This window comes from Cebidichthys violaceus, unplaced genomic scaffold, assembly GCF_023349555.1.
Source record: "Cebidichthys violaceus isolate CVI_PGR_0920_01 unplaced genomic scaffold, fCebVio1.0.p SCAF_141, whole genome shotgun sequence".
Classification (NCBI taxonomy): domain Eukaryota; kingdom Metazoa; phylum Chordata; class Actinopteri; order Perciformes; family Stichaeidae; genus Cebidichthys; species Cebidichthys violaceus.
In genome coordinates this window covers 1-132,500 of record NW_027176309.1, presented here as the reverse complement: position 1 = coordinate 132,500, position 132,500 = coordinate 1, and the positions used below count along the sequence as shown (strand labels likewise).

At 46.4% G+C, this 132,500-nt stretch overlaps 13 protein-coding genes and 1 long non-coding RNA gene across 24 annotated transcripts; 9 read left to right on the top strand and 5 right to left on the bottom strand.

Moving 5' to 3' along the window:
* Positions 1–914: 914 nt before the first annotated feature.
* ccr9a (chemokine (C-C motif) receptor 9a) lies at positions 915–3,915 on the top strand. The gene is made up of 3 exons (XM_068709272.1): positions 915–995; positions 1,668–1,750; positions 2,094–3,915. The coding sequence occupies exons 2-3, from the start codon at positions 1,709–1,711 to the stop codon at positions 3,180–3,182; spliced, it is 1,131 nt and encodes a 376-aa protein (XP_068565373.1). The 5' UTR covers positions 915–995; positions 1,668–1,708; the 3' UTR covers positions 3,183–3,915.
* Positions 3,916–6,152: 2,237 nt separating this feature from the next.
* Positions 6,153–11,556, top strand: bfsp2 (beaded filament structural protein 2, phakinin). Its single transcript, XM_068709270.1, has 7 exons — positions 6,153–6,658; positions 8,421–8,503; positions 8,641–8,797; positions 9,969–10,130; positions 10,216–10,344; positions 10,431–10,672; positions 10,818–11,556. The coding sequence occupies exons 1-7, from the start codon at positions 6,239–6,241 to the stop codon at positions 10,873–10,875; spliced, it is 1,251 nt and encodes a 416-aa protein (XP_068565371.1). The 5' UTR covers positions 6,153–6,238; the 3' UTR covers positions 10,876–11,556.
* Positions 11,557–12,196: 640 nt separating this feature from the next.
* Positions 12,197–23,704, bottom strand: klhl18 (kelch-like family member 18). The gene is made up of 10 exons (XM_068709269.1): positions 23,542–23,704; positions 19,977–20,107; positions 19,754–19,894; positions 18,712–18,910; positions 18,466–18,626; positions 17,461–17,597; positions 16,111–16,333; positions 15,881–15,985; positions 13,472–13,583; positions 12,197–12,983 (listed from the first exon to the last, which is right to left on the bottom strand). Exons 1-10 carry the CDS (start codon positions 23,671–23,673, stop codon positions 12,597–12,599), a joined length of 1,728 nt encoding a protein of 575 aa, XP_068565370.1. The 5' UTR covers positions 23,674–23,704; the 3' UTR covers positions 12,197–12,596.
* Positions 23,705–32,593: 8,889 nt separating this feature from the next.
* afg3l2 (AFG3-like AAA ATPase 2) lies at positions 32,594–42,575 on the bottom strand. Of its 2 annotated transcripts, none has more exons than XM_068709267.1 (17): positions 42,403–42,575; positions 41,182–41,281; positions 40,818–40,886; positions 39,438–39,589; positions 39,187–39,339; positions 38,774–38,848; positions 38,284–38,408; positions 37,933–38,206; positions 37,585–37,722; positions 36,416–36,569; positions 35,784–35,891; positions 35,574–35,699; positions 35,374–35,484; positions 34,765–34,880; positions 34,353–34,553; positions 33,929–34,123; positions 32,594–33,742 (listed from the first exon to the last, which is right to left on the bottom strand). In XM_068709267.1, the coding sequence occupies exons 1-17, from the start codon at positions 42,484–42,486 to the stop codon at positions 33,503–33,505; spliced, it is 2,421 nt and encodes an 806-aa protein (XP_068565368.1). In that variant the 5' UTR covers positions 42,487–42,575; the 3' UTR covers positions 32,594–33,502. The 2 variants fall into 2 exon arrangements, with proteins under 2 accessions (XP_068565368.1, XP_068565369.1); XM_068709268.1 differs by having other exon boundaries at positions 38,284–38,405.
* Positions 42,576–43,858: 1,283 nt separating this feature from the next.
* On the top strand, positions 43,859–49,795 carry fastk (Fas-activated serine/threonine kinase). The gene is made up of 11 exons (XM_068709260.1): positions 43,859–43,975; positions 45,168–45,909; positions 46,050–46,383; positions 46,680–46,867; positions 47,306–47,454; positions 47,534–47,750; positions 47,838–47,997; positions 48,428–48,519; positions 48,602–49,154; positions 49,236–49,350; positions 49,533–49,795. The coding sequence occupies exons 2-11, from the start codon at positions 45,183–45,185 to the stop codon at positions 49,617–49,619; spliced, it is 2,622 nt and encodes an 873-aa protein (XP_068565361.1). The 5' UTR covers positions 43,859–43,975; positions 45,168–45,182; the 3' UTR covers positions 49,620–49,795.
* Positions 49,796–50,396: 601 nt separating this feature from the next.
* ubtfl (upstream binding transcription factor, like) lies at positions 50,397–59,075 on the bottom strand. 5 transcript variants are annotated; one of them, XM_068709262.1, is made up of 21 exons: positions 59,044–59,075; positions 58,727–58,907; positions 56,969–57,060; positions 56,725–56,900; positions 56,551–56,634; positions 56,310–56,465; positions 56,161–56,225; positions 55,883–56,003; positions 55,685–55,795; positions 55,395–55,522; positions 54,824–54,965; positions 54,702–54,743; positions 54,454–54,558; positions 54,084–54,269; positions 53,788–53,916; positions 53,528–53,607; positions 53,016–53,205; positions 52,843–52,890; positions 52,159–52,296; positions 50,992–51,087; positions 50,397–50,791 (listed from the first exon to the last, which is right to left on the bottom strand). In XM_068709262.1, exons 3-21 carry the CDS (start codon positions 57,033–57,035, stop codon positions 50,726–50,728), a joined length of 2,130 nt encoding a protein of 709 aa, XP_068565363.1. In that variant the 5' UTR covers positions 57,036–57,060; positions 58,727–58,907; positions 59,044–59,075; the 3' UTR covers positions 50,397–50,725. The 5 variants fall into 5 exon arrangements, with proteins under 5 accessions (XP_068565363.1, XP_068565364.1, XP_068565365.1 ...); XM_068709263.1 differs by having other exon boundaries at positions 50,992–51,084; positions 58,727–59,053; XM_068709264.1 differs by having other exon boundaries at positions 53,806–53,916; positions 58,727–59,048.
* Positions 59,076–61,086: 2,011 nt separating this feature from the next.
* On the bottom strand, positions 61,087–66,260 carry asap1a (ArfGAP with SH3 domain, ankyrin repeat and PH domain 1a). The gene is given in 12 exon segments (XM_068709245.1): positions 61,087–62,653; positions 62,752–62,816; positions 62,887–62,959; positions 63,440–63,589; positions 63,987–64,233; positions 64,313–64,420; positions 64,528–64,595; positions 64,778–64,893; positions 64,973–65,058; positions 65,572–65,758; positions 65,928–66,043; positions 66,237–66,260. Coding segments are annotated over 12 exon segments (1,245 nt in total). The 3' UTR covers positions 61,087–62,648.
* On the top strand, positions 66,124–68,271 carry tmub1 (transmembrane and ubiquitin-like domain containing 1). The gene is made up of 3 exons (XM_068709259.1): positions 66,124–66,382; positions 66,889–67,422; positions 67,527–68,271. Exons 2-3 carry the CDS (start codon positions 66,932–66,934, stop codon positions 67,876–67,878), a joined length of 843 nt encoding a protein of 280 aa, XP_068565360.1. The 5' UTR covers positions 66,124–66,382; positions 66,889–66,931; the 3' UTR covers positions 67,879–68,271.
* Positions 68,272–69,068: 797 nt separating this feature from the next.
* On the bottom strand, positions 69,069–84,104 carry LOC137871455 (dynein axonemal heavy chain 17-like). 4 transcript variants are annotated; one of them, XM_068709255.1, is made up of 22 exons: positions 83,372–84,104; positions 82,581–82,789; positions 81,906–82,092; positions 81,722–81,821; positions 81,551–81,636; positions 81,245–81,370; positions 81,001–81,144; positions 80,828–80,914; positions 74,834–75,001; positions 74,631–74,747; positions 74,032–74,282; positions 73,754–73,946; positions 73,489–73,635; positions 73,311–73,416; positions 73,103–73,206; positions 72,919–73,038; positions 72,688–72,831; positions 72,390–72,548; positions 72,061–72,297; positions 71,488–71,657; positions 71,224–71,357; positions 69,069–69,179 (listed from the first exon to the last, which is right to left on the bottom strand). In XM_068709255.1, exons 1-22 carry the CDS (start codon positions 83,717–83,719, stop codon positions 69,166–69,168), a joined length of 3,351 nt encoding a protein of 1,116 aa, XP_068565356.1. In that variant the 5' UTR covers positions 83,720–84,104; the 3' UTR covers positions 69,069–69,165. The 4 variants fall into 4 exon arrangements, with proteins under 4 accessions (XP_068565356.1, XP_068565357.1, XP_068565358.1 ...); XM_068709256.1 differs by lacking the exon at positions 81,245–81,370; XM_068709257.1 differs by lacking the exons at positions 74,631–74,747; positions 74,834–75,001.
* Positions 84,105–84,362: 258 nt separating this feature from the next.
* LOC137871448 (uncharacterized) lies at positions 84,363–85,693 on the top strand. Its single transcript, XR_011102808.1, has 3 exons — positions 84,363–84,592; positions 85,208–85,264; positions 85,540–85,693. It is a non-coding gene; the product is annotated as an uncharacterized lncRNA (long non-coding RNA).
* Positions 85,694–87,147: 1,454 nt separating this feature from the next.
* Positions 87,148–98,318, top strand: LOC137871454 (oocyte zinc finger protein XlCOF6-like). 2 transcript variants are annotated; one of them, XM_068709253.1, is made up of 3 exons: positions 87,148–87,653; positions 95,014–95,143; positions 95,231–98,318. In XM_068709253.1, exons 1-3 carry the CDS (start codon positions 87,630–87,632, stop codon positions 96,568–96,570), a joined length of 1,494 nt encoding a protein of 497 aa, XP_068565354.1. In that variant the 5' UTR covers positions 87,148–87,629; the 3' UTR covers positions 96,571–98,318. The 2 variants fall into 2 exon arrangements, with proteins under 2 accessions (XP_068565354.1, XP_068565355.1); XM_068709254.1 differs by lacking the exon at positions 87,148–87,653 and having other exon boundaries at positions 94,092–95,143; positions 95,257–98,318.
* A 128-nt stretch (positions 98,319–98,446) lies between these two features.
* Positions 98,447–104,324, top strand: ttc19 (tetratricopeptide repeat domain 19). 2 transcript variants are annotated; one of them, XM_068709250.1, is made up of 11 exons: positions 98,447–98,573; positions 100,996–101,150; positions 101,299–101,387; positions 101,492–101,602; positions 101,673–101,711; positions 101,795–101,851; positions 101,955–102,016; positions 102,148–102,242; positions 103,299–103,462; positions 103,535–103,697; positions 103,880–104,324. In XM_068709250.1, exons 1-11 carry the CDS (start codon positions 98,479–98,481, stop codon positions 104,047–104,049), a joined length of 1,200 nt encoding a protein of 399 aa, XP_068565351.1. In that variant the 5' UTR covers positions 98,447–98,478; the 3' UTR covers positions 104,050–104,324. The 2 variants fall into 2 exon arrangements, with proteins under 2 accessions (XP_068565351.1, XP_068565352.1); XM_068709251.1 differs by lacking the exon at positions 98,447–98,573 and adding an exon at positions 98,594–99,557.
* A 5,840-nt stretch (positions 104,325–110,164) lies between these two features.
* Positions 110,165–125,720, top strand: LOC137871452 (anion exchange protein 2-like). The gene is made up of 22 exons (XM_068709249.1): positions 110,165–110,215; positions 111,037–111,132; positions 111,804–111,960; positions 112,149–112,338; positions 112,417–112,532; positions 114,623–114,765; positions 116,699–116,879; positions 117,082–117,217; positions 117,497–117,644; positions 118,362–118,458; positions 118,572–118,756; positions 118,847–119,066; positions 119,934–120,137; positions 120,287–120,435; positions 121,413–121,607; positions 121,713–121,922; positions 123,647–123,736; positions 123,828–123,994; positions 124,082–124,335; positions 124,413–124,582; positions 125,253–125,426; positions 125,588–125,720. The coding sequence occupies exons 2-22, from the start codon at positions 111,079–111,081 to the stop codon at positions 125,666–125,668; spliced, it is 3,321 nt and encodes a 1,106-aa protein (XP_068565350.1). The 5' UTR covers positions 110,165–110,215; positions 111,037–111,078; the 3' UTR covers positions 125,669–125,720.
* A 4,141-nt stretch (positions 125,721–129,861) lies between these two features.
* Positions 129,862–131,820, top strand: LOC137871447 (dnaJ homolog subfamily C member 5-like). Its single transcript, XM_068709246.1, has 4 exons — positions 129,862–129,968; positions 130,057–130,270; positions 130,387–130,561; positions 131,683–131,820. The coding sequence occupies exons 1-4, from the start codon at positions 129,862–129,864 to the stop codon at positions 131,778–131,780; spliced, it is 594 nt and encodes a 197-aa protein (XP_068565347.1). The 3' UTR covers positions 131,781–131,820.
* The last annotated feature ends 680 nt before the right edge of the window (positions 131,821–132,500 follow it).

The following is a 132,500-nucleotide window of genomic DNA, read 5'->3' as shown; positions in this document are numbered from 1 at the left end:
AGTGCATGTTAGTACCTGTTAGTACATGTTAGTGCATGTTAGTGCATGTTAGTACCTGTTAGTACCTGTTAGTACATGTTAGTACCTGTTAGTACCTGTTAGTGCATGTTAGTACCTGTTAGTACATGTTAGTACCTGTTAGTGCATGTTAGTACCTGTTAGTACATGTTAGTACTTGTTAGTGCATGTTAGTACATGTTAGTACCTGTTAGTACATGTTAGTACCTGTTAGTACCTGTTAGTACATGTTAGTACCTGTTAGTACCTGTTAGTACCTGTTAGTGCATGTTAGTGCATGTTAGTGCATGTTAGTACCTGTTAGTACCTGTTAGTACATGTTAGTGCATGTTAGTGCATGTTAGTACATGTTAGTACCTGTTAGTACCTGTTAGTGCATGTTAGTACATGTTAGTACCTGTTAGTACCTGTTAGTACCTGTTAGTGCACGTGAGCGTGCCCCATTGGTCTGCTCTACAGTTCAGGTAAACAACAGTAGCTGCTAGCCACCGTCAACATGTTGAAAAATGCTCCTTTTAGTCTTTCAAATTAAGGTTTAATGAAGGATGAATTGAGGGTTAGTTAAGGGTTAATTAAGGGTAAATTAAGGATGAATTGAGGGTTAATTAAGGGTTAATTAAAGTTTAATTAAGGTGTATTTAAGGTTTAATTAAGGATGAATAAAGGGTAAACTAAGGTTTAATTAAGGATGAATTGAGGGTTAGTTAAGGTTAATTAAGGCTGAATAAAGGGTAAATTAAGGTTTAATTAAGGCTGAATAAAGGGTAAATTAAGGTTTAATTAAGGCTGAATAAAGGGTAAATTAAGGATGAATTAAGGGTTAGTTCAGGGTAAATTAAGGGTAAATGCATCAGTTAGCTCCTCCCTCTGGAGGAACTTCTGCTTTGACTCGTCTCTCTGAACGTCACTTTGTGGTTTAACGGACAGAAAGTCAAAAACACTTTGTTTTTTCACTGTGAGACGAAGACACATCGGTTGTGAGTCCACACGTCTGTTTCATGTGTTTGTATTATGTACATTTGTATTTATTAGTATATGTTTTATGTACATATGTACTTGTTAGTGTTTGTTTTATGTACATTTGTATTTATTAGTATGTTTTATGTACATATATACTTATTAGTATTTTCTAAAGTACATTTAATGTGTTCACTTAAAGGTGCAGCTCATTTTATTGACTTTAAATACTGCTGTTAGTTTAATCTATAATACATCTTCTTTTGTTAGTTGATGAATAATCTGAATCTGTAGAGTAGTAAAAAGTAAAAAGTACACTATGACACCGAGATGTAGTAGAGTATAAAGTAGCAGAAAAGGGAAATACTCACATAAGTACAAGTACCTCAAAAATGTATTTCAGTACACTACATGAGTCCTTGTATCAACGCAGACAGATGAGTAATAGTAAAATATTTCAGTTATACAAATTAGATTTTTAACATTCTGCCTTATGAGTACTTTTACTTTAATACTTCAGTACATCTACCTGATAATACTTTGTTAACAAGGAGGTAAAACCTTTAAAAGAAAAAGTTCACTTCAGGACTAATTAACAACTAAGATGAAACCTTCTTCACAGTGTGATGTCACAGTGTGATGTCACAGCTGCTGTTTGTCTGAACCGGTTTGTCTTTCTGTTTCTTGAAAAGGTCACTGAATGACCTCATCACTATAAACAAAGACTGATCACATGACCTCCATGGATGACATCATGACGGTGTCCACCACCGAGGTAACAAACCCCTCCCCCACACAGATAATACGCATTATCAGTTATTGATCTATCCGCTCATTTTATAAGTAATGATTTGACTGATTTAACAGGAACCGTTAATTAGATACAAGATTTTTTGCTGTCCGTGAAGTCAGAATAGAAACACATGATAGAACAGTCAGGTACGTTCAGGTGGGTTCAGGTGAGTTCAGGTGTGTAGGGTATGTTCAGTTGTGTTCAGGTTTGTCAGGTTTTTTCAGGTTTGTCAGGTGTGTTCAGGTGTGTTTAGTTGCGTTCAGGTGGTTTCAGGTGTGTTCAGTTGTGTGTAGTTGTGTTCAGGTGTGTCATTTGTGCTTGTCAGGACCCGTCCTACATCAGCTTCTCACCAACCACTGACGGTGACTACGACTACAACGACTACCCCGACCTGTTCTGCGACCGCTCATCAGTGCGAGAGTTCAGGAGTCGCTTCGAGCCGCCGTTCTTCTGGATGATTGCCGTGGTGGGCGGAGCCGGGAACCTGGCCGTGGTGTGGATCTACCTGAACTTCCGGCGGCGTCTGAAGACCATGACCGACGTGTACCTGCTGAACCTGGCGGTGGCCGACCTGCTGTTCCTCGTTACTCTGCCTCTGTGGGCGGCCGAGGCGTCGCACGGCTGCTGGAGCTTTGGCTCCGTTCTCTGCAAGTTAAACTCCGCCCTCTACAAGGTGAACCTGTTCAGCAGCATGCTGCTGCTCACCTGCATCAGTGTCGACCGCTACGTGGTCATCGTTCAGACCACCAAGGCGCAGAACTCGCAGGCGGAGCGCCGTCGTTGCACCCGGCTGGTGTGCCTGGGGGTGTGGCTGCTGGCCCTGCTGCTCGCCACGCCCGAGCTCGTGTTCGCCACCACATCTGAGCCGGACCAGCAGGAGTACTGCGGGATGGTGTACCCGGCTCACCTGGGGAACCGCACCAAGATCCTCGTGCTGTCACTGCAGGTGAGCATGGGCTTCTGCCTGCCCTTCATCGTCATGGCCTTCTGCTACAGCGTCATCATCGCCAAGCTGCTGAAGACCCGCAACTTCCAGAAGCACAAGGCCATGCGGGTCATCCTGGTCGTGGTGGTGGCGTTTGTCGGGTCCCAGCTGCCGTACACCGGCGTGCTGGTGACGGAGGCCGTGCAGGCCTCCAAAATGACCATGACGGACTGCGAGGAACTGAAGCGCTTCAACAAGGCGGAGCAGATGCTGAAGAGTCTGGCCTACATGCACGCCTGCCTCAACCCGTTCCTCTACGCCTTTGTGGGCGTGCGTTTCCGCCGCGACCTGCTGCAGCTGCTCCAGGTGTGCTGCCGCCGCCGGCCGGCCAACAAGAGTTCGATCAGTAAGTCCTGCAGAAGTCCACTGGGCTCGACCAGAGCCTCCGTGATGTCCGACAGCGACACCTCACAGGCGCTGTCGCTGTAGAGACGCTGACGACTTCCTGTTTGTGGACAGATGACATCATGGATCCTTCATGGGTCCTTCATGAAGCCCTTAAAGGAACAGTGTGTAGCATTCTGGGGGATATATTGGCAGAAATGGAATAAAATATCACAAAGAATGTTTTCTTAAGAGTATAATCACCTGATAATAAGAACTGCTGCGTTTCCGAATGAGTCGTTTATCTCCACGTTATGTTTCTACAGGAGCACAGAACGGACAAACTGGCCCTTTAAATCTACTGAATGTGTTCAATAAGGGCTACATTGTAACATTGTTACATTTTACTGGCTACAAACAGTTTCATCTTAAGATGTTGTTGTTTTCAGGGAAATAAAAGGTTATTTTTTGTGTTAGTGAAGTTTGTCAGCAGTCCAAACAGCTGATCAAGAACATTGAAGTCCTTCAGTGTGTCATCATCAGACTTCCAGGACTTTTTTCCACTTGCCTGTATATTGAATGTGAGTTTTGCTGCTGTTGTTGGAGACATATTGGTCATGTGACCTCTCAGATGTTGCATCATCCTGCTTGACATCAAAGTGATTCATCTCTCAGTTTGCTGGTTGTATAATGTGAAGAACAGCACTGCTAACAGATGCTAACAGATGGTGTACATAGTGTTCCTGTATATAAACGTGAGCGTCTCTGTGTCTCAGACTGAAGTGAATGTAAGTGTTTTGTTTCATGACAAACATTAAAGCGTGTCTGAAGCCTTGAAGAGTTTGTGTGACAAACATGAGGAAGTTGAAACAGTTGTTTCTTCACATCCTTCCTCTCCCTCTGGTTGATGTGTAAAACACAGAATACACATTATATATTATCATACTATTACATCATCTTATAATATAGTATTATATTATAAATAAGTCTCTGAAGGTCTGAAGGGAGCTCCAATAATCTTACCGACTAGGACTACCAAATCACAAATCATAGAAGAAGAAAACACTTTGCAGCTTCCTTAAAAACAACAGCTGTTGATTTGTGTTTTTAAATGTCAGCTTCCTGTCTGTGACAGAGTCTAGACACTGGATCAGCCGTAATCCCACGTGGTCTTGGCCACGTTACAGTATTTGGTTCCATGAATAAAAGAGGTGAGTTTAAGGGGTCCTGAGGGGATCCAGTGGATCCAGGTTCCATTAATCCAGACCCTGTGAGACCTGTTGGTTAAGAAGTCAGGAAGCTAACATGCTGCACTAAAGTCCATTTTTAAATCTGACAAACCCAGAGGAGCCATGAGATCAATAAGATCCCTTATGGTTCCATAACACTGGGCCTTGATGGACAGGTGCCGTACTTGGAGACATGAACCAGGACTAAACTGGGTGAACGGGGACACAGAGATTGTCGATGCTGCACAGGTTAGACGAGGGTTTCTGTTGTTTTATCTTCATTTGACTTGTTGGTCTTGACTCTAGACTTGTTGGTCTTAACTCTGTTAGACTTACTGGTCTTGACTCTAGACTTGTTGGTCTTGACTCTGGTAGACTTACTGTTCTTGACTCTAGACTTGTTGGTCTTGACTCTGGTAGACTTACTGGTCTTGACTCTAGACTTGTTGGTCTTGACTCTGGTAGACTTACTGGTCTTGACTCTAGACTTGTTGGTCTTGACTCTGGTAGACTTACTGGTCTTGACTCTAGTAGACTTGTTGGTCTTAACTCTGTTAGACTTACTGGTCTTGACTCTAGACTTGCTGGTCTTGACTCTGGTAGACTTACTGGTCTTGACTCTAGTATACTTGTTGGTCTTGACTCTGGTAGACTTACTGGTCTTGACTCTAGACTTGTTGGTCTTGACTCTAGTAGACTTGTTGATCTTGACTCTAGACTTGTTGGTCTTGACTCTGGTACTTACTGGTCCTGACCTTGGACTTACTGGTCTGGACTCTGGACTCTCTCGGGTTCAGTAGGTCCAAACATGATTCATGTTTTCATGTCAGCAGAAACCAAAACCTGAAATCTGTTTTTCTGTCTGTGGTTTGATTTCATGTTCAGGTCATGAGTGAAAAACAACATGTGAAAGAAAGAGAAGTGAAACTGGAGAGACAACAATACACCACAGAGAGACAGAGAGACAGAGAGACAGACAGACAGACAGGCAGACAGAATGAGAGACAGAGAGGCAGACAGATAGAGAGACAGAGAGACAGACAGACAGACAGATAGAGAGACAGACAAAGAGACAGAGACAGACAGACAGAGAGACAGACTGGCAGAATGAGAGACGGAGAGACAGACAGGCAGACAGAGACAGAGAGACAGGCAGGCTGACAGAGAGAGAGAGACAGAATGTTCCAGAAGAAGTTGTGTGTTTGTGAAACGTTGTCTCACCTGCTGCGTTCACCACTTCCTGTCTTAAGACATCTGTTCAATCACATGTTGATTAAAATAGTTTGTTGTTATGGCAACGTTAGGAATCTGTTTTAATTTTCTATTTAATTCAATAAACTTTATTGACATTAGACACATGTTCACAAACTATGAAAAGAACAACAATAGATATTTAATTGTTGTTTTAGATTAGATATAAGTGTGTGTATTTGTGTGTGTGTGTGTGTGTATGTATTTGTGTGTGTGTGTGTGTGTGTATTTGTGTGTGTGTATATATGTGTGTGTGTGTGTGTATTTGTGTGTGTGTGTGTGTATGTGTGTATGTGTATATATGTGTGTGTGTGTGTGTATGTGTGTATTTGTGTGTGTGTATGTGTGTGTGTGTGTGTGTGTGTGTGTATGTATTTGTGTGTGTGTGTGTGTGTGTGTGTGTGTATGTATTTGTGTGTGTGTGTGTGTGTGTGTGTGTGTGTGTGTGTGTGTGTGTGTGTGTGTGTGTGTGTGTGTGTGTGTGTGACCTCTCTGTTTCAGGACTCTTCCTGATCCCCCCCCCCTCTGCTGATGCAGCTGAAATCAGAGAACAAAGAGTCGTTGGAGCAGCAACACAAACGCCTCCTGAACAAAGGCGGCCATGTTTCCAGAACTCCGTCCTCCCATAAATCCCGGAGCGAGCGGCTGTGAGTGGTTTGACCCTTTGAGCTGCTGACAATCATGCCTCTGCCCCGACGCCGCTCATCCTTCCTGGGACAGCCGTCCTCCGAGCGACCGTCCCCGTCCTCCGGCGGGCGGATTGGTTCGACCCTCCGCGGTGTCTCCGTGGGCTCTGCCCCCCCCGTGGGAGGGGCCTCCTGCCTGGGGACGCGGGTGTCCCGGCGTGCTCTGGGCATCAGCAGCGTATTCCTTCAGGGGATGAGAAGCAGCGCGGCGCCGGTCCTGCCCCGGGCGGCGGGTCACGGCGCCACGGCCGCCGGACTGAACGGCTGCCTGATGGAGTACAGAGACAAAGTGAGAGCTCTGGAGACACTGAACCAACAGCTGGAGGAACAGATACGACTCTCTCTGGACCGCAAAGCATCCAGTGCTGGAGCCTGGGGGTCACTCAGGAGGGAGTGGGAGGACGTCTACAGACAGGTGAGGACAGGAGGTCTACAGACAGGTGAGGACGGGAGGGGTAGTATGTCTACAGACAGGTGAGGACAGGTGGGGGAGAAGGTCTACATACAGGTGAGGACAGGTGGGGCAGGAGGTCTATAGACAGGTGAGGACGGGAGGGGCAGGAGATCTACAGACAGGTGAGGACAGGTGGGGTAGGACGTCTACAGACAGGTGAGGACAGGAGGGGCAGGAGGTCTACAGACAGGTGAGGACGGAAGGGGAAGGGCAGGAGATATATAGACAGGTGAGGACGGGAGGGGCAGGAGGTCTATAGACAGGTGAGGACAGGTGGGGTAGGACGTCTACAGACAGGTGAGGACGGGAGGGGCAGGAGATCTACAGACAGGTGAGGACAGATGGGGTAGGACGTCTACAGACAGGTGAGGACAGGAGGTCTATAGACAGGTGAGGACAGGTGGGGTAGGACGTCTACAGACAGGTGAGGACAGGTGGGGAGGACGTCTACAGACAGGTGAGGACGGGAGGGGCAGGACGTCTACAGACAGGTGAGGACGGGTGGGGCAGGAGGTCTACAGACGGGTGAGGACGGGTGGGGTAGGAGGTCTACAGACGGGTGAGGACGGGTGGGGTAGGAGGTTTACAGACAGGTGAGGACGGGAGGTGCAGGACGTCTACAGACAGGTGGGGTAGGAGGTCTACAGATAGGTGAGGACAGGTGAGGGAGGACGTCTACAGACAGGTGAGGACGGGTGGGGGAGGAGGTCTACAGACAGGTGAGGACAGGTCCGGGAGGACATCTACAGACAGGTGAGGACGGGTGGGGGAGGACGTCTACAGACAGGTGAGGACGGGTGGGGGAGGAGGTCTACAGACAGGTGAGGACAGGTCCGGGAGGACATCTACAGACAGGTGACGATGGGAGGGGGAGGACGTATTATAGGGCTGTGCAAAGATATCGATATAGCTCACGATAACTTCTTAAACGATAATTTATTGCTACGTCAGCGACTACTGTATGTAAAAAAAAAATGAATCCTGTTTTAAACGGATTTATGTAAATTGAATCCCTGTGTGTGAAACAAGCTCCTCCTCCTCTCCTGTAACGATAGATGTTGTTGTCTATTTCCTTCTAAACTAAGACCAGTGACTTCCTGTCACATGATCCGTTCAACATCACAACATGGCGTTTCACAAGCTCACAGGTTTCAGGAATCACAGGAATAAAGTGGCACAGGAGAACTCGTCTAAGGAAATGACAATCTGAGAACTGGTGAACAGCTGAGGGTTTAAATACAGAAGAGGTCTGACGAGCTAATGGAACACAGGTGAGGAACAAAACAGGCGGGAAGCTAAACGAAGGCAGGAAGTGAAGTAACGGATGAAGCGTGGGTATGTGAATGACAAAGTAAAACAGGAAGTGAAATTAAATAGAGTTCATCACATGCTTGCCAATGCACAGCCCTATCGTATAGGACAGGTGGGGGGGACGTAAGCGGACAGGTGAGGACAGGTGTCAGGTCAGCAGAGACACAGATCATGAAGGAGGTTAAGAGTCTCTAAAGGTTCAGAACTCAGTGAGACATGAAACATGACATCATTATCTATGAACGTCCATGAGGACAAAAGAATCGTCTGTCTTCAGTCTCACAGTGATGTTACCGTGGTTTCCGTGTGTGTGTGTGTGTGTGTGTGTGTGTGTGTGTGTGTGTGTGTGTGTGTGTTGCCCCCTGCTGGCTCCAGCGACTCTCAGCTCTCTGGTTTCCTGCATTTTCTGCAGGTCAGTGAAGCGATCCTGGACAACGCTCGGCTGATGCTGCAGACGGAGAACGTTCAGGCCAACGCTGAGGACTTCAAGGACAGGTCACACACACACACACACACACACACACACCCACACCCTAGAACAGGTTTAAGTAGACCTGAGTTAGAACAGGTTTTAGTAGACCTGAGTTAGAACAGGTTTAAGTAGGAGGAGTAACGTGTACCTCGTCATGCAGGTTTGAGAACGAGCAGCCGTTCAGGAAGGCGGTGGAGGACGAGATCAGCTCTCTGTACAAAGTGATCGACGACGCCGACCTGACGAAGGCTGAGCTAGAGGAGCTGATGGAGAACATGAGAGTTGAGCTACGGAACCTGGAGACCAACCACGAGCAGGTTCATCAGGCTTTTACCTCAGTTATCCACTGAACAGAGAGACAGAGTCACTACAGTCCATTAGTAAATCAAAATATATAAAAACCTTTTATTAATCTGTCTGAACATGTTTATTTTTAAAAAGGAATTTATTTGATTCAATTTAAATTTGTCTTTAAATGCTAGATACACAAATTATAACTTTATAAAGTTTAACTTATAACAAAAAGTTAAAGTTAGTAAAAACAAATCACTTAATAAATACAATTAGCTTGTTATATATATATATATATATATATATATAAAATCAGTCATTAATTCATTAATTTAACATTTTAAAATTAGGTCTGTCGTGACCCGTCTACTTCCCGTCCGTCTCTCAAGTGACCCGTCTACTTCCCATCCGTCTCTCAAGTGACCCGTCTATTTCCCGTCCGTCTGTCAAGTGACCAATCTACTTCCCGTCCGTCTGTCAAGTGACCCGTCTACTTCCCGTCCGTCTGTCAAGTGACCCGTCTACTTCCCGTCCGTCTGTCAAGTGACCAATCTACTTCCCGTCCGTCTGTCAAGTGACCCGTCTACTTCCCGTCCGTCTGTCAAGTGACCCGTCTACTTCCCGTCCGTCTGTCAAGTGACCAATCTACTTCCCATCCGTCTCTCAAGTGACCCGTCTACTTCCCGTCCGTCTGTCAAGTGACCCGTCTACTTCCCATCCGTCTCTCAAGTGACCCGTCTATTTCCCGTCCGTCTGTCAAGTGACCAATCTACTTCCCGTCCGTCTGTCAAGTGACCCGTCTACTTCCCGTCCGTCTGTCAAGTGACCCGTCTACTTCCCGTCCGTCTCTCATGTGACCCATCTACTTCCCGTCCGTCTCTCATGTGACCCATCTACTTCCCGTCAGTCTGTCGTGACCCGTCTACTTCCCGTCAGTCTGTCAAGTGACCCGTCTACTTCCCATCCGTCTCTCATGTGACCCGTCTACTTCCCGTCCGTCTGTCAAGTGACCCGTCTACTTCCCGTCCGTCTGTCAAGTGACCCGTCTACTTCCCGTCAGTCTGTCAAGTGACCCGTCTGCTTCTCGTCCGTCTGTCAAGTGACCCGTCTACTTCCCGTCCGTCTCTCATGTGACCCATCTACTTCCCGTCCATCTCTCATGTGACCTGTCTACTTCCCGTCTGTCTGTCCTTACAGGACGTGAGAGTCCTCTACAGCCAGATGGCAGGACTTGAGGTGGACGAACCCGACGCTCCCATAGAAACCAGTCTGGAACAGATCCTGGCCTACATCAGGAGCCACTGGGAGAAGGTGACGGAGAGGAACCGAGCCGAGACAGACAGCTACCTGGAGTGTAAGGTGAGGACATCTCACCTGCATAGGTGTCCTCTCACGTGGAACTGGTCCTTTACGGTGTGTGTTGACGGTGTGTGTGTTGCTGCAGGAGGCGCAGTGTGTGAGCAGCAGACTGAGTCCGGAGGAGGAGCAGGTGGAGGCGCTGAAGGCCGAGTGTAACGGCACCGGCTGTAAGATCCAGAGTCTGCAGGCCGAGACCGAGTCCATCAGAGCGCTGGTGAGATACGAACGAGCGCGATCAATAACCTCGATCGATAACAGACCTCAGAATCGCCTCACGGTGTGTCTGTTGTCATCCTACAGAGACGCGGTCTGGAGAACTCGCTGGGCGACGCCCGGCACTGGCACGACATGGAGCTGCAGAACCTGGGCTCGGTGGTGGCCAAGCTGGAGACGGAGCTTCACGACGTGCACGGCGAGATCGAGCAGCAGCGGCGCGACTACGACACGCTGCTGAGCAACAAGCAGCGTCTGGAGCAAGAGATCGGAGCGTACCACGGCATCCTGGACGGGGAGGAGAGCCGCTTCCAGCCAACAGAGAACCTGTGAGTCCACCACCAGACCAGGGTCCAGACCAGGGTCATGTGACCAAACCGTCTGAGGTCAACCGAGGTCAAGAATGTCCAAGATTAACCCATAAACACAACCTTTAATTACTGTGAACATCAATGATTACAATTACCTGTCCAGGTGTCCAGGTCTACATTCAGATCCTGAGGGGGCAACCAGTGCTTCTGCTGCTCCATGACCTCCAGGAACTTCTGGACCTCCATGATATCCTGGACCTTCATGGCCTCCTGGACAGTGATCCCAGTGGAGGATCTGAGGAGCAGACTGAAGTGGAGGATTTTCTACCTGGTGTCGTGTGCAGGTGTGAGTGATGCTGAGAATCTGCAGCAGAAGAGTGTATGTGGTGTGATATCGGAAGAAGTCCTCAGGTAAACCAGTTCCCAGAACACCTGACCTGAAAGGGTCCAGAGTGTGGAGGCTTCTGGTGTGAACTGACCCACGTTGACACCAGGTGTGAACTGACCCACGTTAAATTAGAAACGTCCGATAACTCCAACATGACATGAACGCACCATTAGAACCTGGCACCTTTCCATTGGTCCCTTCAGCTGCTGGAGTTACCTGTGAGACACCTGTGAGACATCAGGGGGTCACCTGAACGTGAATAAATCCAGGTGTGTTTGACCTGATGACATCACAGCGTGACATCTTCTGGGATCAATAATCTTTTGTTGTTGATGTTTCTGAATGAAAATAAAAGTTTTCAAACACATTAACATTAGAACGTTTCTGAAACAGACGTTAGTTTGATTGTTTGATTTATGTCTGAAACACAACATGTATCATAATATCATGATCATTAATCTGAATAATCTTTATCGATCCACAAACATCAATAAACCATCACTGCTGCAGATAACCTCACTTCATCTGAAGTCACTACAACTTGTTCATTGTGATTTAATCTGACGTTAAACTTCTGGATTAATTCTTGAGCTTTCATCTCATGTTCATGGACTTCATCAGCAGGGTTAATGTAGAAAGCTCTGGGAGGTTTCCAGTAAGTGGATCTATGGTGGGAAACATGGGACATTTTTAGATTATGCAAATCCAAAAGGTTAGTAAATTAATAAAATATATATTTATGGTCTGCGTTGTATTTTAAAAGCTTATTAACTAACATTCATCAATCTCCATCTTACACATTATGACGGTTCCTGCTCTGCAGAGGATGAACCCTCCTCTAGCTCCATCAGGACACTGTCACCATGGTCACATGACAGGATATTATGGTCTGTAATAGACGAGGTGAGTTAGAGTCTCACACCGTGGAGACGACATGTACACTGACTTAGCAACATGTTTTGACTTCCTCCATTTTCAAAATAAAAGTCTCACTGAGCTGATAAGATATAGCAAAGGAAACGACTGAGGTTCCCTTCAAAATAAAAGGTTGTGACGTAAACGACAGGAGGAGCAGAATCTTAACGCATATCTTCACCAGTAGATGGATCAGTAGACTAACGTTAAACCACCTCAGACTGAAGGATTAGACTCGGTTTGGAGTTCAGTTTTGTGTTTTAATATTGGTCTCATGAACACAGACATGTTTACTTCGTCGTGTGTCGTTGATTACAGTCGATCAATAAAACAGTCCAGTGAGCTCATCCTGTTCCAAGTCAGCAGCTTAGTTTTGAAGAGGAAGTGACTTCCTGTTGTATAAAATCAATATTGAACATGAATCAGTCCACACGCTCTCTTATAGCACAATGCTAGCAGCGATCCTCCGCGGGCTACCTCTACCGTTTTTTACCCATAATCCCACAGGGCCGGCCTCAGTGTGCAGGTCTGAGCCCGGCCGTCGTACCGATGCAGCTCGGTGAGCGCCGGCGGAGGGCGCCGTCTACCCGCCTGCAACCGTCAGTAAGGAATAGAATCCTCGGCCTCCGATTGGAGGGTTTAGGCGGGCTGCAGCGGGATGCACCCGACCCCGACCCCCCCCTCGTGACACACCATGGGGGTCATGAAGGTCCAGCGGTCGGTGTCGTGGTTGTACATCTCCACGGAGCTGAGGTTGGACTGCCCGTCGTAGCCGCCCACTGCGTACAGACGTCCTGACGTGGTGACCAGCGACACTCTGCTGCGCCGCGTGTTCATGGCCACCAGGGGGCTCCACTGCCCCCCCGCCGAGCTGAACACCTCGGCCCCGCTCAGGAAGCCCGAGCCGTCGTACCCCCCCGCCACGTACATGAGGCTGCCCAGAGCGGCCGCTCCGTGACGGCAACGCTTGTTCATCATGGCCGCCGCTGGGTGCCAACGGTTAGTGTGGTGGTTGTAGTACTCCACCTGTAGGGGGGGGGGGGCAATTAATACATTTATAATAAACACATTTATATTAAATACATTTATATATTTATATTAAATACATTTATATATTTACGGAGCAGTGTGATGCTCCCTTTACTGGTCCTCTTTTTTAAATGTGAACCACCTCAACAACCATGGAGGACCTGTTGGTCGGGGTCTTTGGGTTCTTTGAGGAATGCTCAACAATATCCTCAGAGTGGGTCCACAGTTCTCCTCCTTTGATGAACTCTTTCTGAGTCTTCTAACGGTTTTCCAGAACTGAGAGTCCTTCTCCATAGTGTCCCCAAACTCCTCCCATATACAGGAACCTCCACAATAGAGGCTCTGATCGCGGCCCACTATGTCAACAGCCTCTTCTGGAGGTGGAGCCTCACATTCTCACTTCACCCCCAATACGTTTATAACACATTTATATATTTACACAGTTTCACAGCTTTTTAACCAGAACCCTCGACAATCAAACTGACCGTGTTGAAGATCTGTAAACCATCATGGCCGCCAGAGACAAAGATGCGTCCGTCAAACACCGTCACACCAGCAGCACTCCGACTCGCACTCATCTCCGTCACCACCATCCACCTGCAGCAGATCAATACTAGGTTAGGTTACTTTTATTTGTACCTGTAGGTAGACTTGGTTTAATACTTAATTAATGCTATTAAAAATCAGGCCCCTGTATGAGGCTAACGTCAGGCCCCCGTATGAAGCTAACGTCAGGCCCCCGTATGAAGCTAACGTCAGGCCCCCGTATGAAGCTAACGTCAGGCCCCCGTATGAGGCTAACGTCAGGCCCCCGTATGAGGCTAACGTCAGGCCCCCGTATGAGGCTAACGTCAGGCCCCCGTATGAAGCTAACGTCAGGCCCCCGTATGAAGCTAACGCCAGGCCCCCGTATGAAGCTAACGTCAGGCCCCCGTATGAGGCTAACGTCAGGCCCCCGTATGAAGCTAACGTCAGGCCCCCGTATGAAGCTAACGTCAGGCCCCCGTATGAAGCTAACGTCAGGCCCCCGTATGAAGCTAACGTCAGGCCCCCGTATGAAGAACGTCAGGCCCCCGTATGAAGCTAACATCAGGCCCCCGTATGAGGCTAAAGTCAGGCCCCCGTATGAGGCTAACGTCAGGCCCCCGTATGAAGCTAACGTCAGGACCCCGTATGAAGCTAACGTCAGGCCCCCGTATGAGGCTAACGTCAGGCCCCCGTATGAAGCTAACGTCAGGCCCCCGTATGAAGCTAACGTCAGGCCCCCGTATGAAGCTAACATCAGGCCCCCGTATGAGGCTAAAGTCAGGCCCCCGTATGAGGCTAACGTCAGGCCCCCGTATGAAGCTAACGTCAGGACTCCGTATGAAGCTAACGTCAGGCCCCCGTATGAGGCTAACGTCAGGCCCCCGTATGAAGCTAACGTCAGGCCCCCGTATGAAGCTAACGTCAGGCCCCCGTATGAAGCTAACGTCAGGACCCCGTATGAAGCTAACGTCAGGCCCCCGTATGAGGCTAACGTCAGGCCCCCGTATGAAGCTAACGTCAGGCCCCCGTATAAAGAACGTCAGGCTCCCGTATAAAGCTAACGTCAGGCCCCCGTATGAGGCTAACGTCAGGCCCCCGTATGAGGCTAACGTCAGGCCCCCGTATGAGGCTAACGTCAGGCCCCCGTATGAGGCTAACGTCAGGCCCCCGTATAAACTAACGTCAGGCCCCCGTATGAAGCTAACGTCAGGACCCCGTATGAAGCTAACGTCAGGCCCCCGTATGAGGCTAACGTCAGGCCCCCGTATGAAGCTAACGTCAGGCCCCCGTATGAGGCTAACGTCAGGCCCCCGTATGAGGCTAACGTCAGGCCCCCGTATGAGGCTAACGTCAGGCCCCCGTATGAGGCTAACGTCAGGCCCCCGTATGAGGCTAACGTCAGGCCCCCGTATAAACTAACGTCAGGCCCCCGTATGAAGCTAACGCCAGGCCCCCGTATGAAGCTAACGTCAGGCCCCCGTATAAACTAACGTCAGGCCCCCGTATGAAGCTAACGTCAGGACCCCGTATGAAGCTAACGTCAGGCCCCCGTATGAAGCTAACGTCAGGCCCCCGTATGAAGCTAACGTCAGGCCCCCGTATGAAGCTAACGTCAGGCCCCCGTATGAAGAACGTCAGGCCCCCGTATAAAGCTAACGTCAGGCCCCCGTATGAGGCTAACGTCAGGCCCCCGTATGAGGCTAACGTCAGGCCCCCATATGAGGCTAACGTCAGGCCCCCATATGAGGCTAACGTCAGGCCCCCGTATGAGGCTAACGTCAGGCCCCCGTATGAAGCTAACGTCAGGCCCCCGTATGAGGCTAACGTCAGGCCCCCGTATGAAGCTAAAGTCAGGTCCCCGTATGAAGCTAACGTCAGGCCCCCGTATGAAGCTAACGTCAGGCCCCCGTATGAAGCTAAAGTCAGGCCCCCGTTTGAAGCTAACGTCAGGCCTCCGTATGAAGCTAACGTCAGGCCCCTGTATGAAGCTAACGCCAGGCCCCCGTATGAAGCTAAAGTCAGGCCCCCGTTTGAAGCTAACGTCAGGCCTCCGTATGAAGCTAACGTCAGGCCCCTGTATGAAGCTAACGCCAGGCCCCCGTATGAAGCTAGCTAACGTCAGGCCCCCGTATGAAGCTAACGTCAGGCCCCAGTATGAAGCTAACGTCAGGCCCCCGTATGAAGCTAACGTCAGGCCCCGTATGAAGCTAATGTCAGGCCCCCATATGAAGCTAACGCCAGGCCCCCGTATGAAGCTAACGTCAGGCCCCCGTATGAAGCTAACGTCAGGCCCCCGTATGAAGAACGTCAGGCCCCCGTGTGAAGCTAATGTCAGGCCCCCGTATGAAGAACGTCAGGTGACTCACCTGTCGGTCTCTGGAGAATAACACTCCACAGAGTTCAGAGAAGATTTTCCATCGTAGCCACCGCACACGTAGATGTGACCGTCAATCACAACCGTTCCCATAGCGCTGAGGATGACAACGTGTTATTAGTCCTCTACTGTTTCAGGATCAGTACAGATCGGTGTATTGATCGGAGTAATGATCGGAGTTTTGATCGGTGTATTGATCGGAGTACTGATCGGAGTATTGACCTGCGCTGGCTATTCATGCTCGACACACGTGTCCAACTGTCCGTCTCCGGGTTGTAAACCTCCACTGTGCTAAGACGTGATTGGCCGTCGTATCCACCAATGGCGTACAGTAGCCCATTAACGACTGCCACGCCCACTCTGCTGCGAGCCGTTCTCATTGGCTGACAGCGCTCCCAGAAGTTCCCAATTGGATCAAACATTTCGACCACGTTTAAGGAGTCACCTGAAGAGAAAAACACTGGCTGTCAGGACCAATCAAATCATCTGAGATGACGTCACACAACCTGTGATTGGTCAGTCATTTAAACTTCTGAACTGAGACCGGCGTAGAACTAAATCGACTCAATTACCTAAAATACGCTGATTTGCGTGGAACGCTGCGATGTGTAGCGCTGTAACGGCTGATAAGCCGTCGGTTGTAAGCAGTTTGTTGATGTGCACATAGACCTATAAAACTGGTTCTGTTTTTTACTCATTGTATTCCTGATCTTCTCTGTATCCTTTTGTAAGGGTTGAATTATGGAATTGAAAAAAAAAAAAGGTGGTGAAAGCAATGCATGTCCGCATTATCATAAAATTAAAGACGTGAGAAACTGAACATGCATATTAATGCTTTTCTATAACCTATGAAAGAAAGAGCCAAAGCATAACTTTTTAAATAAACGTACCCACTCACATCTGAAATGAAGTCACAGATACTAAACAATCTAAGAGCCCAATATGATCAGAATCCTAACACATGAATTCACTGTCTAACAATGATGTTAACAGAGAGAATAGAGCTGAAACAACTGGTTTAATAACTATTGATGAAGTCTTATTAGAAGATAAGATAAGGCTTGAATGAACTGAATTTAAAGCTGCAGGACAATTCAGTTAAATTAATTTTTCTAAATTTAAGTACTTTATTTTAAGTTTTTTCAACAACTTTCTAGTTTTTATTTAATTGTATTTATTATTAGATTATTTATAATTCATCAAGTTCAATTTCAAATCTGACAATAAATAGATAAAAAGTCAGTTGTTGACAAACAGACGTTATTAAAACGTGGCTTCTTCAATAATTATGGGACTAAATCATAGAACAAATTAGACAATATTGTTCTGGACCTTTGATGAAGACATTCTCTCTAACTGGACCTCATTTAATTTGAATTGAATACCTCTGATATACAATATTGTATTATTATATATTACATTACTCAAACAAAAGGTTGAAAGATTAATGGTAGAGCTTAGATGTATTATATTGGTTAGTTAACCAAAGGATTAATCAATTTATGAAATAATAGTTGTTCCTTGCAGCCTCAGACAGGTGTGTTCAGACAGACAGACAGGTGATCTGTGTACCTGAGCTGTTGAGTCCTCCCACAGCGTAGATGAGTCCTGTGATGGATGTGCAGCACCTCTGTCTGGTCTTGAAGGCGGGAAGATGAGGACGACGTTCTGGCATCAGGTGGAAATCTTTAGCTTCATCCACCAGATCTCTGACAGGAAACAGGAAACACAACAGAGTCGGAGTCAAGATTCAGAGTCAAGAGTCAAAGATAAGAGTCAGAGTCAACAGTAAAAGACAACAGTAATAGTTAAGAGTCAAAGACAACATTCAGAGTCAAGAATCAGACTCGAGAGTCAAAGACAACAGTCAGAGTCGAGAGTCGAATACAACAGTCAAAGACAACAGTCAAATACAACAGTCAGAGTCGAGAGTCAAATACAACAGTCAAAGACAACAGTCAAATACAACAGTCAAAGACAACAGTCAGAGTCGAGAGTCAAATACAACAGTCAAAGACAGCAGTCAGAGACAACAGTCAAGAGTCAAAGACAACAGTCAAAGACAACAGTCAAGAGTCAAATACAACAGTCAAGAGTCAACGACAACAGTCAAATACAACAGTCGAGAGTCAAATACAACAGTCAGAGACAACAGTCGAGAGTCAAATACAACAGTCAGAGACAACAGTCAAGAGTCAAATACAACAGTCAAAGACAACAGTCAAGAGTCAAATACAACAGTCAGAGACAACAGTCAAATACAACAGTCAAGAGTCAAAGACAACAGTCAAAGACAACAGTCAAGAGTCAAATACAACAGTCAAAGACAACAATCAAGAGTCAAAGACAACAGTCAAAGACAACAGTCAAGAGTCAAAGACAACAGTCAAGAGTCAAATACAACAGTCAAAGACAACAGTCTGAGACAACAGTCAAGAGTCAGTTAACAGTGAAAAATTAGGGATTTTTTTTGTTTTTTGAAACTTCAGGCAAACTTCAATTTCAGGCATTAACCAGTGGTTGGCATGCGCAACATATTATTTGGACATAGTAGCAAAGCTGCTTTTTTTGTCTCACCTGCATTTATGGCAGCAACGTACCAGTTCCTCCTGCTGGACTCTGTCTGACAGGAACTGAGGTCGACACAGAGGAAGTCTGATCTTTGACAGCAGCTCCGGCAGCACCGATTCCCTCAGGTCCTGGTCATAATGAACCCAGGCCAGCACTGCCTCAAACACCTGCACAGGTACAATATCGATATCCTTCAAACACCTGCACAAATTGAACAGGTGTGTCTCTCTGTCACGGCTTCAGGTGTCTCACCTGTTCCTCAGCTTTAATGTTGAGTTCGTCACAGCCGACCAGCTCCAGAACCTCCTCCGTCCTCAGACCTAGAAACTCCTCGGACACAGAAACCTCCACAAAGTGCTGATGGAGAAAACTGTTGGCCGAGTCGTACAGAGTCGTGCACATCATGGTCTCTGCAAACTGTCTCACTCCCAGACAGTTCTTAGGGTGTAACCTGAGCACCACGGAGCAGCAGACAGACAGACAGAGAGACAAATAGAACATTTTCAACACTAAATCTGCAACTAAATCTGCTGATGAGGATAATATGATATGATTGAAAGCTGCAGAACAGCTACGGAGTCAGAGGTTTAAAGTAAAGTCTTCAGGTTCTTGGAAATAATTCAGATTTGTAACAATGTCTTAAAAAATGTTTGACTTCTTTAAAAAACATCTACAACCTTGGGTCCACTCTAAATGTATCATATAGGACAGGACTTCCATCTGTTTTGTATTTCAAACTTAAATATGAAGGTTTTGGTTTGTAAGTCACAGGACATTGTAAATGACTGTAGTTATAACATATATATAAACTCGTACTCTGATGAGTCAGAGCATACTGTAGTTAACATACATACATACATACACATATATATATATATATATATATATATATATATATATATATATATATATATATATATATATATATATATATATATATATATATATATACTCGTACTCTGATGAGTCAGAGCGTACTGTAGTTAACACACATATATATATATATACACATATATATATACATACACATATATATATAAATAAACTCGTATTCTGATGAGTCAGTGCGTACTATAGTTAACATATACACATATATATATATATATATATATATATATATGTATATATACACACATATATATAAACTCATACTCTGATGAGTCGGAGCGTACTGGAGTTAACATATATATGTATATATAAACTCGTACTCTGATGAGTCAGAGCATACTGTAGTTAACATACTGTATATATAAACTCGTACAGTACTGAGCGTGTGCAGTGGCGTCTCACTGACCTCTCCTGCAGGAAGGAGCAGCAGGCGTCTTTAACGTTCTGCAGCTGCAGGAAGCTTGAGCCAATCAGAAGAGACTGAACATTCTGCTGGTCGATGGCAACGTGGCCGCTGTACGCAAAGTTTATCAGAGCCTCCAGAGCACTGTAGGGAGACAGGCACTGGTTAGACTGGTTAGAATCTGTACTGGTCTCAGACTTGTCTGTGGGTACTGGTCTTTGGTTACCTGGGGTCCATGCCCTGCATTAGGATCTCGTCCTGTTTACACTCCACCATGTCCATGGTGAACATGGCATGAAAGTACGGGATGGAGGCCGCCAGCACAATTCGGTGAGCGCTGAACTTATGATCCCCGACCTGCAAAAGGACAGGAATATATTTATACAAGTATTCTCACCTGTAAGCCTCACAGTGTACTTTACAAACTGTATTCACCTTCACAGTGTACTTTACAAACTGTATTCACCTTCACAGTGTACTTTACAAACTGTATTCACCTTCACAGTGTACTTTACAAACTGTATTCACCTTCAGTGTACTTTACAAACTGTATTCACCTTCACAGTGTACTTTATAAACTGTATTCACCTTCACAGTGTACTTTATAAACTGTATTCACCTTCACAGTGTTCTTTATAAACTGTATTCACCTTCACAGTGTACTTTACAAACTGTATTCACCTTCACAGTGTACTTTACAAACTGTATTCACCTTCACAGTGTACTTTACAAACTGTATTCACCTTCACAGTGTACTTTATAAACTGTATTCACCTTCACAGTGTACTTTATAAACTGTATTCACCTTCACAGTGTTCTTTATAAACTGTATTCACCTTCACAGTGTACTTTATAAACTGTATTCACCTTCACAGTGTTCTCTTTAAACTGTATTCACCTTCACAGTGTTCTTTACACACTGTATTCACCTTCACAGTGTTCTCTTTAAACTGTATTCACCTTCACAGTGTCCTTTATAAACTGTATTCACCTTCACAGTGTTCTTTACACACTGTATTCACCTTCACAGTGTTCTCTTTAAACTGTATTCACCTTCACAGTGTACTTTATGAACTGTATTCACCTTCACAGTGTTCTTTATAAACTGTATTCACCTACACAGTGTCCTTTATAAACTGTATTCACTTTCACAGTGTTCTCTTCAAACAGTATTCACCGTCACAGTGTCCTTTATAAACTGTATTCACCTTCACAGTGTTCTCTATAAACTGTATTCACCTTCACAGTGTTCTTTATAAACTGTATTCACCTTCACAGTGTTCTTTATAAACTGTATTCACCTTCACAGTGTTCTTTATAAACTGTATTCACCTTCACAGTGTCCTTTATAAACTGTATTCACTTTCACAGTGTTCTCTTCAAACAGTATTCACCTTCACAGTGTCCTTTATAAACTGTATTCACCTTCACAGTGTTCTCTATAAACTGTATTCACCTTCACAGTGTTCTCTTTAAACTGTATTCACCTTCACAGTGTTCTCTTTAAACTGTATTCACCTTCACAGTGTACTTTATGAACTGTATTCACCTTCACAGTGTTCTCTTTAAACTGTATTCACCTTCACAGTGTACTTTATGAACTGTATTCACCTTCACAGTGTTCTCTTTAAACTGTATTCACCTTCAGTGTTCTTTATAAACTGTATTCACCTTCACAGTGTTCTCTATAAACTGTATTCACCTTCACAGTGTTCTTTATAAACTGTATTCACCTTCACAGTGTTCTCTATAAACTGTAATCACCTTCACAGTGTTCTCTTTAAACTGTATTCACCTTCACAGTGTTCTTTATAAACTGTATTCACCTTCACAGTGTTCTTTATAAACTGTATTCACCTTTACAGTGTTCTCTATAAACTGTATTCACCTTCACAGTGTTCTTTATAAACTGTATTCACCTTTACAGTGTTCTCTATTAACTGTATTCACCTTCACAGTGTTCTTTACAAACTGTATTCACCTTCACAGTGTTCTTTATAAACTGTATTCACCTTCACAGTGTTCTCTATAAACTGTATTCACCTTCACAGTGTTCTTTATAAACTGTATTCACCTTCACAGTGTTCTCTATAAACTGTATTCACCTTTACAGTCTTCTCTATAAACTGTATTCACCTTCACAGTGTTCTTTATAAACTGTATTCACCTTTACAGTGTTCTCTATTAACTGTATTCACCTTCACAGTGTTCTTTACAAACTGTATTCACCTTCACAGTGTTCTTTATAAACTGTATTCACCTTCACAGTGTTCTCTATAAACTGTATTCACCTTCACAGTGTTCTTTATAAACTGTATTCACCTTCACAGTGTTCTCTATAAACTGTATTCACCTTTACAGTCTTCTCTATAAACTGTATTCACCTTCACAGTGTTCTCTATAAACTGTATTCACCTTCACAGTGTTCTCTTTAAACTGTATACACCTTCACAGTGTTCTTTATAAACTGTATTCACCTTCACAGTGTTCTCTTTAAACTGTATTCACCTTCACAGTGTTCTTTATAAACTGTATTCACCTTGACAGTGTTCTCTATAAACTGTATTCACCTTCAGTGTTCTCTTTAAACTGTATTCACCTTCACAGTGTTCTTTATAAACTGTATTCACCTTCACAGTGTTCTCTTTAAACTGTATTCACCTACAGTGTTCTCTATAAACTGTATTCACCTTCAGTGTTCTCTATAAACTGTATTCACCTTCAGTGTTCTCTATAAACTGTATTCACCTTCACAGTGTTCTTTATAAACTGTATTCACCTTCACAGTGTTCTTTATAAACTGTATTCACCTTCACAGTGTTCTCTATAAACTGTATTCACCTTCACAGTGTTCTCTATAAACTGTATTCACCTTCACAGTGTTCTTTATAAACTGTATTCACCTTCACAGTGTTCTCTATAAACTGTATTCACCTTCACAGTGTTCTCTATAAACTGTATTCACCTTCAGTGTTCTCTATAAACTGTATTCACCTTCACAGTGTTCTTTATAAACTGTATTCACCTTTACAGTGTTCTTTATAAACTGTATTCACCTTCACAGTGTTCTCTATAAACTGTATTCACCTTTACAGACAGTAGAGCGTCTCTGACTGAAGAGTTGTCCTTGTTATTTGTTTCTCTTGTACTTTGACTGTCTTACTGTGTTCTAATATACTGTATGTGATGTTGTCTTTAATAAAGTGTATACTAATTAATCATTCAAAAGAGCAGGGGCCTCTGATGATCATTGATAATTTAAATTAATACCCACATTGTAATGACACAAAGCTGGTTGAAAACCAGCAAAGTACTTCAAATAATTATACTTTTGCTGATAATGCTTTTACTTCAATCAGGTTTAGAATGCAGGACTTCAACAACAGTAGTATTTTCTCAGTGTGGTATTAGTACTTCTACTGCAGTAAAGGATCTGAATACTTGTTAACAGCTAATGCTCTATTGTGAGTGAGTCTCGTATCACTCCGCCGCTGCTCAGAGACACAAAATAGACCCACTTTGGGCACTTTAAATGACCGGAAACACCTGCAGCCATCTACTCTGTGATCACCATGACAACATGACAGTTGAGGGGTCAAATGTCAGCTGAGCTAGTAGCCTCTGACGTCACGTTAGCTTGTTTTAATAATCCGCTGTTAGCATGTTATTAGCATCTAACGCTACACACTGTTAGCATGTTATTAGCATCTAACGCTACACACTGTTAGCTGACAGGTTGTTAGCTAGCTAGCTAGCAGGCTCACTCCGGCCTCGAACGTCGTCGCTTTTACCTTGAGCGTGACGTCACAGAGTTTCCCCTGACGTCGGATCTCCTCCATGACAACATAGCCTCGTGCCGGCAGGTCGTGCACTGAGAAGTGAACTAAGTCCTCCTCGAGCTCTTCACAGAGAACGTCTCCCATCGTCAGCAGGAGCGGCGGAGTATTCGCGGACTGAGCCCAGCGAGCCGCCGTACACATCCGGTTACCGCCTTCACAGTAAAAAGACCCGTTTATGACGATTTAATGGTCACCGTCTTCAGAATAAAAGACCCGTTTATGACGATTTAATGGTCACCACCTTCAGAATAAAAGACCCACTTATGACGATTTAATGGTCACCACCTTCAGAATAAAAGACCCGTTTATGACGATTTAATGGTCACCACCTTCAGAATAAAAGACCCGTTTAAAAGACCCGTTTATGACGAAGATGATGATGATTAGTGGGTAGTGATGAAGAAGAGGTTCATTCATCCATGTGAAACATGATGAATATAAAGTTTAAAACCTAAAATGAGACTTCTTTCAGTTCAGGTGCCGAGACATCTAAACTAAATATTTAAACAACAGATTTGACTTTCACAACTTCTGAATGCAGAAATATCTATTTAATCTTTATCTTCATCTTCAATCATGGATAATAAATAAGTGATATTCAGGACAAAGACAAATGGATGAACTGTTCAACTCTAAATGTTTCATCACTTCATTCTGCTGCAAATGTAAAAATGTTTGTGAAACATAAAAAAAGTTCTCATTCAGTTCTATGAAGTTTTTAGGATCCAACGTCATGAGACTCAACGCTTTCAGTTCAAAGGAGATTTAAATGTGTCACAATGTAACACGTATTAATCATTCAAACATATTATACGTGTTTAGTTTTAAAGTTTAAAATCGAATTCAGACCTCAATAACGTCATGAACACGTGTGTGCTGGAGACATCTAGTAAATATTTTAAATAGAAAGTAATATTTAAGTACTTGATATCAGTGTGACATTTAGTCCATCAGCTTGGTGTGAAACCCTGGAATGAAGAGGAGAAGAAAAGACTTTGTTCATGTTGGTTTATTCATCATGTCAAGCTTCAGTAAAGTCTGTTCAATGACTCTTGTTCAATGATTTCATGTTCACATTCACTTCATCCACACAATCAGTTAGTTTATTCAGTTTTAAAGAAACGCAGAATATTTAAAACTATAGTATTTCTACTGTAGAGTATTAGTACTTTAACTGTAGCAGAGTACTTCTACTGCAGAGTATTAGTACTTCTACTGTAGAGCATTAGTACTTCTACTGTAGCAGAGTATTTCTACTGTAGAGCATTAGTATTTCTACTGTAGAGTATTAGTTTTTCTACTGTAGAGTATTAGTTTTTCTACTGTAGAGTATTAGTACTTCTACTGCAGAGTATTAGTACTTCTACTGTAGAGTATTAGTATTTCTACTGCAGAGTATTAGTACTTCTACTGCAGAGTATTAGTACTTCTACTGTAGAGCATTAGTACTTCTACTGTAGCAGAGTATTTCTACTGTAGAGCATTAGTATTTCTACTGTAGAGTATTAGTATTTCTACTGCAGAGTATTAGTATTTCTACTGCAGAGTATTAGTACTTCTACTGTAGAGCATTAGTACTTCTACTGTAGCAGAGTATTTCTACTGTAGAGTATTAGTACTTCTACTGTAGAGTATTAGTACTTCTACTGTAGCAGAGTACTTCTACTGTAGAGTATTAGTACTTCTACTGTAGCAGACTACTTCTACTGTAGAGCATTAGTACTTCTATTGTAGAGCATTAGTACTTCTACTGTAGCAGAGTATTTCTACTGTAGAGTATTAGTACTTCTACTGTAGCAGAGTACTTCTACTGTAGAGCATTAGTATTTCTACTGTAGAGTATTAGTATTTCTACTGCAGAGTATTAGTACTTCTACTGCAGAGTATTAGTACTTCTACTGTAGCAGAGTATTTCTACTGTAGAGCATTAGTATTTCTACTGTAGAGTATTAGTATTTCTACTGCAGAGTATTAGTACTTCTACAGCAGAGTATTAGTACTTCTACTGTAGAGCATTAGTACTTCTACTGTAGCAGAGTATTTCTACTGTAGAGTATTAGTACTTCTACTGTAGAGTATTAGTACTTCTACTGTAGCAGAGTACTTCTACTGTAGAGTATTAGTACTTCTACTGTAGCAGAGTACTTCTACTGTAGAGCATTAGTACTTCTACTGTAGCAGAGTATTTCTACTGTAGAGTATTACTATTTCTACTGTAGAGCATTAGTACTTCTACTGTAGAGTATTAGTATTTCTACTGTAGAGCATTAGTACTTCTACTGTAGAGTATTTGTATTTCAACTGTAGAGCGTTAGTACTTCTACTGTAGAGTATTAGTATTTCTACTGTAGAGTATTAGTACTTCTACTGTAGAGTATTAGTATTTCTACTGTAGAGCATTAGTACTTCTACTGTAGAGCATTAGTACTTCTACTGTAGCAGAGTATTTCTACTGTAGAGTATTAGTATTTCTACTGTAGAGCATTAGTACTTCTACTGTAGAGTATTAGTATTTCTACTGTAGAGCATTAGTACTTCTACTGTAGAGCATTAGTACTTCTACTGTAGCAGAGTATTTCTACTGTAGAGTATTAGTACTTCTACTGTAGAGCATTAGTACTTCTACTGTAGAGTTTTAGTACTTCTACTGTAGCAGAGTACTTCTACTGTAGAGTATTAGTACTTCTACTGTAGCAGAGTATTTCTACTGTAGAGCATTAGTATTTCTACTGTAGAGTATTAGTTTTTCTACTGTAGAGTATTAGTACTTCTACTGCAGAGTATTAGTACTTCTACTGCAGAGCATTAGTACTTCTACTGTAGCAGAGTATTTCTACTGTAGAGCATTAGTATTTCTACTGTAGAGTATTAGTATTTCTACTGCAGAGTATTAGTACTTCTACTGCAGAGTATTAGTATTTCTACTGCAGAGTATTAGTACTTCTACTGCAGAGTATTAGTACTTCTACTGTAGAGCTTTAGTACTTCTACTGTAGCAGAGTATTTCTACTGTAGAGCATTAGTATTTCTACTGTAGAGTATTAGTATTTCTACTGCAGAGTATTAGTACTTCTACTGCAGAGTATTAGTACTTCTACTGTAGCAGAGTATTTCTACTGTAGAGTATTAGTACTTCTACTGTAGAGTATTAGTACTTCTACTGTAGCAGAGTACTTCTACTGTAGAGCATTAGTACTTCTACTGTAGAGCATTAGTACTTCTACTTTAGCAGAGTATTTCTACTGTAGAGTATTAGTACTTCTACTGTAGAGTATTAGTACTTCTACTGTAGCAAAGTACTTCTACTGTAGAGTATTAGTACTTCTACTGTAGCAGAGTACTTCTACTGTAGAGTATTAGTATTTCTACTGTAGAGTATTAGTACTTCTACTGTAGAGTATGAGTATTTCTACTGTAGAGTATTAGTACTTCTACTGTAGAGTATTAGTACTTCTACTGTAGAGTATGAGTATTTCTACTGTAGAGTATCAGTACTTCTACTGTTGCAGAGTATTTCTACTGTAGAGTATTAGTACTTCTACTGTAGAGCATTAGTACTTCTACTGTAGCAGAGTACTTCTACTGTAGAGTATTAGTACTTCTACTGTAGCAGAGTACTTCTGCTGTAGAGCATTAGTACTTCTACTGTAGCAGAGTATTTCTACTGTAGAGTATTAGTACTTCTACTGTAGCAGAGTATTTCTACTGTAGAGCATTAGTATTTCTACTGTAGAGTATTAGTACTTCTACTGTAGAGTATTAGTACTTCTACTGTAGCAGAGTATTTCTACTGTAGAGCATTAGTATTTCTACTGTAGAGCATTAGTACTTCTACTGTAGAGCATTAGTACTTCTCCTGTAGAGTATTAGTACTTCTACTGTAGAGCATTAGTACTTCTCCTGTAGAGTATTAGTACTTCTACTGTAGAGCATTAGTATTTCTACTGTAGAGTATTAGTACTTCTACTGTAGCAGAGTATTTCTACTGTAGAGTATTAGTACTTCTACTGTAGAGCACTAGTACTTCTACTGTAGAGTATTAGTACTTCTACTGTAGAGCATTAGTATTTCTACTGTAGAGTATTAGTACTTCTACTGTAGCAGAGTATTTCTACTGTAGAGTATTAGTACTTCTACTGTAGAGTATTAGTATTTCTACTGTAGAGCATTAGTACTTCTACTGTAGAAGAGTATTTCTACTGTAGAGCATTAGTACTTCTACTGTAGAGTATTAGTACTTCTACTGTAGCAGAGTATTTCTACTGTTGAGCATTAGTACTTCTACTGTAGAGTATTAGTATTTCTACTGTAGAGCATTAGTACTTCTACTGTAGCAGAGTATTTCTACTGTAGAGTATTAGTATTTCTACTGTAGAGTATTAGTACTTCTACTGTAGAGTATTTGTATTTCTACTGTAGAGCGTTAGTACTTCTACTGTAGAGTATTAGTATTTCTACTGTAGAGTATTAGTACTTCTACTGTAGAGTATTAGTATTTCTACTGTAGAGCATTAGTACTTCTACTGTAGAGCATTAGTACTTCTACTGTAGCAGAGTATTTCTACTGTAGAGTATTAGTATTTCTACTGTAGAGCATTAGTACTTCTACTGTAGAGTATTAGTATTTCTACTGTAGAGCATTAGTACTTCTACTGTAGAGCATTAGTACTTCTACTGTAGCAGAGTATTTCTACTGTAGAGTATTAGTACTTCTACTGTAGAGCATTAGTACTTCTACTGTAGAGTTTTAGTACTTCTACTGTAGCAGAGTACTTCTACTGTAGAGTATTAGTACTTCTACTGTAGCAGAGTATTTCTACTGTAGAGCATTAGTATTTCTACTGTAGAGTATTAGTTTTTCTACTGTAGAGTATTAGTACTTCTACTGCAGAGTATTAGTACTTCTACTGCAGAGCATTAGTACTTCTACTGTAGCAGAGTATTTCTACTGTAGAGCATTAGTATTTCTACTGTAGAGTATTAGTATTTCTACTGCAGAGTATTAGTACTTCTACTGCAGAGTATTAGTATTTCTACTGCAGAGTATTAGTACTTCTACTGCAGAGTATTAGTACTTCTACTGTAGAGCTTTAGTACTTCTACTGTAGCAGAGTATTTCTACTGTAGAGCATTAGTATTTCTACTGTAGAGTATTAGTATTTCTACTGCAGAGTATTAGTACTTCTACTGTAGCAGAGTATTTCTACTGTAGAGTATTAGTACTTCTACTGTAGAGTATTAGTACTTCTACTGTAGCAGAGTACTTCTACTGTAGAGCATTAGTACTTCTACTTTAGCAGAGTATTTCTACTGTAGAGTATTAGTACTTCTACTGTAGAGTATTAGTACTTCTACTGTAGCAAAGTACTTCTACTGTAGAGTATTAGTACTTCTACTGTAGCAGAGTACTTCTACTGTAGAGCATTAGTACTTCTACTGTAGAGCATTAGTACTTCTATTGTAGCAGAGTATTTCTACTGTAGAGTATTAGTATTTCTACTGTAGAGTATTAGTACTTCTACTGTAGAGTATGAGTATTTCTACTGTAGAGTATTAGTACTTCTACTGTAGAGTATTAGTACTTCTACTGTAGAGTATGAGTATTTCTACTGTAGAGTATCAGTACTTCTACTGTTGCAGAGTATTTCTACTGTAGAGTATTAGTACTTCTACTGTAGAGCATTAGTACTTCTACTGTAGCAGAGTACTTCTACTGTAGAGTATTAGTACTTCTACTGTAGCAGAGTACTTCTGCTGTAGAGTATTAGTACTTCTACTGTAGCAGAGTATTTCTACTGTAGAGCATTAGTATTTCTACTGTAGAGTATTAGTACTTCTACTGTAGAGTATTAGTACTTCTACTGTAGCAGAGTATTTCTACTGTAGAGCATTAGTATTTCTACTGTAGAGTATTAGTACTTCTACTGTAGAGCATTAGTACTTCTACTGTAGAGCATTAGTACTTCTCCTGTAGAGTATTAGTACTTCTACTGTAGAGCATTAGTATTTCTACTGTAGAGTATTAGTACTTCTACTGTAGCAGAGTATTTCTACTGTAGAGTATTAGTACTTCTACTGTAGAGCACTAGTACTTCTACTGTAGAGTATTAGTACTTCTACTGTAGAGCATTAGTATTTCTACTGTAGAGTATTAGTACTTCTACTGTAGCAGAGTATTTCTACTGTAGAGTATTAGTACTTCTACTGTAGAGTATTAGTATTTCTACTGTAGAGCATTAGTACTTCTACTGTAGAAGAGTATTTCTACTGTAGAGCATTAGTACTTCTACTGTAGAGTATTAGTACTTCTACTGTAGCAGAGTATTTCTACTGTTGAGCATTAGTACTTCTACTGTAGAGTATTAGTATTTCTACTGTAGAGCATTAGTACTTCTACTGTAGCAGAGTATTTCTACTGTAGAGTATTAGTATTTCTACTGTAGAGCATTAGTATTTCTACTGTAGTGTATTAGTACTTCTACTGTAGAGCATTAGTACTTCTACTGTAGAGTATTAGTATTTCTACTGTAGAGTATTAGTACTTCTACTGTAGAGTATTTGTATTTCTACTGTAGAGCATTAGTACTTCTACTGTAGCAGAGTATTTCTACTGTAGAGTATTAGTAGTTCTACTGTAGAGCATTAGTACTTCTACTGTAGAATTTTAGTACTTCTACTGTAGCAGAGTATTTCTACTGTAGAGTATTAGTACTTCTACTGTAGCAGAATATTTCTACTGTAGAGTATTAGTACTTCTACTGTAGAGCATTAGTACTTCTACTGTAGAGTATTAGTACTTCTACTGTAGAGTATTTGTATTTCTACTGTAGAGTATTAGTACTGCTACTGTAGCAGAGTATTTCTACTGTAGAGTATTAGTACTTCTACTGTAGAGCATTAGTACTTCTACTGTAGAGTATTAGTACTTCTACTGTAGAGTATTTGTATTTCTACTGTAGAGTATTAGTACTTCTACTGTAGTAGAGTATTTCTACTGTAGAGTATTAGTACTGTAGAGTATTAGTACTTCTACTGTAGAGCATTAGTACTTCTACTGTAGAGTTTTAGTACTTCTACTGTAGCAGAGTATTTCTACTGTAGAGTATTTCTACTGTAGAGTATTAGTACTTCTACTGTAGAGTATTAGTACTTCTACTGTAGAGCATTAGTACTTCTACTGTAGAGTTTTAGTACTTCTACTGTAGCAGAGTATTTCTACTGTAGAGTATTAGTACTTCTACTGTAGAGTATTAGTACTTCTACTGTAGCAGAGTATTTCTACTGTAGAGCATTAGTACTTCTACTGTAGAGTATTAGTACTTCTACTGTAGAGTATTAGTATTTCTACTGTAGAGTATTAGTACTTCTACTGTAGCAGAGTATTTCTACTGTAGAGTATTAGTACTTCTACTATAGAGCATTAGTACTTCTACTGTAGAGTATTAGTACTTCTACTGTAGAGTATTTGTATTTCTACTGTAGAGTATTAGTACTTCTACTGTAGAGCATTAGTACTTCTACTGTAGAGTTTTAGTACTTCTACTGTAGCAGAGTATTTCTACTGTAGAGTATTAGTACTTCTACTGTAGAGCATTAGTACTTCTACTGTAGCACAGTGCTCCTCATTCAGTCTCTCTCTTGTTCCAATATAAAATAAAAAATAAAACAAAAGACAGTCACTAAGAGAGCAATGGGACATCTTGATGTAGCTTTTCAAAATAAAAGCACTGTAAAATCTCAGATATTCACTGTGACACCTGGGCTTAGTCCGAGGACATCTAGTGGACGGATGTCAAAGGGTTTGATTTGGGAAACTAGATACGTGTCTGGAGCGGGAGAAACGTTGAAGAGGTTCATCCAGCACCAGGTCCAGATGTGAAGCAGGACTCTCTGGACACACGTGACGGTCTTCGTAACAAACAGGAAGCACTCTTTAGCCTTCAGCTCTCATCACATCAGGGAAGCTTCTGACTCACAAACACACTCGAGATGAACTTCAGCAGCTGCTGGAGAAAGTAAAGTCAGTAGAAACACAGTAGAACACAGAGAAAGCACTTCGGACAGATTAGTGACAGACAGGAAACGCCCCGGTTAGTGAGGAACATCACTCACTTCTTTCTGCTGCTTCAGAGGAGACAGAGACAGACAGACAGACAGACAGACAGACAAAGAGAGACAGAGAGAGAGAGAGAGACAGAGACACAGACAGACAGACAGAGAAAAAGAGAGAGACAGAGAGAGAGAGAGAGACAGAGAGAGAGACAGAGACACAGACAGACAGACAGAGAAAAAGAGAGAGAGAGAGAGAGAGAGAGAGAGAGAGAGAGAGAGAGAGAGAGAGAGAGAGAGAGAGAGAGAGAGACTTCCTTCAGGTGAGACCTCTGCTGGCTGACATCACTCACAGCTGAAAACACTGATTCGTCTCAAACTAATTATTTTATTCACACGTTAACATCTTGGTGTTGTTTTCTGAAATCATCTTACAAGATAAAACATCAATAAACATCGTGTCGGTCTCATCAGTGATCTCAACCATCAGATAGTCTTCAATGAAACAACATCAAGAGATTTAACAAAGTATCAATACACCTGATAACCATTGGATCTGATTATAGTATATATATAATAGTTATATATCATAGTATACATATATCCTTCACCAGCTGCTCCTTTAGACTAAAACACATTTTATATCTTATAGATTTATATTTATCATGTTTGTGTCTCAGCTCTGCACTTCCTGTACGACGGGCTTCAAAATAAAAGACTGCAGGATTTATGGACAGAAACTTGCGTCTGTTACTACAGTAAAAGTACTAATACTACAGTGTAGAAATACTCTGTGACAAGTAAAAGTCCTGCATTCAAAAAGCTGCATAGCTGATATTACAAAAGCATCAAAATATACGTTAAACGTTCTTTTATTTAACACAAACTAATAATCAACTTTGTTCTGATAAAAACTGTAAATGTAAACCGTTTAAATAAAGCTTTGAGCTTCAAATGGTTGATAGATTTATTTATTTCTGATTTCATTCAAATGATTAAACATTTGACTAATGAACACATATACACATTGTTACACATCGTATCACAGCTGATCAGTAACTGACCAATAACTAATCAGTAACTGACCAATAACTGACCAGCACAGACTGCAGCTGCTTTAATCCACCACATGCTAACATTAGCTTTCATATTAGCATTCAGTTACGTTAGTCAGTAACGTCATTGTTCACCCATCGGTGGTTCTAAGGAGAACTCCACCACAACTTCTATTGAGGGACCACCTGGAACCAGAGAACTCAAGAGTCCACATCTAGAACCTGAACCAGGGTTCTACAGCTCGGAGATTAAGTAAAAGTATAACCCAGAGAAATGTTTTAGATCTCAATGACAGTAGGAGTCAGAGCTGGTCCTAGTTTACTCAGTGAGCAGGTTCTAGAAGACAGACACTCGGGTTCCACTGATTCCTGTCGCTCTCTGAAAGCTCACAGTGGAACAATGGCTGACGGGTGAAGATCACCTGAAGCATTCCTACCAGCTGTCGACTGTATCGTATCTTTTCCAGTAAAGATCACATGAAACGTGTTCTCTGTTTACGTGACGTAGCGTCTTGTTGTTACGACTCTGATCTGTTCATATAGGTTCTCCTGTAGAATGTATTGACAGCCCTGTTCCTCTTAATGAAGGCTTTAGACTCAGTTCTACAACAGCTGTTACAACTCAAAAGTTTATAAATTCTGTGTGATGGTTCCACGAGGTTCTATGAACCATGAGGAGAACCCTAGATAATCAAAGTTCTGGTGGGCAGGTCGGTAAAGGATGGTGGCTCAAAGAAAAGGTGTATTCAGGGAGTGGATGATATTTGAGATACATGTGAGGGTGATGGGTCAGAAACCATCACAGGGTTCTAGAAAGGCATTCCTCCAGAGATCTGGCGGGCCACCTGCTCCTCCGGGCTCTCCTCCTTGTCCTTCCTCTCCTGGTTCCAGTCCTTCAGACCCTCCGGCAGCGTGGTGTCCTCGTCCATGCCTCCGGTTCCCTCCACAAAGTCCTCGTACGTCGACTTCTCTACGAACGGACGTTTTCCCAGCAGCTCCACCATGTCGCTCTTATCCAGAACCTCCTTCTCCAGCAGCCGCAGCGCCACCTGCAGGACGACATGGGAACACAGAGAACAGGGTCAGAACCCTGATCTGGAGGGAAGGCTTCTACCAGTCGGTGCTGGTTCCATCAGTTGGAGAATGACCTAGAACCCTCCTTGTCTGGGTTCTACCTGCCCCCTTTCTCTCACATGTATGTAGAACAAAGAACAGCATTGGAACTATCTCGGTACCTTCTCCACCTCGGGCCTCTTGTCACTCAGCAGTCGGTGGGTTCTCTGGTGTGCCTCGGCAATGAGAATTCGAACCTCGGTGTCGATGAGACGAGCCGTGGCTTCGCTGTACGGCTTCTCCAGAACCATCTCACCCTGTCGGGGGAGGTCGAAGGACACTTGACCCACCTTCGCATTCATCCCGAACTGAACGATCTGCAGCAGAAACCAGGAGGTCAGACAGGAACAACTATTCTATCTAATGAAGGTTCTACAAAGAGCTTCTTCTGTGGCGCTGTGAAGGAGAGAAACCAGAGCTGCTTCCTTCTGCTGCTCAACTAATCAACATGCTTCAGCAGAAACAATTCATGACCTCTGTGTGACCCCTGTGTGACCTCTGACCTGTGAGTAGATGTCTCTGTGTGACCTCAGTGTGACCTCTCACCTGTGCGTAGGCGCTCTGCGTGACCTTCCGGAGGTCGTCCTGAGCTCCGGTGGTGATCCGTCCGAAGAAGATCTCCTCGGAGACTCGGCCTCCCAGAGTCATACACATGCGGTCCAGCAGCTGCTCCTTGGTGTACAGGTACTGCTCTTTGGGGAGGTACTGAGCGTAACCCAGACCCTTCCCTCTGGGGATGATGGACACCTGCACAGGTAACAACATGCGCTGTCACACACACACACGACAAGCTATCAAACACTCACCCGCTTTCTCCACAGCAGCTGAGGCTCATGGGTATTACAGTAGCATTCCGCCATGGCAAATTCCTTGTAGGTGAAAACTTTCTTGGCAATAAATGGTTCTGATTCTGATGATATCATGAACCTGTATGAGGAGGAAGAAGAGGAAGCGTGACCTTCAGCAGAGGGTCGGCGTGCTCCAGGAACCATCCTGCCACGGCGTGACCGGCCTCGTGATACGCCACCGTCTTCTTCTCCTCCGGCTGCAGGACCTGAGTCTTCTTCTCCAGACCTGCAACACAGCCATGGTCACCGACGGGACTCCTTCAGAACGTGACGCTTTCTGATCGTGAACCACCAGAGTGTAAATAAAGTTTTACCATGAACCACCAGAGTGTAAATAAAGTTTTACCGTTAACTACCAGAGTGTAAATAAACTTTTACCATTAACCACCAGAGTGTAAATAAAGTTTTACCGTTAACCACCAGAGTGTAAATAAAGTTTTACCGTTAACCACCAGAGTGTAAATAAAGTTTTACCGTTAACCACCAGAGTGTAAATAAGGTTTTACCGTTAACCACCAGAGTGTAAATAAAGTTTTACCGTTAACCATCAGAGTGTAAATAAAGTTTTCCTGATGATGATTCCTAACGTTAGCTCTTGCGGTGAGCTAACGTTAGCTCTTGCGGTGAGCTAACGTTAGCTCGTGCGGTGAGCTAACGTTAGCTCGTGGGGTGAGCTAACGTTAGCTCGTGGGGTGAGCTAACGTTAGTTCAGCTCTCACCTCCGATCACTCTCTCGATGGCCTGCTCAAAGTGCTTCTGGTTGATGGCGTCTGAAAGGTGGCGAGCGGCGATCAGCGCCGCCTCGTTGCAGACGTTGGCGATGTCGGCACCTGACAGACAGAGAGCAGGGAGAGGAAACCCAGTGAGACCGAGGGAGACGGCGGTTTGATGGAAAGGTGACATCACGCGGTGTGTTTACCTGAGAATCCAGGTGTGAGGGCGGCCATCTTCCTGGCCAGAGCGTCTTTGTCCAAGTCCACCTCCAGCTTCAGAGGGCGCAGGTGGACTTTAAAGATGGACGCTCGGCCTTTGATATCAGGAGGACCTGAGACACAGAGACAAAGCACTGATAGAGTTGTTATTGTTCTAGGAATCACGGGTCACACTCAGATAGCCAATCGTTCCTCACCGATGTAGATCTGTCTGTCGAAGCGTCCGGGTCTCATCAGGGCCGGGTCCAGGATGTCGGGTCTGTTGGTTCCTGCTAGAACCACGACGTTGGTCGCCGTGTTGAACCCTAAAGCACAGAGAAGAGTGAGACCTAAAGGTCTGTGAGACGAGGATGATGTACAGATGATGATGGTTTATCTAAAGACGAGCCATGTGTAGATACACACACAGACCAGGAGAGGTCGCTGCACAGAAACCTGCAGGTGTGTATCAGGTCCGCCAGAGTAGTTGTCTGATATACAACTTCATGACATGTTTTTCTCTTGGGCACTTATTTAATATTAGAGACCTGTCAATCACTGTGTAGCCCCGCCCCTAAAGCATCCCCTCTTTATGGTGTGTTTGACTCTAAATGGAGCATAATGTACTAAATGAACATCATGCTGTATTGAAGAAGACTGTAAACTAGAGATTGAGACCATAAACTCATGTTTACAATGTTTACTGAGGGAATAAATCAAGAGAGAAGTAGAGTCATTTTAGACTAGACTTCTATACAACCAGAGGAGTCGCCCCCTGGTGGAAACTAGAGGGCCAATCGGCACCTGGGGGCGGGACTAACGAGGCCTAAATTCAACGGTCGTCACCCACCGTCCATCTCCACCAGCAGCTGGTTCAGCGTGTTCTCCTGCTCGCTTTGTCCTCCGAAGTTTCCTCGTCCTCGCTTCCGTCCCACGGCGTCGATCTCGTCGATGAAGAGGATGCAGGGAGCGTTCTTCCTCGCCATGACGAACAGATCTCTGACCTGCACAGGAAGTGACATTGGGATTAGGTCAAAGGTCAACCCGCCACAGCTGAATGTGTTTAAATTTAGGCTACAACCACACTGATACGTTTAAAACCAAAACGATCACAGCGTTTTCTAAATGATCTCCATCCAGGCTAACAAGCCTGAACACAAACTGACTCTCTACGTACACGGAGCTTGATGGTGCCGCTGTCAACAGGAAGTAGATTGGTTGCTTAGTTACAGAAAATACAACAGATTACTATAGTAGTCTTAAATAGTGAAAGGTTGTGTTTGATACTTAAGATCTTCCTCTATAAACTCAAACAGACACATTTACGCTTCAGGTCTTTATCTCTCTCAAAACAAATTTCCCTTTAGGACAGGGCGCGCACGCACACGCACACGCACACACACACACACACACACACACACACACACACACACACACACACACGGATCAATAAATGTGGTCATCACACGTCACTCGTAGTTCTGCTGGAGGCTAAAGTCTGTCATACTGGAGAACATTTATACTTTTGTTCCTTTATAGTTTCTGTGTGAACGTCACAATAGTTACAAAAAATAAGCATTAATAAAAAAAAGGGAAGTCCTCCGCTTTGTGTCCGTTTCTCCTCAAAGCCTCAAACCGTGACTTCAGATGTCTCTGTAGGTCTGATACCTCCACTGGACACACCGCTCACTAATCGCTCACTAATTGCTCACTAATTGCTCACCAATCCAATAACAGCTGCTTCCTCCTCAAACTTTAAATGAAAAACAGCTGCTAGTAAAGACAACAAGGTCAGCAACGCCTGTCATCAGTTCTCCATGTTGAATTGACCTGGTAATCCACCGATAATCAAGGCTGTTGTTGTTTGTGATTTTCCGGGAAAGGGTCACGTGACTTAAAATAAAATAATGATTAATAAAAACAATAGAGACAGTTAAACAGTGTGTGTGTGTGTGTGTGTGTGTGTGTGTGTGTGTGTGTGTGTGTGTGTGTGTGTGTGTGCGCGCGCGTGTTCCTCACCCTGGCGGGGCCGACGCCCACAAACATCTCCAGGAACTCAGAGCCGTTGACGGTAATAAACGGTACATTGGCCTCACCGGCCGTTGCTTTGGCCAGAAGAGTCTTTCCTGTTCCTGGAGGACCCGTCAAGATGGCTCCCTACACACATGATAAACAATCATTAACTTCTGAACCATCTCCTTACAGGTCCCGGTCCCACCTTAGAGGTCTCGGTGCCACCTTAGAGGTCCTGGTCCCACCCGGCCTCACCTTAGAGGTCTCTCATCTTAGAAGTCCCGGTCCCAAGTTCCACCCAGCTTCACCTTAGTGGTCCCGCCCTCACCTTGTGGATCTAGACCCCGCCCTCACCTTGGGGATTTTGGCACCCAGGTCCTCGTATTGTTTGGGGTTCTTCAGGAAGTTGACAAACTCCATGATCTCCAGCTTGGCCTCCTCGCAGCCCGCCACGTCTTTGAACTTCACATCGATCTCGTCCTTCAGTATCTTCGCTGTCGTCTCGCTGACGCTGAACAACCCGCCCATCCCCCGGCCGGGACGCCCCGACCCCGCCGGGCCCCGCCGCAGCATGAACAGCAGGAAGCCAATGATGAGCACCGTGGGGAGCATGCTCAGTAGGAAGGTGCTGAGGAGGAAGGAAACAGAGTGGAAACCTTAAACCGGTTTAAACCAGCGCTGTGTGGTGAATCTAACGTTCCTCACCCATCACTCTCGGTGGAATAAACCACCGGCAGTCTGTTCTCTCCCTCGATGCCGAGCTCGTACTGAGCCGTCTCCAGATTCCTCTCAAACGTGTCCACACTGCCAATGTTGAACCACACATACTGCTGAAAGAGACAAAAACAGACTGAACCTCCTGCTTCCTGTTTCATACAGCCGCCAGTAGATGACTGGTTGGTCAGTTGGTGAGTTCAAGCCCTCTGTTTTTGATTCTCTTATGGAATCTGACTGCATCCTTGAAACTCGGATGGAAGGTAGCGATAATTTAAACATGGACTGAGTCTACATCTGACATCTGGAACCTTGTTATTGTCTGGTGAGGCTGAACGGGCTCGGACGTTAACTTCATGAATGTGTTTGATATGACTCTGACTGTCAAACTGCTACATAAGGAAATGACCCCGGGAGTAAGTAAAATAAAAAGACTATATAAAACATATATATAAAAATAATAAATAACGTAGTAACTCACCCCGTCCACCGGCGTCTTCCCCGGAGAGAAGACCACTTTAACATAACGCTTGTTGACCACCTCTAACCGGTCCACCTGGTGAACCAAACAAACATCTGCTGTTACATAGGAATGTACTTTCTAAAAAGATCTGAGTTATGGCCCTATAAACAAGTTTTAAAAATGTGTTAACGCAGCAGAATAACTCAGATTAACAAGATTCAGCAGAACGTCAGGTTAAAAGAAAAGACATTAACTGAGATTAACCAAAAATCAATTCAGATTTAGAGGTTTCTAAACAAACTGGTTTATAGATTAAGATAAACCAAAGTCATGTTCCTTCTATCAGGTTAACAGACTCAAATGTAGCTGAGCAGGTCAGAGTGGGACAATAGAGTGACTTTATAGAGATCAGATGATTAAAGTGTCTTCACCACTGCTTTGGACAGGTAGTTGTTGACAAAGTCCTTCCAGGTGACCTCTCGTCCTCCGTCCCTAAAGAAGAAAAAATAGGTGACGGTGGTCCAGAACGCTGCTCCGCTCAAGAAGTACATCCGAAACTCTTTATCATCCCAGGGAACATCCCCCTGAAACAGACACAACCTGACATGAGCTTCACACCACCAGGTGAGCACAGGTGAGAGCTGAGAGGCACCTCAACAGGTGAAGCCAGAGTCACACTGACCTTCTGCAGACGGCTGTACCAGTGGGACTCCTCCTTACGGCCTCCTCGTTTTCCATCTCCTCCTCCAGATCCTCCTCCTCCTCCTCCTCCTCCTCCTCCTCCTCCTCCTGCCGCCTTCCCAGAAGATCTCTGAGCGTTGGCAGGTTTGGCCTCTGAGAAAAGACAAAGAAACAAACAACAATCAAACAGTAAACAGTCTGGAGTAAAAATTGGTAGTCGTGGGTAGACGTGGGTAGTCGTGGGTAGTCTGGGGTAGTCGTGGGTAGTCGTGGGTAGTCGTGGGTAGTCGTGGGTAGACGTGGGTAGTCGTGGGTAGTCGTGGGTAGTCGTGGGTAGTCTGGGGTAGACGTGGGTAGTCGTGGGTAGTCGTGGGTAGTCGTGGGTAGACGTGGGTAGACGTGGGTAGTCGTGGGGTAGTCGTGGGTAGACGTGGGTAGACGTGGGTAGTCGTGGGTAGACGTGGGTAGTCGTGGGTAGTCGTGGGTAGACGTGGGTAGACGTGGGTAGACGTGGGGTAGTCGTGGGGTAGACGTGGGGTAGTCGTGGGGTAGTCGTGGGGTAGTCGTGGGTAGACGTGGGTAGACGTGGGTAGACGTGGGGTAGTCGTGGGTAGTAGTGGGGTAGACGTGGGGTAGACGTGGGTAGTCGTGGGTAGACGTGGGTAGTCGTGGGTAGACGTGGGGTAGACGTGGGGTAGACGTGGGTAGACGTGGGTAGTCGTGGGTAGACGTGGGGTAGACGTGGGTAGTCGTGGGTAGTCGTGGGGTAGACGTGGGGTAGACGTGGGTAGTCGTGGGTAGTCGTGGGTAGACGTGGGTAGTCGTGGGTAGTCGTGGGTAGACGTGGGGTAGACGTGGGTAGTCGTGGGTAGTCGTGGGGTAGTCGTGGGTAGTCGTGGGTAGACGTGGGTAGTCGTGGGTAGTCGTGGGTAGACGTGGGTAGACGTGGGGTAGACGTGGGTAGTCGTGGGTAGTCGTGGGGTAGTCGTGGGTAGTCGTGGGTAGACGTGGGTAGACGTGGGTAGTCGTGGGTAGTCGTGGGTAGACGTGGGGTAGACGTGGGGTAGTCGTGGGTAGTCGTGGGTAGTCGTGGGTAGACGTGGGTAGACGTGGGTAGACGTGGGGTAGACGTGGGTAGTCGTGGGTAGTCTTGGGTAGTCTTGGGTAGACGTGGGGTAGACGTGGGTAGTCGTGGGTAGTCGTGGGTAGACGTGGGTAGACGTGGGTAGTCGTGGGTAGTCGTGGGTAGACGTGGGGTAGACGTGGGTAGTCGTGGGTAGTCGTGGGTAGACGTGGGGTAGACGTGGGTAGTCGTGGGTAGTCTTGGGTAGTCTTGGGTAGTCTTGGGTAGTCGTGGGTAGTCGTGGGTAGATGTTTCTACCTTTGGTTGCTGCTTCGGCTTCACTGTTTTTTGGAGTTTTCTGACTTCCTGGAAAATATTTCTCAAAACCTGAAAAACAACAACAAAACATCACTGTGATGAAAACAAACAAGCTTGTACTTCTATACTTGTGAGGACCCTCAGGACCTCAACCATCACAACTAAATGTTTAACTCTGAACTTGAGTCTAACTCTAAACCCAGGTCTGAACCGTCAGGCCAAAATGTCCTCCCAAGATCTGAAATTCAACCTGGTCCTCACAATAATATATAACACACACACACACACACACACACACACACACACACACACACACACACACACACACACACACACACACACACACACACACACACACACACACCTTTAGGTGGTCTGGAGCTCAGCCTCCTGTAAACTCCCAGCAGGTCACTCAGCAGGCTCCGCCCCCTCTCCTCCTGTCCCGCAGCGGTCGAACACGTCACCTGACAAACAGGAAGTAGACGTAACAGAGTTTAAATAAGCTGAGTGGCTGTGAGGAGACATCTTTATGTGACATCAGGTCTGACTTCAACACTATTTATTTCACAAACATTCATCTAAACACTGTTGTTGTTAAAGTACTGGAGACGTGATCAGGCATCAATGATCAATACTTAGTGTCAGTCTAAACGTTACAGTGATCATTCTTTAGTTCACATGAAGCTTTATTCATATATTCAAAGAAAGCTCAGCAGAGGATGTACTTCCTGATGCAGCTGAAGAAATTCGACCTGCCAAAGACAATGATGGTGCACTTCTACAACGCCATCATTGAGTTCATCCTCTGCTCCTCCATCACAGTCTGTTATGCTGCAGCCACTGCCAAGGGCAGACTGCAGCGCATCATTGGCTCTGTGAGAGGGTGATTGGCTGCAATCTGCCGTCCCTCCAGGACTTGTTCGCTTCAAGGACCCTGAAGCGAACAAGAAGGATTGTAGCCGACCCCTCTCACCCTTCCATCTGTCAGGAGGCTGAGGTCCATCAGGACCAAGACCTCCATCAGGACCAAGACCTCTATCAGGACCAAGACCTCCATCAGGACCAAGACCTCCATCAGGACCAAGACCTCCATCAGGACCAAGACCTCACGCCACATCAACAGTTTCTTCAGTCTTCATTAACAGAGTCCGGGTCCTCCCTGACTGACATCCTTCATGTTCAAACACACTTCACATCTCATCAGTTATCTCTTCATCTACTTTATTCAGATTCTATTGACATTTTAATGTTTCTATTTCTTGCACTATGTGCACTCCTTCTTCTCCTCCTCCTTCTTTTTCCTTCTTCTCCTCCTTCTACTTCTTCTCCTTCTTCTACTTCTCCTCCATCTACTTCTCCTCCTCCTCCTCCACCTTCTACTTCTTCTCCTTCTCCTCCTACTTCTCCTCCTCCTCCGTCCATAAAGAGCAGATCAGAAGCATCACTTGTCTGTTTTAATGAAGGTTACTGAACGTTACGTGAGTCAGTGACGTAACACAGGCGACTCTTAGCTGACGTTATTAAACACCTGCGTGCCGCTGTCCCCGTTAGCACAGTTAGCATGTTAGCACAGATCTGCACCTACCTGTCGGACCGGAGCGCTGGACCCCAGCAGCAGCCGGAAGCTGCTCGTGCAGCCGGCGGACAGCCGCAGGTATCGGTGAGCCATCCTCACCGGAGAGACGGACAGACCTCTAGACACGAGTCAAGAGCAATGTTAGTGTTCCGTAACCGATGTGCTCCGCCATCTTTACTCTACGCTCCTCCTCCTTCTTCTTCTCTTGGTTTAATAGCGGCTGACGAACAGCTTTCGGGTGTATTATCGCCACCCGGTGACGCGGAGTGAGGAGTAAAGATACAAAACAAAGAGAATACAATAATTAAACAGACCAGAGGAAACATAATATATATGATATGTATGTATATAAATGATAAATATAAACCTGAACCAGCCCTAACTATAAACCTGAACCAGCCCTAACTATAAACCTGAACCAGCCCTAACTATAAACCTGAACCAGCCCTAACTATGAACCTGAACCAGCCCTAACTATAGACCTGAACCAGCCCTAACTATAGACCTGAACCAGCCCTAACTATAAACCTGAACCAGCCCTAACTATAAACCTGAACCAGCCCTAACTATAAACCTGAACCAGCCCTAACTATAGACCTGAACCAGCCCTAACTATAAACCTGAACCAGCCCTAACTATAAACCTGAACCAGCCCTAACTATAGACCTGAACCAGCCCTAACTATAAACCTGAACCAGCCCTAACTATAAACCTGAACCAGCCCTAACTATGAACCTGAACCAGCCCTAACTATAGACCTGAACCAGCTCTAACTATAAACCTGAACCAGCCCTAACTATAAACCTGAACCAGCCCTAACTATGAACCTGAACCAGCCCTAACTATAAACCTGAACCAGCCCTAACTATAAACCTGAACCAGCCCTAACTATAAACCTGAACCAGCCCTAACTATAAACCTGAACCAGCCCTAACTATAAACCTGAACCAGTCCTAACTATAAACCTATTTTCTTAGAACTGCATAGTTCTGGATCGCCTGTAGAGTTTTATTAAGAGACTTGTTAGAGCAGCCTGATGATAATAAATCACAGTGATCTAGTCTAGAGGTAATGAACTCATCTCTTTGAGACAGAATGTACTTGATGTTTTAAATGTCACGTCACTCTTACTGCTGTCATGTTCCACACCAGATGCAGAATGTACAGTAATACACAGGCAATAACAATAGAAAACAACAATAATAATACAATAGTATCATAATTAAACTTAATTTACTGTGATATAATGAAATGTTCGTCCTGAGAATAGCAGCCTGTATTAATATGTGATAATTAATATATAATAATAACTATACATAATAATAATAATAAATATAAATATATATACAGTATATATAAATCACAAAATGGAGGTCTACGGATGAACTGTGGAGGGCAGCAACACGCCGTTGCAGCGTCTAGTCTGCCGCAGATTGAGCTCAACGAGAAGAAGCAGAAGAAGAAAAAGAAGCAGCAGAAGAAGAAGTGTGGCGGAATGAAGCGGCTGACCGCTGACTGTGTTTCTCTCAGCGGCCTCAGGTGTTTCAGCAGAGCGGAGCTGCCGGTGTGACTGAGCTATGAGGTAAACACGGGTAAACCAGGTTAACCGGGGTTATAACCGGAGTAGTTACCCGGTTAATAACCAGGTTATACGGCTCAGAGAAGGGCACTCTGATGCTAACAGCCTAATGCTAACAGGCTAACAGATCAGCTGGTGGAGGATCGGAGCTGACAGCTAGTTAAGGTTAGCTCACAGTTAGCTAGTTAAGGTTAGCTCACAGTTAGCTAGTTAAGGTTAGCTCACAGTTAGCTAGTTACGGTTAGCTCACAGTTAGCTTGTTTTAGGTTAGTTAAGGTTAGCTTATTTTAGTTAGGGTTAGCTCACAGTTAGCTAGTTACGGTTAGCTCACAGTTAGCTTGTTTTAGGTTAGTTAAGGTTAGCTTATTTTAGTCAGGGTTAGCTCACAGTTAGCTTGTTAAGGTGAGTTCATAGTTGGCCTGTTTTAGGTTAGTTAAGGTTAGCTTGTTTTAGTTAAGGTTAGCTCACAGTTAGTTAGTTAACTTAGTTTAGCCTGTAGCCTCGGTTAGCTTGTGGTAGTTTAGTTTCTCTGCAGCATGTTGTCCCAGTTGTTTTATGGCTTCTGTCGTGTGAATCCTCTGATATGGATATAGCTAGTCGGGCTGCAAACTGCCAAGCTAAGCTAGTAGACGTTTATCAGCTGTTTGATTAGCCAAAGAAGAAATAATCCACCACACAAGAGTCAAATCCAGCAGGACGTCATCAGATCATCACCGGGAGGTTTAATCTGCTAAATAACCCACTAGATGCTAATGCTAGCATGTTGGCCGGGGCTGTGTGCAGCTGTCAGGTTAAGATAGCAGGAGGAAGGACAGGAAGACAGACAGGTGAACAGGAAGACAGACAGGCGAACAGGAAGACAGACAGGAACAGGAAGACAGACAGGCGAACAGAAAGACAGACAGGTGAACAGGAAGACAGACAGGCGAACAGGAAGACTGACAGGTGAACAGAGAGACAGGTGATAAGAGAGACAGGTGAGAAGAGAGACAGGTGAACAGAGAGACAGGTGAACAGGGAGACAGGTGTGTGTGAGTAATTGAGTAATCAATCAACTGATCAAAGAGTAGCTGATTGTGATTCTGGGTATTGATCCAGTTTAAGTCTTGTTTTGAATACGTTTCATTCTGTTAGTGATCTTTAGAGCTGTTGGTCGTCTATTAACGTCTCTCCCCCCCCCCTCTCTACTCTGTAGGAGTGTTATACCTCCATGTGTCCTGCCTATAGGACTATGCAGTGTTTGTCCACTAGGTGGCTCCTCCTCCTGAGCCGAGCTCATCGCCCCCCCCGCCCCGCCTCCCAGTCGGTCAACATGTACACAACCCGCCTCTACAGCAACACGGGGGGAGGAGGAGGGGGAGGAGTCAAACATGGGCGGAGGGCGGGGCTTGAGGCGCCCCCCCCTCCCTACCCTTTGTACCAGGGTCGCCCCGAGGCCCCCCGTGGAGCTCACTTCCACTACCACGCCCACCTGGCTCCGCCTCTCCTGCCCCCCCACTATCAGCACCACGCTCACTTCCACACATATGGAGGCGGAGCTCCAGCTGGAGGAGCCGCCCTCCCCGCCGCCGCCAACAGCAAGAAGAAGACATGGAACTTCATCCACGAGAAGATGAGCTACGACACATTCTTCACCATGAAGCGTCTGATCGAGCGCTCACGGCGTCCCGACGAGGTTCTCCGATGGGTCACCCAGAACCCCTCCAAGGTCTCCCACAACCACTACCCTGTGGCTCTGCAGAAGATCGGTCAGCTGCTACAGGCCACGCCCCCGACACGGGGCAGGGGGGGCGACCCCGAGGCTCCAGGAGGAGGTGACGGACGGAACGTCCTGGAGCATCAGGACTTCCACACGCTTTGTGACGCCATCGTCAACGACTGTGCCAAGTTCGACAACTTCAGCATCGTCAACTGTCTGTACGCCGTCGCCGCGCTCGGTGAGTCTGCCTTTACGTGTGACGTCATCATGTGGTCTGTCTGAGGTGGTCCGATGTGGTCTGTCTGAGGTGATCCGATGTGGTCCGTCTGAAGCGGTCTGAGGTGGTCTGATAGATAATGGTGTTTGTGGTCTCTTCAGGTCTACCCAGTGACTCTCAGGTGGTCCAGGTGTTGGAAGCGGAGTCTCAGTCCAGACTGAACCAGTTCAACCAGAAGGACGTGTCCATGGTGTTCAGCTCCAGCATGAAGCTCCACATGGGCATCCAGCACCCTCTGACCGAGGCATGCCTGGCCGGTCTGGAGAAGAACCTGGAGCGAGAGCGCCACCCGCAGACGCTGTTCCTGCTGCTCTCGTACTACCGACTCAAGTGGCGCTCCTTGCAGCCGCAGGAGCCCGTCGCTGCCACAGGGGACGCTAACACCGCTAACAATAGCAACACGTCTCCAAACCCTGAACAGCTGCTCGCCAACAGGTGAGAGGATGCTGTTCAACCAGCGGTTAACTTGTAGCCTTGTTTAGCTTGTTTTAGGTTAGTTTAGCCTGTAGCCTGGGTTAGCTTGTTTTAAATGAGTTTAGCCTGGGTTAGCTTGTTTTAACTTAGTTTAGCCTGGGTTAGCTTGTTTTAAATGAGTTTAGCCTGGGTTAAACAAAGTCAATTAGTTAGAGGCTGTCGCTGCTACAGGGGGCGCTAACAATAACAACACTCCTCCAATAGATCCATTTCCCTCTAAAGTTACATTAACGACTTCTTGTCTCGGTGTCCTTCAGGAAGATCTTGCGTCTGGTCAAACACACCTTGGCGAGTGTCAGTGGTGTTCGTGACCAGGAGATGGCGCTGTTGGACGAGATGTTGGCGGCGTGCGTTCGGGAGGCGAGCAACAAGAGTCTGGAGTTGATCTTCAGCTCTCACCTGTTCTACCAGAACAGACAGGAGAGGTTCATCAGCAGCCTGGCAGGTGAGGTTTGGTAGAGTTCTTATAACGCCAGGGTTTACACCTGGGTTCACATAAACCTGAACCCCACCTTAAACCTGAACCCCACCTTAAACCTGAGCCCCACCTTAGAACCTGAACCCCACCTTAAACCTGAGCCCCACCTTAGAACCTGAACCCCACCTTAAACCTGAACCCCACCTTAAACCTGAACCCCACTTTAAACCTGAGCCCCACCTTAGAACCTGAACCCCACCTTAAACCTGAACCCCACCTTAAACCTGAACCCCACTTTAAACCTGAGCCCCACCTTAGAACCTGAACCCCACCTTAAACCTGAGCCTCACCTTAAACCTGAACCACACCTTAAACCCGAGCCCCACCTTAAACCTGAACTCCACCATGGAGCACAGCTCTGTGGGACACCCTGTATTGATGACGTGACTTGTTGCTCTCTGACAGAGGAGTTGCCTAAGAAGGTGGACAGCATCACTCCGTACACGATGGCTTTGATTGCCAAATACATCGCCCGCCATCGACTGAGAGAGACTCTGCTGCTCGACACCATTGCAGACTTTCTGGTGAAGAAGGCGGAGTACCTGGACAGTAAGGTGAGGACCGGACAGGCGCTCGTTTGGTTTTTGGTGTTGGCGAACAGGACTGCAGGTGTGTCTGTCTGCGTGTCCTCAGGTGATCCAGAAGCTGGTGTTCCCGTTCAGCAGGATGAGCTACCGTCCGTCCAACGAGGAGCAGTTCTTCTCTCGTTTGGAGGAAGTGGTGGAGCTGAAGGCGCTCAGCTCGCCGCTCGCCACCGTCAACATCCTCATGTCTCTGTTCCAGCTGGGACACTTCCCCGGCCTGGTGCTGCACCGAGTCTTCTCCTCCGCCTTCATCAGCAACGTCACCAGTCAGTACCAAAACAAAACCGGTACAACTCAACCGAGAGAGCCTTTGAGGTAGAAGTCCATGTCTGGTGTTCTCCTGTGTTCCACAGACAGTCCTTACGCTCTGATAGTCCGGCGGTACCTCTCTCTGCTGGATGCTGCTGTGGAGCTGGAGTACCGAGAGTACACCGGACCACGGCTGCAGGACGCCCACAAGGTCCTGATGTTTGACCACGCCCTGACTGCTGATGAGGTCAACCGCAAGTACAGGTAACACACCTGTACACAGGTAGACACTCACCTGTACACAAGTAGACACTCACCTGTACACAAGTAGACACACACCTGTACACAAGTAGACACTCACCTGTACACAAGTAGACACACACCTGTACACAAGTAGACACTCAACTGTACACAAGTAGACACACACCTGTACACAAGTAGACACTCACCTGTACACAAGTAGACACACATCTGTACACAAGTAGACACACACCTGTACACAAGTAGACACTCAACTGTACACAAGTAGACACTCAAGGTGACGGGTATCAGACTTAATGGGGTTCATTTCAGCAGAACTTGACCTGCATCAACAGGAATTATTCTTTCTTGTAATCAAGCGTGTTTGACCAGCCTTGACTGGTTCTGATCACTTCTGACTGGTTCTTGTGGTTCTGATTTTGTCTCCCATCAGTTATAAAGGTCTGGTTGCTGAGGCTCTACGACAGCTGGTTGGAGAACAGAACTACAAACAGGATGAAGTACTGGCCCCAGGATACTACACAGGTACTACACACTGAGTACTACACAGTGAGTACTACACAGTGAGTACTAGTCTCTGCTCTGATGATCTCCTGTCGGTCTCCAGACTTCGTGTTGTGGATGGATTCCTCTGGTCGGGTTCTACCGATCAGAACCGGAGCTGGTCTGGTTCCTCCGTCCTGCGTCGCCGTGGCGACGTCCAAGTCAGCCGATGAAGCGGTTACCGTGGTGACTGCAGAGTTCCAGAAGTTCTCTCCGTTTGCGGTGCTAGAGGGGGAGGAGCTATGTCAGGTGGGCGGAGCCATAGAGACCAGGTCCTTCCTGCCTCACCACAGCACGAGGCCCATGGGGACCAACGGAGGCCCCTACGGGTCCTACTACGTCCCCACAGCTGAGTACTACTCCGGTCTGGTTAAGGACCAGTCTCTGGAGAGCCAGGACAGCTCCACCCTCAGCAGCCCCCCCTCTGACGGGGTCCAGGGACCGGCAGGGTCCACGGCCCCCGACTCACTCTTCCAGTTCTCCATTGGGAAGATCCTGGAGGACGAGGGGGTGACGTACTCTGAGGGTCCCGAGAGAGGACCCCCATCGCCTCAGCTCCACCCCCCCGACACACCCGACACCGACAACCCCCCAACGGACCAGAGACAGATCAGGAGGTCGGTCCAGCTCAGCGGTAAACCTGATGAAATCTGTACCCGGGGGGTCCTGATGTGTAACGCGTCTCTGTGTCTCTACAGGGTCATCATGTCCGTCAACGATAAGTGGCACTACTGCCACAACTCTGAGGTTCTGGTCGGTTCTCGGGCCATGAGGGACCGACACCTGAAGCTGCTGGGATACGTCATCCTGCAGGTCGGTCCACACCGAGTCCTCCTAAAACCTGTTTAGACATAAGAACATTCACAACAACGCTAAAGCCACCACATAGACAGCCTCACAGCTCGACTAACCATCTTTGTGCTAAGCTACGCTACGCTCTCTGCGCTGCAGTGTGTTGACCAGCTGCTGATGTGACTTTTCTTGACCCCTCTCAGTTGCCGTACCACGAGCTGGAGAAGCTGAACGGCATCGAGGAGGTGAAGCAGTACCTGAACAAGAAGCTGCTGGATGTCCCGCTATGACTGTGTGTGTGTGTGTGTGTGTGTGTGTGTGTGTGTGTGTGTGTGTGTGTGTGTGTGTGTGTGTGTGTGTGTGTGTGTGTGTGTGTGTGTGTGTGTGTGTGTGTGTCCTCTGATCAATAACTGATATTTCATCAATGACTCATAAAACTGAATCTGTTGGTCGATGATTTAATGAACCAGTGAATCGTCTTTAATGTGCAGCTCGACTCCAACTCCCATCATGCTTTGCAGGCTGCTTTCTGACCATTTTACAAATGATCAGTTTTCAGATTTAAACCTCAGTTTAGAAGAGAAGAAGGTCATGTGACTTCTACACGATGTTTATTTCACTTACGTTGAATGTTTGTGTGAAGAAACAGAAGATCTGTTTCTAATGTTTGTGTGACGAGTTCACTGAACAATGAGATGTGCAACTTTAATGTTTATGAACGTTTTAATGAACAAACATCTGTCTTTGTTTGGGTGTGGGGGGGGGGGGTGTCCCTTTTTATAGAGTTTGATGAAGATGCATGTGCTGGACTCTGGTTTTTGGGGTGTTTTATAAATCCAGAAGCAGGGGGGGGGTTACCGTGGTAACAGGGTGAGTGTGCCAAAGCTGTGGGGGGGGGGGGTCAGAGGTGAGATTATTTATTAGTGTTTGAGGTTAAAGAAGCTTGTTTATATTCTATAAATCTATTCATTCAAACGTCTAAAACATGTGTCGTGTTTGTTTCAACTCCTTCCCCTGTGGTGATGTCACGGTGTGTTTGGGTACATAATCAGAGCTGACAACAGAAGTGAGAAAAAGTGCATTTATTTGTTAATAATTTTCTCAGGCAGGCAGCTGATTGGAGGCTGAACACTGGCTCCGCCCCTCAGCGGTAACCAATAGGCTCCTCCCCCGCTGTAGCTCCAAAAGAAACATAAAAACTAACTCCTCCCGACAAACGTCCATCAGATAAAAACCAACAAACACGAGTAACAAAACACTCCATCAGGCCATGCCCCCTTCAGAGGGAGGGGCCAGCGCATGACAACCATTCTCATTGGTCCGCCCGGATGATTGGCATGTGAGGAGGCGTGGCCTGCACAGCCTGTCCTCTCCAATGAGGGGAAGGGGTGCGGAGCTAATCCGAGTCCGAGTCACTGGAGTCTTCGGAGGAGCTCTGATCTTCATCGTCATCCTCATCGTTCTGAGGAACAACAACAGTCTTATTAGACGGTTGCCATGGTGATTCTGGGTAGTCATGTTTAATTGACAATAATGTATTTAAATGATTGAAAGTGATCTCTGATTTTTACATTATTGAAATCGAAATCTAATTGAACCGTCCGATACTAGAACCCAGTAATTAACCCTTAATTTGGGTCAAATGAATGCGTTTGTTTTCACCTCATCGTCATCATCACTGTCTGAGCTTCCTGACGTCTCATCGTCTTCATCAGAGTCAGATGAGTCGCTCTTCTCCGTCGAGTCGGACATGTCCTGCTGGAAGACAGAAAGGTGCAGCTTTACAGCAGTGTTGTTGTGTAGCGTCTAGTCAAGTAGCATGATGTCCTGTAGCCATGTAGTGTGTAGTCATGTAGCGTGTAGTGTGTAGTCATGTAGCGTGTAGTCATGTAGCCATGTAGTCATGTAGCGTGTAGTCATGTAGTGTGTAGTCATGTAGCGTGTAGCCATGTAGTGTGTAGTCATGTAGCGTGTAGTCATGTAGCATGTAGTGTGTAGTCATGTAGTGTGTAGTCATGTAGCATGTAGTGTGTAGTCATGTAGCGTGTAGTCATGTAGCGTGTAGTCATGTAGCGTGTAGTGTGTAGTCATGTAGCATGTAGTGTGTAGTCATGTAGCGTGTAGTCATGTAGCGTGTAGTCATGTAGCATGTAGTGTGTAGTCATGTAGTGTGTAGTCATGTAGCATGTAGTGTGTAGTCATGTAGCGTGTAGTCATGTAGCGTGTAGTCATGTAGCGGTGTAGTCATGTAGTCATGTAGCGTGTAGCCATGTAGTGTGTAGTCATGTAGCATGTAGTGTGTAGTCATGTAGTGTGTAGTCATGTAGCGTGTAGTCATGTAGCGTGTAGTCATGTAGCATGTAGTGTGTAGTCATGTAGCATGTAGTGTGTAGTCATGTAGTGTGTAGTCATGTAGCGTGTAGTCATGTAGCGTGTAGTCATGTAGCGTGTAGTCATGTAGTCATGTAGTCATGTAGCGTGTAGTCATGTAGCGGTGTAGTCATGTAGCGTGTAGTCATGTAGAGTGTAGTCATGTAGCGGTGTAGTTATGTAGCGTGTAGTCCTGTAGCGGTGTAGTCATGTCATGTAGCGTGTAGTCATGTAGCGTGTAGTCATGTAGCGTGTAGTCATGTAGCAGTGTAGTCATGTAGCGGTGTAGTCATGTAGCGTGTAGTCATGTAGCGGTGTAGCGTGTAGTCATGTAGCGGTCTAGTGTGTAGTCATGTAGCGTGTAGTCATATAGCCGTGTAGTCATGTAGCGTGTAGTCATGTAGCGGTGTAGTCATGTAGCGGTGTAGTGTGTAGTCATGTAGCGGTGTAGTGTGTTACCTTGGCTCGGTACGCCATGGCCCTCTTGGCGACCCCGACCGTTTGCGTGGTGGCTCTTGAACCGGCAGCCTTCCCCTTCGCCGTCACACGGACTTTAGCTCCTGGACTGTTGCGAACTTTAGCGGTGCTGCGACGCTTCTGATGAAACAAACAAACAAACAAAGATGTTTAACCTCTGAAACAAAGTTTTCAGCTTCACGCTGTTACAAACTGTCATTGCTCAACCCCGTGTTGTCCAAAGACCTTAAATTCTCTGTGACCCTTGTTAGTGAATGACAGACCATAATAACAACACGTGTCCTGTAATCACTTCTGTTTTATGACAAATAGATATCCATTTGGACTGTTTTTATATAAAAATAGATAAATAAGTCATCAGGATGTACATTAATTAAACTACCAATCTATGTTCCTGCTAACTCAAACTAGTACGACGTCAGAGAGTTATTTCTTTTTGATGAATGTGTAGATAATAATATTTATTATCTATACATTCATGTTTAAAGCATTGTTTTGTCACTGGTTATAGTTATAACAACGCAACGCTTCCTCCACTCACTCTCATCACACAAGCTAACTAACTAGCTAACTAGCAGACAGCCGGTTAGCTAGCTAGCCTCGTGAGCAGAAGAAGTGTGTTCATCGTATATAAATGGACCAAAGAGTGAGAGAGAGTGAACTCACAGAGGAGGAGAACTCTTTGTAGACGGCTCGGTCCTGAGGAGACAGAGACTGCAGAGAAGGAGGAAACATCTGGTTTTACTCTGCTGAGCTGTGATTGGCTCTGACCGTCATTAAGACAACCAGTTACTAATTGATCTGTACTGGTCACATGTAAACCGTCTCTCTGGTTGTACCTCCACCCAGTCCTCCAGCTCCGCCTTGTACTCCCCCTGCTGCTCCTCCACCATCTTCTTGTACTTGTCCTTCTGACTCTGGGTCAGTTTGTGCCACCTCTTCCCGATCTCCACCATCCGCTCCTTCAGGCTGAAGTGGTTCAGCTCTCCGTTGGTCAGCAGCTCCTGGGAGAACATCTGGTACCCGCTCCTATTGGACGGGAAACAGCAGGGGGCGGGGCTTAATACAAGGCTGCTTTACGTTCAGGTACATTCAGTAACTTTCAGTTTGAGCCTCATTGACTATTCATCTGCAGTTATTCTAAGAAGTTCTCACATGTGAGTATTTAATAAAACAACATTAAAGTCATTCATTAATTATTTTTGTCTTCCATGACAGAAACTGAACATCTCAACTAAATCAATGGCAGATAAGTTGGATTTTGTCTTGAAATCCCAAATTATGTATTGCTGAATTCAAATGAGCTCCCAGTAAAATGTTTACAGAGTTTGGTGTAAGAAGTCAGACTCACACTGGAGGTTTCTTTGGTTCTCCGTCAAACTTGGGTTTCCTCTGAGCTGCTGCTGGAGTCCTCGTGTCCAACAGCTCCCTCTGCAGGACAGACAACGTCACAACACAGAGGCTCTCAGCCAATCAGAGGCTCTCAGCCAATCAGTGACTTTAAGTTACTCAGAGACTTTAAGTTACTCAGAATGAACACATGTATTAAATGGGGCTGCAGCCTCAGTCGGAGGGGGCGGAGTCAGTGTGTTGTGGGCGTGGCTCACTGACCACAGGTTGGTACTGAACCTCGTAACGCTTCTGGTCCTCCGCCGCCTTCTTGATCCAAGGAATCTTCTCTTTCTTCTCCATCGACTTCCAGGCCGCCTCGATCGCAGCCTGAGCCTTCCTGCGGTCGCTCTGCAGAGGAAGTCACATGACCACATTTAAATCCATCACACCTCCATCACATCTGAGTACTAAACAGTGTAATCAGAATAATAAACAGTGTAATCAGAGTACTAACAATGCAATCAGAGTAATTAACAGTGTAATTGGAGTACTAGCAGTGTAATCAGATTACTCACTCTGTATTTAGCCAGGTAGTCTCCCATCACGCTGTGCTGCCACATCTCTTCGGCTGTTTTCGGCGTCTCAGGAAGCTTCGCCGTCTTCTTCCCGTCCCGTCTGTCTTTTGTCCACGTCTCTGGCTCCGCCTCCCGACCCCCCCGCTCCTGGGATGAAAGGAGAGACACCACCTGAGGGCCGAGTTTCTAGGGATCACAGATCAGGATCAGGATCACAAATGTTGCTATGCTGTTAGCTGCTAACAGCTAACGTTAACTAGCTCTCCTGCTGAATCATCAGAGTTGTTGTTCACAGTGTTTCATTATCAGGGATCAATACCAGGGAGCATGAATGTGAGTGTTTTAGAGAAGAAGAAGAAGAAGTTCTGACCTTGGCAGGAGACTTGGCTCTGTGTGGGCTGGCGGCCACGCCCCCTCTGGCTCCTCCCAGTTTTTCCTCGCCCATGACTCTGTCTCGCTCCTCGTCCGGTAGACTCTGAAAAACAAAGTCCAGTTAACGACGACGAGCCGACGTGATTCTGATGTTCATTAAACACCTTTGGAGTGTCTGAAACTCAAACTATGAACTCAAATGATGTGATCTAGTTTTATTTGTTCAATACTTCAGTGTTGACGTACCTCCAGAAACCTCTGCAGGTCCACGTCGTACTGCTTCTTCCTCTGAGGAAACACAAACAGGAAGTGAGAGCAGCTCTCACCCGGAGGAAACACAAACAGGACGGCGGCGTGTTGATACCGACCTGCTCGCAGCGTTTCTGAAACATGTCCTTCTCCTTCTGCGTCATCATCTTCCACTGTTTGCTGCAGAGCACCATGCGCTCTGTGCTGGGGACGTCCTTCATGTTCACCATCAGCTCGGCACAGTACAGAGAGTACCCGTTACTGGTCCACAACACACACATGTTAGACAGTCCAAGACCTGGAGGACCCTCACAAACCAGACGCTCCTAAAAGTCCACATCGGACTCCTTCTAGTCAGGTTTAAGTCAACTTCAATAAGCCTCGCCCCTCAAACACAGACCGACCAATCACAGCGTAGCATCACTGGTTCAGTGGATTTGTAACTCAGAGGTTGAAGGAGATATATACACGTTTATAAAAATGTTATTTAGCATTAGCACAGTACGTTAGCACAGCATTAACTAGCATTAGCACGTGTATGCTATGCTAGCTACTGAAGGTATTTTAAAGATCATTCCAGCTTCTCTCTTTAGCTTTTCATCCTGATGTATCCCGGCCTCTAACTCGTCGGCATCCTGGTTTTTCACTCTTGTTACTTGTTCATAAGTGAAAATGTTAATTAAGACTCACGGTGGTGGTTTTGTTGGCCGTCCATCAAATTTGTCCTTCAGCTGTCTCTCTGCTTTAGTGAGGACGGACCGAACGTGATCATCAGCAGTCACATCTGGATGGGCTTCATGATATGCTCTCATACTGCCCTACACACACACACACACACACACACACACACACACACACACACACACACACACACACACACACACACACACACACACACACACACACACACACACACACAATTATTAGGACCAGATACCCACACAGAACTAGATAATGAGTGCATCAGTCTGGGCTGGTACCTCATAGTCTTTCTGGAGCTCCAGGGCCTTGCTGATCCACTTGAGTCTCCTCTTGTCAGACAGTTGGGACCACTGTCTCCTCAGAGCTTCCTTCAGCTCCTTTTGACTCACCTACAAACAACAAACAGTTTGTATTCATTCACATCTGCTGTTTCTGTGTGTGTGTGTGTGTGTGTGTGTGTGTGTGTGTGTGTGTACCTCCGGGTGCAGCTTCATGTAGGTCTTCTTCTCGTGGTTGTACCACAGCTGTTGAGGAGTTTTAGGTTTCTCCGGCAGGTCGGACTTCTTCCTTTCTTCAATCAGCTCTGGATGTTCCTCTCTGCAGGTCAGCTGACATTAGCTACGCGCTAAATGCTAAACGATAAACACTAACACCAAACGCTAAATACGTTTGACAGTCAGTTCTAAGTGAGTTGAAGTGAGTTTGAAGCTGGCTGACCGTCTGTTAACAGTCAGCCGTTTGTATTTGAACTTACTTGAATCGAGCCATGTTCTTCTCAAACTCTTCTTTCTCCCGTTGAAACTCTGTGATGTACTTTTGCTGCAGTGAAGTAAAGACCAGATTGTATTTATTATTTAAAAACAGGAACACCTTGTTGATCAGTGAAGAGGAGGAGGTCCACACCTTCTTCTTGTCGGGCAGCTCCTTGTACTTCTTGGACAGGATCTTAGTCAGGTCCAGGTTGCTCATCTCCGGGTGGATTTTGGCGTATTTGGCTCGTTTCTCCATGAAGAAGCGGAAGTACGGAGTCAGAGGTTTTTTGGGGAAATCTGGATGAGTCTGTTTGAACATGAGGTTAAAGATCAGATGAAGTTGTTCTTGAATGTTCAACACTCAGTGTTCTCATCAGAAGAGTCGGACTCACCTTCAGTTTCTTTCCTTTGTACGGATTCTTTACGAACTCCATGGCGTCTACGATGAGCTCCGTCATCGTTCTGTACTTACGAACCTGAAACACAAAAACATGACGACTTCCTGTGGTCATTAAATACATCACACTATGATATGTGTCTTGCTAATAGGCTGGAAACTTTCTTACCTCAGAGGAAACTTTCTGCCATTTCTGGCGGCACATTTCTCCGGTGAAGCTGCCGAAACCAACTTTGTCCCAGTCGAAGTGCGACTCGGTTGTTTTATACTTCATGCTGTCTGTGTCCGGCACCTGAGAGCGGATCTTCTCCAGCAGAGTCAGACAGTCCTCCTTCGTCCAGTCATCTGCGCACACAGACACAGGTCAGCTGTGACCTCAGGTGACGATGACATCACAGCAGGTCAAAGGTTACCTGGTTCATTTTTTATCTTGGAGCTCTGAGCCGCCGAGACGCTGCTGCTGCTGCTGCCGTTCATCATGCAGCGACGACGGAGAGCAGTCCGTCTACAGAAAGAGAGAGAGCGAGAGAGAGGAGAGACAGAGAGGAAGAGACAGAGAGGAAGAGAGAGAGAGAGACAGAGAGAGACAGCGAGAGGAAGAGACAGAGAGAGAGGGAGACACAGAGAGAGAGAGAGAGAGAGAGAGAGAGAGAGAGAGAGAGAGAGAGAGAGAGAAGAGACAGAGAGAGAGACAGAGACACACACAGAGAGAGAGAGAGAGAGAGAGAGAGAGAGAGAGAGAGAGAGAGAGAGACACAGAGACACAGAGACACAGAGAGAGAGAGAGAGAGAGAGAGAGAGAGGAAGAGAGAGAGAGAGAGAGAGAGAGAGAGAGAGACAGAGAGAGGAAGAGACAGAGAGAGAGGAAGAGACAGAGAGAGGGAGACAGAGAGAGAGAGAGGAAGAGACAGAGACAGAGAGAGAGAGACACAGAGAGAGAGAGACGGAGAGAGAGAGAGAGAGAGAGACTTTATTATTAATTATCAGCGGTTGTCATGGAGCTCATCATCATCAGTGAACTTTGATGAAAATGAAAACTGATAAAAGCTCTAAAGTGGAACTTGAGTTGTTAGACACGTTGTGACGTCATTATATTATGTTTTGTTATAATCATTATTATCGTTAATAAAAACAGACATTAATAACACTCAGGTAACCGGTGTTTCTGAGCAGCTCCTGCCGCCCTCAGCGCTCTGATCACCGGCTGTCCGGAGCCTGACTGACCGGTCGAGAGGACCTCCCCGGTGTGGTGCGTCACCGCGGCCCGCAGACAAGGTCAAACTTTGGGGCGACAGGTTCAGATTCCAGCCCGTGTTCCGCTGGAGGACGATGAATATATATAATATATAATATGTATAATATAATATAATGTGACTAACGGCTCCACAGCGTCAGCAGGTCGGCTGAGTGACACTAAACATTTAGAATCACTTTGGATCAAAGTGTTAAACATCACTTACTAACAGACCCGCCGCGTCTCTTCTGTTTCTAAATATGCTTCTCCCAAAATAAAGCACGGAGGGCGGTAGAGAGCCGCGGCTCGACTCCGCTCAAGTTTGTTCAAAATGACTCGTTTACGGGCCGAAATCACACGAAAACCCGCAACGACAACGCGACGCTCCGCTCCACAGATACGCGTCTCCGTGTGTAGTTCCGTGTTTTCTGGAGGTGTTCTGGAGCGGAGACGTGGAGTGGACCCAGCGGGCCGTCGGGCTCCGGCTGCCCGGTAATGGCGTCTGTCCTCCGGCAGGAGTCTCCACGCAGCTTCCGCTGGCACGCGAACAGCTCCTCGAGACGAGCTGGCGTGAAACCATTTTAGGAAAAAATGTGGAAAAACTGCGATGATTTTAAAACGAATGAAATAAAATAAAAACCGAATTCATCGAAAAACGTTTCTTTTTTTAAACTAAACATTTGACACGTGCAGCAAAACAAATAATTTATACCAAAATAAAATGTGCTTTAAATGATTGAATCCTTCGACATCCGCGGTCCGGGTGTCACACTGAGGGACTAAAACGTGGACCCGTTCCTGTGGTTCTGGACCGAAGGAGAAGCAGCTGCTGCCCCACAAACCTTCACTGACGAGCCGCCATGAATGTTCTGCTGACTCGGGGACAAGCGAGCAGAAAACACCTTAAATCTGTCGAAAAGCACCGCCGACGACTCACCTTCAGGTAGAGACACAGACCCGGTGAACACCGCGCACCGCTGGGCTACGTCGGGTTATTTCAGGGCTCTCGAAGTGTGTGTTTTTCGGCCGTAAACCCCGGGGAGTCCGCTCGAAACGAATCCGACAAAAGGAGCGTCTAGTCCGGTATGAAACTCCGCCCCGCGCCGCAGGGGGAGGACCTCCGGGAGAAAACATGAGGAGACAAAGGCGCAGGATGGAACTCACTTATATACTTACTATTTCATTTCATGTACGCAAACATTCAGTCACTAAGTTAAAAAATAACTGCGACAGCGTCTTTCTACGGAAACCTACCCGCCAGACTGTCACCTGGTCCGGGTCCAGATGCTGAGACCGGCGGTGAGACAGAGGACCGGCGGCTGGAGGCTGTCTCACGGCTCCGAGAGGAGGAACCAGAGACACCGCGGAGAGGCATCAGGGCGGCCGGCTGTCAGGTCTCCTCACCCGGCCTGTGGAGGTGTTCATCAGCGGCTCGGAGCCGGCAGAGGGGGACCAGCAGCCCGCATCCACATGACATCCTGCCCGCTGACAACACACCGAGTACCGGTCTGATCTCACCGAGTCACCGGTCTGTCCTCTCTCCTCCACACGGTGAGCTGTGAAGTTAATCACTGATCAATCAATACATCCACCTGTCCTCCTCTGGGACCCAGGTGAGAGTGTGTGTGTGTGTGTGTGTGTGTGTGAGTGAGTGAGTGAGTGAGTGAGAGAGAGAGAGAGAGAGAGAGAGAGAGAGAGAGAGAGAGAGAGAGAGAGAGAGAGAGAGAGAGAGAGAGACCAGCTGTTTTATTTCTTTAATAAAGTAAATAAATGTAATTTTCTACAGAATATACTGTGACTTTATTTTTACTTCTTTATTCATTTAGTCACAAAATAATGAATAAAAACTGTCGCGCGTGTGTGTGTGGGGGGGGGGGGGGCTCACTACCGCCCCCTGCTGGTCAGGATGATCAAGACATTGACCTCATTTGACCAGTAGAGTTCATTTACTCACTGAAGCAACACATCCCTTAAAATCAGCTTAATTACCCCTTATTAACCTCGTAATAACATCTTAATAAAATCTTTATAACCTCATAATAACCTAATTACCTTTAATAAAATCTTACTAACTTTAATTACTTTAATAAAATCTTAATAACACCGTTATAGGACGTAGTGTTGGCGTGTTGTGGACGTAGCGTTGGCGTGTTGAGGACATACTATTGGCGTGTTGAGGACGTACCGTTGGCGTGTTGTGGCTGTACCGTTGGCGTGTTGTGGACGTACCGTTGGCGTGTTGTGGACGTACCGTTGGCGTGTTGTGGACGTACCGTTGGCGTGTTGTGGACGTACCGTTGGCGTGTTGAGGACGTACCGTTGGCGTGTTGAGGACGTACCGTTGGCGTGTTGAGGACGTACCGTTGGCGTGTTGAGGACGTACCGTTGGCGTGTTGAGGACGTACCGTTAGGGTGTTGTGGCTGTACCGTTGGCGTGTTGAGGACGTACCGTTGGCGTGTTGTGGACGTACCGTTGGCGTGTTGTGGACGTACCGTTGGCGTGTTGAGGACGTACCGTTGGCGTGTTGAGGACGTACCGTTGGCGTGTTGTGGCTGTACCGTTGGCGTGTTGAGGACGTACCGTTGGCGTGTTGTGGCTGTACCGTTGGCGTGTTGAGGACGTACCGTTGGCGTGTAGAGGACGTACCGTTGGCGTGTAGAGGACGTACCGTTGGCGTGTTGAGGACGTACCGTTGGCGTGTTGAGGACGTACCGTTGGCGTGTTGAGGACGTACCGTTGGCGTGTTGTGGCTGTACCGTTGGCGTGTTGAGGACGTACCGTTGGCGTGTTGAGGACGTACCGTTGGCGTGTAGAGGACGTACCGTTGGCGTGTTGAGGACGTACCGTTGGCGTGTAGAGGACGTACCGTTGGCGTGTTGTGGACGTACCGTTGGCGTGTTGAGGACGTACCGTTGGCGTGTTGAGGACGTACCGTTGGCGTGTTGAGGACGTACCGTTGGCGTGTTGTGGACGTACCGTTGGCGTGTTGAGGACGTACCGTTGGCGTGTAGAGGACGTACCGTTGGCGTGTAGAGGACGTACCGTTGGCGTGTAGAGGACGTACCGTTGGCGTGTTGACAACATACCGTTGGCGTGTTGAGGACGTACCGTTGGCGTGTTGACAACATACCGTTGGCGTGTTGAGGACGTACCGTTGGCGTGTTGACAACATACCGTTGGCGTATCCCGGACGTATCGGCAACGTTTCATTGACGATACGTATTGTTTTTGCGTTTGAGTGATGATGGAGATATTTAGTAAAATGAAAGTCCTGCAGATCTTTATTCAGACTGAGGGTAAAACATTTTAATCATACATCTGGATACGTGCAGACGGAGCACGAAGCTTCGTCACACCAACTTAAAAACAATGAATTCCACATAAATTGCTGTTTTCACATCTGTTTAGGGAGGTGAAGTAAATCCAGGCGGTGCTTTGAACCTCCACACGTCTCATTGCTGAGTAACGGGCACTTTGTGAACCACCTGCTGTGGACGGCTGACAGCATTAACCATGACGTAGCATGTTAGCATGTTAGCTCTCCAGCTCTGCTAACAAACTGATGAGTGAAAATCCAGAAATGTTTAGTTTTTAACTTGATAAGATTATTGTTGCCGAGTCATTTTCTTGTGTGAACAACATGCTAAGTAGCTAACAGACGAAACAGTATTCATCTTCAGTTAGCAGCAGCATTAGCAAGCTAACATTAGCACACTGTGAACATGACTCTGGTCTGATCAATGTTAATTAAGACTGTTGATGATATTTAGACGTATAAAGAATCCACCAACAAAACGAAATGTCCGTCCACTCACTTAAAAACAACAATCCCTTTATTATCCTTAAATATGTTTGAAGGGTTTGTAATGGATTACATTTACGGTTTAAGACTGATTAAAGACCTTTCAATGTATAAATGACGAGTCTCTGTTTGCTGTTAACCCTTAAAAGACCTTTAAACTACACAGAAAGACCATTAAAGTAGTTTAATATGTTACAATCTATTAATGAGTCACTTTAAATAACTTAATTTCGTCCTTATGAGTATATTGATGAAAGGATTAAGTTCATATATAAGTTAACATGTTCTATACATATTTAGTTTATGTTTCTAGGCTGTGAGTAATTCACTGCATTAATTAAAGTTTAATTAAAAACAGATTATCAATCAGCATCAATTGATTGCTGTCAGATCACGACCGGTTGTGTTGATCTCTCTGGTGGACCACAGGGGTCCCTCCTGGGCCCTCCATCACTTACATTTCACATCTGGGTCTCATTATTGCAGCTCTCCGATTGGACGATTCTTACAGCAACGCATTCTGGGACTCGTAAATACAGGTCATACAGGCAAAGTTTACAGAGTCGATTCAGAAAGGTTAGAGGAATCTGGAGAGAAGGAAAAGTGACTGAGACATAAACCTGAACTTAAACCTGAACTCCACGACACATTTAAAGTCTACTGGTCTGACTCATAAAACCTTCTTAAGGTTGAAGAAACACCTTGAAAAATGTCGTGTTTTTTCATGTTTTCTTCTATATTATAAATATGTAAATTATGACCATTTAGAGTCAAACAGACCATAAAGCAGGGTATGCTTTTGGGGCGGGGCTACACAGTGATTGACAGGTCTCTAGTAGACCATAAAGAAGGGTATGCTTTAGGGGCGGGGCTACACGGTGATTGTCTGGGTCTGCATGCTGGGTTGCTATGGTAACACTGTTGGTTCTATTTACAGAGAGGACTCCCGTTGGTCAGCTGACTGACTGGTCGGGCCTCCGAGGTGGTCAATCAGAGAGGATGTGAATGAAAGACATCGGGAAGACGCCTCTCCTCTCTGTCTGTCCCTCAATGTGTTCAATCTGAGACAAGAAGGGTTCATTAGTCCTACAAATACTCATTTATAACATTATATGTGTATCAGTGTGGTCCTTGGGGTTCGCCGGCCTTGTGGTCTCACCTTTCTGAGGTAGTTTGGGTAGAACTCTGGGTCCCAGGGTGGACTTGGTGTTGCTGGAGGTCGTGCTGGAGAAGGTAAAGCTCATCCGTTACATGTATTTGTTACATGTTACCTGCTCATTTGGAGAGTAAATACCTCTGCTGCTGGATCCCCTCAAACTTGTTGGCAGGTGACGTCCTGTTTCCGAGTGGGGGGGTCATGTCGCTTCCTGTGTGAAGACAGAGAGAGAGTTCATATGTTGGGAGGGTTTCTGGATTGTGTGGTGCTGCTGAGTCGCTGCATTCTCACTGTAGCGGCGTTCCGTCGGTTTTGTTCAATATTAAGCCGCAAATGAGCTGCCGGCACAGTGACTTCATTTCCTCACGCGAATGACAGGAGATCGTTTAGTTCTTTTCCGTTTGTCTTTATTTTGCAGCAAAGCTTTAACTAAAGAAACAAACAATATTCTCTGTCACACGGTAGAAAAACTATGTGCTCCCATGTCTAATGCAGCTCTTCGTTTGCACCTGCTGCCGCCATGACGTCATTAAAACACGACACAAGGGAGCGTCAATCGTTAACATAAATGTCTTTCAATATATTTTACATATCTTAGTTCCTACACAATGAGCATAATACAGAAATTAAATGATAAATATTCCCAAAATTCCAATGAAATAATATATACACCTGTGGCTCTTACACTCACCTTTACCTGCTGGTCCCTGCAGGACTGGGCTGGGGGGGTCAGACAGGGTGCGCTTGTGTCCAGGTGGAGGTGGAGGGGGTCTCTTCTTCAGGGTGGAGCTTCCTCCTCCTCCGCTGGTCTGGGAGGTGACAGGGAGGGAGGTGGGCGGTCTGGCGAGGGAGGAACCAATCAGACATCACTTTAGACCAGCAGAAACCAAACCCCCAAAACCATCCAATCCCAGTAACAACAGAACCCCCCAGAACCAGCTGTTCTCAACCACTGGGCCAGTCAGTTGTACTCTGACTTTTTTAAGAATCAGTCGATGCAAAAGGTTGAGAAACCTAGTTGAACACCACATAGATGTAGAGTCTGGATCTCCTCTCGGACCACTAGAGCCCCTCAACATATTTTGGATCACCTTTGAAGTCCTCTGAAACCCCTTCAAGGGAAACTTTGCTCCTCTGCTGGAGGACGGGAGGGAGAGTTCTGGGAGAGACTTCTGTGGAGGAGAGCTGTGGGGGAGGAGAGTTCTGGGGTTAAGGACCACCTTCAGAAACATGTGTCTCGGTCTCACCTTTCTTCTGGCTACTGGCAGCTGGCGAAGGTCCTGAGGTGTCCGGCCCGGTGGACGGAGGAGTGCCGGAGGAGGTGCTGTAGACGGGGTTGGCGAATGCCCCGTAGGACAGACGCTGCTTATCCCTGTGAGGAGGAACAAAGGAGGCCGGCAACGAGAGCTTCTCCTGAGAGGAACCGCTGGAGGACGGACAGAAACTCTGAGGACGGAGGGAGCGCTCCTTCTTCATCGGACTGGGCTGCAGGAGGAAACCAGAGGTAGAAGTTACAGCAGGTCATTATCACTCAAACAAAAACCAGTTGATCCGTCTCAGTTACTTTGTCGTCCAGCTCGTCGTCGCTCTCGTCCAGTTCATCCAGTCTGAGGTTCCAGTCGTATTCCACATGAACATGAGGGTTAAACCTGCCAGAGACCACCTCCACCAACTGGGACACACAGAGGAAGAGTTAAATAAAAGAACAGGGTTTTGTTTTGGGTTAGTGATCCGGAGACTGTGGTTCTGGTTCAGGACACAGTCCTTCACGTTTCCTACCGGTTCTTCACACTGGGAGTCCTTCAGTCTGCGGGCAACGTCCAGCGGCGTCTCCCTGCTCTGAATGGCTGAGAAGACACAGGACAAAGACAGGTTTGTAATAACACAACCACGGAGCTAGGCTAGCAGTTTCCCCGAGTCCAGTCTTTGTTGCTAAGCTAGGCTAAACACATCCGTGGACACACAGCTGATCTACATGTATGAACCTGGACTGGTTCTTGAAGTGAAGATCTTCATTGTGAGTTCTTACTGATGTGAAGGTCTGGTTTTCCTCTCAGCAGCAGTTTCACACACTGTGGTTTGTGGTACAGACAGCAGTAATGCAGAGCGGTGTTTCCTCCGTCCGTCTGTCCATCCAGGTTTACGCTGCAGACAGACGACACACACATCAACACTCAAGACATTCGGTCGGTGATCGTATCGGCACCCTTCACTCACATCGTACCTGTTCTGAACCAGGAAGTCCGCCAGGTGGAGAGAGGAGGGATCAGCTGTCCGAACACAGTAGTGTAACGCAGTCTCTCCTACTTCCTGAACAACAAACATCCGACATGTCAAGACAAAAAACAACCTGTCAGAGATTCAGCATGGTCCAACCCCTTCAAAGACCTCCCCATTATCCCAGGAACCCCCTACTCTAGTACTACTGGAACCCCCTCATGGACTCGTAGAAATAGTCCTGAGACGTCTTAAAACTCTTGGGTCCCTGAGAGAAAACTCTATCTCCTGGATGCCCCCAAAGCCTCCTAAGAAGTTAGACCTAAAACCCTTTTAAAATCATGTAGACACTTCCCCTCGAGGAGCCCTGATCCCTCCTCAAGCCCCCCAGAAGGCATCGAGGATTGAGAGAACCTCCTTGAGAAGCCCCTGTGTTTCCCCTAAGAATCCTGGAAACTGTCAGAGATCTCTGGAACTACCTCAAAGTCCCTCTGAAGGTGCTAGAGTCCACGAACTCCTTGGTGATGCCTGGAACACCACTCCAAAACCCCTCTGGACACCTTCTGGACCGACAGGCCTACCTAATGATCGACCGGTCCAACCCACCTTGCCTGGTTCAGGTCCCGGCTGTAGCAGCTCCACCCCCTCAGCGTACAGCTAGATGGTTGACAGCAGGTCTCTGGATCGCACCGCGTCGTTCACCTCCTTCATCCTGCCGGTGGTCGTGGAGACGGTGCGCCTGGCGAACCTGTGGTCGATGTACTTGGCGTTGATGAACTCCTTCCTCACCGTCCTGCCGACAGCAGCAGGTTCATATATATATATATATATATATATATATATATATATATATATATATATATATATATATATATATATATATATATATATATATATATATATATATATATATATATATATATATATATATATAAAAAATCAATATACATAAAGACACTCACATGTCGCTGGAGGCCGTCGGCTTCAGGGACAGAGACGGTAGGCTGGACTCTATGATCTCATTGAAACTACAGTTCCCAACATTCTTAGCAAGCTGACAGGAAGGAACAATGAAAAACTGTTTCCATTCAGTATTTTAATAATCAACATTACTTAATTATTCCCAGTTTACAAACTGTAGTTTAAATGTTTTTTCCATTATTACTACTACAATAATTATGATAATATTTATATAATAATGCTAATAATTAAAAGAACCATGACAGCAGCTTTAAACGTGTGTATTTCTGAGGTTCAGTTCCTCTGATGACCAGCAGGCCGCAGCAGCGCGTCATCGCTGCGTCAAAACCACAGAAGAAGACGCGGCAGCGGCAGAAGCCGGAAGTGTGGACGGACCGAAAAAGCCTGATTAGCCTGCAGGCTAACTCTCTGTGATGTGAGGTTTATAAGCTGAACAGTAAGTTTGTGTTTCATCTTATTCATCCGTAGCTTCTTTGATTAGCTCATAACGGACGCTGAGAGCTGTTAGTATGTAGCATAGCATGTAGCATAGCCCACTTCCGGCCCGGCTGTTAGCGGTTAGCTCAGACTTGTAGCATTGATCTGACTCAATAATAACCAGCTGATCACGTGACCTGCAGGTAACGCACACCTGAGTCCGTTATATTAGTACAACAAGCAGCGGTAGTAGAAGTACTTACAGCTTGTACTGCAGTCAAAGTACAAATACCACACTATAAATACTCTGGTACAAGTACTGTTAAAAGTACTGCATTCAAAAAGTTACTGAAGTATAAGTATGTAAGTACAACCAGCAGAATGTAGTAAAAGTAAAGTACTCGCATTATGTACTATTAGATAATCAATATTAGTATAGTACACACTAACCGTACGGCGTGTAGTGTACTCGATAGTAAAACCTTCAGTGTATTGTTGTTGCTAAGCCCCGCCCCCTTTGTGCAGGTGTGTGACCTGTGTTGACCTCAGCGGGCGTTGCGGGGGGGCGATGGCTCTGATTGAAGGAGTAGGAGACGAGGTGACCTTGCTGTTCGGCTCTCTGCTGGTCCTCCTGGTGCTGCTGCTCGCCTGGATCTCCACCCGCACCTCTGAGCCCCCAGAACACCTGTTCACCTCCACCATAGGCCCCGCCCCCTCACTGGGGACCAGCCCCGTCCACCAGGACAGCCCCCCCTCTTCATCCTCCTCCTCCTCCTCACCCTCCAGCTCTGTGAGTGACAGCTCTCTGACAGAAGCTCTACCCACCAACACCTCCACCCAGGAGGAGAAGGGGGCAGGGAGGCGGGAGAGGGGGGAGGAGGGAGGAGAAGAAGAAGGAGCAGATGGAGGAGGAGGAGAAGATGGTATCAGGAACAGAGGAAGAGGAGAAGAAGAATCTTCATCCTCTCAGAGGAACATGGTGGTCAGACTGAAGTTTCTGAACGACACAGAGAGAACAGCTCAGGTCAAACCACAGGACACCATCGGATACATCAAACGGTAACAAAGTACTACATCACCACTACATCACTATATCACTACTACATCACTACTGTAGGGGAGTGTTGGTGCTGGTTGTAACCTGTTGATCTCGACCCTTTCAGGACCTACTTTGCGGGTCAGGAGCAGCAGGTGCGGTTGATCTATCAGGGTCAGCTGCTGCAGGACGACGCTCAGACTCTGGCCTCCCTGAACCTGGTTCATAACTGTGTCCTGCACTGTCACATCTCACCGCACGCCGGTCGGGGGGGTGCGGGGGGGCCTCGGCCCGTGGACCAGGTGCAGGTGGCTCTGAACGTGGGCAGCCTGATGGTCCCCCTGCTGGTCCTCATGCTGTCGGTGCTCTGGTATTGTCAGATCCAGTACAGGCAGTTCTTCACCGCCCCGGCCACCGCCTCGCTGGTCGGCGTCACCATCTTCCTCAGCCTGGTGGCCTTCGGAGTCTACCGCCGCTAGCTGCTCTCCGATTGGCCGCTGCCTGTGCGGTGATGTCAGCAGCTGCGGCGGACCTCTGACCTCAGAGCCGGCCGAGACTTAAAACAGACGCCGATAGTTAATTTGTTTTTTGTTTTTTCTGTTGCCATGGAGACGGCGAGTGTTATGAGGACTTTAATTTGAATTAGTTTGTTTTTAGATCACGTTTCTCTCTAGGTTTCTCATCATCGTGCCTCTTTTACTTTCTGGTTTGTCTGGTTCCTTCTGGTCCTGAAGGTGTCGGACCAGTACCAGACTGTAGACCGGACCAGTACCAGACTGTAGACCGGACCCGTCTGTCTGCTGGATGGAAAGTCTTTTGTGTCAATTACAGCTTTTGAAGAAAGAAAGAAATTCTATTAAATCATTTATTTATCTTGTTGTGGTTCTTTGCGTCTCTGGAACTGAAGCATTATTAAAGTCCGTTTACTCTTTAAAGTTCGGAGCATAGACCCGAGGCGCCGGCTCGGTCCGGATGTTCACTCTCTCAGACTAACCCTCAGAGTCCCAAGAGGTTTGACAGAAGACAGAGGTTGAACATCTGGATTGAGACTGAGGCCAAATCCCAACGTTCTCCCTGGACCCTGAACCCTGAACCCTGGAGGACTCACTGACGTCAGCTGGTGAGTGGTTGAGTGTGAGAGGAGGACTAATGGTGTAAATATGAACGGGACAGCACTCTGCTGCAACGTATCACGTTACCATGACAACGACAACAAATAAGATGAATAACTGAGTATTTCATACGTTGTCCTGATTTGAACGTCTTCAGGCTCTTTCCTCACTAGATGAGGTCATTTCATATCATCGATGACTAAATCAAATATTTGATGAATGAATAAATAAATATCTGATTTAAAGTTTATTTTATGTTCCATCTTTAACCCTTAATGTTTCTGAGTAAATATAATAAGACAGCTGAACACACTGAGCCGTCCTCTTTGTTACCCCATGTTTAACGTCACGTTGCAATGACTTGTGGGTAATTCCCTTAGGCTAAGGGTTCATAAAGGGCTCAACATGTCAGAGAGCCTCAAACACTCGATGATGTGACAGTGGGACAGAACTAGACCCTCACGGACTTCGCGGGAGCGCGCCTCAAAGTCTGTGAGTCCGTAAGGGGGACGTTGGGATTTGGCCTGAGACTCGCTACAGAACACACTTAGTTCACGTTGAGGATCAGCATCAGAGACACTTTTAATCGTCACACGAAGCAGTGAAATAATACGTCGACTGTTCCAGGAGTCTTCTGAGTCAGCTGTCTCCTCTTCAGGTGATCAACTCTGCAACAGAAACAACATGACCTTCATGAAGGACGTCGCTCCACAACGACGACTGAACCAAATCTAAACCCGAGGACCATAATGACGCGTGTGCAACAATAATACCCGATAATACTGAAACCACTGCGGCTGTAACGGTTTGTGTGTTCGTGCCGAACGGTTCAAGGTGCTGCATGAATATGAAGGCAAATCACTGTCGAGATCCACGCGCTCTAATCAATCAGCCGCGCTCGGCTTTAACGAGCGCTTTTACATCACTTTACTCCGCTCGCTCGCTTGCGAGTACTGTTTCTGTTTGACAGTAAGTGGGCGGAGCCAGTCTCTGTTGTATCTCTACATCTATTGGTTACAGTCGTCGTCTTCGGACAGACGGATATCACTGTGACACAGACCCTAGGTCTGTTAGAGGTGGTTCTCAATCCTACACTAAACACTAAACACTACTCCACTACTCACCATGTTCTACATTTGTCTGACAGGTTCAGTGTTCAGACTGTAGAGGCTGATGAAATACAAACTATGTTAATAGTGTTTTGAAATACAATAATTCAAAATGTGTTTCTCTTGTAAATGGAGTCAAGTTGCTCAGATTGATTTAAATTCACTCATCATTCTATTACAGACAATGTGTGTTTGATAGTCAAACAGCTCAAAGAAGCTCTTTGATCTGAATTGATTCAAACATGATGTGATCATATTTAATCATACTGGTGTGTTTACAGAAGAGATATCATGGAGTTGTATATAATATGAGCAACAATTTGGACCCGCTCAAGGATCTGGATCCAGGGTTAGGAACCACTGTTTCTATATGAACTGTTTGCCCAACTTCAATCACTGACAAGTAATTAGTGGATGAAAAGGTATTCAGATCCTTCACTGCAGTAAACGTACTAATACTGATGAAACAATCCACTACCAGTAAATACCTGCATTCAAAACCTTAGTCAAGTATGTTATTATCAGCAAGATGTACTTTAAGTGCAGAAAGTAAAAGTACCCGTGCAGTAAGATGTACATTATTTGCCCCCGACCTGTAGTGCAATCTGAAAATTTCCCCCTAGTCTGTGTCACAGTGATATCCGCTCAGTCCAAAGACGACGATTGTAACCAATAGATGTAGAGACACAACGGAGACTGGCTCCGCCCACTTACTGTCAACAAGAAACACAGAGCGACTGAAAGAGTGAATTTTGCTGTAAAAGTGATGTAAAAGCGCTCGATGAGGCGGTTCACGATGAGGCGGTTCACGATGAGGCGGTTCAAGATGAGGCGGTTCACGATGAGGCGGTTCACGATGAGGCGGTTCACGATGAGGCGTTTCACGATGAGGCGGTTCACGATGAGGCGGTTCAAGATGAGGCGGTTCAAGATGAGGCGGTTCACGATGAGGCGGTTCACGATGAGGCGGTTCAAGATGAGGCGGTTCACGATGAGGCGGTTCAAGATGAGGCGGTTCAAGATGAGGCGGTTCAAGATGAGGCGTTTCACGATGAGGCGGTTCACGATGAGGCGGTTCACGATGAGGCGGTTCACGATGAGGCGGTTCAAGATGAGGCGGTTCAAGATGAGGCGGTTCAAGATGAGGCGGTTCACGATGAGGCGGTTCACGATGAGGCGGTTCACGATGAGGCGGTTCACGATGAGGCGGTTCAAGATGAGGCGGTTCAAGATGAGGCGGTTCACGATGAGGCGGTTCACGATGAGGCGGTTCACGATGAGGCGGTTCACGATGAGGCGGTTCAAGATGAGGCGGTTCAAGATGAGGCGGTTCACGATGAGGCGGTTCACGATGAGGCGGTTCACGATGAGGCGGTTCACGATGAGGCGGTTCACGATGAGGCGGTTCAAGATGAGGCGGTTGGCTGCGTGTGTTATTTACAGAACACGGAGTAACTACATCGTGACACAGACAGGTGTGTGAACAGGTAAATAAACTACAGAGATACAATGAAAAGAATACAACTTTCACACATTCTTTAGACGGTGTCATGTGACTTCCTGTGTCGGGCAGGTGTGGGCGGAGCTACAGTGGTGTCACTACCTAGCTGAGCTGAAAGGTGTTCAGGTAGCTCCACTCCTGCAGCTTCCAGCAGGAAGATGGTTTCTGTCAGAGGGAAGCTGGATGAAGGTGAAGACTCTTCATCATCGTCACGATGGTGAGTCACCTGCTGCAGACTACACACACACACACACACACACACACACACTTAAGAGCTTCTGTCCCGCACCTTTTAAAACTTAAGAATCACACTTTGCTCCAGGTGGTTTAGGTAGACTGGGTTCAGCAGGTCTCAGGTGGGCTCACCTGTCCCTGACTGAGTCCAGCAGGTACTCCGTGTACAGGTGTTTCCACTCATGTACAACTGACAGCAAGGAGTCTTTGAAGGTTCGGAGGTCCACCTGCAGCCAGCTGTGCAGAACGATGACGTCATCCAGGTGAGTCACCTCTCTGCTCAGTCTGTGGAGAGACTCGATCTGAAACAGAAACACCTCTCTGCAATAAAACACCTGGACAGGTGTGTCTCACCTCTCTCTGCAATAAAACACCTGGACAGGTGTGTCTCACCTCTCTCTGGATTAAAACACCTGGACAGGTGTGTCTGACCTCTCTCTGGATTAAAACACCTGGACAGGAGTGTCTCACCTCTCTCTGGATTAAAACACCTGGACAGGAGTGTCTCACCTCTCTCTGGATTAAAACACCTGGACAGGTGTGTCTCACCTCTCTCTGGATTAAAACACCTGGACAGGAGTGTCTCACCTCTCTCTGCAATAAAACACCTGGACAGGAGTGTCTCACCTCTCTCTGGATTAAAACACCTGGACAGGAGTGTCTCACCTCTCTCTGGATTAAAACACCTGGACAAGAGTGTCTCACCTCTCTCTGGAAGTCCTTCAGGGTGGGCAGGGCCTCCTCCACCTCCACCTCCTCGTCTCCCAGCTGCCTGCTGTAGGTCAGGAACTCCTGCATCACCTCCCTCCTGTCGCTCTGCCACAGGTACGCGTACCTGTCCAGCCCTGCCGACAGACGCTCCGCCTCCTCCTTCACCTGCAGCAGGCGATGCATCACTTCCTGTTCCAAGGCAGAGAGATCCGGACTCTGCTGCAAGGACACCTGACAGACAGACAGACAGACTATTTTTCAGAAACAGCAGCCTGCAAAGAGTGAGTGATGTCAGAGTGATGTCAGAGTGATGTCAGACTCACCTGGTAGTTGCCGTGGCGTCTCTCAGAGACCCTGAGAGGCAGACTGGCTGCTGAGTAAACGCTCTGCAGGAGGTCAGAGAGGCCGTCGCCCACTGACGGCTCAAACACACTTCCTGTTTCCTGCAGCTGCAGACTGACCGTCAGAAACACACTGCAGCTCTGCGCACACACACACACACACACACACACACACCCACACACACACACACACACACTTTAAATCCAACAACATATTGATGACAGAGAAGCCGTCGTGCTTTGAATTCCTCAGATTCCAGGTGTGTCCAGGTGTGTGTACCTGTGGGTTCATGTTGTCCAACAGGACAGTCAGAGATCTGAGCACCAGCTGGAACAGTCCATCCTGGACTTGGTCATCGATGTGGTCCAGATACCTGATCCAGGACTCAGAGGAGACTTCAGCTCCGTACAGACTCCTGTTCACCTGAGAACACAGAAGAGTCACATCAGCAGCAGCAGCACCTCCTCCTCTACTCCTCCTCCTCCTGTCTCTCCTCCTCCTCCTCCCTACCTGAGTTAACCTGAGCACCTCCTCTCCCTCCTCTCTGATGCGTCTGTAGGTCTGCTCTGTGTCACTGACCTCCAGCAGTGAGTCACCTGAGCACTGCAGCAGATGAAGCTCCGCCCACTCCTGCAGGAGAAGAACCTTAGCACCGGTTGCTAACGGCTAACGGTGCTGATAGATCCACTCTGACCTGTGTGACGCGTGTCACGGCGGCCATGTTGGCTCTGGCCCGGCTCACTGAGGAGTGGACGAGCAACAGTCTCTCTCTCTTCTGCTCCACCAGCTGCTGCACACCTGGACACACACACACACACACACACACACACACACAGTACAGGTAGAGAGACCAACCCACTGCATTATAACCTGTGAGTCCACCGAGTCGTGTGACGTGTCACCTTCACTGTTCCAGGTGTATCCCTGCAGTTCTAACAAGTTCTGGTTCAGGTCCTGCAGCTGATCCCGGATCAGAGGAAGCTCCACCGGCAGGACGTCACTCGCTACCTGAAGGAGGAACCACAACCTGTCACCTGACCCTCACCCTCACCTGGACTCAGCTGGGTGACAGCAGCGTACCTGCTGGTAACAGGACACCATGTGACTCAGGCTCAGGCAGCTCTGTGTGATGTCATCTCTGCAGGTGAAGAGTCGAGCAGCGTGGGGGCGGAGCTCCACATCTGACTTCCTGCTCACGTACCTGAGCTCCTTCAGTAGCCCCTGTATCTGCACACACACACACACACACACACACACACACACACAGACAGACAGTTAAACCAGGTAAAGTGTGACGAGCTTCAGCCAATCACACGGCCTCTTGTTGGGTTTTCTTGTGACTGACCGTGTGGCTGCAGTTAACTCCCAGCATGCCTGGCAGGTTGTTCTGTATCAGAGGTTGTTTCAGGATGAATTCACAGTCAGAGTCCAGCAGAGAACTCCAGCTGGACCTCACTCGGTCTGTGAAGTCCTGCAGGAGGTCCACGATCTGCTGGAACCTCTGCAGGACCAGCTGGGAGGCACCCGAGTCCAGGTCCCTGAACACAACACAGAGACTGAGTCCAGGTCCCTGAACACAACACAGAGACTGAGTCCAGGTCCAGCTTTCAGTGGTCCTCTTACAGCTGTTGAAGCGTCCTGTAGTGGTCCAGAGAGTTTTCAGCTCTCAGTCTGAGCTGTTGAGTCCAGCAGAGTCCGGCTGCAGCAGACGGAGTGAACCTGCTGAATGCGTTCGGTTCCTCTCTCTCACTGTAGAACAGCACCTCGGTCTGATCCAGCTCCTCCAGGACCAGCTCCTCCAGCCGGGTCAGGTGAGGACGCAGCTGATCCTGGATCAGAGGACGGTCCAGGAGAAACCCGAACATCTTCACCAGCTGAAACAGATCAGACCAGACCAGATCAGACCAGATCAGACCAGATCAGATCAGACCAGATCAGAACAGAACAGACCAGATCAGAACAGAACAGACCAGATCAGAACAGACCAGATCAGAACAGAACAGACCAGACCAGACCAGATCAGATCAGACCAGAACAGATCAGAACAGAACAGACCAGACCAGAACAGACCAGATCAGACCAGAACAGAACAGACCAGAACAGACCAGATCAGAACAGACCAGAACAGATCAGACCAGACCAGATCAGAACAGACCAGACCAGATCAGAACAGACCAGACTAGAACAGAACAGACCAGTACTGTGTTGGAGTTAGAGGGTACCTTTGCTCCTGAGGAGGAGGTGCAGCAGTCCTCAAAGGCTCTGCTGAGGACCGACACCAGCCGTCTCTCCAGGTCTGAGACCTGAAACCAGAAGTGGTTCAGGTGCAGCTGGAAGCTCTGAGAGGAAGAGGAGGAAAAAGAGGAGGACTCACACACAGCTCAGGATCCAACAGGAAGCTCCTCACACATCACATGACCGTCACCTGGTCTTCAGGGTCGGTGGGGTCACAGGTGGAGTCACACAGAACTATCACATGACCCAGGAAGTCCTGATACACCTGCTGGACCACATCAGTCCACATCCGCCCTCCAACACCAGACAGGACCGCAGAGTCCAACTTATGCAGCTTCAGGCTGACACTGAACACCTCCTGTATGAGGAGAGGAGAGGGGAGAGAGGAGAGGAGAGGAGGGAGGAGGAGGGGAGAGGAGGAGGAGGGGAGGAGGGGAGAGGAGGAGGAGGGGAGAGGAGAGGAGAGAGGAGGGTTTGGGTTTTAAAGTTCCTTTATGTCACTATTTCAGTGAAACCAGAAACATTCTAAAACATTTGAAAAGCAAAAAAATGGGAAAAAAAAAAAAACTTCAAATAAATCAAAACAAAACAAAAATAAACAAGTTAAAACACCAAAAAACAAATAAACAATCTATGTCAAAGATCAATACATTCAGAAGTTCACCACCAGCTCTCCAGCAGCACCCACTGAGCACAAAATGCTCCCAGTCGTCCATCTGTCCCTGAAGGCCTTTAAATTGTCCACCGTCTGGTAGTAGGTATGCTCCACCCTGAGCCGGGCCTTCAACAGACCCTCCAGAACTCTTACTGGATCTTCACTGCCGGCACCCCTAACCCGATTCTTGCGTGTTAGCCAGATGGCCAACTTGGCAGAACCAGATAAAAAGTTAATCAGAGTGTGGACAGCCTTCTTTTTTACACAGTATTTTGGACAAAAGATGAATAAAGTGAAAGAAAAGTCTTCTCCGAGACCCTGAAACCACCTCTTTAGACGTTCCAATAGTCCCGAGAGCCGAGGACATTGAACAAACGGGTGCTCCAGGGTCTCGGTCCGAGAGCAGAAATCACACTCCTCACCAATGTGTGGATCCAGGTGTGCCCGGTATCTGTTCGTGGCTACAGCTCCATGCACAACCCTCCACTGGAGGTCTGCTGTCCGCTTCTCAACGGGCAGCTTGTACATGCACTTCCAGCTGCCTTTCGGGGAAAACTCTGGGCCAAAAAACTCGGTCCACCTCGACTCCTTCAACCCTGCCGGAGAGCGCAAGTTCACAACCTTTACACAGATTTCACAAATTGCCTTCTTTTCTGCCACCTGAAACTTGTCCAGGCGAGGGGTTGTGAACGTCAGCAGCTTGTTTCCTCCCCCCTGCCAGTCGCCCACAGCTGGGGCAATGAGCAGAGTGGGGGGAGTGTACTCACTCTCTTCATCCCACTGGTCAGACAGAGTACAGTTTCCTGCAAACGCTCTCAGGTGTTGTGGCAGGGCGGCACAGACCTCCTCCACTACTCTGTTGATCAGCCTGACAGACGTGATGTTGGCCTTCTGCCTGAAGGTGACCATGGATGCTGCCGTCGCTGACATCTTCAACAAATGCCCCAGTTTAGTACAGCCGGCTTGTCTTAGTTGTGTTCGCAGGCTGGCAGACTGCAGCGTTTGAGCCCTGATGAAGCTGTTGAAGAACAGAGGTTCCTCCAGCAGCCACACGCCTGGAGTCTCCTCAGCTTTACGCAAGGTGGTAAAGATCTGCCACGCCTGCAGAACAGAGCTGTAGAATGGCGTCAGCCCGGCCAAGTCCACTTTCTCATGTTGTAGGAGAAAGAGCTGCTTATCATATCCCAACCGCCCAGCTCTCCTCAGCAGCAGTCTAGCAGTTTCCATCCAGGTAGGGCCACAGCCATAGAGCAGCTTTTGCGCAGTCCTGAGTCTGAATGAGGCGATCCTCGACTGGATGTCAATGAGGCCCTGCCCTCCCTCTGCCACAGGCAGATAAAGGCCTGCTGCACGAATCCAGTGCCGGCCAGACCAGAAAAAGTCCACTACCAACCTCTGTATTTCTGCTATGAGGCCTCCTGGAGGCGTCAGCGCGATGAGTCTGTGCCACAGAGTCGAGGCAACCAAGTTATTAGCAACCAGAACTCTTCCCCTATATGACAACTGGGGTATCACCCATTTCCAACGAGAGAACCGAGCACACACCTTCTCCTTGACTCCCTCCCAGTTCTTTTTCTGAAAGTCCTCAGAACCTAAGAACACCCCCAACACCTTTAGGCCTCCTTTTCCCCACTGAAGACCTCCAGGCAGGCGAGGCACCGTCTGATGTCTCCAGTGTCCCACCAATAAGTCTTCAGATTTACCCCAGTTCACCCGTGCAGATGAAGCCCTCTCATACAGCGACAAAATATCCTGCAGACATTGAACATCTCCCTGGTCCCTGACGAAGACGTTTACATCGTCAGCATACGCAGATACGGCGAGGGGACGACAAAGACTGGAGGACCCAGGCAGTGCCAGACCACTGAGCCGACCCCTCAGCCTGCACAAGACAGGCTCAAAAGCAAGACTGTATAATTGGCCTGAGATCGGACAGCCCTGCCTAATCCCTCGCTGTACCGGGATCGGGCGACTCAGCCCAGCTCCCATTTTAACCATACATACCGCACCACTGTACAGCAAACCCACCCAAGACAAAAAACCATCACCAAGCCCAAATGCCCTAAGTGCAGAAAAAAGATAGGAGTGATCCACCCTGTCGAACGCCTTCTCCTGGTCAAGTGAGACGATACCGACATTGACATCGTGAAATTTACAAACATCGAGCACATCACGAATCACAAAAATGTTGTCCATCACTGTCCTGTCTGGGATACAGTATGTCTGATCACTATTTACAATCACTTCCAAGTGTTCTCTCAGTCTGTTAGACAAGGCTCTGGAAAGCACCTTATAGTCAGTACACAGCAGGGCCACTGGTCTCCAGTTCTTCAGAAGGGCCAAGTCTCCCTTCTTGGGCAGCAGGGAGAGTACCGCCCGCTGGCACGAGACCGGAAGTGATCCAGTTTTAAAACATTCCAACAAAACACAATGTAAGTCAGAACCGATAATGTTCCAGAACTGCTTAAAGAAATCCGTGGAGAGGCCGTCGATTCCCGGAGTCTTCCCTGAAGCCATCTGGTTCACTGCAGCCGTCAGCTCCTCCAGCGTCAGCTCTCCGTCCAGCGTAGCCCTCTCTGCTGGACTGAGCTGTGGAAGACCCTCCAGGAGCTCCTTACGGCTCTCTGTACAGCACTGCTCCTCCCCAAAAAGAGCAGCGTAGAAGCCCGCGGCATGAGTCCTCATCTCCCTCTGGTCGGTGGTTATCCTGCCTCCTGGGAGCTTCAGACAGGTCATCCGCTTCCTCTGCGCCACCGATCTCTCCAGGTTGAAGAAAAACGAACTAGGGGCGTCCATGTCCTTCAACTGGAGAAAACGGGACCTGACCAGAGCTCCTTTCACTCTCTCCTGCAGGAAGGAGCTCAACTCCATCCTCCTCTCCTTCAGCAGTTGGCCCACACTGGGATCTGGGTCTCTCTGGAAGCCTTCCTCAATGCTCTTTATGTTAGCTTCAAGGTCCTTGACAGCAGACTTGACTTTAGCGGTGGCGTTTGAGGTGTACTGCTGGCAGAACACACGGATCTGTGCTTTTCCGACCTCCCACCACTGTTTTAGAGAACTGAAACAAACTTTTTCAGTTTTCCACTGCTGCCAAAGAACCCCAAAGCTCTGACAAAAAGTTCTGTCCTGTAGAAGTTTGTTATTAAAATGCCAGTAGGAGTTAACCCTTTCACCCGGTGAGGTTATCAAGCCTAAGCTGACGAGGTGGTGATCGGTGAACCCGACTGGACTGATTGTGCTGTTTTTCAGTCTGGAACTGAGACTGTGCGAGATGTAGATTCTGTCCAGCCTGGCTGCACTTATCCTGTCGTTTCTGACCCTGACCCATGTGTACTGCCTGTTTTGTGGGTGTTTTACTCTCCATGCGTCCAACAGATCTAGGTGTGCGATGACGTTGCGGAGACTCTGAGCTGACAGTGGGTGTGGTTCCTCACTGTTCCTGTCTATGGTGAAGTCTACAGTGCAGTTGAAATCCCCTCCGATGATCAGTTGCTCCTGATGGCAGCTCTGCAGTTCGTTTTGCAGCACAGTGAAGAAGCGTGCTCTTTCTGACCCCTGATTCGGTGCATATATATTCAGGAAGCAGTAAAGCGAGCCCTCTATCTCCGCCCTCACCATCAGCAGACGACCCTTCACCACCTCAGTGACAGACAGCACTGTTGCATTGGCTGCTCTTCTAAACAGCACGGCTACTCCGGCACTGAGATTGGTGCCGTGGCTCAGGGTGCATGAGCCCTCCCACCATAGACCCCAGTCCACTTCATCTGATGGAGTGGTGTGAGTTTCTTGCAAAAAGAGGATGTCCAACCTTTTTTGATTTACAACTTCCAGTATTAATGCTCTTTTCTGTCTGTCCCTCCCACCATTGATGTTTAAAGACCCTAAATTAAAGCTCTGCATTGAAAGGTCAGAGGAAAGGAGGCAGGACAAGAGCAGAAATAAGCAGTGGAAAGTGGAAAACCCCGTGTGACACATGATCATGTTAAACTGTCTTAGTGGTTTTAACCCTTTTACTTTTTCTTACTTTCCTCAGGGTTGTGATGTGTTTCTTTAGACGGAAGCGCTTTCGTTCATCTAAAAGGTCAAAACCCACCTGTCTCTGCACCACCCCAACAGAGCGAATGAACTTCTCAGTGTCACCGAAATATTCACTCACTTTTACAGATCTTTTGTAAGTTACGTCCAAAAACGAGTTAATGTCCTCTAGTGAGTACAGATCAGAGCTTTTAACGCACGCTTCAGAGTTAGATGCAGTATCTGATTCACTCTCCTCCTCCATGTCCGCTCCTTCACAAGACAGCTGGCTGTTGGACACAGACCCTACACTCTGTCCTTCATCTAAGCCTATGGTGTGATCTCCACCTGCAGCACCTGTGGCTGCCTCTTCACAGAGTTCTACAGACTGAGGTGGTGCTTTGGTACCAGATGCAGTGAGGTTCTGCACAACCACAGGAGCCTGCAGGTTGTGAGCCTGACCCTGATCCTCCTTGTCGACATTTTTGTTAACAGAAGACGAGGAAGCGCCGCCGGCGGGATCCGCAGCGCCGCGGCCGGAGCCGCGAGAGCAGTCACGGTCCCAGCAGCGACCTCTCAAGCCGCGAGAACAGCCGCGTCCGCGGCAAGGGCCTCCGTGCTTCTCTGCTGCTTATGCGGACACGCGAAGCGTTTATGTCCCACATCCCCGCACTCAAAGCATTTGAGCTGTCCCGAGCTCGCGTAGACCATATAGGAACCCTCCCCGTGTTTCACCCTGAAGGACACCTCCAGTGTTTGTGCAGGTGTCTCCAGGAACATGAAGACCTGCCTCCTCAGCGACAGCACATGCTTTAGTTTGGGATCCTTGCATCCCAAACTTACCGTTTTAAAACTGCTGGCAAACTTTCCAAACCTGCGCAGCTCGTTTTCCAGCAGGTCGTTCGGTATAAACGGCGGAACACCGGACACGGTGATCCTCGTAGACAGCACTGAGAGCGGAGACACCTGCACAAAGCTGTCCCTGAGAAACACGCCGCTCTCCACCAGCTTGTGGACAAACGCCTCGCTCGTCATGAACACAACCACGGCTTTATTCATCCGGGATGAAAACGAGAGGTTGTTGTGTCCCACCTGCTCTCCGACAGCCAGCAGCACCTCCTCTACCGACACGCTGCTGTCCGGTGGGACTATCCGGACTCCCTGCCGGATTGACGGGGGTGGCGTCTCAGAGGACGCCATGCTCCCGAAAAAAAGTTAAACAAAACCACTATCACGCGTTATTCTACCGGTAAACACACCCTGCCTCTTACCTGATCATGTGCACACACCGAGGAAGTGAGGAACAATCCCAAAACTGTAAACATACGATCAAAACTCCACACATCCACTGCTCACACGTCCACCACGCACACTCACACTCACACTCACACGGAACCGGAAACGAGGAGAGGAGAGGAGAGGAGTCTGTGTGTGTGTGTGTGTGTGTGTGTGTGTGTGTGTGTGTGTGTGTGTGTGTGTGTGTGTGTGTGTGTGTGTGTGTGTGTGTGTGTGTACCTGGATGCTCTGCAGGTGTAACAGGAAGTGGTCCAGGTTGAAGAAGACCAGGTTTGAAGGGAAGTCCCAGTTGTGAGTGTCTCCATCCTGCAGAGAGAAACCAGAAGAATCCTCAGACCTGGACCTGGACCAGGACTCTGTGTACATGTCTGTGGTGTAGACATGAGGGGTACCTGCTCCAGCTGGGTCCTGCACCGCCTGTACTCCTCTTTGAGAGTCTGAAGGGTCCAGATCACCAGTGTGACATCATCCAGTCTGGGACCAGAATCTGACCCCAGACCAGACATCACCTCCTCCTCATGAAGGAACCTCCTGCTCTGTAGACCAGGAAGGAGGAGCACAATCAACTGGTGTGTGTGTGTGTGTGTGTGTGTGTGTGTGTGTGTGTGTGTGTGTGTGTGTGTGTGTGTGTGTTACCATCTGTATGAACAGGTTACAGATCTCCTGCAGCAGGACCACTACCCTACAGGGTCTACGGTAGAACTCAGACCTGATCCACAGCTGTCTCACCTCCTCCATCAGAGCAGCCATGTTGTCCCCCAGCTGTCAATCACACACACACACACACACACACACACACACACACACACACACACACAGTGATGATGTCACACACACACACACACACACACACACACACACACACACACACACACACACACACACACACACACACACAGGTGATGTCACAGTAAACCCCTGGAGGACCGGTCCATGAGGTACCTGCTGGTAGTCCATCTGCTCCAGCTCCTCCAGCTTCTCCTGCACAGAGTCCAGGTTCACGGTGAGGTCCTGGGCCTCGTCCAGACCTGAGGGGACCAACAGAGACGGGTCAGAGGACTGATGTGGTTCTGAGGACTCATGTCCCACATCGATGGAGACCTCCTGTCTCACCTTCCTGGACCTCTGAGTACAGGTCTCTGAGACTGGACCAGTACACGCTGTCTGCTCTCTGGACCACAGAGACCACCTGCTGGGCTCTGCTGCTCCTCAGCTGGACCAAGAACCAGAGGAAGGACTTTATATCACTTTATATCATTAGAATACTACATCATAAGATACGATTATAATAGTGGACCTGCTGCTGGATCAGGTGCAGGTTCTTCAGTCTAGTCCTCCAGAAGTTAAACTCCTCTGAGGGAAGCGGATCCAGTCCGTCCAGAACCGGCTGAGACGAGTCCTGCTGCAGGAAGTCTGAGACCAGCTTCACCCACTCTGTGATGGTGGTGTCACAGGAGTAGAGCAGCTTAGTGTGTGACAACTTCCTGTTAGAGAGAAGAAGAAGAAGAAGAAGCTTCAGTGTTAGAGAAGAAGAAGAAGAAGCGTCAGTGTTAGAGAAGAAGAAGAAGAAGATGATGAAGAAGCTTCAGTGTTAGAGAAGAAGAAGAAGCGTCAGTGTTAGAGAAGAAGAAGAAGAAGATGATGAAGAAGCTTCAGTGTTAGAGAAGAAGAAGAAGAAGAAGTGTTAGAGAAGAAGAAGAAGATGATGAAGAAGAAGAAGCTTCAGTGTTAGAGAAGAAGAAGAAGCGTCAGTGTTAGAGAAGAAGAAGAAGAAGATGATGAAGAAGCTTCAGTGTTAGAGAAGAAGAAGAAGAAGTGTCAGTGTTAGAGAAGAAGAAGATGATGAAGAAGCTTCAGTGTTAGAGAAGAAGAAGAAGAAGAAGCGTCAGTGTTAGAGAAGAAGAAGATGATGAAGAAGCTTCAGTGTTAGAGAAGAAGAAGAAGAAGAAGAAGAAGAAGAAGTCTGTCGTACCCCTCTTCAGTGTCGTCGGTGAAGGTGTTTCCATGAAGCTGGTCCTCATGAAGAGCGTCGGGATAAGTGAGGAAGGTTCCTCCTTCCATCTGAGCCTCCATCACCAGCGCCTCGTTCCTCTGCTGCTCCGTGGACCTCAGAGCCTCCTCGGCTAAGCCCACCACCCACCTTCTGCTCGTCTCTGGGTTAATAAGCAACGGGCAGGTCACCTGAGAGCAGAGAGGACTCACCTTTAAAACCTTCAGCCTGGACGTCCTGCAGGTACAGCAGCGTTCTAACCAAAGGGATTGAGAACTGTGGGTCCTGACCCAGTGTTTGGAAACCTGTTAGCCTTAGCTTCAATTAGCTAAAGCTAACAGTTGGCCTTATCTTGAACTAGCCATAGCTCACAGCTAGCCCTAATGTTGGCTCATCTTAAATTAGCCATAGCTTTAATATGGCTTATCCTGAATTGGCCAGTTAGCCTTAATCTTAAATTTGCCATATTCATATTAGCCTTATCTTAAATTAGCCTTAGCTTCCAGTTAGCCTAACTGTTTGCCTTAGCTATAATTAGCCTTAGCTTCCAGTTAGCCTAAATGTTAGCCTTAGCTTGAATTAGCCGTAGCTTCCAGCTAGCCTTAATGCTAGACTTAGCTATAATTAGCCTTAGCTTAACCTTAATGCTAGCCTTAGCTATAATTCGCCTTAGCTTAGCTAGCCTTAATGCTAGCCTTAGCTTAATTAGCCTAGCTTAGCTAGCCTTAATGCTAGCCTTAGCTTAATTAGCCTAGCTTAGCTAGCTGTCCCACCTCCTCAGAGACAGCGATGATGAAGCTCTTGGCGTCTTCTCCCTCAACTTCTTGGATTATTAAAATCTTTCGGACATTTTCTCTCGTGATGACTTCTCGACCCGATCTGGAGACGCAGATCACTTTAGTTTGGACATTTTTAGGGGGGTCCAGGTCGACGGAGAGTCCTCCATCTTCAGGGTCCTGACAGAGGAACAGGTTCTTGTAGTCCGGAGTGTTGAAGAAGGTGCTGAAGATCACCTGGGTTTCCTCCTCAGAGACAAACTGCAGCCATCTTTCCTCCTCCAACCGGAAGCTGGTGAGGGTGAAGCTCCGGACGGGATCCAGCCGCTCGTCTCTGGCGTCCATCTTTATCTTCACACTTTCTTCTTCTCTTTATCTTCACACCTTCTCCTGCTTGTCTCCACTCTCTCATAAAATAAAACGGGTGAAAACTTCATAAATCAACCGTTTTTGTTTTTTTTAAATAACGGTTGGTGATGCCTTCACTGTCTTTTCTCAGTGTCGTAAATATGAGAGTTTCAGTTTCATTTTGTATTCATATTGTAGCAGCTCATTTTAAAGTGACTAAGAGGAACTTTAACCTGGTCCTGAACCAGTCTTCTTCCTCCTCCTCATCCTCCTCATCCTCCTCTTCCTCCACCTCTTCTTCCTCCTCTTCCTCGTCCTCTTCTTCCTCCTCATCCTCGTCCTCTTCCTTTTCCTCTTCCTCCTCCTTTTTACTAGTTCACTACCTCACTTAGTGGGAGTGTGTAGGAGCTGGATTACAATTGGTCCAAACAGGACGACCCGCCCTACTTTCCCTCTGATTGGCTAGTACTCGTTGCCTTCGTTGGTTGATTGGTTCGTTCAGGCACGGTTAGGGTTGTGTCAAGGTGAGCCAATCAGAAGCAGAGTAGGGCGGGTCATGCCGCACCATGGCTCTGATCCACTCTGTGATTGGTTGCTGGATCGTATAAATACAACATCTCGCTAGTTTTTAACCACAGGAGAGTTTGAGAGCGTGAAGGTGGACGGAGATCAGCCGGCGCTACCGCTGAGAGAAGCGTCGATGATCGGGTATCGTGAATGTTACGGTCCGTCTGGTGTCGGTGTACTTTCACTGACTACTAAAGAGAACTATGAATGTGATGCGTTAACCGCTAAAGCAGCTAACGTTAGCTGCAGGGGCTAACTCCAGGCTACGACCGGCTCCGACCGGCTCCGATGGATCCGTTAACGGTAAGAAGTGATTCAACAAACGGACAAAGAACTGAACTGTGGCGGGAACATTTAGTCAAGATGGCGACCATAATGTGTTTGTGACGCTAGCGATATATTTAGTGAACACACTTACAGGTTTGGTTCCTTTGTTCTACCTGTGATTTAAGAAGTACTCTAATGTAGTAATACTACACACTAGAAGTACTCTACTTCTACTACTCACTCGGGGTGACCGTGGCTAAGTGGAGAGCAGGGCCGCCTTTCAATCGGAGGGTTCGATCCCCGGCTCCTGCTCCGCTAGTCTCATGTCAATGTGTCCTTGAGCAAGACCCGTAACCCCAAAATTGCTCCCGTAGCTGCGTATAGATAGATACTGGACTGTAGATACTGAGAAGTCGCTTTGGATAAAAGCGTCTGTAATGTGATGTAATACTACACACTGGAAGTACTCTTGAAGTGATGAAACGAAAGGCCGATTGAAGCCCCCCCAGCAGTCTGTTCACAGAGGGGGGGCCGTGACAAAACCGAGCTGAAGCGTCTTCTGATCCAGGATTCTGGTCCTGGGTTCTTCACCTGATCCGTGTACCTGTCTTCGCCTGTTCACCACCTCTGCTCTCTGATTGGCTCTGACAGAACGACCCCCGTGAAGCGGTGACATCATCGTTGAGGCTGTGACGTCACATGATGGCGGTGAGTGACATTTCAACACGCATCCAATCAGCTGAGTGGGCGGGGCTTAGCTCTGCTGGGAGATGATGTGAACAAAAGGCCGAATTGTAGCGCCCCCCCCCTCAGGCAGTGTGTTCTCAGAGAAGGGGGGGGGGGGGGGGGTCGCTGTGACAAAGACTAACCGAAGCGTTCGTCTGATCCCAGGTCAGCAGGGTCATGTGACTCAGGAGTCTTTATGTTTCCTGGTTGTTGTTGTTGTTGTTGTCTTGTTTTAAAGACCTTTTTCATTTGTTTAGACACATCTGGAAGCAGCTGCTGCCCCCTCCTGGACCACGCCAGGGACCTGGACCACACAGAACTCTGTAGAGAACCATGTTTATTTTGACTGATGTATATAAATCTCAATGTTATTGAATGAAAGTTGTTTTTAATAAAAAGTGTTAAACTCTTGATCGTGTTTCTGCTCAAACTATCAGCTCACAACTGGTCCTGGATCTGAGGGGGTACTAACAATAATGCCTCGTGGGGGGGGGGGTACTAATAATGCCTTGTGGGGGGGGGTACTAATAATGCCTCGTGGGGGGGGGTACTAATAATGCCTCGTGGGGGGGGTACTAATAATGCCGTGGGGGGGGGGGGTACTAATAATGCCTTGTGGGGGGGGTACTAATAATGCCTTGTGGGGGGGTGTACTAATAATGCCTTGTGGGGGGGTGTACTAATAATGCCTCGTGGGGGGGTGTACTAATAATGCCTCGTGGGGGGGGTGTACTAATAATGCCTCGTGGGGGGGGTACTAATAATGCCTCGTGGGGGGGGGTACTAATAATGCCTCGTGGGGGGGGTGTACTAATAATGCCTCGTGGGGGGGGTACTAATAATGCCTCGTGGGGGGGGTACTAATAATGCCTCGTGGGGGGGGTACTAATAATGCCTCGTGGGGGGGTGTACTAATAATGCCTCGTGGGGGGGGTGTACTAATAATGCCTCGTGGGGGGGGGGTACTAATAATGCCTCGTGGGGGCGGGTACTAATAATGCCTCGTGGGGGCGGGTACTAATAATGCCTCGTGGGGGTACTAATAATGCCTCGTGGGGGGGGTACTAATAATGCCTCGTGGGGGGGGGTACTAATAATGCCTCGTGGGGGGGGTACTAATAATGCCTCGTGGGGGGGTACTAATAATGCCTCATAGGGGTACTAATAATGCCTCGTGGGGGGGGTACTAATAATGCCTCGTGGGGGGGTGTACTAATAATGCCTCGTGGGGGGGGTGTACTAATAATGCCTCGTGGGGGGGTGTACTAATAATGCCTCGTGGGGGGGGGTACTAATAATGCCTCGTGGGGGCGGGTACTAATAATGCCTCGTGGGGGGGTACTAATAATGCCTCATAGGGGTACTAATAATGCCTCGTGGGGGGGGGGTACTAATAATGCCTCGTGGGGGGGGTACTAATAATGCCTCGTGGGGGGGTGTACTAATAATGCCTCGTGGGGAGGGTACTAATAATGCCTCGTGGGGGGGTACTAATAATGCCTCATAGGGGTACTAATAATGCCTCGTAGGGGGGGTACTAATAATGCCTCGTGGGGGGGGTACTAATAATGCCTCGTAGGGGTACTAATAATGCCTCGTGGGGGGGTACTAATAATGCCTCGTAGGGGGGGTACTAATAATGCCTCGTGGGGGGGGTGTACTAATAATGCCTCGTGGGGGGGTGTACTAATAATGCCTCGTGGGGGGGGTACTAATAATGCCTCGTGGGGGGGGTGTACTAATAATGCCTCATGGGGGGGTACTAATAATGCCTCGTGGGGGTACTAATAATGCCTCGTGGGGGGGGTACTAATAATGCCTCGTGGGGGTACTAATAATGCCTCGTGGGGGTACTAATAATGCCTCGTGGGGAGGGGGTACTAATAATGCCTCGTGGGGGTACTTGTACTAAGCGGTCCGGTTGATGTATCTTGTGTTTTATGCTCATAATGAATCTAGAGGACGTTTAAAGAGAAATTCATTTAAATACTCAGATTACTCTCAAGGTGTACTTGTTGAATATATGTATTCTGTCCACTTAGTGATGTATTTAAATATGAAATACTCAGATTTCTATCTCCAGCTTAAAAACATTAAAATATTTCATCATATTTTATTATAAATGTTAGTGAATATACAGTTCGTGTCAGACCGGATGTTGTATAAATACTCCGACCGGATGTTGTATAAATATATATTTTAATTTTTCAGACTTTCCCTTTTTTTTTTTTTTGGTAGGTTGAACTTTTCCCCGGAAGTCTCCACCAGCTGCTGCTGCAGAAGAAGAAGAAGTTGCTGCTGTTCGCTCGAGACGCAACTTTTATTATTAACGGAACCGGACCGGAGGATGGAGACCGACGCGTCATCGCCGGTAAACACACCGACCGACCGGAGCCGGTTGTGCAGCTAAGCTAACGGAGCTAGCCTCTGGATCTGTGGGAATTAGAACCTGTCGCCAAACTCCATTCATAGAACAGAACGTTTAAAGAACCGAATCTAACGAGCTCTAACGAACACGTGACCCGACTCAATGATGACGACATGTGTTAGAACCGAGCTGTCGGTGATTCGGCCTCGACCGGACCGAGCTCTGCTCCGGTAAAACGGTAGAAATCGAGTCGGTGTGAAGATAAACAGACGAAGAAGAGCTGCCGGTTCTGTTTAAAGAACCAAAGAACCTCATTTATTCATCTGTTTAATGTGAAATACAAAGGAGATGAACACGTGAATGGAGTTTAGTTTGAGGTTCTGTCTCCTGAGGGTCTGGATGTACTACTACCACACAGAGTACCACTACCACACAGTACTACTACCACACAGAGTACTACCACACAGTACTACTACCACACAGAGTACCACTACCACACAGTACTACTACCACACAGAGTACCACTACCACACAGTACTACTACCACACAGAGTACTACCACACAGTACTACTACCACACAGAGTACTACTACCACACAGAGTACCACTACCACACAGAGTACTACTACCACACAGAGTACCACTACCACACAGTACTACTACCACACAGAGTACTACCACACAGAGTACCACTACCACACAGTACTACTACCACACAGTACTACTACCACACAGAATACTACAACACAGAGTACTACTACCACACAGAGTACTACCACACAGTACTACTACCACACAGAGTACTACCACACAGTACTACTACCACACAGTACTACTACCACACAGAGTACCACTACCACACAGAGTACTACCACACAGAGTACTACCACACAGAGTACTACTACCACACAGTACCACTACCACACAGTACTACTACCACACAGTACCACTACCACACAGTACTACTACCACACAGAGTACTACTACCACACAGAGTACTACCACACAGAGTACTACTACCACACAGAGTACCACTACCACACAGTACTACTACCACACAGAGTACTACTACCACACAGTACTACTACCACACAGAGTACCACTACCACACAGTACTACTACCACACAGAGTACTACTACCACACAGTACTACCACACAGAGTACTACTACCACACAGAGTACCACTACCACACAGTACTACTACCACACAGAGTACTACTACCACACAGAGTACTACCACACAGAGTACTACTACCACACAGAGTGCCACTACCACACAGTACTACTACCACACAGAGTACCACTACCACACAAAGTACTATTACCACACAGAGTACTACTACCACACAGAGTGCCACTACCACACAGTACTACTACCACACAGAGTACTACCACACAGAGTACTACTACCACACAGAGTACTACCACACAGAGTACTACCACACAGTACTACTACCACACAGAGTACTACCACACAGAGTACTACTACCACACAGAGTACTACCACACAGAGTACTACCACACAGAGTACCACTACCACACAGTACTACTACCACACAGAGTACTACCACACAGAGTACTACTACCACACAGAGTACCACTACCACACAGTACTACTACCACACAGAGTACCACTACCACACAGAGTACCACTACCACACAGAGTACCACTACCACACAGTACTACTACCACACAGAGTACTACTACCACACAGAGTACTACCACACAGAGTACTACTACCACACAGAGTGCCACTACCACACAGTACTACTACCACACAGAGTACCACTACCACAGAGTACTACTACCACACAGAGTACTACTACCACACAGAGTACTACTACTACCACACAGAGTACCACTACCACAGAGTACTACTACCACACAGAGTACTACTACTACCACTCAGAGTACCACTACCACACAGTACTACTACCACACAGAGTACCACTACCACACAGAGTACTACTACCACACAGAGTACCACTACCACACAGTACTACTACCACACAGAGTACTACTACCACACAGAGTACTACCACACAGAGTACTACCACACAGAGTACTACTACCACACAGAGTACCACTACCACACAGTACTACTACCACACAGTACTACTACCACACAGAGTACTACTACCACACAGAGTACTACCACACAGTACTACTACCACACAGAGTACTACTACCACACAGAGTACCACTACCACACAGTACTACTACCACACAGAGTACCACTACCACACAGTACTACTACCACACAGAGTACTACTACCACACAGAGTACTACCACACAGTACTACTACCACACAGAGTACCACTACCACACAGTACCACTACCACACAGTACTACTACCACAAAGAGTACCACTACCACACAGTACTACTACCACACAGAGTACTACTACCACACAGAGTACTACCACAGAGTACTACTACCACACAGAGTACTACTACCACACAGAGTACTACCACACAGAGTACTACCACACAGAGTACCACTACCACACAGTACTACTACCACACAGTACTACTACCACACAGAATACTACAACACAGAGTACTACTACCACACAGAGTACTACCACACAGTACTACTACCACACAGTACTACTACCACACAGAGTACCACTACCACACAGAGTACTACCACACAGAGTACTACCACACAGAGTACCACTACCACACAGTACTACTACCACACAGAGTACTACTACCACACAGTACTACTACCACACAGAGTACCACTACCACACAGTACTACTACCACACAGAGTACTACTACCACACAGTACTACCACACAGAGTACTACTACCACACAGAGTACCACTATCACACAGTACTACTACCACACAGAGTACTACTACCACACAGAGTACTACTACCACACAGTACTACCACACAGAGTACCACTACCACACAGTACTACTACCACACAGAGTACCACTACCACACAGAGTACTACTACCACACAGAGTACCACTACCACACAGAGTACCACTACCACACAGTACTACTACCACACAGAGTACTACTACCACACAGAGTACTACCACACAGAGTACTACCACACAGAGTACTACTACCACACAGAGTGCCACTACCACACAGTACTACTACCACACAGAGTACCACTACCACAGAGTACTACTACCACACAGAGTACTACTACCACACAGAGTACTACTACTACCACACAGAGTACCACTACCACAGAGTACTACTACCACACAGAGTACTACTACTACCACTCAGAGTACCACTACCACACAGTACTACTACCACACAGAGTACCACTACCACACAGAGTACTACTACCACACAGAGTACCACTACCACACAGAGTACTACTACCACACAGAGTACCACTACCACACAGTACTACTACCACACAGAGTACTACTACCACACAGAGTACTACCACACAGAGTACTACCACACAGAGTACTACTACCACACAGAGTACCACTACCACACAGTACTACTACCACACAGTACTACTACCACACAGAGTACTACTACCACACAGAGTACTACCACACAGTACTACTACCACACAGAGTACTACTACCACACAGAGTACCACTACCACACAGTACTACTACCACACAGAGTACCACTACCACACAGTACTACTACCACACAGAGTACTACTACCACACAGAGTACTACCACACAGTACTACTACCACACAGAGTACCACTACCACACAGTACCACTACCACACAGTACTACTACCACAAAGAGTACCACTACCACACAGTACTACTACCACACAGAGTACTACTACCACACAGAGTACTACCACAGAGTACTACTACCACACAGAGTACTACTACCACACAGAGTACTACCACACAGAGTACTACCACACAGAGTACCACTACCACACAGTACTACTACCACACAGTACTACTACCACACAGAATACTACAACACAGAGTACTACTACCACACAGAGTACTACCACACAGTACTACTACCACACAGTACTACTACCACACAGAGTACCACTACCACACAGAGTACTACCACACAGAGTACTACCACACAGAGTACTACTACCACACAGTACCACTACCACACAGTACTACTACCACACAGAGTACTACTACCACACAGAGTACTACCACACAGAGTACTACTACCACACAGAGTACCACTACCACACAGTACTACTACCACACAGAGTACTACTACCACACAGTACTACTACCACACAGAGTACCACTACCACACAGTACTACTACCACACAGAGTACTACTACCACACAGTACTACCACACAGAGTACTACTACCACACAGAGTACCACTATCACACAGTACTACTACCACACAGAGTACTACTACCACACAGAGTACTACTACCACACAGTACTACCACACAGAGTACTACTACCACACAGAGTACCACTATCACACAGTACTACTACCACACAGAGTACTACTACCACACAGAGTACTACCACACAGAGTACTACTACCACACAGAGTGCCACTACCACACAGTACTACTACCACACAGAGTACTACTACCACACAAAGTACTATTACCACACAGAGTACTACTACCACACAGAGTGCCACTACCACACAGTACTACTACCACACAGAGTACTACCACACAGAGTACTACTACCACACAGAGTACTACCACACAGAGTACTACCACACAGTACTACTACCACACAGAGTACTACCACACAGAGTACTACTACCACACAGAGTACTACCACACAGAGTACTACCACACAGAGTACCACTACCACACAGTACTACTACCACACAGAGTACTACCACACAGAGTACTACTACCACACAGAGTACCACTACCACACAGTACTACTACCACACAGAGTACTACTACCACACAGAGTACCACTACCACACAGAGTACCACTACCACACAGTACTACTACCACACAGAGTACTACTACCACACAGAGTACTACCACACAGAGTACTACCACACAGAGTACTACTACCACACAGAGTGCCACTACCACACAGTACTACTACCACACAGAGTACCACTACCACAGAGTACTACTACCACACAGAGTACTACTACCACACAGAGTACTACTACTACCACACAGAGTACCACTACCACAGAGTACTACTACCACACAGAGTACTACTACCACACAGAGTACTACTACTACCACTCAGAGTACCACTACCACACAGTACTACTACCACACAGAGTACCACTACCACACAGAGTACTACTACCACACAGAGTACCACTACCACACAGTACTACTACCACACAGAGTACTACTACCACACAGAGTACTACCACACAGAGTACTACCACACAGAGTACTACTACCACACAGAGTACCACTACCACACAGTACTACTACCACACAGTACTACTACCACACAGAGTACTACTACCACACAGAGTACCACTACCACACAGTACTACTACCACACAGAGTACCACTACCACACAGTACTACTACCACACAGAGTACTACTACCACACAGAGTACTACCACACAGTACTACTACCACACAGAGTACCACTACCACACAGTACCACTACCACACAGTACTACTACCACAAAGAGTACCACTACCACACAGTACTACTACCACACAGAGTACTACTACCACACAGAGTACTACTACCACACAGTACTACTACCACACAGAGTACTACCACACAGAGTACTACTACCACACAGAGTACCACTACCACACAGTACTACTACCACACAGAGTACTACTACCACACAGTACTACTACCACACAGAGTACCACTACCACACAGTACTACTACCACACAGAGTACTACTACCACACAGAGTACTACCACACAGAGTACTACTACCACACAGAGTACCACTACCACACAGTACTACTACCACACAGAGTACTACTACCACACAGAGTACTACCACACAGAGTACTACTACCACACAGAGTGCCACTACCACACAGTACTACCACCACACAGAGTACTACCACCACACAGAGTACTACTACCACACAGAGTACTACCACCACACAGAGTACCACTACCACACAGTACTACTACCACACAGAGTACTACTACCACACAGAGTACTACTACCACACAGTACTGCTACCACACAGAGTACTACTACCACACAGTACTACTACCACACAGAGTACTACTACCACAGAGTACTACTACCACACAGAGTACTACCACACAGAGTACTACTACCACACAGAGTACCACTACCACACAGTACTACTACCACACAGAGTACTACTACCACACAGAGTACTACCACACAGAGTACTACTACCACACAGAGTGCCACTACCACACAGTACTACCACCACACAGAGTACTACCACCACACAGAGTACTACTACCACACAGAGTACTACCACCACACAGAGTACCACTACCACACAGTACTACTACCACACAGAGTACTACTACCACACAGAGTACTACTACCACACAGTACTGCTACCACACAGAGTACTACTACCACACAGTACTACTACCACACAGAGTACTACTACCACAGAGTACTACTACCACACAGAGTACTACTACTACCACACAGAGTACTACTACTACCACACAGAGTACTACTATCACACAGAGTACTACTACCACAGAGTACTACTACCACACAGAGTACTACCACCACACAGAGTACTACTACTACACAGAGTACTACCACCACACAGAGTACTACTACTACTACCACACAGAGTACTTCTATTACCATACAGAGTACTACTATCACACAGAGTACTACCACCACACAGAGTACTACTACTACTACTCCCACACAGAGTACTACTATCACACAGAGTACTACCACCACACAGAGTACTACTACTACTACTCCCACACAGAGTACTACTATCACACAGAGTACTACCACCATAGAGTACTACTACCACCACACAGAGTACTACTACTACTACCACACAGAGTACTACTACTACCACACAGAGTACTACCACCACACAGAGTACTACTACCACACAGAGTACTACTACTACCACACAGAGTACTACCACCACACAGAGTACTACTACCACACAGAGTACTACTTCCACAGAGTACTACTACTACTACCACACAGAGTACTACAACCACACAGAGTACTACCACCACACAGAGTACTACTACTACTACCACACAGAGTACTACTATCACACAGAGTACTACTACCACAGAGTACTACTACTACTACCACACAGAGTACTACTACTACTACCACACAGAGTACTACTACCACACAGTGAGAGTACTAATACCACACAGTAGAAGTACTCTATTACTAATTTAAAGTACTCTGTTACATACATACTTCAGTCTTAAAGTAACCATGTTGTACTTTGACTCCTGATCAGTTTCAGGCCGTTCAGATCAAACCAGAACCAGAAGAAGTAGAGATCCAGACCTTCACCGTCCTCAAGAAGCTGTCCGTCAAACTGACCGACTGCAGGCTGTGGCTGGAGGGGCGGGACTTCCTGTCTCTTGGTAAGAACGGAGTCATTTCTTATTATTCTAACTTCCTTCAAGAAAAGTTACAGAAATGTTTGTGCATTCTGTCAATCATCCCCACAGACGATCACCCTCAGTTTTGTCACCAGAGACCGACACGACACCACCCGACGAACACGGGCAGAAAGATGGTGTACTGCTCCCAGTGTACCAAAGGCTTCTACAAGAGGTCTCACCTGGAGGCTCACCTGAGAACCCACCAGGGTCAGAAACCCAACCAATGCTGGCAATGTGGGAAGACCTACCCGACCCTGATGAGCCTGGTGGTCCACCAGCAGATCCACGACCGCAGGGAGCCTTACCGGTGCTCCTACTGCGACAAGACCTTCGCTCTGAAGAGGGACTGGAAGACGCACCACCGGATGCACTCCGGGACCAAACCCTTCAAGTGCTGGTTTTGCGGGGACGGCTTCGGCGAGCAGGACGAGCTCGACGAGCACCTGGAGATTCACAAGGGGGAGAAGTGCTACCGCTGCAAAGTCTGCGACAAGATGTTCGTCTCCTACCAGGGTTTCAACTTCCACCGCAAGTCGCACAAGAACCCGAAGCTGCTGCCGTGCCTGAAGTGCAAGAAGACCTTCGGTAATCCTCAGAGCCTGAAGCTCCACCAGGTGACTCACTCCAACAGGAAGCCGCACAAATGCCCCACCTGCAGCAAAGCCTTCAAGCTGCTGAGCGGCATGCGGGTCCACCAGAGGACCCACGAGGACCTGAGGGACTACCACTGCACAGAGTGCGGCAAGTGTTTCTCCAGCCTACAGGGCCTGAAGCTGCACCACCGCACCCACACTGGACTGAAGCCCTACAAGTGCACCGAGTGCGGAAAGAGGTTCACCCAGTCGCCCCACCTCAAGTCCCACATGGTCACGCACACCGGGGAGCGACCGTTCCTCTGCACCACCTGCGGGAAGAGGTTCACCCAGTCGTCCCACCTGAGGTCTCACGTCACGCTGTTCCACGTGGGCGAGAAGCCCTTCGCCTGCGACGACTGCGGGAAGAGCTTCACCATCGCCCACTACCTGAAAATGCACCGGCTGAGCCACACCAAGGAGAAGCTGTACCAGTGCTCGTACTGCGACAAGTCCTTCTCCTACCACAACTCCTGGAGGGCCCACGAGAGGATCCACACCGGCGAGCGTCCGTTCGGCTGCCACGACTGCGGCCAGAGCTTCATCACGTCGGGCTCGCTGCTGAGCCACCGGAGAACCAAACACACCGGAGAGAAGAGCCACTACTGCATCACCTGCGGGGAGTTCTTCTTCACCAGCTCGCTGCTGCGGGTCCACCAGCTCGACCACACCGGCGAGCGGCCTCACGCCTGCGGCTGCGGCAAGACATTCAAAACCAAAGGAGTGCTGCGCTACCACCTGAAGAGGTTCACTGACCACCAGCCGACCGAGTGAACGGCAGAGCTTCAGGTGCACGTCTCAACCACAGGAAGTTAGTTTACCAGAAACACACATTATCGTCGAGAGGACATCGTTACCTCTGAAGTCCGTCCACAATAAATGTCCTTAAAGACTCGGTGATGGCCGTCATGGCGACACTGAGATGTTGTTGTTTAAATTCTCGTTACATCCTGAAAAACCATCAATGAGTCAAAAGCTTTGAGAAAAAGTAATTAAAACAGAGGTCTGAAGAGACGGACTGTAGGGGGCGTGTCTTTAGAGGTCTGAAGAGACGGACTGTAGGGGGCGTGTCTTTAGAAGTCTGAAGAGACGGACTGTAGGGGGCGTGTCTTTAGGGGTCTGAAGAGACGGGCTGTAAGAAGCGTGTCTTTAGAGGTCTGAAGAGACGGACTGTAGGGGGCGTGTCTTTAGGGGTCTGAAGAGACGGACTGTAGGGGGCGTGTCTTTAGAGGTCTGAAGAGACGGACTGTAGGGGGCGTGTCTTTAGAAGTCTGAAGAGACGGGCTGTAGGGGGCGTGTCTTTAGAAGTCTGAAAAGACGGACTGTAGGGGGCGTGTCTTTAGAGGTCTGAAGAGATGGACTGTAGGGGGCGTGTCTTTAGAGGTCTGAAGAGACGGACTGTAGGGGGCGTGTCTTTAGAGGTCTGAAGAGACGGACTGTAGGGGGCGTGTCTTTAGAAGTCTGAAGAGACGGGCTGTAGGGGGCGTGTCTTTAGAAGTCTGAAGAGACGGACTGTAGGGGGCGTGTCTTTAGAGGTCTGAAGAGATGGACTGTAGGGGGCGTGTCTTTAGAAGTCTGAAGAGACGGGCTGTAGGGGGCGTGTCTTTAGAGGTCTGAGGTCTAAAAGTCCTTTATATCTTCTGAAGGTTCCTCACTGAGTGACCTAAAGTCTCTAAGGTTCCTCCATGATAACAGCTGTTTGAATCCTCTAAATGTTAAGGAAAGGTGCTTCAATGCTTCCTTTCCTATCTCCTTTAGCATAGGAAACACTGGACCTTCCTTTCCCAAAGGAAAGGAGGTAATTCCGACCCACAATGCATTGCGACGGCAACATTTAAAGTGACTAAGCATGAAAACAAACGCTATGTTTATCTCACAGGTTTAATAATGAACAGAGACGATCCTTATGTTTCATTTTATATATTTATTTATTCACTTTGAACATAAGTTTAGAAAATGAAAGAAATGAAATGAACACATTCTTGTTCTCAATAACAAGAAGCTTCAGTAATAAAACAGTCTGATGATCGATTATTATTCGAAAGATAAATATCTTGAATCTGGACTCAAGACTCGCTGGTTTTGACTCGTACCAGCATGACATGAGACACACATGTGCAACACTAACAGGGTCCTCTGGTCCTCTGGTCGTCCTCTGGTCTGTTGTGGTCTCATATTGAGACCTCCTCATGAACTCTGACTGTCAATAAAACCCTGTGAAGCTCAGTTTGTTTGTTTTTTAATATTGAATATGTTAATGTTCTGTGTATCATGGTGTAGTGTACTATTTAACATCATAGTACTATTGTGTCTCATATAATGTTCAAATTAAATGAGTAGTTTATATTTATCACGACCTCTGACCCTTCATCTCACCTCCACGTGACCCTCACGGGTGAGACACCTGGCCCCACGTGACCCTCCTCTTCAGGCTCCTCGCGCTGCGGACTCAGACCGGCAGGTTTAGTGAATAGAACAAAATAAAGTGCTGTGGAGACTTTAAGTGATGTAATGAGACACATATGAACAGAAACATATTTACCAACAGAGTGAATGAATGGATTCTATTTCTTCACCGTGTTCTAATGATCCAAAACGTAGAATAAATTCACACTTTTTTGCTTCCGTTGCTTTTATTCTGAAGGCGTTTAGTGACTTCCGCTCGTTACGTAAACAGTTAAGATGGCGGCCTGCAGTGTCCGACGCGTTCTCAGTCAGACTCTGAGCAGGTTCAGGTGTTCAGGACGTCACGTGACTCTACGGGACTCACCGGGAAGGTGAGTGTGTGACGAGAGAGAGACAGGTACATGAAGAGAGAGAGAGAGAGAGGTACATGAAGAGAGAGAGAGAGAGAGAGAGAGAGAGAGAGAGAGGTACACGAAGAGAGAGAGAGAGAGACAGGTACATGAAGAGAGAGAGAGAGAGGTACATGAAGAGAGAGAGAGAGAGAGAGAGGTACACGAAGAGAGAGAGAGAGACAGGTACATGAAGAGAGAGAGAGAGAGAGAGAGAGAGAGAGGTACACGAAGAGAGAGAGAGAGACAGGTACATGAAGAGAGAGAGGTACACGAAGAGAGAGAGACAGGTACATGAAGAGAGAGAGAGAGGTACACGAAGAGAGAGAGAGGGAGAGACAGGTACATGAAGAGAGAGAGAGACAGGTACATGAAGAGAGAGAGAGAGACAGGTACATGAAGAGACAGAGACAGGTACATGAAGAGACAGAGACAGGTACATGAAGAGAGAGAGAGAGACAGGTACATGAAGAGAGAGAGAGAGAGAGAGGTACACGAAGAGAGAGAGAGAGACAGGTACATGAAGAGAGAGAGAGAGAGAGAGAGAGAGGTACACGAAGAGAGAGAGAGAGACAGGTACATGAAGAGAGAGAGAGAGAGGTACACGAAGAGAGAGAGAGAGACAGGTACATGAAGAGAGAGAGAGACAGGTACATGAAGAGAGAGAGAGAGAGACAGGTACATGAAGAGACAGAGAGACAGAGACAGGTACATGAAGAGACAGAGACAGGTACATGAAGAGAGAGAGAGAGACAGGTACATGAAGAGAGAGAGAGAGAGAGAGAGGTACATGAAGAGAGAGAGAGACAGGTACATGAAGAGACAGAGAGACAGAGACAGGTACATGAAGAGAGAGAGAGAGACACAGGTACAGGCTCAGTGACCACACACCGGAAATAGAAAGAGGAAGACACAAGAAGACATGGACACCAAAGGAGAACAGAACATGTGGTCACTGTGGGACAGGTGAGACCGAGACAGAGAGACACTTCCTCCTAAAATGTGAAGCGTTCAATCAAATTAGGAACTTTTACTTTAACAAATTCAACTCTGTAATTTCAGATTTTAAAACATGTAATAACAACTCAAAATTAAAAATACTCCTAGGAGAAGGAGATAGGAAGTATCTAGCTGCCCAATATGTCCTAACATGTCACAACATGAGGGACAGTGAGTGACACACACACACACACACACACACACACACACACACACACACACACACACACATACACTGTATGTATGTAATTAATAATCAATCTAGATGTTATGTTAATGATATTGTGTATTAATATTATTGTATGTTTATTTTTGTTGATGCTTTGGCAATACTGTTTCTAAACTTTCATGCCAATAAAGCTATTGAAATTGAAAAATTGAAAATTGAATTGAGAGAGAGAGACAGGTACATGAAGAGAGAGAGAGAGAGAGACAGGTACTTGGAGAGAGAGAGAGAGAGAGAGAGAGAGACAGGTACTTGGAGAGAGAGAGAGAGACAGGTACATGAAGAGAGAGAGAGAGACAGGTACTTGAAGAGAGAGAGAGAGAGAGAGAGAGAGAGAGAGAGACAGGTACATGAAGAGAGAGAGAGAGACAGGTACATGAAGAGAGAGAGAGAGAGAGAGTGACAGGTACATGAAGAGACAGAGAGACAGAGACAGGTACATGAAGAGAGAGAGAGAGAGAGAGAGAGAGAGACAGGTACTTGAAGAGAGAGAGAAAGACAGGTACATGAAGAGAGAGAGAGAGAGAGAGAGAGAGACAGGTACATGAAGAGAGAGAGAGAGAGAGAGAGCGACAGGTACATGAAGAGAGAGAGAGCGAGAGAGACAGGTACATGAAGAGAGAGAGAGAGAGAGAGAGAGAGAGAGACAGGTACATGAAGAGACAGAGAGACAGAGACAGGTACATGAAGAGAGAGAAAGAGACAGGTACATGAAGAGAGAGAAAGAGACAGGTACATGAAGAGAGAGAGAGAGAGAGACAGGTACATGAAGAGAGAGAGAGAGAGAGAGAGAGAGAGAGAGACAGGTACATAGAGAGAGAGACAGGTACATGAAGAGAGAGAGAGAGAGACAGGTACATAAAGAGAGAGAGAGAGAGACAGGTACATGAAGAGACAGAGACAGGTACATGAAGAGAGAGAGAGAGAGAGACAGGTACATGAAGAGAGAGAGAGAGAGACAGGTACATGAAGAGAGAGAGAGAGAGACAGGTACATAAAGAGAGAGAGAGAGAGACAGGTACATGAAGAGACAGAGACAGGTACATGAAGAGAGAGAGAGGTACATCCCAATTATCTTATTTGTCACCTCCTCTCTCCTCTCTTGGTTTCCTTGCTAGTGAAGGAAACGTGGATACACCCTTAGTGTCTTTCTGTTGTCTCTTCTGTAACTTCTATCAGCGCTGTGACATCACAGGCTGTGAGGGACAAATGCTCGGCATGCTGGGTAAACGTGAGCCAACATGAGTCCATCGGGAGACATTTCCTGAAGGGAGGAGGAGGAGGAAGAGGAGGAGGAGGAGGAGGAGGAGGAGGAGTGCTGTGGGTGGCTGTCGGTACGTACAGTCACACATCATATCTTTACCCGTCACACCAAACTACAGTCACAAACCTGTGTGTGTGTGTGTGTGTGTGTGTGTGTGTGTGTGTGTGTGTGTGTGTGTGTGTCTGTGTGTCTCTGTGTGTGTGTGTCTGTGTGTGTAGCTTTCTCCTTCTTCAGTACTGATGAAGACCAACGAGATGAAGCTCAGAGGAAAGAGGATGAGATGATCCTGCTGCTGAAGAAGGCCAAGGTAGTAGAAGTACTAGTAGTACTGTAGTACTAACAGTACTCTGTCCCTCCAGCTCAGTAGTATTAGTACTAGTACTGTAGTACTAACAGCCCTGTCTCCTCCAGCTCAGTGTCTCCAGAGGACAGCTCCAGGCAGCCTCTGGGCTCCTCCATCAGGCCGTAGTTGTGGCTCATCAGATCCAGAACCACCAGGCCGTGATCTACACCTACAGTCTGGTAAACAGCCTCTCTCAGCTCTCAGCTGTCCTCAGCTCTACAGCTTTCTAACCCTCACCCTCACCCTTAGATGGCGAACCTGGCCTACGTTCAGGGTCAGCTGGACCACGTGAGTACCGCCCCCCATATGACTCACCTTTGTCACTATGGCAACGGCAGTGAGACAGCTGGTTGTCCTCTTCGTCCTCTCAGGCAGAAAAACTCTTCAAAGCAGCGATGGGCTTCATGCTGTCAGGAGGAACTCCAGAGGTGTGTGTGTGTGTGTGTGTGTGTGTGTGTGTGTGTGTGTGTGTTGTGTGTTGTGTGTGTGTGTGTGTGTTGATGTCTTCACTGACTTCCTGTCTTTTTCCAGGACGATAACGCTGTCATCGAGATGTCTCTGAAACTCGCCACCATCTACGCCGAACAGAACAAGTAAGAGTGAACCGTTCAAGTGCCTGACCTCTGACCTCACTTCCTGTCAGAGAGGTGACTGTGTGTGTGTGTGTGTGTGTGTGTGTGTGTGTGTGTGTGTGTGTGTGTGTGTGTGTGTGTGTGTGTTTGAGGACGGAGCTTGCAGAGCACGGGTTCAGGTTCTGTACGGAGTCTCTGGAGGCCAAACTGCAGAAACATAAAGAAACCGCTGCAGAGGATCGGACAGGTGAGAAGAAGAACCCTAAAAGAAGTCATGTAGGACTGCTTATGGTTAAAGAACCCTAAAAGAAGTCATGAAGGACTGCTTATTGTTAAAGAACCCTAAAAGAAGTCATGTAGGACTGCTTATTGTTAAAGAACCCTAAAAGAAGTCATGAAGGACTGCTTATTGTTAAAGAACCCTAAAAGAAGTCATGAAGGACTGCTTATTGTTAAAGAACCCTAAAAGAAGCCATGAAGGACTGCTTATCGTTAAAGAACCCTAAAAGAAGCCATGAAGGACTGCTTATCGTTAAAGAACCCTAAAAGAAGCCATGAAGGACTGCTTATCGTTAAAGAACCCTAAAAGAAGTCATGAAGGACTGCTTATTGTTAAAGAACCCTAAAAGAAGTCATGAAGGACTGCTTATCGTTAAAGAACCCTAAAAGAAGTCATGAAGGACTGCTTATCGTTAAAGAACCCTAAAAGAAGCCATGAAGGACTGCTTATCGTTAAAGAACCCTAAAAGAAGCCATGAAGGACTGCTTATCGTTAAAGAACCCTAAAAGAAGTCATGAAGGACTGCTTATCGTTAAAGAACCCTAAAAGAAGTCATGAAGGACTGCTTATTGTTAAAGAACCCTAAAAGAAGTCATGAAGGACTGCTTATTGTTAAAGAACCCTAAAAGAAGCCATGAAGGACTGCTTATTGTTAAAGAACCCTAAAAGAAGCCACGTAGGACTGCTTATTGTTAAAGAACCCTAAAAGAAGTCATGAAGGACTGCTTATTGTTAAAGAACCCTAAAAGAAGTCATGAAGGACTGCTTATTGTTAAAGAACCCTAAAAGAAGTCATGAAGGACTGCTTATTGTTAAAGAACCCTAAAAGAAGCCAGAGCAGAGCTGCAAGAATGTGGCAATAAAGTTCAGTCAAACTTCAAAAACATCAATGTAGACAGACTAAAAGATAGATGTAAAGAGAGAGGGACAGGGACAGGTAGAGAGACATACAGGGTAGAGAGACAGGGAGAGAGGTACATGTAGAGAGACAGACAAGCTGTTATGTGACTCTGTTGTCTTCAGAGGAGCAGGAGGCTCTGAGGAAGGAGACGCGTCTTCTGCTCGGTCTGTGTTTCGACTCGCGGGCTCGATACAGAGCGTCAACATTGCACCTGAAACAGGCGGTACAGGACTACCAGAGCGCACTGGACATCTGCAGCCAGGAGCAGGGAGACACACACCCACAGGTAGGACCACAGGTAGACACATTATTGTGAAGCGTTGAGACCTGAACATCATCCTCTTGTCTCACCTGTCAGACTCTGGTGCTGATGAGCGACCTGGCCACCGTCCTGGATTTGCAGGGTCGCCATGATGATGCCCTGGCTCTGGTCCAGCGGGCCGTGGATCTGAGCCGCTCTGCCGGACACCCGGACCAACACGTGCTGCTGGGAAACATGGCTGGCATCCTGCTGCACACAGGTCAGGGAGACGTCCAAGGTCTCTGAGTCCAACCTGCTTCAGATGGAACCACTCGCATATATGTGGGCGTGGCTTAATCTAAGGGGGCGTGGCTCCATCTAAAGTGGGCCGGGTAAACGATGGAGGCCCACCAGGTACGTCGGCTCTGATCTGTTCTGATGGTTCTGTCTGTGGCCCGTCAGGTCGGCTGGAGGACTCGGTGCGGTTCTACCAGGAGGCTCTGGGTCTGGCTCGGCAGGCTGGAGACCAGGAGGCTGTGGACCAGATCCAGGAGGGACTGCAGGAAGTGAAGAAGAGGAGGAGGAACCAGGAGAAGGAGAGGAAGGAGGATGAGGAGGCTGCAAAGCAGTGATTGGTTCACAGTGTGTCGCTGGACAGAATGGTTTCTCCTGAGGAGGAGGTGGAGGAAGAGGAAGAGGAGGACTAGGAGGAAGAAGAACAGGAGGAGGGGGAAGATGATTAATCCACAGCAACAGACTAGACCTCCAGACTGGTTCCCAGGATCCTGGTGACCCCTGTGACCCTCTGTTCTGTTGTTAACCTCTTTGATCTCAGTCGTGCTCTTCAGAGGATGAACCCTCCACGTCTGTCTGTGTAAAAGTGAAATAAATCTTCTATTGTGACGTCTACAGCTGCATCCTTTGTGTCCACTAGAGGGCGAATAACTACGACGAGTCTTCAGCTGATTCAGACAGAAACACACTGCAGCTTACTGTCCTTGTGAGGATTTCATTTATGTTACTTCTATTATTGATTCACTCTCAAGAAGTAACGTTTAATAATACTGATATAAATAATAATACACATCAGATACTGTGAAGCACAAAATACATGAAGTGTGTGTGTGTGTGTGTGTGTGTGTGTGTGTGTGTGTGTGTGTGTGTGTGTGTGTGTGTGTGTGTGTGTGTGTGTGTGTGTGTGTGTGTGTGTGTGGTTCCCACAGAAGGTGACGCAGGTGAACTTCCTGTTGTGTTTACTGAACATGTCAGAATAAAAGCAGTGATGACAGTAAACAAACAAACAGAAACGACAAACAAGAATCTACCACACACACATTCCTGTTCATCTGTCTTTGTGAGGACCCATGTTGACATAATGCTTTACCCCCTAACCCAGACCCTCTAACCCTGACCCCCTAACCCAGACCCTCTAACCCTGACCCCCTAACCCAGACCCTCTAACCCTGACCCCCTAACCCAGACCCTCTAACCCTGACCCCCTAACCCAGACCCTCTAACCCAGACCCTCTAACCCTGACCCCCTAACCCAGACCCTCTAACCCTGACCCCCTAACCCAGACCCTCTAACCCTGACCCCCTTATCCAGATCCTCTAACCCAGACCCTCTAACCCTGACCCCCTAACCCAGACCCTCTAACCCTGACCCCTAACCCAGACCCTCTAACCCTGACCCCCTATCTTTCAATATATTATCTATATATATATATATATATATATATATATATATATATATATATATATATATATAAAATGAAGACTACAGTCTAACACGTTATCATAGTCTGGTAGATTATGAATTCATGGACCATACAGAATGAACCCTGATAAACGTTTTGATTCTTTCTTAAAGCTAAATGTTCATATATGTCTAACATGCATTAACGTCTCTACGTCCACTGAATTAAAATGGAGGCTCTCTTTTGTTTACACGTTGCCGTGGTGACTCATGGAATTTAAGCTCCATTGATGATTCTTTTTTTGTTTTATTCACCACATACGAGTGTCAAAGTGAACTTGTTAAACCTGCTTTCTCAAACGGGGCCCTAAACTTCAAAACCAAGTCTGAACCTTAAAACCGAGTGTGAACCCTGAATCAGGCGTCTGAACAAAGACAAAATGTCCAAAATCCGTTGGTCCTCACTACGTAGCCAGTACAAGAAAACACACACACACGTGAGAAAAACTGTTTCTTCAGATTTAACTGATGTCATGAACACACACATAATCACATGTAAACACACACACAGCACATTCAGAGGTTAATTGTTGTTGTGCTAACAGGTTCATTAATCACACACACACACACACACACACACACACACACACAGGGGATGTGGTATAAAAGTATCTGCAGGTTGTTTCTGTCTCTCTGCTGGAATACGACAACTCAACACACTGACCAGGTATGAACACCCACACACACACACACACACACACACACACACACACACACACACACACACAGGATAACTGTTTAAACTGTTAGTTGTGAATAAAAGCTGACATGATGAACGTGTCAGGTTAACTTTACTTTAAATGATTTAGATTCTGGGTCAGATAGAAACTTTCTACTGAAGTGATTGTTGAAGTGGACCTGGATGTTGATGGTCTTTAAATGATCTACAGGCTGAGATCAGTGATGTAGTTTTGAGGTAATATAATAATAATTATAAACTTCTTTTACAGTTTCACATCAAACCTGAAGACTCCTCTCTTCCTGTAGTTCCAGCTGTCGGCTTGCGGAGGGCAGTGTGGAGCTTCAGGTCTCTGAGCCAATCAGAAGACTCCAATCTCTTCAGCTGACGTGAGTCACTTCCTAATTTTAACTTTTACTTTAAAATGCACTGTAAAGTGTACTTCACTTAGTACACAATGAAGCTCTGGAACTAAACAGGTGAGAGACGATGAGGTCAGGTGAGAGACAATGAGGTCAGGTGACTGATGAGGTCAGGTGACTGACCATGAGGTCAGGTGAGAGACGATGAGGTGAGGTGACTGACGATGAGGTCATGTGAGAGACGATGAGGTCAGGTGACTGACCATGAGGTCAGGTGAGTGACGATGAGGTCAGGTGACAGACGATGAGGTCATGTGAGAGACGATGAGGTCAGGTGACTGACGATGAGGTCAGGTGAGAAACGATGAGGTCAGGTGACTGACGATGAGGTCAGGTGAGAGACGACGAGGTCAGGTGAGTGACGACGAGGTCAGGTGACTGACAATGAGGTCAGGTGAGAAACGATGAGGTCAGGTGACTGACGATGAGGTCAGGTGACTGAAGATAAGGTCAGGTGACTGACGATGAGGTCAGGTGACTGACCATGAGGTCAGGTGAGAGACGATGAGGTGAGGTGACAGACGATGAGGTCATGTGAGAGACGATGAGGTCAGGTGAGAGACGATGAGGTCATGTGAGAGACGATGAGGTCAGGTGAGTGACGACGAGGTCAGGTGACTGACAATGAGGTCAGGTGACTGACGATGAGGTCAGGTGAGAAACGATGAGGTCAGGTGAGAAACGATGAGGTCAGGTGACTGACGATGAGGTCAGGTGAGAGATGATGAGGTCAGGTGACTGAAGATAAGGTCAGGTGACTGACGATGAGGTCAGGTGACTGACCATGAGGTCAGGTGAAAGACGATGAGGTCAGGTGACTGACCATGAGGTCAGGTGAGTGACGATGAGGTCAGGTGACTGACGATGAGGTCAGGTGACTGACCATGAGGTCATGTGAGTGACGATGAGGTCAGGTGACTGATGATGAGGTCAGGTGACTGACCATGAGGTCAGGTGAGAGACGATGAGGTGAGGTGACAGACGATGAGGTCAGGTGAGAGATGATGAGGTCAGGTGACTGAAGATAAGGTCAGGTGAGAGATGATGAGGTCAGGTGACTGAAGATAAGGTCAGGTGACTGACGATGAGGTCAGGTGACTGACGATGAGGTCAGGTAAGAGACGATGAGGTCAGGTGACAGACGATGAGGTCATGTGAGAGACGATGAGGTCGGGTGAGAGACGATGAGGTCAGGTGAGTGACGATGAGGTCAGGTGAGTGACGATGAGGTCAGGTGAGAGATGATGAGGTCAGGTGACTGAAGATAAGGTCAGGTGACTGACGATGAGGTCAGGTGACTGACCATGAGGTCAGGTGAGAGACGATGAGGTCAGGTGACAGACGATGAGGTCATGTGAGAGACGATGAGGTCGGGTGAGAGACGATGAGGTCAGGTGAGTGACGATGAGGTCAGGTGAGTGACGATGAGGTCAGGTGACTGACCATGAGGGCATGTGAGTGACGATGAGGTCAGGTGACTGACGATGAGGTCAGGTGACTGACCATGAGGTCATGTGAGTGACGATGAGGTCAGGTGACTGATGATGAGGTCAGGTGACTGACCATGAGGTCAGGTGAGAGACGATGAGGTCAGGTGACAGACGATGAGGTCATGTGAGAGACGATGAGGTCAGGTGAAAGACGATGAGGTCAGGTGACTGACCATGAGGTCAGGTGAGTGACGATGAGGTCAGGTGACTGACGATGAGGTCAGGTGACTGACCATGAGGTCATGTGAGTGACGATGAGGTCAGGTGACTGATGATGAGGTCAGGTGACTGACCATGAGGTCAGGTGAGAGACGATGAGGTGAGGTGACAGACGATGAGGTCAGGTGAGAGATGATGAGGTCAGGTGACTGAAGATAAGGTCAGGTGAGAGATGATGAGGTCAGGTGACTGAAGATAAGGTCAGGTGACTGACGATGAGGTCAGGTGACTGACGATGAGGTCAGGTAAGAGACGATGAGGTCAGGTGACAGACGATGAGGTCATGTGAGAGACGATGAGGTCAGGTGAGAGACGATGAGGTCAGGTGAGTGACGATGAGGTCAGGTGAGTGACGATGAGGTCAGGTGAGAGACGATGAGGTCAGGTGACTGACGATGAGGTCAGGTGAGAGACGATGAGGTCAGGTGACTGAAGATGAGGTCATGTGAGTGACGATGAGGTCAGGTGACTGAAGATGAGGTCAGGTGAGAGACGATGAGGTCAGGTGAGAGACGATGAGGTCAGGTGACTGACGATGAGGTCAGGTGACTGACCATGAGGTCATGTGAGTGACGATGAGGTCAGGTGAGAGACGATGAGGTCAGGTGACTGACCATGAGGGCATGTGAGTGACGATGAGGTCAGGTGAGTGACGATGAGGTCAGGTGACTGACGATGAGGTCAGGTGACTGACCATGAGGGCATGTGAGTGATGATGAGGTCAGGTGAGAGACGATGAGGTCAGGTGACTGACCATGAGGTCATGTGAGTGACGATGAGGTCAGGTGAGAGACGATGAGGTCAGGTGAGAGACGATTAGGTCAGGTGACTGACGATGAGGTCAGGTGACTGACCATGAGGTCAGGTGAGTGACGATGAGGTCAGGTGAGTGACGATGAAGTCAGGTGACTGACCATGAGGGCATGTGAGTGATGATGAGGTCAGATGAGAGACGATGAGGTCAGGTGACTGACCATGAGGTCATGTGAGTGACGATGAGGTCAGGTGACTGATGATGAGGTCAGGTGACTGACCATGAGGTCAGGTGAGAGACGATGAGGTGAGGTGACAGACGATGAGTTCATGTGAGAGACGATGAGGTCAGGTGAAAGACGATGAGGTCAGGTGACTGACCATGAGGTCAGGTGAGTGACGATGAGGTCAGGTGACTGACCATGAGGTCAGGTGAGTGACCATGAGGTCAGGTGACTGACGATGAGGTCAGGTGACTGACCATGAGGTCATGTGAGTGACGATGAGGTCAGGTGACTGATGATGAGGTCAGGTGACTGACCATGAGGTCAGGTGAGAGACGATGAGGTGAGGTGACAGACGATGAGGTCATGTGAGAGACGATGAGGTCAGGTGAAAGACGATGAGGTCAGGTGACTGACCATGAGGTCATGTGAGAGACGATGAGGTCAGGTGAGAGACGATGAGGTCATGTGAGAGACGATGAGGTCAGGTGACAGACGATGAGGTCATGTGAGAGACGATGAGGTCAGGTGACAGACGATGAGGTCATGTGAGAGACGATGAGGTCAGGTGAGAGACGATGAGGTCAGGTGAGAGACGATGAGGTCAGGTGAGTGATGATGAGGTCAGGTGACTGACCATGAGGTCAGGTGAGAGACGATGAGGTCAGGTGAGAGACGATGAGGTCAGGTGAGAGACGATGAGGTCATGTGAGAGACGATGAGGTCAGGTGAGTGATGATGAGGTCAGGTGACTGACCATGAGGTCAGGTGAGAGACGATGAGGTCAGGTGACAGACGATGAGGTCATGTGAGAGACGATGAGGTCAGGTGAGAGACGATGAGGTCAGGTGAGAGACGATGAGGTCAGGTGAGAGACGATGCAGTTTCAGTCACAATGTCAGACCAAGTTAACAATCTGTAGCTCTGTGTGTGTATGTGTGTGTGTGTGTGTGGACAGCCAGGGGGCGGGACTAATGTTGACGGACAGCTAGGTTTCCATGGTGACCTTCAGCTGATCAGGTTTCTGGAGAGAGAATTAGACCTTTTATTCACTCTCTCTCTGTCTGCTTTCCTCTTTGCTTCCTCTCCTTCTCCTGCTTTCATCTCACTTCCTTCTTCCTTCTCACCCCCCTCTCTCCCTCCTGTCTCCCCCTCTCTCTCCCTCCTATCTCCCCCTCTCTATGTTCTCTACCTCCCTGTTGGTTTCAGTCTTTGCATTATAATTCCTCTCTTTCAGTGCTGTGAGGACGCTGAGGTAGGATCCAACCACACACACACACACACACACACACACATTAGGAGCAGGTCTCAGATCAGTTGTTGCTCTTACAGAGAAGCAGCACTCATTAAATACGCAGAAGAAGTTCAGAAGTTAAAATATAAAGTAGAATATTTGTCCAGTTATTGCAAAGATGAACAAGCTGTAACGTAAACATCACACGAGTGTCAGGAGCCAATAGGAAGATGTTTCACTTTCTGTCTCCTCCAATCTGCTCTCTGATTGGTCGTTTGAAGTATCACCACTGATGGAAAGTACTTCAGTACATTTACATCTCAGAGGTACAAGTTGTACTTTGTACTGGTTTTGTTACTTTACAGATTTAAACTAAATAACAACAACTAATCAATGATTAGTTGTTGTTATTGATTAGTTATCGTTATTTGATTTATGTGATAATAAAGAAGCTCTAAATAGTTACTTTGTTTCTCTTTACCTTCATTTAAAACACATGTCATGATGTCACTCTTTAACTTTAGTGTCTCTAAAGTGCTGACTCACTGTGTGACCAGCTGATCAGTACGTCTCAATACGTCTCTGGAGGAGTGATGTCGACTGTTTAGTGCACGTTAGTACACGTTAGTACACGTTAGTACACATTAGTGCACGTGAGCGTGCCCCTCTCTCTCATCAGGACTTTACAGCTGATGATGCCATCAAGACCAACAGCGTCGTCATGGAAACGTAACACCAACCCTCTGGTTCCCCCTCATGTTAGCTCTGTTACACACACACACACTCACACAGTCCACCCTCCAGTGACCATGAACCCTGATAACCAGTGTTTCCTCCTCCAGGTTGTTCTGACCATCAGACCCACTCTGACCCCTGAAGGAGCCATGAGCCACCATCAGAACTCTCTGAGTCCTGATGCCGACGTGAGTCTGTCAGCAGTGAGTCTCAACACATGATCAAATTAATCTCTAAAGTATGAAGACATGATGTTATTGTCACGGGGCGTTCAGGGACTAAAATTAGCACTGGGCGTTCAGGGACCAATTTAAGCACGGGGCGTTCAGCGACTAAAATGAGCACGGGGCGTTCAGGGACCAACATGAGCACGGGGGCATTCAGGGACCAACATGAGCATGGGGCGTTCAGGGACCAACATGAGCATGGGGCATTCAGGGACCAACATGAGCATGGGGCGTTCAGGGACCAACATTAGCATGGGGCATTCAGGGACCAACATTAGCACGGGGCGTTCAGAGACCAACATTAACATGGGGCATTCAGGGAACAACATGAGCATGGGGCGTTCAGAGACTAAAATGAGCATGCGGCGTTCAGGGACTAAAATGAGCACGGGGCGTTCAGGGACTAGAATGAGCACGAGACGTTCAGGGACTAAAATGAGCACGGGGCTTTCAAGGACTAAAATGAGCACGGGGCGTTCAGGGACTAAAATGAGCATACGGCGTTCAGGGAATAAAATGAACACGGGGCGTTCAAGGACTAAAATGAGCATGGGGCGTTCAGGGACTAAAATGAGCACGGGGCTTTCAAGGACTAAAATGAGCACGGGGCGTTCAGGGACTAAATCTCTTCCTCTTTCCTTTTCCAGTCTCCGGCTCCTCTTCCTCCTCCACAGGGCCACATCGATGAAGAAGAGGAGGACCTGAACAAGGTCTTTGATGTTCAGGGTTTTCAGCAGATTCTGGGTCCTGCAACTCGCAGCCCACCGGAGAAAAGTAGAGTCTACGATGAGCAGGACTTTGAGGGTAGGGAACCAGAACGTAGCCTGTGAAGATTCTGGGTTCTAGTGGTGGGTCTATGAGGTGGTTTTAGGGGGTCTGTGAGGTGGTTTCAGGGGGTCCATGAAGTGGTTTTAGGGGGTCTGTGAAGTGGCCTCAGGGGGTCTTGAAGGACCTTCAGGGTCCTCGGTCCTAATGAAATCCTCCTGCTGCAGATCACCGTCACTTCTCCCTCCACGTCCATCAGACTCTCTCCAAACCGCCCGCTGACAGCAGGAGGAAGAGGACCAATGAGGGTAGGAGGGAGGGCAGAAGAGGCTCCGCCCCTAACGCCGCAGCCACCATAGAAGAAGACCAGGAGGAAGAGGAGGAGTCCTACAGTCAGAGTGGAGAGGAGGGGCCAAGGTGAGCCACACACCTGAGAGGTAAATATGGGACTTCCTCTTCTGAATCCACCTGATGTGTAACTCCTCCCCTTTTCAGTGATGCTCCGACCGTCTCGTCCAATCAGAACGGTCTCTCACCCGGTTGCATCATGACGAGAGACGATGCTGACGAGGAAGAAACGCTGATGAGTGTCGACCTGGACGGCATCAAGAGTCAGTAAATATATCTAATATATATACATATATATATATATATATATATGTATATATATATAAAATGTAATATATATATATATATATATATAAAATGTAAAATATATATATATATATATATATATTTATATATATATATATAAAATATATAAATATAAAATGTAAATATATATAAATATATATATCAAATATATATATATATTTATAATATATATATATCCATAAAATATAAATATATATATAATATATATATATATATATTTACTTTTTATATAAAACTTTACAAACAGCTGTCACATTCTGAACAGCTTCAAGACAAAACGTATTATTTTAACATATCACAGTACCAACATTTAATTCTTCTAATAATGTAATAATAATAATATAATTATTATATTTATATTATAATATATTAATATATAATCATATGAATTATATTAATATTATTAATAATAATAATATAATTATAATTATAATATATATAATATAATTATTATCATAATAATACAAATTATTATGATAATAATAATAAACCACAGACCTGTAATAACTTTTAGTTTCATCTGGCGCCACCTTCGGGTCAAAATGTTAATGTGTATTAATGATCAGATTGTTTACTGATAATTAGCTGATGTAAGCAGGCTAACGTTCTAAGCTAAGGTCAGCAGGTTAGCATCGTCATTGTAAGTACAGGCTGCAGACTCTTTCCCAGCATGCACTGGGAGTGCCCCAGTGTATGTTTCCCAACATGAAAGAGCTTTCTGTCACTTCTTGGTCTTCATCATGTGACCTGAACACAACGCGGTCCTCCTACACGCCGAGCCCACGGCCTCTATCTATTGTTTCTGTGTGAGTGTGGGTCTGGTTCTGGTCCTGGTTCTGGTCCTGGTCCTGGAGGACTCTGTCTCCTGGATCAACATGAAGCCGTTATTTTTCCTCTCGTGTGTGTTGTGTGACAGAAGGAGGATCTCAGTGAGTACTTTTAACTCTTAAAGTTAAACTTAATAAACACACAGAGCTGCTTTCAAACAATAACAAATAGTGAAGAAAAACTTTATTGACACAGAAAGTAGAAGACAGGAAGACGTCGTCTAAAAGTTACTACGAGGTTCAACATAGTCCCGACTCAAAATAATGAGTTAATAAATATACTTACATACAACCACTGTGATGAAATAATCTGTTACAAGTAAAAGTCCTGATTCAGAACATATGGAAGTATATAAAGTAGTCAGTAAAAGTATTGATTGATCAGTAAAATGTTTAATATCTCATGTTTCTGGATCAATATCACTGCTGCTTTACTGTGTTTGTAGTATTGTACCGCCTTCATATCCTCCGGGGTTCATACGACGAGTCACTGCAGTACTTTTTATTTTGTTGACGTCAGGTAGAGTGAGACAGGTAGAGTGAGACAGGTAGAGTGAGACAGGTAGAGGGCGCCGGTCAGTTGATTATTTCCAGGAAAACAAACAAGAAATGATGTGAAAAAACGTTTGAGAGAAAATCTCATTTTTGCAGACACCTGAAACTCACCTGCAGATTACTGTGTGTGTGTGTGTGTGTGTGTGTGTGTGTGTGTGTGTGTGTTTTAGCTGATTGGATAAATCAGAGTTCACGTCTCGTCTTACAGATTCTTCATTGAAGGTCAATCGAGCCTGAAACTCTGTTAAACTGCAGAAAGTTCCCATGAGACCACAGTGTGTGTGTGTTCAAAATAAAATTGTTTAAGGACATAGGACATTTTGGAGGGTCCTTAATTCTTCAAAGGCCGGTTTGAGGGTTCAGGGTCAGGTATTTAGTTGTGAAGGTCTACGTTAAGGTAAGGGTCCTCACAAAGACAGAAGTACAGGGTTGTGTGTGTGTGTGTGTGTCACATTGTGGTGCCTCGTCTTCTCTATGGGGACAAACTGTCCCCATAGAGTAAATCATCACATCTTAGGGTGATGACCTGGTTTAAGGTTCGGTGTTATAGTAAGTCTCCAGGAAATGAATGTAAGTCAATGTAATATCCTCACAAGTCATGTAAACATGTGTGTGTGTGTGTGTGTGTGTGAGTCAGGTTTTAACCTCATGCCCCGCCCCCTCAGGTCACCGATTGGACGACGTTCCGGCAGTGAGGCGTCACCTGGTGAAGCGGAGCTCCAGAGGGCCGATCATCCACGTCACCAAAGACCAGATCAGAACACAGTCTCACCTCCAACACCTGCAGCCAGACCGAACCCCTCACGAGGTCTCACTCTTTAACTACATTCAAACCAGTCTCACCTCTCAATGTTTGTGTTGAACTGATACAAGAGTAAAACTGAAGACGTGATTCTGATGTAAGAACACTACACAAACAGAAATGAGGCTGACAGGAGACGGGAGGTTAATCCTGGTGGTGAATGGGTGATACACTAGACTCAAGACTGGTAGAGTGAGACAGGTAGAGACCGACAGGTAGAGACAGACAGATAGAGACACACAGGTAGAATGAGACAGGTAGAGTCACACAGGTAGAGTGAGACAGACAGGTAGAGTGAGACAGGTAGAGTGAGGTAAACTCAGAGGTCCGTCTCTCTCTCTCTCAGTCTGTCTCAGGATGGTGGTCTTGGACCTGAAGAGTCGACACAGAAAGGTACCGGCTGGTTTTTCTTTAGTTTAGTCTTAACGAGTGATTTATTTTGGTTTATTTGGTTTATTTTGATTTATTTGGGTTTATTTGGGTTTATTTTTGAGTTTCCATTGTTCAGTTTAAATCATTATGAGTGTAGGTCAGGGTGACTGTGGCTAAGTGGAGAGCAATCCAGGAGTCCTTCAGTCAGAGGATCGGTGGTTCGATCCCCAGCTCTGCTAGTCGCATGCCGATGTGTCCTTGAGCAAGACACTTAACCCCACAATGTCTCCGGTAGCTGTGCCTACGGTGTGAATGTGATAGAATCTGAATTGTAAGCGTCTGCTAAATGACTGTAATGTAATGGAGGTCGGTCAGGTTTTTGGTTTGAGTGTTTTTATTGTATTTATTGTAAAACCTGATTTAACTTTAAGATGTGTCTGAACCTGGTATTTATCTCATAAACTGGGTCCTCATTTGCATAATTGTATGCTCATTATGAAGTATTTCACTTCATAATTTGGAGAAAAAAGTTGTTGCCTTGTTTTGGGTGTTTTTTTGTCTTCATGGAAGAGGAGTTGCACTAAATGGATTTATGGAAACCTGGTGACCTGAAGACATTCTGATATTTAACTCATACGTCTGATCAGCTGTTTCTGCTGTGGGACGTCTTCATGGATTTATATTTATATTGTCTTCGTCTCCACACAACTGGTCTCTAAAGGTGTGAGGACTCTGGTATCTAAAGGTCTGAAGGTGTGAGAACTCTGGTCTGGGGCTAAAGGTGTGAGGACTCTCTGGTCTAGGTCTAAAGGTGTGAGGACTCTCTGGTCTGTAAAAGGGTTAAAGGTGTGAGGATTCTCTGGTCTCTAAAGGTCTAAAGGTGTGAGGGCTCTCTGGTCTCTATAGGTTTAAAGGACTCTCTGGTCTCTATAGTTTAGAGGACTCTCTGGTCTCTAAAGGTCTGAAGGTGTGAGGACTCTGGTCTAGGTCTAAAGGAGTGAGGACTCTCTGGTCTAGGTCTAAAGGTGTGAGGACTCTCTGGTCTAGGGCTAAAGGTGTGAGGACTCTCTGGTCTGTAAAAGAATTAAAGGTGTGAGGACTCTCTGGTCTCTAAAGGTCTAAAGGTGTGAGGGCTCTCTGGTCTCTATAGGTTGAGAGGACTCTCTGGTCTCTATAGGTTGAGAGGACTCTCTGGTCTCTATAGGTTTAGAGGACTCCCTGGTCTCTATAGTTTTAGAGGACTCCCTGGTCTCTAAAGGTTTAGAGGACTCTCTGGTCTCTAAAGGTTTAGAGGACTGTCTGGTCTCTATAGGTTTAGAGGACTCCCTGGTCTCCAAAGGTTTAGAGGACTCTCTGGTCTCTATAGGTTTAGAGGACTCCCTGGTCTCCAAAGGTTTAGAGGACTCTCTGGTCTCTATAGGTTTAGAGGACTCCCTGGTCTCTATAGGTTTAGAGGACTCCCTGGTCTCTAAAGGTTTAGAGGACTCTCTGGTCTCTATAGGTTTAGAGGACTCTCTGGTCTAATGTCCTCCTAAGTGACATAGACAAGTTTTTCCCGTGTGTCCAGGTGTTCGTGGAGCTGAACGAGCTGGTGATTGACAGGAACCAGGAGCTTCAGTGGAGAGAGACGGCTCGATGGATCAAGTTTGAGGAGGAGGTGGAGGAGGAGACGGAGCGCTGGGGGAGACCTCACGTCGCCTCACTGTCCTTCCGCTCGCTGCTGGAGCTACGAAAAACCATCTCCCACGGTGAGAGGAGGCTCTCTGCCGCCCCCCGGTGGAGAAAACATGGCACAGCACCACAGTTTAAACGTAAAATTTAGGGAGTATTTCATGACTGTTTGTTCCCATATATATCAACCCATTCTTCATCTGACTGGAGGAGATTATGTCATTTATGTGATGTCAGTGTGTGATGTCAGTGTGTGTTGTCACGGCGTTGTGTTTTCAGGGGCGGTGCTTCTGGATCTGAAACAGAAGACTCTGCCGGGCATCGCTCAGCAGGTGGTGGAGCAGATGGTGATCTCAGATCAGATCAAAGCTGAAGACCGAGCCAACGTCCTGCAAGCTCTGCTGCTCAGACACAGGTTCATGGATCCACTTAATGATTCATCCACTTAATGATTCATCCATCTAATGATTCATTCATCTAATGACTCATTGATCCAGCTAATGATTCATCCATCTAATAATTCATCCACCTAATGATTCATCCACCTAATGATTCATTCATCTAATGACTCATTGATCCAGCTAATGATTCATCCACCTAATGATTCATCCACTTAATGATTCATCATCCACTGACTCATCCATCAACAGGACCATATCTTTCATAAATGTATTTCTCTATTTTTCTTCACCAGTCACCCCAGTGATGAGAAAGATCACAGCTTGTTTAGCAAGTACATCTCTGCAGCCAACATGGCCACATTGACGGACAGACACAACTGCCAATCAGAGCCCTCCATCAATCTGATGAATCACAGAGAGGCTGACGGAGAGAAATCCAAAGTAAGAAGAAACCTGTGACAGACTCAAAGTGTGATAATAATCTAAAGCTTCAGTGGAGGTCAAATGAACCAATCAAGGCAGAAGTGATAACTGCTGTTTCCTGTTTTAGGGGTCATGTGACCAAGAGACAGCCTGAATGAAATAGCTCTAAGTCACATTACTTTTATTTGGCTTTAAATACTGTATGTGTGTGAGTGTGTGGTTGAAGCATTGAGGTGTTACATTTTACTCATTTAGCAGCCGGTTAGTTAGCTAGCCTCCTTGCTACTTTAACCATGCTTTCATGCTGATGTTCCACTGGTTACAGAAAATGAGCCCAACAGCAGGTTGGTGAGTCTACGGTTCCTCTGCCTCAAACCCCACCGCTGGGAGACGACTTTGCCTGGAGGAGAGCAGGCGGGAGCCCCAAAGACTAGTTAGCTAACTAGACAGCTCTAGTGATGGACGAGCTAGCCAGCTAACTAGCCAGCTCTAGTGATGGACAAGCTAGCCAGCTAACTAGACAGCTCTAGTGATGGACAAGCTAGCTAGGTAACTAGAAAAAAAACAACCCAACAAAACTTGTTAGACAGCATTAACTTACGTGTTCAGAGAATTATTCTGTCTCGATCTAAGCTCCGGCCACAAAAATACGTCATTGTGTTTACTAGCAGAAAATAGGTCTATATATATATTCTATATATATATATATTTATGAGTGTGTATGTGTGTGTTCAGAAGGAAGCCCTGCCCATCAGTCTCTCCAGATCCAAACATGAAGTGAAGCTGATGGAGAAGATCCCAGAGAGAGCTGAGGCCACCGTCGTCCTTGTTGGTACGCATCACATACGACATCATCACATACGACATCATCACCTTCAATCCTGTGTCCTATCTGTAGAGCGTGAGAGTCAGTGGGTTTATTGCATCCCTCTGATGTGTCTGCAGGCAGCGTGGGCTTCCTGGACCAGCCGTCCATGGCGTTCGTGCGGCTGCAGGAGGCGGTCCTGCTGGAGTCCGTCCTGGAGGTTCCTGTTCCTGTGCGGTTCCTCTTCCTCCTGCTGGGCCCGCCTACCGCCAACATTGACTACCACCAGATTGGACGCTCCATATCCACACTCATGTCAGACAAGGTGGGTCCCACCAGATGGCTCCATGTTGTGTCTACTGTCTTGAACTAATGTGGTAAAATGAATTCTGCTACTCTGTCCGCTTCCCTTTAGCTCTTCCACGAGGCGGCGTACCAGGCCGATGACCGCCAAGACCTGCTGACGGCCATCAACCGGTTCTTGGACTGCAGCGTCGTCCTCCCTCCCTCCGACGTCGGCGGCGACGAGCTGCTCCGCTCGGTTGCACGATTCCAACGAGAAATGCTCCGAAAGAGGGAGGAGGAGCAGAGCGGCAAACTGCAGGAGAAACAGACTGTCGATCAGCCGGACAAAGGTCGGTTATCTCTTCTGTTAATGTTGTTATTACGTGTGTTTGGAGCATTTTAGCCTTTATTAGATAAGAGATGAGAGGAGAGAGTCGGTAGATGACTTACAGCAAAAGTACCAAATCATGACTACATGAACAGCATCTTCTGGCCACCAGGATATGCCACCAAAAAGAAAATGTGGGCATTTCAACATCTTAAATTTGTCCCAAAATGATTGTTTGCATCTTGACAAGTTGGAAGTTTAACGTTACGTTGTTTCAAATGTTGGTTTTTGAGTCTCTGAGCCCCTCCGGGTTGCTGAATCGGCCTAAATAACTGAATTCCAACTTCTTCTGGCAGAAGTTTAAGTCTTGAAACTTAAGTCAGAGTCTTTTTTTTCACAAGCAGGTTTGAGCTTTGATGCCATTCTCTCTAAAGAATATGTAACAGACTTCAGAACTAAAATACTGAGTGCTTTAATTCAAGATAGATTAAGGGCTCAAACAGTTTGAAGCATAATCTTGCTGAATCTCGGTGGAAGTCCGAAATGTTTGCAAGGTAAATCAACGTGTCATCAGCAGAGAAGTGAATGTTTCTCTCATATTTTAAACCTCCACCAAGGAGGTTGTGTTTCCGGTTTGGTTTGTTTGTCAGCAGGATTACTGAAAAATTACTGGCCAGTTTTTCATGAAACTCGGTGGATGGATGTAGCATGGGCCTGGGAAGAACCATGGGAAGAACTATGGAGACGACCTTAGCGGAGGTCTGCACTCTGAGAGGGCCTTTCCAGTTTGAGATGAAGTCTAGAGATATCATGAACAATCCTTATGTAATGTTGTGATGTAGCAGCTCAATGACCAGACAGTAACAGAGTCTCACTTCTTATCTACCAGACTCTCTTGTTCCCTTAAAACCCGGCGACGAGCCCTTGAGGAGATCGGGCCGTCTTTTCGGAGGTCTGATCAAAGATGTGACTCGGCGCTACCCTCAGTACCTCAGCGACATCCGAGATGCCCTGAACCCTCAGTGCATGGCCGCCGTCATCTTCATCTACTTTGCCGCACTGTCGCCCGCCATCACCTTCGGTGGACTTCTGGGTGAGTCTGGACTTCAAGAAACACTGACGGATACCGAACTTCCTGTTGAGATTTGGTTCTCAAATCTCTGCAGGTTGATTGGCACAAAGGATGCCTCTCAAAGACCCTTGAAGGTTTTTAGAGCTTTGTTCTCTTTTCTTGTGCCTCAGGGGAGAAAACAGAGGGTCTGATTGGTGTGTCGGAGCTGATTGTTGCCACGGCTATGCATGGCATTGTGTTCAGTGTGCTGGGCGCTCAGCCTCTGCTGGTGATCGGCTTCTCTGGACCGCTGCTGGTGTTTGAAGAGGCCTTCTACACGGTGAGCTCACCTGACAGAAACCCACCTGTAACAAAATATTACCTGTTGACAAATGTAACAGCAATGTTTATCTCTAGAAACAGAGTTCTTGTGTCTCTGGGGTCGTCTATCCTGTGTGACGAACGTCAAAGAACGCTTCTAAAACCCCTTTCATTGGGAGATTGGTTGTAAGAGAACCACATTCTGTCTTCCCTGCTATCATTTAATTTAACTCATTTATCTCCATAACTACGGTAACTCTGCCTCCTCATCTAAAACTCCTGTGAAACACCTTGTGGTGTGCACCAGGGTTCTGTCCTGGGTCCTCTTTTGTTTGCCTTGCATATGCTTGGCCTTAAACAGATAATACATATTTAGAATATAAGTATTTGATTAGGTTCACCTGTCACCTTGAAAATAGCATCTTGATGTAAAAATACTAGGTTTTCAACCACATCTTCTGGCCTTCCTTGATATCAGGTGACCTAAGAATGGTGAAGTGGAAATGATGACTGTTTCTGTTGAAAGATGGACTCTGGTGTTAGATGGGAATGTCCACCCTGTAGACTCAGGTTATAGAGCCATGTTACCTAGTGAGCAGTGAGATTCACAAAGATATTCAGTTTGGGAAAAAGACAAACCCTCATATCAAATTGGTTCCCTGAGTTGGGGTATCAGAATTGGTCTGTAAAAAGCTAAATGTTTGACCACTAAATCCCTTGTTTTGAGAATTAGTTTTTGTCTTGTAGTAGTCTGAAGTAGTTTTAAAGGTGTCTCCTAACAAAAATATCTGCCTTAAATACCAAAAGACGGGTTGTAGCTTTCTGATGAAAGTAGATGTCCCTATCAAAAGGCACTGACTCTTGAGCAGCATATTCAGGGTTCCCCCTTCACCCTGGATCACCCACAAAGTGGTCCAGAATGCTGCCGCAGGGCAACGTATCTTGTTAGCTCACCTGTTCTGCTCCTTGAAACCTACCTGGTGTGTGCACGTGTAGTTTTGTAAAGACAATGGGATCGAGTATCTGACAGGTCGGGTCTGGATCGGTTTCTGGCTGGTGCTCATCGTCCTCCTCACCGTGGCCTTTGAGGGAAGCATCCTGGTTCGCTTCGTCTCCCGGTTCACTCAAGAGATCTTCTCCTTCCTCATCTCCCTCATCTTCATCTACGAGACCTTCGCCAAACTGGTCAAGGTGAGGTCAGAGGTCCCACAGGTCCACAACCAGCCTGATGAAAGAGTTTAGATAATTTACAGATGCCACATTGAGGTTTTTCTCCTTTGTTTTGGTCTTTTCTAGATATTTCAAGAGCATCCTCTCCAAAACTGTTTCCATGGAAACAACACAGTATCTCCGTCTCTGTGTAACTACACTGCCGATGCCGGGAATTCTGGGAAGGTTGTTGGAGAACCCAACACAGCTCTGCTGTCATTTGTTCTCATGGTGGGAACGTATTTCATCGCCTTCTACCTGCGCAAGTTCAAGAACAGCTCCTTCTTCCCCGGCAGGGTCAGTAAATACAAGTACAGGTACAGGTATGAGTACACAACCTAGATAAAGGTACAGGTACATACAGGTATGTACAGATAAAGGTACAGGTACATATACAGGTACACAGGTATGTACAGATAAAGGTACAGGTACATATGTATACAGGTACATATGTATACAGGTACACAGGTACAGTATGTACAGATAAAGGTACAGGTACATTACATTTACATTACATTACATTACAGTCATTTAGCAGACGCTTTTATCCAAAGCGACTTACAATAAGTGCATCAACATTGGTAATCAAAAGAACTACTAGTCACCAGAAGTCATAAGTACATTTCCTTTTCCAAACAAGCATCTAAGAGCATGAAGCAGAGCATAACTCAGAGCCAAAGTACAGAAACAAGAAAAACAGTTAGTGCTATAAGTAATACGAATACAATAAGTGCAACAAGCTAGTATGAAAACAATAATTGCTAAGTGGAAGGCTCAGGGTAGCACTTCCTGAAGAGGTGGGTTTTCAGCCTGCGCCGAAAGATGGGCAGTGACTCTGCTGTCCTGACGTCAGTGGGAAGTTCATTCCACCACTGTGGGGCCAGGACAGAAAACAGACGTGACCGGGTCGATCGCCCGCCAGGACCTCTGAGCGATGGGGCGACCGATCGCCCCGAGACAGCAGAGCGAAGTGGTCGGGCGGGGGTGTAAGGCTTGACCATGGCCTGGAGATAGGAAGGAGCTGTTCCTTTCACTGCCCTGTAGGCTAGCACCAGAGTCTTAAACTGGATGCGAGCTCTTACAGGTAGCCAGTGTAGAGAACGGAGAAAGGAAGTTGTGTGGGAGAACTTGGGGCGATTGAACACCAGGCGAGCTGCGGCTTTCTGGACAAGCTCCAGAGGTCTGATGGCCGATGCCGGGGCTCCGGCGAGTATAGAGTTGCAGTAGTCCAGGCGGGAGATGACAAGAGCCTGGATGAGAACCTGCTCCGTCTCGTCAGTCAGGAAGGGACGAATCCTCCTGATGTTGTAGAGCAGGAATCTGCAGGAGCGTGTAACGGATGAAATGTTTGCCGAGAATGACAGTTGGTCATCCAGGGTCACACCCAGGTTCCTCGCAGTCCGAGTCGGCGTCACCATGGTATCATCAATGGTGATGGACAGGTCCCGGTGCGGGCAACCCTTCCCCGGGAGGAACAGTAGCTCAGTTTTGTCTAGGTTGAGCTTGAGGTGGTTTGTCGTCATCCACTTCGAGATGTCAGCCAAACACGCAGCGATGCGCGTCTCCACTTGGGTGTCACCGGGGGGAAATGACAAGACCAGCTGGGTGTCATCGGCATAACAATGGTAGGAGAAGTCATGCGAGCGAATAACAGAACCCAGAGATGTTGTGTAGAGCGAGAAGAGAAGGGGGCCCAGGACTGACCCTTGCGGAACCCCCGTAGTCAGCATGCGTGGTTCCGACACGTATACATAGGTACATATGTATACATTATACAGGTATGTACAGATACAGATACAGGTACATACATATACAGGTATGTACAGATAAAGGTGCAGGTACATTTACCACACAAGAGCACAACAGAATCTTAGATCCGGGGACTCTGGATCACTGGGTCCTAGTTTTCAATGTACCTGGAGTAGACATGTTGTTTCTTACCTTTGGAGGTGTTTTCCTCACTGAAGTCTTCAGTTTCCAATCACACCACTGATCAATAATAAGTGTTCTGTGTTTTTCAGCTCCGTCGGATCATTGGAGACTTTGGTGTCCCCATTGCTATCCTCATCATGGTGCTGGTGGACTACAGCGCGGAGGACACCTACACCCAGGTGAGACCCGATCAAGTGAGTCCTGTGTGGACACACAACCCACTTGGGACCGACATTTAAACTCCTCCCCTCTCTTCCTATTGGCTGACAGAAACTGAACGTGCCCAGTGGATTCTCAGTGTCCAGTCCGGAGAAGCGCGGTTGGTTGATCTCTCCTCTGGGGTCGGACGGGCAGTTTCCTGTTTGGATGATGGCTGCCAGCATCCTGCCGGCCATCCTGGTCTTCATCCTCATCTTCATGGAGTCCCAGATCACAGCGTACAACCTTTTCTTCTTGCCTTTTGTGTTTACTTTTTTTTATTTTAGAACTATTAAAATCATTTCTCCTGTGTCCCGTCCGTCAAGGCTGATTGTGAGTAAGAAGGAGCGGATGCTGGTAAAGGGAACTGGTTTCCACCTGGATCTCCTCATCATCGTGGTGGTGGGCGGGGTCTCGGCGCTCTTCGGCTTGCCGTGGTTATCTGCGGCCACGGTGCGCTCTGTCACCCACACCAACGCCCTCACCGTCATGAGCAAAGCCGTCGCCCCCGGAGACAAGCCCCGAATCCAGGAGGTCAAGGAGCAGCGAGTGACGGGCTTCCTGGTGGCTGTTTTAGTGGGTAAGAAGTGTACTTCTACAAACGTTACTGTTACTTTTACTCCCTTCTTCTGATCTGGATTCCACCCCCTTCCTCAGGTCTGTCCATCGTGATCGGGGAGGTTCTGCGTCAGATCCCTCTGGCAGTTCTGTTTGGGATCTTCCTCTACATGGGTGTGATGTCGCTGAATGGGATCCAGCTCACCGAGCGACTCATCATGCTGCTGATGCCCCCGAAGTACCACCCCGACCACAACTACGTCCGCAAGGTTAGCCCCGCCCCCCTGACTGAGGACGGAGGTTCTGGACCAAAGTCAGACTTGAGTCACAGGGACAGGAGTGTTTGGCAATGCAGACCAGCAGGCAGACGATTAACGACCTGTTTACCATTTGATTGGTTGGCTTTGACTTAAACTTGTTTGGGACTTGTTGCTTTTGGTCTCAACCCTGGGACTTACCTTGACATGAAACTTGAACCTGGACTTACCTCTCTTGACTGGGACATGTTGGACTCAAACTTCACTTTATGTGTTGGTGTTGACTTTGAACTTGGCTTTGGACTTGGCTTGAGACTTGACTTGGATATTGTTGGTCTTGACTTGGGACTTGTTGGTCCTGACGTAGACCTGACTTGGAACTTGTTGGACTTGACTTGGCTTGAGAGTTAACTTGAACTTGGCTTGAGACTTAACTTGGATCGTGTTGGTCTTGACTTGGGACTTGTTGGTCCTGACGTAGACCTGACTTGGAACTTGTTGGACTTGACTTGGACTTGACTTGGCTTGAGACTTAACTTGGGACTTGTTGGTCTTGACGGGAACATCAAGTCCAAGTCAGTTGTGCAAACAAGTTTCTATAAAAAGGCACATCACATGTAAATACACAGATTGACCGTCAGCTGTCTGTCTGTGTCCCACCTGTCTCTCTGCTCTCTCACAGGTGCGGACGTTGAGGATGCACCTGTTCACTGTCGTCGAGCTGACCTGTCTCTCTCTCCTGTGGGTTGTCATGGCAACAGCGGCGGCGCTGGCATTCCCCTTCATGCTGTTGCTCACCATCCCGGTGAGGATGCTGCTGCTGCCCCGCCTCTTCACCCGCAGAGAGTTGCAGAGTGTGAGTCACACCTGGTCATTACAACTGCTAACACGGCTCAATGATACATGGCTCAATGCTAATAGTCGTCAATGCTAACACGGCTCAATGCTAACAGGGGTCAATGCTAACACGGCTCCATGCTAACACGGCTCAATGCTAACACGACTCTGGTCTTGCAGCTGGACGCCGATGATGCAGAGCCTCACCTGGAGGAGAAGGAGGGGCAGGACGAGTACTCACAGCTGCAGATGCCTGTGTGACCCGGTCAGCAGCCTCCTGATTGGTCGATTCGCCTCCCTCATTAGCATATGTGACCTGTATCCTGTAGCACGCTTCTGAACCCTTTGTATTGTCTGTGGGGGGGGTGGGGGGGTGGGGTGTCTTCTGGTGACTCTCTTTATGTTTTAAAGATCTAACTAAAGGTGTCTCTTCTGTGTTGGTTCTTTGGGTTCCTGAGGTTTCTCTGTTTATCATTAAATTAACATTTTATCCTCACGACTGACATGTTTTCATATTTATTTTGTGTCAGTTTTTCATGGTGTGATCATTCAGCTCCTACCATTATGCACTGCAACATCCTCAGGTTGACTTTTGAATTGTCCGTCTCTCATTCTGTCTGTCTGTCTGCCTGCCTGTCTGTCTGTCTCTCATTCTGTCTGTCTGTCTGCCTGTCTGTCTGTCTTTCTGTCTGTCTCTCTGTCTGTCTGTCTGTCTGTCTCTCTGTCTGTCTCTCTGTCTGTCTGCCTGTCTGTCTGTCTGTCTGTCTGTCTGTCTGTCTGACTGACTCTTTGTCTGTCTGTGGAAGTGAGTTTGGTTGGATGTCACAGCATGTCACATATCTTATGACCACTAGGTGGAGCAGGAAGTTAAACCGACGACCTGATATATTGATATCTAAGCATTCGGCTTCCACATCCAGCAGTCACAGAACAACATCATCATCCTTTTCATGATCAGTGCCAATAATCACTGACGGGGTTCCTCAGGGTTCTATTGTTGGTCCTCTACATTTACAATATTCACTGACGGGGTTTCTCAGGGTTCTATTTTTGGTCCTCTACATTTATAATAATGACTGACGGGGTTCCTCAGGGTTCTATTGTTGGTTGTCTACATTTATAATCTGGTCAAAGCTGCATTATTCTTTTATTTGTTTGTTGACTTAAACAATAAGCTTTAAACAAAACATATGACATGTTGTCAGCTAATAAAGTAGCCGATGCTAACTAAAGTAGCTGATGCTAACTAAAGTATCTGATGCTAACATATTAGCAAACAGTGTCTTATTTCTCCATCAGTTAAATGTCAACATGAGGACGTTTTTCGAGTCTGTGTTGTGTTTGTCTCCTTTAGCTGTGTGTTGTGTCTCTTTTAGCTGTGTGTTGTGTTGTGTCTCTTTTAGTTGTGTGTTGTGTTTGTCTCTTTTAGTTGTGTGTTGTGCTTGTCTCTTTTAGTTGTGTGTTGTGTTTGTCTCTTTTAGTTGTGTGTTGTGTTGTGTCTCTTTTAGTTGTGTGTTGTGCTTGTCTCTTTTAGTTGTGTGTTGTGTTTGTCTCTTTTAGTTGTGTGTTGTGTTTGTCTCTTTTAGCTGTGTGTTGTGTTTGTCTCTTGTAGCTCTGTTGTGTTTGTCTCTTTTAGTTCTGAGTTGTGTTTGTCTCTTTTAGCTCTGAGTTGTGTTTGTCTCTTTTAGCTCTGAGTTGTGTTTGTCTCTTTTAGTTCTGAGTTGTGTTTGTCTCTTTTAGTTGTGTGTTGTGTTTGTCTCTTTTAGCTCTGTTGTGTTTGTCTCTTTTAGCTCTGAGTTGTGTTTGTCTCTTTTAGTTCTGAGTTGTGTTTGTCTCTTTTAGTTGTGTTGTGTTTGTCTCTTTTAGCTCTGAGTTGTGTTTGTCTCTTTTAGCTGTGTTGTGTTTGTCTCTTTTAGTTGTGTGTTGTGTTTGTCACTTTTAGCTGTGTGTTGTGTTTGTCTCTTTTAGCTGTGTGTCGTGTTTGTCTCTTTTAGTTGTGTGTTGTGTTTGTCTCTTTTAGCTGTGTGTTGTGTTTGTCTCTTTTAGTTGTGTGTTGTGTTTGTCTCTTTTAGCTGTGTGTTGTGTTTGTCTCTTTTAGCTGTGAGTTGTGTTTGTCTCTTTTAGTTCTGAGTTGTGTTTGTCTCTTTTAGTTGTGTGTTGTGTTTGTCTCTTTTAGCTGTGAGTTGTGTTTGTCTCTTTTAGTTCTGAGTTGTGTTTGTCTCTTTTAGTTGTGTGTTGTGTTTGTCTCCTTTAGCTGTGTGTTGTGTTTGTCTCTTTTAGCTGTGTGTTGTGTTTGTCTCTTTTAGTTGTGTGTTGTGTTTGTCTCTTTTAGTTGTGTGTTGTGTTTGTCTCCTTTAGCTGTGTGTTGTGTTTGTCTCTTTTAGCTGTGTGTTGTGTTTGTCTCCTTTAGCTGTGTGTTGTGTTTGTCTCTTTTAGCTGTGTGTTGTGTTTGTCTCTTTTAGTTGTGTGTTGTGTTTGTCTCCTTTAGCTGTGTGTTGTGTTTGTCTCTTTTAGCTGTGTGTTGTGTTTGTCTCCTTTAGCTGTGTGTTGTGTTTGTCTCTTTTAGCTGTGTGTTGTGTTTGTCTCTTTTAGTTGTGTGTTGTGTTTGTCTCTTTTAGTTGTGTGTTGTGTTGTGTCTCCACCACCTCGTTTATCTGCAAAATAAACAACATTTATCTGATTTACTTCTTTATTGACCAACAATTTACTTCCATAAATATTAATTCATATTATTTAATATATCATTATTACTAACAACAGGGTTAACTGTAGTATTAATATAATTACTGCTAATACTGTTCTTCGTACTAATGACAGTACAGTATCTGTCTGTCTGTCTACCTGTCTACCTGTCTGACTCACCTGGTTGTCATGGAGACCTCCCCTCCCTGTCACAATGCGTCCGTCGGAGCGTCTCGGTGAAACATGAGCAGGCGTGGCGGCTCGTGGTCACCTGAGATGGGCGACTGCTGAATGTTTGATGGAGGCCGTCAGAGATCCTCTACGGTCCACAGTCAGACCGCAAACAACTGAACAGGTAGGCTTCAGGTAGAGGCATTGTCAGGACGCTCCAACAGGCTCCAACAGGCAGGTACCAACTTCAACTCTGTAACTGTGTTTCCTTCACAGGTGAGAAGAATACGTTTCCCACCTGTGTGTGTGTATATATATGTATATATGTATATATATATATATATATATATATATACATATATATATACATATATACATATATATATATATATATATATATATATTTATATTAGTGCTGGTCAACGTTTAACATTTTTAATGTTGATTAATCTCATTGTTATGCGTAAAGTTCAATAATGAATTTAAAAGTAGTGTATTACTCACTTGTATTTTAAAGTACTGCTATATGAACAAAAGTACAATAACATTTGGTTTGAATCACTTTAAACAGATCAGGTTCTTTTTAACAGCAGTATTCTTCACACAGTATCAGTTATATTTCTACTATCTGTGCTCAGTGTGTGACTTTATTTAAACGTTCCACTGCTGTGCGACATGAATACAATGTTCCACACGTTTCATCAAAATGTGTGTCTTCTGTCTTCATGACAGTCAGACCATGTGAACGCAGCTCCCACTGTTCATCAACATAATGCACCGTAACTCAGAGGTGACGACGGTTACCCGGAGATGTCCGGTAGTCTCCGGTGAGAGACGGCTGGTGCGCGTTGTGACTCTGTCTCTTTTGTAGTCCTCTCCTCTTCGTACGACTCATGTGTTCTTCTGGTGACGGTGCGTCTGGAGGGAGGCTCCTACTTGACGTCATTCATGATCCTGAGAACGTTCCTCAGACCCACGTCTTCTCAACACTAGTCGTCCTGCAGTTTGTAGCTCTCCACTTTTCTGTGGCGTCTGTTAGCTCATCTTTAGTTTATCTCTACTCCTCCACACGCTGCATCAACCTAGTGATGAAGACTCCTCCACCGCTGCATCAACGTAGTGATGAAGACTCCTCTACACGCTGCACCAACGTAGTGATGAAGACTTCTCCACACGCTGCATCAGCGTAGTGATGAAGACTCCTCCACACGCTGCATCAACGTAGTGATGAAGACTCCTCCACACGCTGCATCAACGTAGTGATGAAGACTCCACACGTTGCATCAACGTAGTGATGAAGACTCCTCCACACGCTGCATCAACGTAGTGATGAAGACTCCTCCACACGCTGATAATAACGCGTTAAGTTGCCCAGCACTAATATATTTAGTGACATAATAATAATTTATTTAGTTATCGACTTTTGCTCCTGATTGAATAAAAAGTAGCGCCATGATGAATTCATACTTCTACAGTGTTTATAATAATAAACTGTGTTCATGTTCCATGAGATGGAAAGATTGTCATCGATCGAAAAGCTTCTGTATGTTGGTTGTGTCCTGACTGACGTCCGTCCACCTGTTACAGGTGATGCTCTCAGGATGTCTGACGGGAGGCAGAGAACCTTGTCCACCTCTGGAGAGTCTCTGTATCAGGTCCTGAGTCTGGAGAAAGGCTGCAGCCATGAAGACATCAGGAAGTCCTACAGGTAAGCCTCAGGTGATCACTCAGCTGATCCCTCATTGATCACAGGTGTGTGTGTGTGTTAACGTGAGGGCGTGTGTGTGTGGCGGCAGGAAGCTGGCGTTGCGGTTCCACCCTGACAAGAACCCGGAGAACCCGGAGGCGGCGGAGAAGTTCAAGGAGCTGAACAGCGCCCACGCCGTCCTGTCCGACCTCACCAAGAGGAACATCTATGACTCCTACGGGTCTCTGGGGCTCTACGTGGCCCAGCAGTTCGGAGAAGACAACGTCAACACCTACTTCATGCTGTCCACCTGGTGGGCCAAGGTGAGGGTCTGGTCCTGGTCTCAGGTCTTGTAGTGGATCCTGACGTGTCCCCTTGTCCCCTCAGGGCCTGTTCCTGGTCTTGTAGTGGATCCTGACGTGTCCCCTTGTGCCCTCAGGGCCTGTTCCTGGTCTGTGGAGTCCTGACCGGGTTTTACTGCTGCTGCTGTCTCTGCTGCTGCTGTAACTGTTGCTGTGGGAAACTGAAGCCGACGCCCACAGGTGAGGGGGCGGGGCCTGACTATGTCTCCCCTGACGACCTGGAGGAGGAGCTACGCAACAACCCTGACAACGGTGAGACAGGAAGTTATGAGCTTTTATTTTGAAGGTCACACAGCCTGTGTTCTTTGTCTCTTTAAGCTGAGCGTCATCAATCAGATGATCGGTTATATGTATATATATGTGTATATGAACATATACACATATATATATATTGTAAACATTGTGTATATATATATTTAGATATATATATGTTTGTATACATATATATTGTAAACATTGTGTGTATATATATCTATATATGTTTGTATATATATATTGTAAACATTGTATATATATATATATGTTTGTATACATATATATTGTAAACATTGTATGTATATATATATATACATACATGTTTGTATATATATATTGTAAACATTGTATATATATGTTTGTATACATATATGTTGTAAACTGTATATACATACATGTTTGTATACATATATATTGTAAACATTGTGTATATATAATGTTTGTATACATATATATTGTAAACATTGTATATATATATATATGTTTGTATACATATATATTGTTAACATTGTGTATATATACATCTGTTTGTATACATATATATTGTAAACATATATATGTTTGTATACATATATATTGTAAACATTGTGTATATATATATGTGTGTTTGTATACATATATATTGTAAACATTGTGTATATATACATGTTTGTATACATATATATTGTAAACATTGTATATATATATGTGTGTGTGTTTGTATACATATATATTGTAAACATTGTATATATATATATGTTTGTATACATATATATTGTAAACATTGTGTATATATACATGTTTGTATACATATATTGTAAACATTATATATATAATGTTTGTAAACATATATATTGTAAACATTGTGTATATATAATGTTTGTATACATATATATTGTAAACATTGTATCTCTTTACTGTCTTTATGTACAAACAGTCGTACAGAATAGAAATCATCACTGGACCAATGATGTCATCACTGCATTCTGGATGCTGATTGGTCCGACCTCCTTTCAAGTGTTTTGTCCGATCACAGATTAGCATGAAAACAATCAGTTTATACTGATAGAAGAAGAACACCTTCTCGCTGTTGAGGCTTTTTAATCACAATAAATTATCTTTTTGTTTTTTATTTGCAGACGTTGAAGCTCCGATCGTTCAGCAGCCGACGAACGCCGGAGAGAAAACTCAACTGATCACTGACGGACATCGAAGATATGGAGACACCTACACATGAGACAGGAAACGCATCATCATGGGAGGGGGGCATAGATAAGAGACACTTACACATGAGACAGGAAACGCATCATCATGGGAGGGGGGCATAGATAAGAGACACCTACACATGAGACAGGAAACGCATCATCATGGGAGGGGGGCATAGATAAGAGACACTTACACATGAGACAGGAAACGCATCATCATGGGGGGGGGCATAGATAAGAGACACCTACACATGAGACAGGAAACGCATCATCATGGGGGGGGGCATAGATAAGAGACACCTACACATGAGACAGGAAACGCATCATCATGGGGGGGGGCATAGATAAGAGACACCTACACATGAGACAGGAAACGCATCATCATGGGGGGGGCATAGATAAGAGACACCTACACATGAGACAGGAAACGCATCATCATGGGGGGGTTCTGGCATCATACGTTGATCCTTTTGTATCCGTTTTGTTACGTCTCTTTCAATCTGAGTTGCAGTGCATCAAGTGTTGAACTAAACTCAGGCTGTGATTGGTGGTTTAGTTGTTTGGTTGATTTGAGTGATGATGACAAGAGAGGAGGCGGAGCTTCTGTCTCTAATTCCATATTTAATGTTGATTAAACTATATAATCGTGATGTAAATAATGTTTTGGTTTGGAAGTGTGTTTCCTGTGATGACGTCATGTTGATGACACGCTGCATTGAAATATTGGCCTCAAATCTGAACCTGTGACCAGA

Coding starts and splice junctions, on each gene's coding strand:
- fastk (XM_068709260.1), top strand. CDS start 45,183: ATGTGTCCTGCCTATAGGACTATGCAGTGTTTGTCCACTAGGTGGCTC. Junction 45,910..46,049: donor GTACGCCGTCGCCGCGCTCG/GTGAGTCTGCCT, acceptor TGGTCTCTTCAG/GTCTACCCAGTGACTCTCAG. Junction 46,868..47,305: donor GTTCATCAGCAGCCTGGCAG/GTGAGGTTTGGT, acceptor GCTCTCTGACAG/AGGAGTTGCCTAAGAAGGTG.
- ubtfl (XM_068709262.1), bottom strand. CDS start 57,035: ATGATGAACGGCAGCAGCAGCAGCAGCGTCTCGGCGGCTCAGAGCTCC. Junction 54,559..54,701: donor ACCTGCAGAGGTTTCTGGAG/GTACGTCAACAC, acceptor TTTGTTTTTCAG/AGTCTACCGGACGAGGAGCG. Junction 52,297..52,842: donor ACAAAGAGTTCTCCTCCTCT/GTGAGTTCACTC, acceptor TTGTTTCATCAG/AAGCGTCGCAGCACCGCTAA.
- LOC137871454 (XM_068709253.1), top strand. CDS start 87,630: ATGGAGACCGACGCGTCATCGCCG. Junction 87,654..95,013: donor AGACCGACGCGTCATCGCCG/GTAAACACACCG, acceptor ACTCCTGATCAG/TTTCAGGCCGTTCAGATCAA. Junction 95,144..95,230: donor GCGGGACTTCCTGTCTCTTG/GTAAGAACGGAG, acceptor TCATCCCCACAG/ACGATCACCCTCAGTTTTGT.
- ccr9a (XM_068709272.1), top strand. CDS start 1,709: ATGACCTCCATGGATGACATCATGACGGTGTCCACCACCGAG. Junction 1,751..2,093: donor TGACGGTGTCCACCACCGAG/GTAACAAACCCC, acceptor TGTGCTTGTCAG/GACCCGTCCTACATCAGCTT.
- ttc19 (XM_068709250.1), top strand. CDS start 98,479: ATGGCGGCCTGCAGTGTCCGACGCGTTCTCAGTCAGACTCTGAGCAGG. Junction 101,388..101,491: donor TGCTGCTGAAGAAGGCCAAG/GTAGTAGAAGTA, acceptor TGTCTCCTCCAG/CTCAGTGTCTCCAGAGGACA. Junction 101,603..101,672: donor TGATCTACACCTACAGTCTG/GTAAACAGCCTC, acceptor CCTCACCCTTAG/ATGGCGAACCTGGCCTACGT.
- LOC137871447 (XM_068709246.1), top strand. CDS start 129,862: ATGTCTGACGGGAGGCAGAGAACCTTGTCCACCTCTGGAGAGTCTCTG. Junction 129,969..130,056: donor GACATCAGGAAGTCCTACAG/GTAAGCCTCAGG, acceptor GTGTGGCGGCAG/GAAGCTGGCGTTGCGGTTCC. Junction 130,562..131,682: donor ACGCAACAACCCTGACAACG/GTGAGACAGGAA, acceptor TTTTATTTGCAG/ACGTTGAAGCTCCGATCGTT.
- tmub1 (XM_068709259.1), top strand. CDS start 66,932: ATGGCTCTGATTGAAGGAGTAGGAGACGAGGTGACCTTGCTGTTCGGC. Junction 67,423..67,526: donor ACCATCGGATACATCAAACG/GTAACAAAGTAC, acceptor CGACCCTTTCAG/GACCTACTTTGCGGGTCAGG.
- LOC137871455 (XM_068709255.1), bottom strand. CDS start 83,719: ATGGACGCCAGAGACGAGCGGCTGGATCCCGTCCGGAGCTTCACCCTC. Junction 81,822..81,905: donor TGCACCTGATCCAGCAGCAG/GTCCACTATTAT, acceptor TTCTTGGTCCAG/CTGAGGAGCAGCAGAGCCCA. Junction 81,637..81,721: donor GTACTCAGAGGTCCAGGAAG/GTGAGACAGGAG, acceptor TGGTCCCCTCAG/GTCTGGACGAGGCCCAGGAC.
- afg3l2 (XM_068709267.1), bottom strand. CDS start 42,486: ATGGCTCACCGATACCTGCGGCTGTCCGCCGGCTGCACGAGCAGCTTC. Junction 38,409..38,773: donor GGAAGACGCCGGTGGACGGG/GTGAGTTACTAC, acceptor TGTCTCTTTCAG/CAGTATGTGTGGTTCAACAT. Junction 34,881..35,373: donor CATCGAGAGAGTGATCGGAG/GTGAGAGCTGAA, acceptor GCTGTGTTGCAG/GTCTGGAGAAGAAGACTCAG.
- LOC137871452 (XM_068709249.1), top strand. CDS start 111,079: ATGAGCCACCATCAGAACTCTCTGAGTCCTGATGCCGACGTGAGTCTG. Junction 118,459..118,571: donor GGCCACCGTCGTCCTTGTTG/GTACGCATCACA, acceptor ATGTGTCTGCAG/GCAGCGTGGGCTTCCTGGAC. Junction 121,923..123,646: donor GCTCCTTCTTCCCCGGCAGG/GTCAGTAAATAC, acceptor TGTGTTTTTCAG/CTCCGTCGGATCATTGGAGA.
- klhl18 (XM_068709269.1), bottom strand. CDS start 23,673: ATGGGAGACGTTCTCTGTGAAGAGCTCGAGGAGGACTTAGTTCACTTC. Junction 18,911..19,753: donor TGCTCCTTCCTGCAGGAGAG/GTCAGTGAGACG, acceptor CGTGGTGCTCAG/GTTACACCCTAAGAACTGTC. Junction 13,584..15,880: donor TATTCTCCAGAGACCGACAG/GTGAGTCACCTG, acceptor GATCTGCTGCAG/GTGGATGGTGGTGACGGAGA.
- bfsp2 (XM_068709270.1), top strand. CDS start 6,239: ATGCCTCTGCCCCGACGCCGCTCATCCTTCCTGGGACAGCCGTCCTCC. Junction 10,131..10,215: donor ACAGCTACCTGGAGTGTAAG/GTGAGGACATCT, acceptor GTGTTGCTGCAG/GAGGCGCAGTGTGTGAGCAG. Junction 10,673..10,817: donor TTCCAGCCAACAGAGAACCT/GTGAGTCCACCA, acceptor TTACCTGTCCAG/GTGTCCAGGTCTACATTCAG.